Raw genomic sequence first — 144,179 nt, 5'->3', positions numbered from 1 at the left:
GAAAGACTTCATGTAAATTGCACGCTGCGTTCATGATTTGAGGCTTTTTGTTCAAAACGGGCCAATCCTACAAACTCTAAAAGCCAATGTTAGCCAATTAGGATGGAATATGAAATACTTTTAAATGACTTTAGAGATAGTGTGTAACAATTTGTGGAATTTCTGGACAGAATCTAGAGGAGAAAAATGTGTTTGCCTCCTGGTGGCGCTATAACAGGCCGTTCTGGAAAATTTGGAGCAGAGGTTCATCGTTGGTATCCAGGGAGTGTGTGTGCAAAATTTGGCATCAACCGCACACACACACACACACACACACACACACACACACACACACACACACACACACACACACACACACACACACACACACACACACACACACACACACACACACACACACACACAATGCTATGGATAAAATATCTTGCCTTACTTTGAATCTGTGCAGAGCATCCTCGTGGGTCAGACCATGTAGTGACTCTCCGTTCAGGTCCAGAATCTCATCTCCTTTATTTCAAAATAATAAAAAAGGAAAATGAGCATCAGAGGCCTGAGAAAGCCTGGAAAGAATATATAAAAAATAAATGACAAAATATAGTGATTAACAAAAGCATGGGCACCTCACATATATGATACTGCCCTATATAGGAGGGCAGTATCAGTCACCAGAAAAAATAACGGTGTTTTCAATGAATCTAACATGGTTAAAACACATTGACTACATAACCCGTTAAACCCCGCATTTCATTACATTGTTTTATTTTTACAATGCGTAATACACTAAACCCGCTATTTGTTTTGTGTTTAATTCGCCGTTTTTTAATAACTATAAAAAATAAATAGCAGCTTTGTCGCAGAACTGGTGACGAGGCCGACGCTTTATGATGACGTAACCGGAAATCAACCAAACGCCGGAGTGATCTATCATAATGAACGTAATAAACAAGAAATACCCAAACATTAAACAAATCAAGATAACACAAGATCAGTAAAAGGCAGGGAAAAACAAAAACATTTATAGGAATGCTTTTTGAAACAAATGGGTTTTTAAACGTGTGAGGGAGTCAGTGAGGCGGATTAATTCTGGAAGCTCATTCCAGAGCTTTGGTGCTCGGATGGCGAAGGCCCGATCACGCTTTGTGACGTAGTTCGCAGTACAGACGTTTAGGAGCCCCTCGCCTACAGACCTCAGGCTGCGAGGAGGGGGGTCGTGAGGGGGCAAGAAGGGGGGGCGGTGCAGCTAAAATTAATGTCAAATATCTAAATACTGAATCGAGCAACTTAAAAACTGTTTGTTTGTTTCCGTTTTTATTTAGGAGAGAATATCTCAACTGTTCAAGGCTATATGACCCCAACAAACAATCTATAACAAATGTGAGAAGTTCTCTATCCATCAGAAATACTCTGAAATGACCACGCCCCTTTTTAAGATGACCGGCGGTCCCTCGCTCACCCTCCTGCAGCCGTCCGTCAGCCGCCGCCGCTCCGCCAGGGAAGATGGTCTTCACGTAGATGCCCATTGGTCCATACATGCTGTCCCTTCCTCCTACGATGCTGAAGCCAAGGCTCTGTGGGGTGATATGGACATCAATACAACACGATGCTGAAGACAAGGCTCTGTGGGGTGATATGGACATCAATACAACACGATGCTGAAGCTACAAGGCTCTGTGGGGTGATATGGACATCAATACAACACGATGCTGAAGACAAGGCTCTGTGGGGTGATATGGACATCAATACAACACGATGCTGAAGACACAAGGCTCTGTGGGGTGATATGGACATCAATACAACACGATGCTGAAGCTACAAGGCTCTGTGGGGTGATATGGACATCAATACAACACGATGCTGAAGCTACAAGGCTCTGTGGGGTGATATGGACATCAATACAACACGATGCTGAAGACAAGGCTCTGTGGGGTGATATGGACATCAATACAACACGATGCTGAAGCTACAAGGCTCTGTGGGGTGATATGGACATCAATACAACACGATGCTGAAGACAAGGCTCTGTGGGGTGATATGGACATCAATACAACACGATGCTGAAGCCACAAGGCTCTGTGGGGTGATATGGACATCAATACAATACGATGCTGAAGCTACAAGGCTCTGTGGGGTGATATGGACATCAATACAACACGATGCTGAAGCTACAAGGCTCTGTGGGGTGATATGGACATCAATACAACACGATGCTGAAGCTACAAGGCTCTGTGGGGTGATATGGACATCAATACAACACGATGCTGAAGCTACAAGGCTCTGTGGGGTGATATGGACATCAATACAACACGATGCTGAAGCAACAAGGCTCTGTGGGGTGATATGGACATCAATACAATACGATGCTGAAGCTACAAGGCTCTGTGGGGTGATATGGACATCAATACAACACGATGCTGAAGCTACAAGGCTCTGTGGGGTGATATGGACATCAATACAACACGATGCTGAAGCCACAAGGCTCTGTGGGGTGATATGGACATCAATACAACACGATGCTGAAGCTACAAGGCTCTGTGGGGTGATATGGACATCAATACAACACGATGCTGAAGCTACAAGGCTCTGTGGGGTGATATGGACATCAATACAACACGATGCTGAAGCCAAGGCTCTGATATTTTTGACTAACGAAGTATTCAATCAATCAAGACTCTGTGGGATGATCTGAGATGTAGTGGAGTAGAAGTAAAAGTTTCGGAAATGTTAAGTACACTATACACTTAAGTAAATGTACTTATGATGGACGCGATGGACCGTTGGGTTTCCTGACCTTGCCGTGACCTTTCATCAGCACGACGTTGCAGATGATGAAGGCTTGGACGTTACTGCAGGAGTGGAGCAGGTGGGTGGAGCTTAGGGAGCGGGAGGGGCGGGGCACGGGCTGGAGAACACACACACACACACACACACACACACACACACACACACACACCAGTGTTAATTACATTGACTAAAACCATGAAGAAAAATGTTAAAAGATCCCCAGCTCTACTCTTGCAATTATAGCCTATGTGTATATATTTGTATTTATATTTTTTCCCTAATGAATACTGACTGTATTGTGTACAGTATGTGCTGCTCGCCATTTTTTTTTTTTTTTTTTTTTTTTTTTTCTGTGCTTTTTGTTTTTCTTGTCTGTTTTATTGTATTGTGCTTATAATTTATACCTTTCTTGATTCATCTTTATATGAAAACATAAAAATTCAATAAAGAGTTTTTTTTGTTTTGTTAACGTTAACTACAGTATTTCCAAATAGTACCCCTACTGTACCTCAAATATATATAATTTTGCGTATTTAACGCCATGTCCAAATAATACCTCTGAAAAAAAAGCAGGGGATATTATTATTATTTTCACTTTCATCCGCCTAATTGGAATTGTAACCAAATAATGGCTCGGTGCAAAAAATGTATAAAACCCTGCAAACTGCAAATAGACGCCTAGTTCCTTTTAAACGCCCCGGGGGCCAAATCGATTTTGCATATTGAACACTGGGGTTACTATTTGGAAAAATATGGTACATAAAAACTACCTAAAAACGGAGCTATGGGATGAGGTGAAGGGATGTATAGATGTATGCAAAATAAAATGGGTCAAAGTCAGTTAACAACAGTGACATGAAACATGTGAGAAACAAATGTGAAAAGAAAATGTATTTGTTACAAGGAATTGTACATGTGATTGACTCAATAAAGTAAAAACTAAACTAAACTAAAACTATGACTATATGATTGATGAGACAGAGACGTTCTGTTCACCTGTGTGGTGATAACAAAAAATATGACTTAATACCAATCTGTTCACCTGTGTGCCAGTGTGAAGGAACTCCAGCTGCTGTGTGTGTGTGTGTGTGTGTGTGTGTGTGTGTGTGTGTGTGTGTGTGTGTGTGTGTGTGTGTGTGTGTGTGTGTGTGTGTGCGTGCGTGCGTGCGTGCATGCTCACCTGTGTTCCAGTGTGAAGGAACTCCAGCTGTTGCGACAGAGATTTCCGGTTGCCGTAGAAACCAGCGTTGCCATGGGGATGACCAGCGTTGCCATGGGGATGACCAGCGTTGCCATGGGGATGACCAGCGTTGCCATGGGGATGGCCAGCGTTGCCATGGGGATGACCAGTGTTGCCATGGGGATGGCCAGCGTTGCCATGGGGATGGCCAGCGTTGCCATGGGGATGACCGGAGTACACCTCAGAGGTCTTCATGATGAGAGTGTCCAGGTCTCCGATCCAGTACGGATGGACACCTAGTGTACAAGTGCACACGTCACCTAGTGTACAAGTACACGAGTCGCATGGCTTCCGGTTTTTACGAATGCGACTTGAGCCACATTCAGAGGAGGTGGTTCTCCGTCTGAACGCAGTAACCTGATCTAAAACCGCATTCCATGTGACTTTTAGACGTGGAATGGGATTCCAATCTGGATGCATGGGGCACAGATCTGTGATCCAGGCTGGACTCAGTGAACACACAGATCTGTGATCCACTCCCTCGCAGTGTGAACAGTCGGGCCAAAAGATCAGATTTGAGAAATAAAGGAGATTTGACAGGATGTTTGATTGCAGTCTTAGAGACAAACCCAGACGTGGGCGTGAGAGATCAGAGCTAATGGAATAAAGTCCAGTCCCACATGATCTGCCTCCGACGACAGGAAGGAAAGTTAATTAGCGCAGCGCTTAGCTCATCCTCGTTTAGAGGTTTGTGCGTGTGTGTGCGTGTGTGCGCGCGTGTGTGAGTGTGCGTGCATACTTGTTGAGTTGGAGCGTGTTCTCTTGCAGTCTGTCTGTCCCTCTGAGCTTTCCTCTGTCTTCTCTGTCTCCCAGCATCTGTCCTCATTGACCTCTGGAATGGGCAACTGCACACAAGAACAAAAAAGCATGGGAATACATCACATAAAAACATTTATCATGAAACATGCGTAAGCTAAGAACGTAACAGTGGAATATCTATATAATGAAACTATACATATAAACTACGGTATACATATATATACTATACTATACTATGCTATACATATGTACTATGACGTGCTATGACTACATACAATGCAATTATAGTGTACATGCTATAAGTCTGTATCAAATGCTATCTAAGTCTACAGAAATGCTCTCTAAGGGGGTAGGGTAAGTGCTATGGGCCATGATGGAGTCTGAATTACCTTGAGGTGGTTGTTATTGAGCAGGTGGACCCCAGCCGGGGGTTCTGTTAGTGGACACAGGGGGGCAGAGTGATGGGGGGCTGAGGTCACATCATCTCCACATGTGGACATGTCCTGCACACAGCCTGCATTTAGCCGTTTTGAACTTTCTCGACATGCAATGTGTTAATTAGTATTGGGTGGGAAGAAGAAAAAAAGATCTGCCAGGACTGAAGTTTATCTGAATGAATGCCAGTGTGTGTGTGTGTGTGTGTGTGTGTGTGTGTGTGTGTGTGTGTGTGTGTGTGTGTGTGTGTGTGTGTGTTGACTAGAGAACAACATCAGCTGATCCCAGGATCATCACATGCTTTTAGACATTCCTTCCCGTTTCACTGTTTCTCCCATATTAGTCCAGACAACTTTTAGCCAACACTGTGCTTTGTGTAAAGAGATTCTACATTTGTTAGATTGAACAGTAATGAGAGAGATCACTTTCCAAGATAAGATAGATATGTTGTCATTTTGTTTAATGTTCCATCTGGGTGTTTGGTTTAGTTGGGAGTAGCCTGGAACTCAGCTATGCTTTTTATGGCATAGGCCGGGAGAAACTATGCGCAGCTGCGCGATATGAGACTACCGTAATTACTTAGAGCGACAGAGAGAGAGAGGAGTGTGTGTGTGTGTGTACATGTGTGCATGTGTATGTCAATTTTACAAAGGTGCAGACGATCAGAAATCAGCAATCAGCAGAGAGTGAGCAATGTTTGTGCTACTCTATGCCGAATTGAAGTGGACTCAGACCCAGACATTTTTTTCCTCTCTGGAAATAAAAACGTCTGGGTTTCCGAGGCTAAGTTGGGAGTGGACCCTGCATGATGTCACCGGTGTGGGATGGCTAAGAATGCTTACAACAATGACAGAAATGTCATGAATGCCCACTGGATCGTCATTTTCAATGAACTGTTTTTGTTATTATCAGCGGTGGAAAAAGTTATACTATTATTTTACTTTTTTACAGGAGCCAGTTTCGAATAGCAGACGCCCGTAGGTGCTCTTTGAGGTTTTATGCATTATGCATCTGGTCATTATGCACTGCGTTTATAACACCTGTTCAAACCTTATTTTGAAAAATGTACTGCAATGCAATGTGTGCTCCTTAACAAGTAAAATATTCGTTATTTTCAACCTCTTGAACCCTCTTATTCTGTCCATGTGATAATAGAGGATTATTCAGTGAGGTGACATTTGGCAAACATTTGGCAAAAATAGCGGATCTAGAAGCTCACATTGTGAGCCTTGTGCCATTTTACAGCAAAGAGATTTGGGGCTCCATCTTGCGCCACCCCTTACCCCTTACCCCTTATCCCTAAACGTATGTCTTTATTTTTTTACTATTTTAAAACATTTAAAAATAGTTCAACTAGCCGATCTACATCGACACGTTGTTAGCTTGTAGATCGGCTATTTGTACTATTTTAAAATGTTTTAAAAATAGTAATAAATGGCAAATAAGTTTAGGGATAAGGGGTAAGGGGTGGCACAAGATATAGGGCCATGTGTGGAGGGGAAAAATAAATTGGCCAAGGATAGAGCACTGGACAATCCCAGGCAATGAATGCCGTCCATGACTCCCTGGCTTGTAATTTATTTATTTTTATTTAGTATATAGAGTGCTGAAGTCATCATACTTCCGCAAAGTGTTTCTACATGGAGAATAACATGGGGTCTAGAAATCGTCTCCTATAGAGCGTCGCAGTCCCGCCCCCTTTCAGAACGACGAGTGGCCCAGGAAATGATTATCCATTCATCTTCTCCATAGGCTTTTCAAAAACTAGCCAACTCGGGTCTTGACAAATCATGACAATAATTACAATGTTTTGGGCCGATCAAATAATTAGTAAGAAGAAAAACAAAACAAATAGTGTTGTATCCTGCCTTTATTTTCTTCTTTCAAATTATTTCATCGGCACAAAATATTGTGTTTGTTGTCATGATCCGAGTTGGCTTTGTCCGCGGCGTAACCGTCTTTATATAAATACTTTTTGAAAAGCCTATGGAGAAAATGAATGGAGAATCATTTCCTGGGCCACTCATCGTTCTGAAAGGGGGCGGGCCTGCGACACTCTATAAGAATGTTGGTAAAAAACAAAGCTTGGAGTTTCCTTTCACCAATGAAGTATGAACTATAAAGGGTGTAAGTGGTTATTATACGTACCTCACTGTAGCTCTTCATGAGAAGGCTCTTATTGGCCGGCAGAGTTCCACCTCCCTCCCCCTCCGTCACCATCCTAGCGTGTCCGTTTAGACAGTGTCCGTTGAAGGGCGCCATCTTGTCCGGACTGGGGACGCGTCCATCGCTCCTGGAGAGAGTTTTACAATAATGTGTCTGAGGTGTGACAGGGATGACGAATTATGGCTTGAGCCAAGTGTGCAGTTGGGGGCCACACAGGGGCCCTGAGTCAATGGGGGCCCAGGCTAGGAAGGGGGGGGGGGGGGGGGGTGGGGCTGGTATAAAATGTCTAGCCATTTAATACTTTGGCAATATTTGAAAAGCTGATCTCACAACTCTCTCTCACGACACATCACATTGCGACAAATTGTGAGCTTGTGGATCTGATTTTCAAAATATTTGAAAAATCGTTTTTCTCCCAAAAGTTGATTGATTGAAGTATACAGTATATTAGCAGCAATGGGTACATTTCACATGAAAGCACAACTCAATACAAAGTCTATTACTGTGAACGACACACTGGGAGATCGTTATTGTTTATTGATAACGATCACCTTATCGATCAGGCTTATCAAGCCGGGTTCTTATCGAGCCCACTATCGAGCATTTTCTGTTATTTTGTGGAAAGACGGGAGGCAATAAACTCTGAACAGAACCAGTATCTTTTACAGGGGACTTCAAATTCAGTACTTTTATAACAGATGGAAGCCAATTAACCTTTTTTTTACCAATACAATAATATTAAAGAAACTGTTAACTGGTTAATATATGTCACTTTAAAAGCATAATTTAGTTTCCCCAGGGCGCTGGTTGTCAGGTATCAATACAATTTTAGACAGACATGTTTGTGCCAGCGTGGATGATTACATTTATTTCTTGATCGCCTCTTTTCTTGTCTTGATTGTTTAAGCATGATGTCATGGGCCGCTATGCTCGATAGCAGGCTTGATAAGCCCAAAATGTATTGATAACAGGTACTCAATAAGCTTGTTATCAGATTTTCTCGGGTATCGAGCTCCATCCCTACTGATAAAGCACTACACTTGTTTACAACAGGGTCCACCTTGTTCAATTCATCAAAACAGTTAGAGACGTACAATTATACACTGCTATATACAAAAACAGGAAATCATGTAAGGAGGTAAAAAGGAAAAAAAGAAAACATGTTTTCGAAGCCGTCCGTAGGTGCCCTTTGAGAGCGCTTTTGACGGTGTTGTGGGAGCACGTGCTTATACAGTATGCACAGTGTGCAGCCAGTGACATAAAACCTCACTATTAACATGAATTACTTAAAAGTTAAAACATGTATAGAGTCTATTGTGGGTTTAGTAAAAGGCATATAATGGTGTTTATGTTGTTCAGTTCATTATACCTGTGCAGTTCCTTTCCGTTCCTGCAGGGCGGCTCCACGTCACTGTTCCCTTTGTCCTCCGTCTGGGAGCCGTTATCGGCCGTCTGAGGAGCGTGCACGTCATCAGCGCCGTGCACGTTGGACACACACATTCTCCAGATACTGCTCTCCTATACCAGCACGCATGTACGCACACACGCGCACACACACACACACACACACGCACAAAGAACGAACATAAGGCGACCTCTATACCGGTAGCGTAAAAAGGGGCCACTTTATGACCAAATCAACCATCTGGATTAGTGGGCTGACAGCTGGAGGGAAAGAAAACAGCACAGTAACATTTAATAGGTTGAATGAACTGTGGGACACGCGTGTGCTAAGGGTATATACCGTCTATGCGCGGGGCAACCGTGGCACGCGTTTGGAGGAGAAGACGACCTCGCAGGAGAGAGGCAGACATCGTAAAACATTCTGGACTTTTTTATAGAGAGTTGAGGTTTCCTCTTAAAACCGCTAACGGTTGGATATGAAACTGTCAATGTACATATTATACAACCCGCACTTGTAGAGCATACATTTAACATAACATCCAATTTTGACAGCAAATTTAGATTTAGCTTATTCGTAGTCTTTTGGGGGAAACAAATCCATTTAGTTTTAGTCATATTTTTGTCGTCTTAAATTTAGTTTTAGCCTAGTTTTAGTTGAATAAATACCATAAGATTTATGTCGACGTTGAAATGCCGGCGTTGAAATGCCCGATTCATTCTCAGCGGTGTGCCGAGGCCGGAGCTGAACCAGTAACCCTGTATGGGGACACCAGATTTTCACTATACACTCTCCAACGCAAAGAATAGAAACATCAGCCAGGTACTGTTCTAGATACTTAGGGGGGAAAGAAAAACGTAATAGGAGCAGTGTGAGCTATAGGACTCGAGTCCTTGACTCGTCTCGGTCTTGCCCTTTATTTGACTTGGACTTGACTTGGTCTCGGACCATGAAGGGACTCGGGACTCCTCCCCCACCAAGTCAACTCGAGTCAAGTCACTACAATGCAATGAAATGAATTATTATACTCATATTATGAGGAGCCCGTTCACATTACGACTCTGTCCCGCCTCCCGTCGGTCTCGGTCTCGACTTGGACTCAAGCCCCTCCCACAGTCGACTTGACCCCCCCCCCCCCCCCCCCCCCCCCACCCCCCCCTGGAGGGGTTCAATCCTTTGCCAAACAAAGATCACAGATCCTGCCGTCTGTCTGTCTGTCTGTCTGTCTGTCTGTCTGTCTGTCTGTCTGTCTGTCTCTCTCTCTGTCTGTCTGCCTGCCTGCGTGCCTGCCTGCCTGCCTGCCTGCTGGGGTCTTAATCATCGTCCCAGGCCCAGGCGGTGGCGTAACCGTCTGGGCACCCGACTGGTAATCCAGTCGCAGTGTGCCGCGGGTTCGACTCCCGAGCCCGACACGGCCTTTACTGCATGTCATCCCCCCATCTCTCTCCCATTTCCTGTCAGAATACTGTCTGTCCCTTCAAAAACCAATAAAAGGCGTAAGCCGCAGAAAGATATCTTAAAAAAAATATATATATCATCGTCCCATCTCTCTGGACAAAATGTTATGCATCATGGATTGACTTCATGAAGACCATATCGTCAGATACAGAGACCATATCGTCAGATACAGAGACCATATCGTCAGATACAGGGACCATAACGTCAGATACAGAGACCATATCGTCAGATACAGGGACCATAACGTCAGATACAGAGACCATATCGTCAGATACAGGGACCATAACGTCAGATACAGAGACCATATCGTCAGATACAGGGACCATAACGTCAGATACAGAGACCATATCGTCAGATACAGAGACCATATCGTCAGATACAGAGACCATATCGTCAGATACAGAGACCATATCGTCAGATACAGAGACCATATCGTCAGATACAGAGACCATATCGTCAGATACAGAGACCATATCGTCAGATACAGGGACCATAACGTCAGATACAGAGACCATATCGTCAGATACAGAGACCATATCGTCAGATACAGGGACCATAACGTCAGATACAGAGACCATATCGTCAGATACAGAGACCATATCGTCAGATACAGAGACCATATCGTCAGATACAGAGACCATATCGTCAGATACAGAGACCATATCGTCAGATACAGAGACCATATCGTCAGATACAGGGACCATAACGTCAGATACAGAGACCATATCGTCAGATACAGGGACCATAACGTCAGATACAGAGACCATATCGTCAGATACAGAGACCATATCGTCAGATACATTACAGACCATATCATCAGATATAGAGACCATATCAGATACGGAGCTCCAGCTGACATCAGTGGAATGTTGCGTGAGCTCCTACAGTAGCTAGCGCGGCTGCAGAGCCTCCAGGACACAACAAGGCCCGTCTTTGTCTGACGGAGCGAGAACTAGAAGCCAATAACAGCCCTCATGTCTACCAACGCACTGAGGCCATGTGATTATAATTGACAACAAGACTCTCTCAACCGTGTTCAACAGCACGCGAACGCATCTGTGTCACCTTAGCTTACAACCACTTTAACCATTATTTTAAACTTTAGCTGTTGACAAATAGCAGATATACAAGCTATGGGAGTATAAGTAAAAGTATTGAACATTGGAAATACTGGAGAGTAAGAAAATACCTCAAAATTGTACTTAAGTATAGATTACCAAGAGTAAATGCACATAGTTACTTTACACCACTGATACTGTCCCTAATGACGGCCACTTTAGAGACCATAAATTACTCTGTAGTTTAAAAGGAATCAATCTAATTATCCACCACTCAACTCAGAACATGCCCTTTACGCCACTGAGTGTAACTAGTGAGTCACCTCTACATCTATTCTATACCATCCCACTGACAGAAGGCTAGATGGAACTTTCAAACACACATTTCTACAGTACATTGATAACATTTGCATTTGTTTGGCTGAGAAATTCTGGAAAATGTTACGAAACAATTAGGAACATACAGTATATATTTTTGGCGAAACGAATAATGAAATAAAATGGTCTGGAGCTTTCTGGTGGAGCTGTGCGACCCGACTACGGTTAAGCGGTTGAAGATGAATGGTTGAATGGTCGTACGACTCGTACCTTTATACTGAAGGACCGGATGGTCGTACCTTTATACTGAAGGACCGGATGGTCGTACCTTTATACTGAAGGACCGGATGGTCGTACCTTTATACTGAAGGACCGGATGGTCGTACCTTTATACTGAAGGACTGGATGGTGGTACCTTTATACTGAAGGACCGGATGGTTGTACCTTTATACTGAAGGACTGGATGGTCCTACCTTTATACTGAAGGACTGGATGGTCCTACCTTTATACTGAAGGAGCGGCGTACGCTCCTCTTCTGCTCTCTGAGCGTGTTGCCGTGGTGATGATGATGCGAGCGCTGCTCAGGCACCTCCGTGCTTCCTCTCCTGTCCGAGGCTCCTCCTCCATGCTGCTGGCTCCTCCTCCCGTACCCCCCGTACCTAGGGGGGGCGATATGGTGATGAATATCGTATCGCAGACATAAAAGGGAAAACAGCGCCCCCTAAAGTCACAGATCACTGAACTAAAGCCATTTTCTCTGCTTGGTCTTTTTTCCACTACTCCTGCAAGACATTTTTTTATAAGCCATATCTCCAAAACTGGTGGGTCAAACTGAACAACCAATATGTAAATTTGAAGCTATGATTCCATGCTTTCATATGACATGAAAAAACGAAAATTAAAAAAAATCCAATGGCAGTCTCTCGATCAAATCTAGTCACAAAATGACTCCATGATATGCCATTTCAGAGATATTGTATATAAATCGTGATACAGTGAATACAGTATGACTTGCAGTTCTATACCTTAATTTATACGTTTGTAGAACAACCGATTCGTTAGCCAAAATGAATAAGTATTTAGGTCTAAATGTTCCGGTCCGTTATTCTTTTAGTTGTTGTTACCTTGTAGGTGGTAGGTAGTAGACTGTTAAGTAACTTGGACAATAATCCTAAAAACTGTATCATAATTTCATGTATGGTGACATATACTGTACCATATCACCCACCCCTACCCGTCCCGTACCCGTGTTCTGCTTCCTCTCCGTCCCGGGTGGGCTCCGCCCTCCACACCCCGTCCCCCCCCTCCCAGCCCCCCCCAGCGGGGGCGGGGCTGTACCTCTCCTCCTCGGGGCCGGGGGGGCAGTCGTCGCTGGTCTTGGAGTGACAGAGGATCAAAGACCTGCAAAACATGTCCTCGTTATTAAGTCATATAAAACCATCAACATGTGCTCCTCCTCGTCTTAACGTATTAATGGATGACCCACAACAAGTTGAGACCCACAACAAGTTTTGTGTTTTGTGTGTGATACAGCTGCACCCTCTGGTGGCGGACGGGTGGTGTCACAGCGTGACAGACAGACAGACAGTTCTGCCTGGGTTACATAGTAATCGCTCATTGCGTTCGCAATCACTGAATTCGCAACTACACTACACTACACTACACTACACTACCCATGATGCACCACTACACTACGCTACACTACACTACACTACCCATGGTGCACCACTACACTACGCTACACTACCCAGGATGCACCACTACACCACACCACACCACAACATGCATGCTGGTTGTAAAGCCTTGAGTGTTTACTTAACTCAAATCTGGAAATGTAAAAATTGACCTTCAACTATTAATAACAACATGAATAGAACTTTATTTGTATAGCAGCTTTCATGCAGCTCAAAGTGCTTTACATACAGAGCAACATAGAGAAAAAAAGATCAACTTTAAAGTAAGAGTGTAGAAGCATAGCCAGGTCTTGAGCTGTGCTTTAATTCTAAATGTCTACAGAGGCTGCCTGTCGAAGGTATAGTGGGAGTTTATTAAACTACAGAGGCTGCCTGTCGAAGGTATAGTGGGAGTTTATTAAACTACAGAGGCTGCCTGTCGAAGGTATAGTGGGAGTTTACTTTATTAAACTACAGAGGCTGCCTGTCCAAGGTATAGTGTTATTAAACTACAGAGGTTGCCTGTCGAAGGTATAGTGTTATTAAACTACAGAGGCTGCCTGTCGAACGTATAGTGGGAGTTTACTTTATTAAACTACAGAGGCTGCCTGTCGAAGGTACAGTGGGATTTTATTAAACTACAGAGGCTGCCTGTCGAAGGTACAGTGGGAGTTTACTTTATTAAACTACAGAGGCTGCCTGTCGAAGGTACAGTGGGAGTTTACTTTATTAAACTACAGAGGCTGCCTGTCGAAGGTACAGTGGGATTTTATTAAACTACAGAGGCTGCCTGTCGAAGGTACAGTGGGAGTTTGTTCCACGCCGTCGGCCCGTATAGAAGCTTAAAACTTTTACTGTGTAGGGAAAATGAAAATGCTGCATACACATAAAGCATAAGCTGTGTGTGTGTGTGTGTGTGTGTGTGTGTGTGTGTATGTGTGTGTGTGTGTGTGTGTCTGTGTGTGCATGTGTGCGTGTGCGTGCGTGCGTGTGTACCTGGACAGCATGACCAGTGTCTTGGAGGTGTGGTTGTCTCCGCTGCCTCTCTGCCGCTGCTCCCTGCTCCGTCTCCTGTCCATCCTGCGCAGGGCGGCCTTCCTCCGCTGGTGGGAGGAGGAGGAGGGTCTCTGGGGCATGGAGGAGAGTGCACGTGGTGCGTGGTGGTGCTGGTGTGTGTGCACGGCAGCCGATGCGCACGGCTCGGGAACAAACACACCATTTGGACCCCGCCTCCCGGCGGCAGCCGGCGAGAAGGCTAATGGAGAGCAGGGACGCTCTGGAGAGCAATTAGTAAATTCAGTTAGACTAGAGGATACTAGTGTGTGTGTGTGTGTGTGTGTGTGTGTGTGTGTGTGTGTGCGTGCGTGTGTGTGTGTGTCATAAGTGTTCTGAAAAAAAAAAAGCTGCTGAGGAGATAAGAGGGCTTTTCTTTCCCAGCTTTATGAAAAAAAAGCAACGAAAAAAAAGCAATGTTTTTCTCCTGACCGGAACCTCCTGATGTTTGAGACCGCACGCACACGCACATGCACACGCACACGCACACACACACACACACACACACACACACAACACAAAAGCCCACATCCAATACAATTCAATTCCAAAGCACACCAGTGTTGATTTTGTTGACTGCAAATTTGATGAAACATGTTTGTCGTCGACCCCTTATCACCAACGCAAACTAAATAAAAACCAAGTGATGATGACTAAGGCCTGACTCACACCTGCACAACAAGATTGTTGTATAGCTGATGCATGAGACTTGTTTACTGATGCAAGCTCCCAATGCATTTACAATGGGAGTCACATGGTTTGACACAACATTTTTGTTGTATGAGGGGGAGGGGGGGCAGTCGAAACACAGCCGAAAGCCGTACAACAGAAATGTTGTGTCAAACCATGTGACTTCCATTGGAAATGCATTGGGAGCTTGCATCAGTAAACAAGTCTCATACATCTAGCATGCATCAATGTTGTATGCTAGATCGAAAGGTGTGAGTCAGGCCTTAAACTGAGAGACTAAATACATTGACAAAAGGGATTAAAAGTTGAATGCGTTTATTATAACTTATAAGAGCTTTATGCAGATGGAAAAAGGGAGGGGACCAGTCACATTGTGACGTGTCATGACTTGAGCTTGTAGATCTGCTATTTTTGGTGAATGTTCCCCCCAGAACAGGGATGCTGGGGTTCAACAGGTACAATGTCAAGTATGAACTTATTTTCAATCAGTAATGTAAACTACTATTCTCTCAAGTTGCCCTCGTGACACATTATATGTATAGGGAAAACATTTACATATTTACGATTTACGCATCGGGATTGGATCGGGAACGAGAAAAGTGTATCGTGATTCGTGGGACATCCTTAATTTACATATACCTAATTTACATATACCTAATCATAATATGACATAAATGTAAGGTTTTGTAAAGTAACAGTAATAGATAATTATGCGGGAACACCTAGTAAGTGGCAAAAAACCTACTTTCTGACCTTGACAATCAGAAAAGTCCTATCTGATTGTATTAAACAACATAAAAAAAAGAATTGTGTACAGTACAGTACAGTACAGTACAGTACAGTACAGTACAGTACAGTACAGTACAGTACAGTACAGTACAGTACAGTACAGTACACAGATCCTATGCTGAACAACAGTCTGGAGTGAGCAGCGACGCTCTGTAAAGCGTTCTTGACACTCCAGAGAAGAAGCCATTTAGCATGACCCTCCAATGCATTATATATGTTACAGTATACTGTTGATGGCCTCTCTCTTTCTCCACGCGCACGTTCTCTGTGGACAAACAAACACTAATACGCTACAAGTCACGTGAACACTACACCCTCACTGAAACACCAGTACAGCTATACGTGAACACTACACCCTCACTGAAACACCAGTACAGCTATAGGTGAACACTACACCCTCACTGAAACACCAGTACAGCTATATGTGAACACTACACCCTCACTGAAACACCAGTACAGCTATACGTGAACACTACACCCTCACTGAAACACCAGTACAGCTATAGGTGAACACTACACCCTCACTGAAACAACAGTACAGCTATATGTGAACACTACACCCTCACTGAAACACCAGTACAGCTATACGTGAACACTACACCCTCACTGAAACACCAGTACAGCTATAGGTGAACACTACACCCTCACTGAAACAACAGTACAGCTATATGTGAACACTACACCCTCACTGAAACACCAGTACAGCTATACGTGAACACTACACCCTCACTGAAACACCAGTACAGCTATACGTGAACACTACACCCTCACTGAAACACCAGTACAGCTATAGGTGAACACTACACCCTCACTGAAACACCAGTACAGCTATACGTGAACACTACACCCTCACTGAAACACCAGTACAGCTATAGGTGAACACTACACCCTCACTGAAACACCAGTACAGCTATATGTGAACACTACACCCTCACTGAAACACCAGTAAAGACTCTCCTATATGATGGAAATAGTACAGTACGTGAACACTACGCTCTCCTACTGACAGTAGGAGACCAACAGTACCCTACGTGGTGACATCATTACCTCTCTCTCAATCTCTGTCTCTCTTGTGTTATATAATGCTTGCCAATATCTCTCTCTCTAGGTGGTCCTCAGACGAGCCCTCCATCTTCGCTTCCAGTCATCCCGGTTCTCCATACATCGGCACGTTGATTGTGAGCTTATAAGTATAGATGTGCTATTTTCAAAATATGTTTTTATACATTAGAAACTTCAAATGGGACCTTCTGCATGATGAGTACTTTTACTTTTGGTACTTTAAGTACATTTCGATACTAATACAATTTTGGATTTCAGTGTGCCTCTTGGTAAGACCTGCTTTGAAGGCTTTACTAACACTCATTTTGTGACTCTGGCGCCATCTAAAGGTCAAGCTTTATCTAAAGACCAAAGTCTGGTTTTAGTCAGGGGATGCCTGCTTGCCACATTTCCAAATCCAAATGTGATGACGAGATGCGATGAGATATACTTTATTAATCCCCAAAGGCCTACAGAGTGACACATCAAGTCAAGCTGGACAAACAAGAATCAGTAAACACAAATAAACACAAGTGGACATAAACACACTAGACCAGCACCACACGCAAACTTTGGGGAGGCAAAGTCTGATGGCAGTTGGCATGAAAGAGAGTCTGTATCGCTCCGTATGCATCCTCGGGGGGGTGAAGGCTCTCACCCTATCCTGCAGCATGACATAAGGTCGGTCATGAGGTGGGAGGGATTTGCCAGCATGGAGTTTAGTTTGTCCTTGATCCTCCTCTCAGCGACCGACTGCAGGCTCTCCATTCAGAGGCCGACAACCCAGCTGGCCTTCTTGATGATTTTATTGAGCATGTTGAGCTCCACGGACTTGATATTCCCTGGCTATCTTGGTCAAGTGTGATGTTGTAAGCCAGGGGTGGGCAACTTTGGAGATTATTGGAGAGGGCCACTATAGTTCCACACTCACTCCAGAGGGCCACTATAGTTCCACACACACTCACTCCAGAGGGCCACTATAGTTCCACACACACTCACTCACTCCAGAGGGCCACTATAGTTCCACACACACTCACTCCAGAGGGCCACTATATAGTTCCACACACACTCACTCCAGAGGGCCACTATATAGTTCCACACACACTCACTCCAGAGGGCCACTATAGTTCCACAGTCCACACACACTCACTCCAGAGGGCCACTAACTATAGTTCCACACACACTCACTCCAGAGGGCCACTATAGTTCCACACACACTCACTCCAGAGGGCCACTATAGTTCCACACACACTCACTCCAGAGGGCCACTATAGTTCCACACACACTCACTCCAGGGGGCCACTATAGTTCCACACACACTCACTCCAGAGGGCCACTATAGTTCCACACACACTCACTCCAGAGGGCCACTATAGTTCCACACTAACTCCAGAGGGCCACTATAGTTCCACACACACTCACTCCAGAGGGCCACTATAGTTCCACACACACTCACTCCAGAGGGCCACTATAGTTCCACACACACTCACTCCAGAGGGCCACTATAGTTCCACACACACTCACTCCAGACGGCCACTATAGTTCCACACTAACTCCAGAGGGCCACTATAGTTCCACACACACTCACTCCAGAGGGCCACTATAGTTCCACACACACTCACTCCAGAGGGCCACTATAGTTCCACACACAGTTTCCTGGGTGCGGCCATTACTGAGGTGTACCATTAAGCGCAACAGCACTGATTAGCTACACCTGGCCTACGGAGCACTTGCTCCATGGATTACACCTCAGTAATGGCCGCGCCCAGGGCACCCCTCTGTGAATCGGTCTATAGTTCCACACACACACAGCGGACGTTTTTAACTCATATCTTTGCTTCTGGGTGTCCCCTAACACAACATATTTTCAGATGGGTGTCGGCGGCCAATTACAGATGATTAAATTGTTTGAGAAACACTGATATGGAAACATTTTGTAGAATGCACTGACTCTGTTGAAGCTAAAAGCCAGTGGATTTCAAAGACTCCACCGCCTCTAGTAATGACAGCAGTGCCACAGCAGTGACTGAGACTTTCCTCTACCGTGATGCACTCATTCTGCTGATGTCATAACGGGACACGCCGTACTACGGTACAGCACCAATAGTGTTTAGCAGAGGTGGAAAAAGTACTCACATTTCTTACTTAAAGGGCAACCTTCACCCCTTTTGCAACCAGACCTTATATTTAATGATGTTTGGGAGACAAGAAACACTTTCCTTGGGGTTTTATGAGGGTACAATCTGAGTTTTCAGATATTTCAAAGTGTCGACACTGGTCTCACTTCCTTTCTGGACTCTCCACAAGGTATAGAGTGAGTGCACCAAAGCATTGTGGGCATTGTAGTCTAACCCTAGTCAAACACACATACAGTACTACATTATGTTGTAATTGTGCTACTGTTATCTACTATAGGCTACTATTAACATTGAGTCACTGTAGTTTCTTCCAGCTGTGAAAATGTCCCTTCAAGAAGTATCAATACTACAATGTAGAAATACTCTGTTACAAGTATAAAAGTCCTCCTGAGTTCAAAATTAAGGTACAAAAGTATATATTGGTATGAAAAAGTACTTTAAAATGTTTAAAATGGGCCCAGGCCGTAGCGTAACGGTCTGGGCACCGGACTGGTGATCCAGTCGCGGTGTGCCGCGGGTTCGACTCCCGGACCCGACACGGCCTTTACCGCATGTCATCCCCCCATCTCTCTCCCGTTTCCTGTCAGCCTACTATCTGTCCCTTAAAAAATCAATAAAAGGCGTAAGCCGCAAAAAAAAAAAAAAAAAAAAAAAAAAAAATGTTTAAAATGTATGAAAACTCTTGAAAACAGCAGATCTACAAGCTCGCAATGGGGTGTGACAAATTGTGAGCTTGTAGATCTAGTAACTAGTAATCTACAAAGTAGTAAAAAAAAGAAAAAAAAAACACCTAAAAAATGTACTTCAGTAGTTTACAGTACTATACTTGAGTAGATGTACTTTACAGCACAGTTGAAAACGTCAAATGCTGATTGGATAGACTGAAAGAGGTGGGAGGAGTTATAGAGTAACAGAGGCAGAGCAGGTCAGCTCTATAAAAATGTACATCTGTATTAGAGCATGGGAATGAATGGTGTGTGTGTGTGTGTGTGTGTGTGTGTGTGTGTGTGTGTGTGTGTGCGTGCGTGCGTGCGTGCGTGCGTGCGTGTGTGTGTGTGTGTGTGTGTGTGTGCGTGCGTGCGTGCGTGTGTGCGTGTGGTGCCCATATTTAGCTAACAGACCCTGATTGAGAGAGAGAGGGCACGGGGGAGGGGTCTGCCTCAGGGACGGGATGAGGGGGCGGGGGTGAGGGTGGCGGGGGGGGGTGAGAGAGGCGGGAGCCAAACAACGCGTGTGTTGTTCTACAGAGTTTACTCACCAGGGAGTTTTCCAGTCTGACAGATCTGATCACGGAGCAGTGCTTTAATGCCAAGGCACAAACACCACCTAGTAACACCCAGTCAGGGAAAACCTCTCTGAGCAGTGTGGGTTAGCGCCCCAGCCTGTGTCCTCCATGAGGAGGAAGCCCAACAACCCTCGATGAGGCCTTTGGGAGGGCCATGCAAGCAGCAAGCGGAACCGCAGCACAATGACCATGCGGAACCATTACCCACCACTCCTGAATGAACTGTCGCACTGGTCCTCGCTCTACTCCTGGTGAGAGCAGGAGTGGACCTGGTGAGACGTAGGAGGAGCCCGGACAGGAGACAACCCACAGAGCCTAGTCCCCCCATGTGCCAGAAGTGTACCTCCCAGCCCTGGCAGAGTAGTTATGGAGTACTGTAGTTCCAACGGATTGTGTGCCCCTGGTTTTTCCCTAGTGGGACTGATTGAGGGTAGCTACTGGGACGGAAGTCGGGACTTGATCACTCCCGGCTGGGTCGCCTGAGTGAGGGGTATGATGTTGGGAGACCCGGCCGAAACCCCGATGACCTCAGGATACTCACTGAGGATACGTCCCAGGTGCATCCATGCAATGTTTTTTAGTTGTCTCTGTCCACCTAGTAACACCCAGTCATGGAAAACCTCTCTCTCACCTAGTAACACCCAGTCAGGGAAAACCTCTCTCTCACCTAGTAACACCCAGTCATGGAAAACCTCTCTCTCACCTAGTAACACCCAGTCAGGGAAAACCTCTCTCTCACCTAGTAACACGCAGTCATGGAAAACCTCTCTCTCACCTAGTAACACCCAGTCATGGAAAACCTCTCTCTCACCTAGTAACACCCAGTCATGGAAAACCTCTCTCTCACCTAGTAACACCCAGTCATGGAAAACCTCTCTCTCACATAGTAACACCCAGTCATGGAAAACCTCTCTCTCACCTAGTAACACCCAGTCATGGAAAACCTCTCTCTCACCTAGTAACACCCAGTCATGGAAAACCTCTCTCTCACCTAGTAACACCCAGTCATGGAAAACCTCTCTCTCACCTAGTAACACCCAGTCATGGAAAACCTCTCTCTCACCTAGTAACACCCAGTCATGGAAAACCTCTCTCTCACCTAGTAACACCCAGTCATGGAAAACCTCTCTCTCACCTAGTAACACCCAGTCATGGAAAACCTCTCTACAATTTACAATTTACAATTTAGGCATTTAGCAGACGCTCTTAATCCAGAGCGACTTACATTTAAGCAAGAACAAAAGCATGGGAATACATCACATAAAAGCATTTATCAATATCATGAAACATGCGTAAGCTAAGAAAGTAACAGTGGAATATCTATATAATGAAACTATACATACACTATACATATAAACAATACATATTTACTACTATGCTATACATATGTACTATGGCGTGCTATGACTATATACAATACAATTATAGTGCTGTCTACATAACATGCTATAAGTCTGTGTCAAATGCTATCTAAGCCAACAGAAATGCTATCTAAGGGGTTAGGGTAAGTGCTATGGGCCATGATGGAGTCTGAAAAGGTGGGTTTTCAGGCTACGGCGGAAGATTGGGAGTGATGCTGCAGTTCTGACTGCAATGGGAAGTGCATTCCACAGTTTTGGAGCCAGAAGGGAGAAGAGTTTGGGACGTGTGGAGCGTTGTCCCGGCGTTTTTAGTGAGGGTACTTCCAGTTTCCCTGCGTTGGCTGATCTGAGTGCGCGGGAGGGTTTGTAGGGTTCAATCATACTTGTAAGATATGGGGGAGCCATACCTTTGGTTGCTTTGAATGCCAGCATCAGAGTTTTGTATTCTGTGCGGGCAGCGACCGGGAGCCAGTGGAGGGAGCGGAGCAGGGGGGAGACATGTGAGAAGTTTGGCTGGTTGAAGACCAAGCGAGCTGCTGCATTTTGGATCAGCTGGAGAGGCTTAAGTGCACATGCTGGTAGGCCAGCATGTCCCCAACTGTTTCCCAACTGTCCCCCCCGCCAGGCCACCCGCTCTACGAAGCAGAGATTTACGGACCGGACGGGCCCCTGCCAGGCCACCCGCCCTACGAAGCAGAGAGGTACGGACCGTCCCAACTGTCCCCCCCGCCAGGCCACCCGCTCTACGAAGCAGAGAGGTACGGACCGTCCCAACTGTCCCCCCCGACAGGCCACCCGCCCTACGAAGCAGAGAGGTACGGACCGTCCCAACTGTCCCCCCCCCGCCAGGCCACCCGCCCTACGAAGCAGAGAGGTACGGACCGGACGGGCCCCCTGCCAGGCCACCCGCCCTACGAAGCAGAGGTACGGACCGTCCCAACTGTCCCCCCCGCCAGGCCACCCGCCCTACGAAGCAGAGAGGTACGGACCGTCCCAACTGTCCCCCCCGCCAGGCCACCCGCCCTACGAAGCAGAGAGGTACGGACTGGACGGGCCCCCTGCCAGGCCACCCGCCCTACGAAGCAGAGAGGTACGGACCGTCCCAACTGTCCCCCCCGCCAGGCCACCCGCCCTACGAAGCAGAGAGGTACGGACTGGACGGGCCCCCTGCCAGGCCACCCGCCCTACGAAGCAGAGAGGTACGGGCCATACCGGCCTGACATCCACCCAGGGGGGCCATGTTAAAGAGAGAGCACTGACTCTCCGTTAGGGTCGACCTTCCCCCCGGCCCCCTCTCGTCTAACCTCGGTCAGACCCAAAACATATAATTATATATATATATATATATGTTTTGTTGTCATTGGATATGATTTTGTCCCAAAGCCCATGCTGTATTGATGTGGCAGTAATTATCATATACTGTATTAGAGACTGACATGTTGTTGGGACTCCCATGGGTCACATGATTCCCGCGGAATTGATATACATACTCAAGAGTGATGTACATACTCAAGAGTGATGTACATACTCAAGAGTGATGTACATACTCAAGAGTGATGTACATACTCAAGAGTGATATACATACTCAAGAGTGTAAAATGTGGGGCCTGTGGACCGCTCAGAGGACTGACTATACACAGACAAGACTAAGTGTTCATTTAACCAAGTCCAAGTTTCTGGGCATCGGCCTTGACATTGTGATTGTGATGACTGTTCTCATTATGCAAGTCATTTTAATCCCCTATAGCTCAGAGAACCCTTCTCTCTCTGGTCTGGCTTAACCAATGTTGTGTCAGCGTGGACTGGAGTGACTATACCGCACTATGTGCTGTATCTGGGCTCTGTGGTCGTCTTTTATGAGGTAAAATGTCATGTGTGACTCTGTGGAGAGACCAGAGAGGAAGCCTTGCGATGTTCCACTGAGCGTAGGACCGGGCTATTTGTGTTTTAAAGCCTGAGCTGCCTTTAGACTGGACAAGTGGACACACGGCATGCAATGTTATGTAATGTGGTTTCCTATAAGGACCATGTGTGTGTGTGCGCCCGCACAAATGAATGAATCAATGCGCGCACGCACGCACGTCGCACGCGCACGCGCACACGCACACACACACACACACACACACACACACACACACACACAGTCAGTGAGCCCTGAATGACGTGGTACAAAGAGTACTGTGAAGTTCTATACCGTCTAATCATGGTCACATCCAGAAACCTGCAGGGAGTGATGGCTATCTCTTTCTTAATGTAACAATTAAGGCACACAACAAATAAAAGCACAAGCCGGAGAACAACACGCGATAACCGACAAAAGACGTTTAGTCTACCTCTGTAGACAACATGTCACTGAGCAGCGGCGGTAAGACACTCACCGCTCACCCCAAACACATCTCTCTGTTTTTACTAAAACTACAACATGACGTCACTGAGCCGCGGTGGTAAGACACTCACCGCTCACCCAAACACATCTCTCTGTTTATACTAAAACTACAACATGACGTCACTGAGCCGCGGTGGTAAGAGACTCACCGCTCACCCAAACACACCTCTGTTTTCAGGGCTACTAATAAACACTTTCAGTGGTCACGTTATCACCTAAACCCCTATGATTGAATAGGCCTTCATAGTGTCAGTGTTACTCACCGTAGTCGATCATGACGTCTCAAGCCGTCATCAAATGGTACCGCAAGGCATGAAGGGCCTCCAGACAGCCATGGACGGACGGACGGCTCCTAATAGTCCCAGAAAGTTCCACAAACTGATGAAGAGAGTCAAATCCACGTCAGGATTAAAAGGCATAGATTTTCCCTCTGGTCCTGACTATAGGTCTATTCCTCTATAGCTCTGCCCGCCCGCCTCTCCTCTCCTCTCCTCTCCCACTCACTTTCTCCTTTTCCAGGATCCACACAACAAGAGGGTGTGTGTCTCAGTGCTCAAGGTTCCCAAAAAACCCACTGCCCCTTTCCTGTGAGGCAATTCCAGAGAGGGAAACACTGCACTCAGTTTGGCTTGAACTCACACGACACACCTACATGTATTTCACATGTAGGAGTCTTTTTTTGGACGCTGTGTGTGTGTGTGTGTGTGTGTGTGTGTGTGTGTGTGAGACTGTGTGCATGCGTGTGTGTGTATGCGTGCCATCTGTGGGGGTGCTGGAGCCCCAGAGGATGAATGAATAGGTTCTCTATAAACCACACACTCCAGTTCAAAAAGCAGAAATGCTCCTGAATGGAAAAGTTAGGCATAGCTGACCAGAGGAAAGAAAGTTAGTGTGTGTGTGTGTGTGCGTGCAGTTCCAGCCTCATCAAGCTGATGGCTGATCAGATGGTAATGACGTATCTCTCAGATCCATAGAGTAAGACACATTTACGACAACTCTGTTCACATCATTCAGTCCAATGGCTGTTCTTCTACATGGACTTCTATTGGCGAATAGGGACAGGGGCGAAGTTTACGGAATGCATGGGAGCCAATGGGCTCGCACGAGTACATGAACCACACAACCGGGCTGTTTTCTGCAGCCTCAATGTCGCAATTAACTCTGTCTAAAGTCTTTAACTCTGTCTATAGTCTTTATGGCTCTGATCGTTCTCATGTGAAGAAAGACCTGCAGTCTCCCACTAACACTCGCCAGACTGACCCACAACCTGTCGTGACCGACCCAGCCCGATTAGCAGGGCTGTTGTGGGCCGAGGGGGGGGGGGGGGGGGGGGCACACTCACATACTGTAGGGACACACATAGCTGCGTAATGGAGCGGTGGCACCGCTCAAAAATCATCTGCAAGGAATTTCTTGACAGGGAGTCAATGGGAATTTGCACATTGCTGGCAAGATGGCAGCCGTGTGCATATTATCAATAGAGCTTATAGATCGGCTATAGTCGTATCAGTGAAATGTTTACCGATTATATTTTACCTGAATATTTTCCATGAATACGTTTCCCACGTAACTCGAGAACCGTTTGACCCACCGACTTCACATTCGACACACACGTTCCACACCCCGGATGGGAGTGCAGTGCCAGGTATCGAGTCTGTCGGAACCACGGTTCTCCAGAACCACCACAAAAAGGCTCTGGTCAGGCTCTGCCAGTGGGCCTAATGAGGCCAACTCCTTTCACCTGGGCCAGGCTCTGCCAGTGGGCCTAATGAGGCCAACTCCTTTCACCTGGGTCAGGCTCTGCCAGTCGGCCTAATGAGGCCAACTCCTTTCACCTGGGTCAGGCTCTGCCAGTCGGCCTAATGAGGCCAAATCCTTTCCAGCTTCTGCCTCAGCCAATTGAGGCTCAACCAATCAGGCTCTGCCAGTGGGCCGAATTGATTGCCAAGTACACTTTTCAGTTTTGCAGTCTTCACACACACACACACACACACACACACACACACACACACACACACACAGATCTCCATGTGGGACACCGGCTGACAGTTAAAACGGGTGCTATGACAACGTATATCATTAGGTTCCCAAGTTGCATCGTTCCCAAGTAGGCCGGTGGCCGACTGCGACAGGCACGTACAGGTCTAGTATATTAAAATACAGCAATACGTGGCATTTTGAGGTACTCTTCCCATCACTTGCTATACTGCTACCGGCATAGGAAAACAAAATGAAATGAGACCGTTTTGCCATAGCTTACTTGGAAGTCGTCACAGTCAGTAATACTTGACTCATAGATTACAGTCGAAACCCGTCACGTTCTCACTGTATTTATTTCTCATATCAATTAAAAGTATTATTTACAGTGATCTTGCAGGAACACTGAAATGAAAGTCCATTAGGGCTGGGCTTCCTTGGAAGCATGGCACTTAAATAAATAAAAATCAATCAATCACGTAAATATGGCAAGCTTTATCTATTCTACACAATAACTGTACAGCAATCATTTGTACATACAGTAGTGTTCATCTCATCGACTAAATCTATGAAAAGAAAAGTTTGTCGACTACCTTTTATCACTGAGGAAAACAAAAAATATATATAAAATTAAAATAAAGCTAAGACTAAATATATTGACAATTTCATCAACAAATAAAATGTTAGGGAGGGACTAGTGGAGAATTAAAAGAACTAAAAGAAAAGTAATTTTATGTTTGGTTGCACTCTGACCAACCAAGTCTAAAGTCATCCATTACGACGCCATCAAGGCCCGCCAAAATACATTCTTGTCGACAAAATCAGGTGACTAAAACTAAAACTAAAAGCTATTTTCATTCAAAAGACTATGACTAAAACTAAATCAAAATTTGCTGTCAAAATTAACACTGATACATGTCAGTAGCACATTGATAGGTTCTTCATGGCCAAATTCCTAAACTTTGTCAACAACAGGCACTTGTAGATATGTGAAAGCGGCAGGAAAAGGCCCCAATGATTATAGGTTAAGGATCGATTCTGCCCAGCAAAACGTGGCGTGCACAGACGTTTAGAGGGGCAGGGGTTAGGGGTCAGGGGTCACAGACGTTTGGAGGGGCAGGTGCTCAAGTGAAAAAAGGACACCTTGTGCGGTGCGTGGAACCGGCCGGTTGCCTTAATAGTGTGATATTTATAGATTTTGGGGCATAAATAATATATTAGAAGCTTTTTATCGAGAATTGATCAATGTCACCATGGTCCACATACTGTATATATATTCCACATATATATATATATATATATATATATATATATTATTATGCACGCCACTGCAGCAAAATGCTGTAAAAATGGACCCTTATTATTAGTTAATTTTTCCTGCAGGAAAAAACTTTGCCCCGCCCCCGGTTCTGGCCAGGGGGAGAAACTCTGGCGCGTGCCCAGAGATGATTAAGTAATTCATTAATTTGATTAATTAATTAAGATTTTAGGCACGGTGCTATCAGAGTAATATAGTAAGAGAGTGGTGACACTAGCGTTGTTGACTCCCATTGTAACAATGGAATAAGGAAGTGCTCATTCTATCTCAATGGGATAGTTCCAGCCATAGGAGCAATATTTGGAACTATAGCCCATAGGCACCCGCTTTGTCTCAATGGGATAGTTCCAGCCATAAGAGCAATGTTTGGAACTATAGCCCATGCGGCGAGATCAAAGCGTGTCGCTACTCTCCTACTCTAAACTCTGGATGATATAGAGCGGCGCAGTCCCTCCCCCTTTCAGAACAACGAGTGGCCCAGGAAATGAATCCCAATGCATTTTTCCCATAGGCATTTCAAAACGTATTTATTTAAAGACCTTTTAAGCGTCGTACGAAGCCAACTCTTCTAGTGACAAATCATGACAACAAACACTTTTCGGGCCAAACAAAGAATTAGAAAGTAGAAAGAAACGGCAGGTTACAACACTTTTTTTGTTGTTTTTCTTCTTTGTAATTATTTGTTTGGTCCAAAATATTGTGTGTTGTCATGATTTGTCACGACAAGAGTTGGCTTCGTACGACGCTTAAAAGGTCTTTAAATAAATACTTTCTGAAATGTCTATGGGGAAAATGCATTGGGATTCATTTCCTGGGCCACTCGTCGTTCTGAAAGGGGGAGGGACTGCGACGCTCTATACCGGGGCAAATAAGGTCTGCAGGAAACCCTGAGTGTACTCCACGTCCTCTACTCCAGGCTGAGGACCTGGAGTAGACCTGGAGTAGACCTGGTCTGCTCCACGTCTACTCCAGGTCCTCTACTCCAGGTCTACTCCAGGTCCTCGTACAGGATCTCGTCTATGAGCACGTCGTGTTGGTCCACGGGGATGTCGTCACAGAGCTGCTCCCTGAAGGCCAGGGCGATGGTGAAGGGCTTCCCTTTGGGGTGTCCCGCGCAGCGCTCCAGGTACGTGTCGTAGAAGCCCTTCCCTCGGCCCAGCCGGTTCCCGGCACGGTCGAAACCCAGGCCCGGCATCAGGATCAGGTCCAGGCCTCCTGAGAGAGAGAGAGAGAGAGAGACTAAATATGAGTATGAATCACCCTTTCAAGCTGTTGTGCACAGCTCATGCTGTAGTACAAAGTAAATAAATCCACTTTCGCCACTTCCGATGGTTTAAGAAGAGTTGAAAGCCTCTTTCCTTAGTGGGTCTAAAATACACTTTTTGGCCATTAAAGAAAATATTTCACCGGAAGGACAAATCTGGTCAATGGAGTTTTTCTATTGACAAGCTCTGCAACATATTTTTTTGCAGAGATGAGGAAGGTGATTAAACATCGGACTCTGGCCGGAATCAAAACTGGGGGCGTTGAGATTATGTGGTATAGGTGCACTGTCCCGTAAGGCCGCGACCATATTACAATTTAGGCATTTAGCAGACGCTCTTAATCCAGAGCGACTTACATTAAGCAAGAACAAAAAAGCATGGGAATACATCACATAAAAAGCATTTATCATGAAACATGCGTAAGCTAAGAAAGTAACAGTTGAATATCTATATAATGAAACTATAGATATAAACTATACACTGTCTATACTATGCAATACATATGTACTATGACGTGCTATGACTACATACAATGCAATTATAGTGCCGTCTACATAACATGCTATAAGTCTGTATCAAATGCTATCCAAGTCTACAGAAATGCTATCTAAGGGGTAGGGTAAGTGCTATGGGCCATGATGGAGTCTGAAATGGTGGGTTTTCAGACTACGGCGGAAGATTGGGAGTGATGCTGCAGTTCTGACTGTGATGGGAAGTGCATTCCACAGTTTCGGAGCCAGAATGGAGAAGAGTTTGGGACGTGTGGATATTGATTGATGTGTCAGATTTGGAACACAACCTCTGGGTGTGAGGTTGCATCATCAAGTATATACTGATCATTTGCCTCATGCTACCCAACACAACATAAAGGATACAGACAAAGGCAGCTACAGTAGTACATATAGCAGAAGCAGATCTACAAAACATGTTGTGAAAAGAGATTTGGTGTAGTTGCAACTCAGGCCTGTTTCACTAATAAGTTAACTGATGACACACACACACACACACACACACACACACACACACACACACACACACACACACACACACACACACACACACACACACACACACACACACACACACACACACACACACACACACACACACACACACACACACACACACACACACACACACACACACACACACACACACACACACACACACACACACACACACACAATGATATAAATCTATACAAACATACAGACATATTGACATTTTACCAGGCAGCCAGGCAGCTAAGACCTTTTAGAGGTGAGACAACTCCATCTACTGGTGAAACAATGTACTTGCTCTTTTTATTCAGAGAAAAAAACAACTAGTTCTCTGGAATGACACATGGGCTAATCTTTGGTTCAATTTAAACAACGACATATAGTTCAACAAGGAATAAATTAAGTACTGATATTGTTTGTGTCAAGGCAGTTTGTAACATAGGCCAGCGGTCTATTCATGATTATATCAGCAAACTACATAGAGTTTTGGAAAAGGGAATGTGTGTCGGAAATTGGACAGTGCAGACAATCGGCCATTGTAGTCACCTAGAGCAAGGGAGGGTTCTCAATGTTTTTGGCTGGGGGGGGGCGCCCGGAAATGCTTTGGCCATGTCTCGCGACCCCCGCCCCGCTCCCCCTCTCCACCACCAATACAAACTGACCGCTACAATAAACTTAATAATAGAGAAAACACATCATAAATACTGAAACCAGATATAAATCATTAAGGAAAGTATATGCATGCACTGTGTACTAATGTGTACTAAGTAAACTCAAAATTGTCCATTTTCCAGCCATTCAGTTAACTTACCAAAAAAAAGAAAGAAAAAGTAAAAAATAAAAACATTTGTTTTCTTCTTTAAAAAAAATTATAATTTGGAGACCCCCCAAAATAATTTGGGGACCCCCCGAGGGGTCACGACCCACATGTTGAGAACCCCTGACTTAGAGAGCATCCATGTTGTTTGTGTGTGTTAAGTGAGTTTACTTTTTGATGTTATTTTTAGGCTATACAAAAGTATTTGACACGGCCTGCCTGAACGGCCATTGGACTGCAAGCTGTCTGCTAATAAAACAGTACTAGGCCTATTCATTAAAGGGTTAGTTTAGATTGTTGGACTTAAAGCTGTAGGAAATACTTTGCCAAGTTTCCATTAATATAGTGGTTGCATTTGCAAAGGTATTAATTTTTCGATATATTTTTTGTGGCTTTCGCCTTTATTTATTTTTTTATAGAGGGATAGGTACAGTATACAGTAGGCTGACAGGAAATGGGGAGAGAGATGGGGGGGGAAGACACGCAGTAAAGGCCGTCGGGATCGGGAGTCGAACCCGCGGCACACTGCCAGAATGGATTACCAGCCAAGGTGCCCAGACGGCTACGCCAGCCGCCCGGGCCTGTATTATTATTATTAATTGATTGCCTGAGTCCCGTGGTGAGAGTACTGCTCTGGTTTTGGTGAACATTAAGTAGTTTCGGTCATTTGGTGGGGGGCACTGGGGGCCACGCATTACAAATAAATGAATCCACAAAACTAGCGTCATTTGTATTGTTGACATATTTCTACCATAATATAGAGAAACATTCTGTCTGGTGATCTGGAACTATGGTTTAGTGCTGCTGCTGGCGTAGTGATATTAGACACAAAAAAATGTTTTATGAACTATAATAATAATATTTATAACACACTTTACATTTGAAACAAATCTCAAAGTGCTACAACAAGAGAAGAAGAATACAAATAAAATAATGCATAAGTATATAAAAGGACTAAAATAAGGACAATTCATGCATTTCGTGGTCAAGTATAGCCTGCTAAAAGGTTAAAAGCACACCGGGCATCTAACGGTCCAACTAGCCAAATGCCTTGTTCAAAAGAAAAGTCTTCAGTCCACTTTTAAAAGCCACGGACTGTGGTGAACTAATTCAGTAGAGGTAACAATAGCGTTTTCTCTCAGTCAGTTGATTCTTCATATCCATAAAGCAGAGACAGCTTGTTTATTTTTGGACCACAACTCTTATATGAAACGATCTTAAGATGAGTCCATGTTATCTTCCATAGAGAAATTACTTCCGTGAAACAGGGAACGAGCAAGTGACGTCAGGACTTCGGCGCTCTATTGCCTAACTAGTCTAATTATAATACAAACTATTAAGCTATAAATTGTGCAAAATAATCGACGTCGTGAAAATGCAATGTTTTCTACTTCTACCATCTATTCGGCAAGCATTTCCATCCCCCATTTGCACATTTCATTTTTCTCCCGATAAAGCCCCAAAATGCCCTCAAGCACAAAACAAGATATTCTTTTCCCATTCGGGGATTTATGTGCAAAATTTGAAATTCAAAAATGCAAAGTAATGGAGACTATCCTGACCTTCAAATTCAACCTGAAAAGGTGGCTAAAAACAATTAAAATCTGTAATCATGAGTAACTATCAGCACTAATTAGTATTCATCACCGGTGTCATTTCTCACTTCACTTTGCAGTTGTTCTGTCCCCTGTACCATGTTGATGTATTCCTGTAGTGTATTGTATTGTACTGTGTTTTTGTATGGACATAGTGTTAGGTGCCTGCACATATGCACACATGGCATCAACGCATGGTGTTGTGTGCACGCACCCTACACTCTGTCTTTCTTTTATCATTTATTTTTTAAGAGCCTGCCCAGGGACTACAGATGAGTGTGTGTGTGTGTGTGTGTGTGTGTGTGTGTGTGTGTATGTCTAACCAGTGTCCAGCGCCTCCTCTCTGCTGTGGTCCTGGTCAGCAGGCTGTGTGTGTGTGTGTGTGTGTGTGTGTGTGTGTGTGTGTGTGTGTGTGTGTGTGTGTGTGTGTGTGTGTGTGTGTGTGTGTGTGTGTGTGTGTCTAACCAGTGTCCAGAGCCTCCTCTCTGCTGTGGTCCTGGTCAGGGTGTGTGCGTGTGTGTGTGTGTGTGTGTGTGTGTGTGTGTGTGTGTGTGTGTGTGTGTGTGTGTGTGTGTGTGTGTGTGTGTGTGTGTGTGTCACCAGTGTCCAGGGCCTCCTCCCTGCTGTGGTCCTGGTCAGCAGGCTGTCTGATGTTCCAGGAGGTCAGAGGCAGCGTCTCCATGTCCTCCATGCTCCTCAGCCTGACCATGTCCATGTGGTTGCTCTCCGTGCTCTGGTACTTGGGGATGAAGCACGTCTTGCCGTCCTGGTATGTACCAAAGGTTAGAACAGTTTTAGTTCATTTTTTATTAGTATTAGTTTTTCTCTTTCTGCCCTTTTCAATCATGCACCCTTTTCAATCATGCAGGATTGAAAAGGGCCAGAGTACTGTGTAATAAAAACTCAAAGACGACATTTCTGTTACAGATTGAGCTTATAAATACAGTAATAAATGGACACAAACTAAGGGCATTTTAGTTTTTAGTTTAGTAGATATAGAAGACATTTTTATAATCTGATCTCAGGTCAAAATGGGTTAATACTTAGTTCAGTTAACGAAAATGATTTCTTAATTTTTTCCGTCAGTTTTAGTTAACTATAATAACATGGAATAAAAATAACAAAAATAAAATCTCAACACTGAAAATGTAACGATGATGATGTTTTAGGTATGATCAATCGGAACCTATTGTTGTTGCTGTTCCACACAACAGCCGACAGGCTGAAGAAATCACAGATTTGAGATTATTAAACCTCTTTGCTTTAATAACATTTCCGAAAGCATTCATGTTTCTGGAAGATGCTTCTAAATGATCACCTCAAATACGCTTTGCTCTTGACCCATTTAGGTCTGACGTCGAAATAAAATAAACGTTCGCTCTGAAAGAATATATATTCAAAGATCTGTGCCGCATTTTTACGATTTGTCTAAAATAGCTAAAGTATAACATAATGCTTAGTTAAAACACCAAAAGAATACCCATTCTGGGCGGGAACCCCTTTTGGTGTTCTAACCCTTTTGGAAGGGAACCCCTCTTGGGGTTCTGTACAGTAAGTACAGTATTCAAAAATTAAAAAACGTTGATGCTGCTATATCAATATTTGAAGTTTTTCAGAAAGCTTAGGTCAGGATTTAGAGGACTTTTTAGAATCGGCCTCAGTCCAAAATGGGTTGAAATAACGAATGACCGGAAAAAAAATAGCATATTCTACAAGCTCACATACAGATAAAGCATCTGCCCGTTGCAGCGCTGCGACGTGTTGTGAGCTTGTAGATCGGCTATTTTCGGTGCGCAGTAGCATGCTTTCACAGAAGACTTCCGTGGAACCCATTTTGAGCGGGAACCCCTTTTGGTGTTACATACATTATGTTATGCTTTAGCTATTGAAAAATAGCAGATCTACAAGCTCATAGCGCGGCACCGAGTGCCGCACTACGAGCTTGTAGGTCTGCTATTTTTGAAAAATCGTGGAAATGTGGCGCAAATCTTTGGATATATATTATTTCAGAGAGAACGGGGGGTCCCTGGAACAACATATTTTAAGATGGGGGTCGGCGGACAATTACATATATATGTTTGGGGGTCCTTGACATGAAAATGTATAAGAACCACTGACATAGAAACATGGGTTTTTCTGAAAACTGTCAGGACTTTTTTTTAGAATCGTCCTCAGGTCAAAATGGGTTAATCCATGTATCATTTACCTTGAACACACGCAGGAGAATCTCCTCAGTGCGCACCTCGTCGTGCATGCTGAGGAACACGGCTATGCGCTGGGAGGCCACGTACTGGGGGTGTTGGAACAGCTGTGGAAGAGAGAGATGACACATGTTATTATGATGTCATGTCATGTTATGTCATGTTATGGATGCGCTGGGAGGCCACAATTTACAATTTAGGCATTTAGCAGACGCTCTTGATCCAGAGCGACTTACATTTAACCCATTCTGACCTGAGATCAGATTCATACGAGGTTTCCACTGGACAACACACTGGTCTGATTAACCCATTCTGACCTGAGATCAGATTCTAAAAATGTCAGTCGTTCTTCGATTTTTGCAAAAATAGCAGACCTACAAGCTCGTAGATCTGCTATTTTTCAATAGCTAAAGCATGACATGATGCAAACACCAAAATGGGTTCCCGTTCAGAATGAGTTAAGCAAAAACAAAATCATGGCATACATCATCACATATATAAAAAGTAGTTATCATGAATCATGTACGTATGAACTAAGAACGTAACAGTGGAGTATCTATGTCAACTACTGTATACATACTATACTATATTATATATTATACGATATACATGTGTACTATACAGTGCTATGACTACATAAAATGCAATTCTAGTGCTGTCTACGTAACGAGCTATAAGTCTGTCTAAAATACGCGTACTTGGGGTGTTTGAAAAGTTGGGAAAGAAACAGATGGCACAACGTTATGTAACTGTTATTGATTATTGTGTGGTGAAGTGTTGGCTTTTTGAGGGGCGCTATCCCCTCCATAGACTGGCATTCAGACATGACGTCATCTGGCATGCAACTAAGTCTATGGACTTTTAATGTTTCTCTTATTCATGTGCCCCTGAATTAAAAACAAAAATCAGCATGTGGCAGCAAAGTCTATGGACTTTTATGTTTGCTTTACGGGTCCATTTGGTTACATGTTACGCTCTCAAGTGTTACAGTACATTATTGTTAAACATCAAGCATTACTTAATTTACAAGAAGTACACAATTAGAGAATGTAGAATAATAGCTATTTTGATCAACGTTTGCCTGTTATCTCTCCAATGGTACCAACATCAACACAGCATGGAATTGTGGACTAAATCTTATCCAACGACAACATTCTTTAGCTTTGGGTCTGCAAGGCTACATCTCATCAAATGGTCCATGGAAAGGTTGAAAACCACTGTGTTAAAAGGGGGATAGCTTGTTGAAGATCTGATATTTTTGTTGCATGAAAATCCTACGACGGAGGCTGAGGACTCAGAGCATAATCTAAGCATTTTGGAGATGCTTTTCAGACAGCTGTTGTGAAGAGCATCTAGTCTAGTCTTGTTGCTTTGCCATGACTAGACAACACAAAAGCAGATTAAACTAGAATGCTATCTGGCCCTAAACAGAGAATACACAGTGGCAGAATACCTGAGCACCGTGACCGACCCAAAACAAAGAAAAATCTTAACTAGGTACAGACTCAGTGAGCACAGTCTCGCGATCGAGAAAGGCCGTCATAGGCAGACCTGTATCCCGAGAGAAGACAGACTATGCACCCACTGCACACAAAATGAAGTGGAAACCGAGCTACACTTCCTAACCATCTGTCCATTGTACCAAGACATCAGAGACACATACTTCCCACAGATTACAACCACACACGGAGATTTTGAAAACATGACCAATGACAAAAAACTCCCATATCTGCTGGGCGAAGTACAACAATGTGCAAACACAGCAGCAAGATTTGTGAGCTGCTGTGATAGGAGAAGGATATCAAATGGAACACAACCACCCTAAAGACTAATCATTGTGTATCTTCCTGCACTATACCTGCATCCAGTGATCTTGGTACATAAAAGTTGATCTATTGAAGGTCCTGACCTTCAAAGTACATAATTTTTGTTTTGATTGTATTGCTGTATTATTCTTTCTGCTTTGGCAATGTAAACGTATGTTTTCTCATGCCAATAAAGCCCTTTGAATTGAATTGAATTGACTAGAATAGCCTAGTCGTCTGTAGTAGTGTAGGGTGAAGGCCTACATGACGTACACTGTACATGTACGATCAAAATCTTTCAGAAGAGTTGGCCATCCACACAGGAACGCATTTCCCCTGAGTCCCCAGGAGATGGCGCCCATGCACAACAAGACCGTTTAGTTTGGTCCAACGCGTCTTGACAACAAGTCATGTTTAGTCTATCGACAACACACACACAAAGACAATCTCCTTACAATCTAACTGTATTGAATTTGACACATGTCCCGAACGTATTTGCATTCATTCATTCACCAATCACCACACAGTGACACACAGACCAGTGAGCCACCCACCTTCTGGGAAACCACCTGAGACTGTCTCTGTTTCTCCTTAACGGACAACTCCGACACCCGCCATTTGATCTCTTTCCTCAGAGCCTGCTTAGCGGCGCGCAGGGCTGCCATGCTGGGAGGAGAGGAGGAGAAAGACAAATACAAATAAATGTAAACTAAACTCAAACTGGTCTGACTGTCTCCTAGTGTAGCAGGTGACTGCTGCCTGCTTTGGTCTTGAAATGCAGTCGCTGTGTTATTTCAGCAGCGTTTGACCTGAACACCACCAAACATGCAGTTAATCATTGATAGTTGCATATTGACCCAGCAGTACATTGTTAATCATTTATGCGTAGTTGGCATTGCAGCATTGATATGTTTTTAGGGTTTACCGTAGCAAATCCACACACATGGCTCTGGTGTGACGCGACGCTGCTCTGTTGAGTTGTAGTTGTTCTAGGCTACGGCGAGAGGCTGGGGGTCAATCCGAGCGAAATGGCAATGCGGGCAGACGCAAAGATGCATGAAGACGAATGGGAGTATCATGGAGCAGCTATGCATTATTGCGGCTTTGCATCGTCGTCGCTGCATAGCTTCCATAAATGCCAATGACAATGAATGTGGTTATTGTTTATGTCTATGTTTTGACACCTTGAACTTGTTTCTGGTTTATGTGTGTTTCATTGTTCAGTGTTTTGTTGTTTTTGTTTTGCTTGTTTGTTTTGTCAGACAGACCTTAATATTCATCACGTGTCACAATATTGTATTTTTTTTCTTGTCTGTCCAAAAGCTATTTAAAGAGCTTTGTAAAATAAATAAATACATAAATATAGCTGCAAGCAGTGATAAGACGGGACCAAGCAATAAGCCCTTTTAGGCTGTTCAACAGTGCCACACAGTGGTATTGCAGCTGTTCGTACTCAGACAGTTGAGGCAAGTTATGCCTCTTCAAAGTGAATGTTATTGCTGCTACACAAGGGGTATTCCATATTTGAAAATGTTAACTTTATATATAATTGGAAGAAAGTCTACAGAACTCTGATCACTTTGAAACCCAATTTCGGAGCCATTACATCATAGATATGTCATAAAAACTTGATGTCATAGATAAGTGATGTTGCCGCCGCCCCGCCATTAGGATGTTACACGCTGAAACATTCACATCCGAGTAGACAACATGAGGGACTCTGAGCCTACGTGTGTCCGGACTAGTGGAGAGCTGTGGACCATCTTGAGGTCTTCTCTGAGACAACCTCCTCCCATCCAGACAGAACCTCCTCACCTCCAGACAGAACTGGAGAGACACTGGGAGAGACTCCGCCAGGGTCTGAACTTCTACCAAGCTCCCAGCAGCTCCCCTGCAGGGAAGCTCCTTCATAGCAGCAGCTCCTCTCTGAGCTCGGACCAACCTCTGGATGTCTTTGCTCTGAGGGTGAGCAAAGCACTGGGTCTGGAGCAGCAGCAGAGTGTCCACATGTTGCAGTGTTACTTACGGGAGGACTACAGAGCAACCCGAGGATCGTTACAGGCGCTTCTTCAGGACGAGAGAGAGAGCCGAGTCCTCCTGCTGAACGTGTGCGACTATTACCACTGGGAGCGTCTCAGTCTGCTCAGGTGTGTTCTGCTGCTGCTGACCCATTTCCAGGACGACCGGCACCCTCACAGGACAGCGTTCTCGGACTGCGTCACCCGGCTGGAGAAGCACTTGGCCGTTAGCTACCGCTCTCAGTTGGAGAAGCTTCTCAGAGCAGAGGCACCGACGGCGGAAACCCACGGAGACTTTATGACGGAGAGGCAGGCGTCTCGCTGGTTCCTCCAGTGTCTGAGGGAACAGTCTCTGCTCCTGGAGATCCTCTTCTTATATTACACACACTTTGAGATGAGTTCCTCCGACCTGTTGAGCTTCACAAAGATGTTCCAGGAAGTGGGCTTTGGCCTACGGCAGACCAACAGACACCTAGTGGACGGAAGCATGGATTCTGTGCTCGAGCGCATCGGCCAACTCTGCGCTCTGATCCTCGTGGAGGGAATGGACGTGGACTTTCTTCAGCAGTGTGTCCTGGAGGGCAGCACGGAGCGGCATCACTTCTCCAAGGACCATGACGTCATGGGGAAGATGGACCGACTGCTGCTGGCCTTGGGAGATGTTCCTCACCACGGCCCCGTGCTGCTGGCCTGGCTGCTGCTCAGACACACGCTGCAGCCGGACCAATCTGGCCCCGTCGTGAGGGCGATGGGCAACGCCTCGCTGCGGCTGGGGGTCTTCGGGTACCTGAGCGCCATGCTGCGAAGCCTCAGTGTCTCTGGGGAAAACTCCACAGCCAACGCGGCGAAGATGTGCGTCTACGGCCTCCTGTCGTTTGCCATTGCCTCTTTTGAAGAGGAGAGTCTGGGCGACCAGCAGGACTTGTTGGACGCCGCCTGTCAGGTCCTGTCCGCTCCCGGCCTGCCGGACCAATTCTGGGAAACGAGAACCGGCGCGGCGGGACTGGGAACCGTTCTGAACGGAGCCGTCGGGATGTTTCCTCACAACCTGGGACCCCTGTTACAGCTCCTGACCGCTCTTCTGTCAAACCAGGCAACTGCAAAAAGGGTGTACGCCTTTCTAGACAAGATGTCCTCGTACACGGAGGTCTACAAACACATGCCCTATGACGTGACGTCCAGAGACAACGAGACGCTGTGGAGGAGACGGACGCCCACGTTCCTCTACCCGCCTGGCCTGGGACAGACCGATCTGATGTCTCAGGGACAGACCAACCTGCAGATGGCTCAGGGGGTCTCTGGCCAGGTACAGGTGCGACCAGGTGACCAGGCCTTCGTGGTGCACTGGAACTTTTCCTACAGCTCCTGGACTCTCTTCACGTGCGAGTTTGAGATGCTGCTGCATGCGGAGCCGTCATCCACAGACGAGATGTTTCACAGTGAACGTGTGAAAGCCATCCTGGACCTGGTGCAGAAGATGATATTGAATGCAGACCGGACCGTGGCCGACGGTCTGTCGCCTCTCACTTTGCGCGTCTCCACCTTGCTGCAGAGGATGATGTCATTCGTCAACCCTCCACTGGATGCGATCGCCTCTTGCGTGAACTGTCTGGCGGTGTCGGCCTCCGGAATGCCCGGGATCGTTTGGTCCGGTCTGGATCGTGCGGGATTCCTTCCGTTCGCGTCCGGCCCCGTCGCAAGCGACACGGTGTGCTGCGTGAGCGCCGAATGCATGAAGGCCGGTAAGTACGGCGACCTGCTGATTTCGGAGATGTCCAGGGGAGAGTATCCCGTGACAATGTCCTTCCTGCGCCTCGTCGCCGCCTTAGTGAAGAGCGAGCCGGGAAGTGCTGCAGTGCACCGCCGCCTGATCCCCTCCGTACTGCTGGTGTTGAACAACATGCTGCCCGTCTACCATAGGTGGCGCTACAGCACCCTTGGCGACAGAGAGAGGGTCGGCTGTCTGATCTTGGAGCTGATCCATGCCGTTCTCAGCCTGACCCTGGAGCTCCCTCCGGAGGGTGAAGCGGGTGCCGCCACCCTGCGGTCTGTGTGCGTGCACACCCTGGATAACGGCCAATCCGGAGTGGCCTTGGTCAACATCATGGCGGAGGGAGGAGACACCATCCACACGGGCCAATCGGAGGGCTCGGTTCAGACGCCGATCCAAACGGTGAAGTTGGCGATCTCCGCCACGGACAACGTGATGCGCCTGAAGCCGCCGCCGCCGCCGTCCTCTGATGTGATGACGATGTCGCGTCTGCAGCGGGCGCTGACGCAGCACAGGGGTCGCCACGGCGAGAATCCGATCGCCACCCTGGCCAGGTGCGTCTTTGTGAGCACGTCTAAACACGACGATCCGGAGCTCCCACGGCTGGCCGTCCAGCTGCTGACGAGGCTGGCGGCGGCGACGCCCGTGTCGCTGCACGCCTGTCTGGACGGCCAGGCGGCCGCCATACGACACGCCTTCCTGGCTCGACTGCGGAGCGCCACGGAAGACGTGAGGTTGAAAGTCGCGATCCTGGAGTTCCTCTCCGTCGCCGTGGAAACCCAGCCGGGCCTCGCCGAGCTCTTTGTCGACCTGGAGGTGAAAGGCGGAGGAGACTGGGGGCGGGGCTCAGACCGGCCAATCAGAAAGCAGGCAGAGGAGTTAGTCATAGGAGGGAGCAGCTGTTTGCGCGTCGTGTTGGACCTGATCCGCTGCGACGCCCCTCCGTGTCCCGCTCTGCTCCGCAGGGCAGCCCTGGCTTTCCTTCTCGCCCTGTGGCGGGATCGCAGCGACAGCGCCATCTCTGCGCTACGCGCCACGGACAAGTTTTGGGACAGTTTGTCGACGCCTCTCTTTGCCGCCCTCCCGTCTCCTGACGCGCCAGAGCCCTGCGTTCTGGAGATCTGCGCCTCCGTTCTGAACATCATCGGCCTGGAGGTTCATTATGCCTCCGGCGACGGCGGTTCTTTGGATCGGTCGCTGAAGGACGTGCTGCGCAGGTTCTCCGGCGAGCGGCGCTACGGGCACTGGTCACAGTGTGTCAAGTCCCTGGTGCTGCGCAGCGCGGTGGCGCAGCAGCAGACAGAAGAGGAAGGGCCCGCCCTCCGCTCGCTCGTCTCAGCATGGGGCTTCCTGCTCGGGGTGGCCACCGCCCACCCCGACGTCATGCACCTGACGGACGACTCCGTCCGACTGACGCTCTTCAAGTACATCCTGGACGGAACCAAGGCAGCGTTGACGACAGCTCCGCTGGGCCTGAACGGAACCTCCTCCAGCATGGCTCTGGGCTCCAGTCTGGGCTCCTCCAGCATGGCTCTGGCCTCCAGCATGGCGTCTCTGCTGCTGGCCCTCCTGGAGCAGTGGAGGGGCGTCGTCGCCGTCGTTGCCCCGGACGTCCTGTGCTCGCTGTCCCTCATCGCGGAGAGTGTCCTTCAAACGGAGCATCCGTCGACGGACGGCACGAAGGCCAAGGTCTTCTCCGCACTCGTAGCGGTGCTGCAGACGCAGTGGCGGGGACTCCGCGGCGGACATATATACCGGCTGCCCCGGCGGCTGATGCTGCTGCTGCCACGCGTCTGTGAGACGGTGAAGTGCGAGGCGATCGCGCTGACGGACAGAACTCGACGTCTGCAGAGCGACGGGAGCGACATGGAGTCGGACACTCCTCCTCACAGCCTTCAGGGGGCGTGTGTTCCGGCACTGCACCTCCTCAGGGAGCTGTGTTCTGCTGACGAGGAGGACGAGGAGGAGGATGGAGAATGGCTGTCAGTGATGAGGAAGCAGAAGCTCCTTCCCTCGCTCCTCTGCGCTCTGGAGCTCAGTCTGGTTTCCACGCGGAACGTGGAGTTCTCCGAAGCGACGTTGCAGCTGCTGCTGACGCTGGCCCGCTCCTCCCAGCAGGGGGCAGCAGCCGTCGCCGGAGCGGCGATCACTCAGAGTATCTGTCTTCCTCTTCTCAACGTGTACGACGTCTGTGACGCCACCGTCGCCCCCCGCTGGACAGCGGTGTACCAGCTGTGTACGTGCCTCATGGAGAGTCTGCTGAGGACGCTGCGCTACGGCTTCGTGAAGCAAGCCTTGGACTTTGTGGGAGTTCATGGGGAGCGCATGCTGCGGTGTCTGAGCGCAGTGCGAATGCTGGCCAGCCTGGACACTCTGGACGAGGCCGATCGCACTCTGGCCTTTCTGTTGCAGCTCTGCGGCTACCACGAGGAGTGGCGGTTCCACCTCCCCGGGCTCCTGGGAGACGTGCAGCAGAGCCTGTGCTCCCTTTGTCAGACGTGCACGTACGTCCTTCAGAGCAAGACGGCACTCCGTCGGTACCGCCGGGTCAGAAATGGTCCACCGAGCCCACCTCAGACCACCTCCGAGGCACGGGGTCTCCAACCCTTTAATATCAAGGACCACGCCTTTCGTACACGTTTGGCGACGGACTCCGTGAGTTACAGCCCGCTAAGGGAGCCCCCAGAAGGCCCTCAAGGTCCCTCCTCGGGGGTCCCCGGACCCTGTTTTATGGAGAGAGGGGAGGCGGAGCAGAAGCTCCTGAAGATCCTCAGTAAAACTCTGTCCGCTCTGCAACACTTCACTTCGGACTGCGTTGGGCTCCTGTCAGACCGGTGCCGCCCGGACCCGGCCCGCTTCAGGAGCATGTTCGTCCCCACGTTCACGGCATCGCCGCTCAACCCAGACGTGCCTCCTTCCTTTGGAACCCTGGTGTCCACGGCGAGTGTGGCCCTCGCTCTTCTGGGAGACTTGGAGAAGAAACCGGCAGAGCCGAGGTCTTCTTTCCTGCTGGGAGGAGACGTGGAGAAGACAGCAGCAGAGCTGAGGTCTTTACTCGTGCTTACCACGGAGCAGAGTGTCTCGCTGCTGATCTCCCAGGCTCTCGGGTGTCTGAGGCACCCAGGTGGCTCCTCCCACAGAGACCCTTGTGGTTCCTCCTCCTCCTCCCCTATAGACAAACGGAGGTTGAAACAGGAGCTGACCTCTGAGATGACGACTCTGCTCTCTGACCTGAACCGCCACTTCTGTAGGACGGCGGCGTCGCGCCCACCATCCCCAGCGGGCGGCGCCGCTGTGCCTTCCTCTGAGATCGTCGTCCAGCTCGTCCAAAGCTTCATCGCACTTCTTGTGCAAAGTCAGACGGACGGGTAGTAGCAGCCGCTAGGCTCTAGGGGTAGTAGCACGGGTAGTAGCAGCCGCTAGCTTCTCCACAGTGTCTTGCATGTTTTATCAGCTGTGCTGATCTACATTCACACAAACCAGTACTTGCGACATCTGACATTTGAATCTTCATTGGCTATAGCCTGGCTAGCCTATAAGCCAATGGGACACTTACTCTGAACACTGTAAAACTCATATTCTAAAATGTAACTGAACTATGGAAGCATTGGAAGGGAAGCGCTTGTTTTCTTTACAATTTACAATTTAGGCATTTAGCAGGTCTACGCTCTTGATCCAGAGTGACTTACATTTAAGCAAAAACAAAAGCATGTCATACATCACATATATAAAAAGTAGTTATCATGAATCATGTATAAACTAAGAACGTAACAGTGGAGTATCTATGTCAACTATACATACTATACTATATTATATATTATACAATATACATGTACTATAAAGTGCTATGACTACATAAAATGCAATTCTATAGTGCTGTCTACGTAACGAGCTATAAGTCTGTCTAAAATACTATCTAAGTCGACATAAAATGCTATCTAAGGGGCTAGGCTAGGGCAAGTGCTTACAAACCCTGACCATGTGGGTTTCTAAGCACCGCCCGTGCACGTTCTGTAGGATGATGTAAACACAGAGAGCACCTCCTATTCCCTCATCACAACAGCTGGTCGTCCTGCCAAGTCTTTTCACGTGATGTCCACATGGGTTAGCAGCTAAATCTGGATTCAAATAAATATGATGTGTTTGTTTGGCAAAGGTTGACATAAACACACTGTGTCCACGCTGTGGACTGGCTGAGTGAACAAGGAAGTGGCTCTTCCTGGTGGCTGCAGGAGAAGTGTAACTACTTTCTCTAGTGAAATATTAACTGTTTATGTTTTGGGTGTATTACGAAAACATTGTGGGACAATAATACATAGGGGTAATTCTTCACCGGCTTAAACTATAGGGTCCTGACTGAAAAGACGAGGTCATTTCAGTCAGGTCCCTATGCTGCAGGGGCGATACAATGAATGAATTAAATATAAAACCCATCAGGTTCATAGAAGCTGAATGTAAATTAATAGCAGCAAATGTGTATCATTTCCCTTTTCAATATGAATAAGAACACTCTCTAGAGTGGACATAATCTATGGAAGCGAATGAACCCATTCGGGTCATTTCTTGCATCTAAATGGCTGAGGAGCTACATTGACAACAATATGTTGGACCACATAATCTGCTGGAGACCCCCACATAAGGCATGTGGGAGTCAAGATAGCAATTAAAGAGCATTACTGTTATTAACAAGGCCAAACACACGTCAATACCAAATGACTATATACCGTGTACTGTACCATGATTTTACCATACCTCTCCTACTGTGTAGAAGTATGGGGAGATACATACAAAACAGCAATTTGTTCACTTTCCATTCTATAAAAAAAGAGCCATACGCATGGTTACCGTGATCACACAGACATTCTCTTCAACACATGGTTACCGTGATCACACAGACATTCTCTTCAACACATGGTTACCGTGATCACACAGACATTCTCTTCTATAATTCCCACATCCTAAAGTTCCCATGATCTATGACCTGAGAAACCTGTTAGTCTGCTAGTCCTTTATACCCTCAAATCAATTTTCCAGTTTCATCTTGCAGAATGTCAAAGCAAAGCAAAGCAAAGTTACCATGTTTACCCAGGGTAACTGGACTAAGCTCAAGAACTTAGCCCTGCTCATAGAACATTTCATGGTAGGGGTTCAATGCCTTGCTCAAGGGCACTTCAACGGTGGAACCGTTCAGCCATCGCTGCCCCCTGTCACTGTATAGTGTAGTATATTATATTGCTATAGTATTATATAATGTCATATTATTGTAGTTATACTTTCAGTGAGACCTATAGCTGCCCCGCCCATTCTACGGTGACAATCGTGCGAGAGAGAGAGAGAGACAGAGAGAGAGAGAGAGAGAGGGCGGCGGTGGCTCCAAGTGGCTGGATGGTAACCGCAAGGTTGCCAGTTCGAACCCGGGGGGCTCCCCCAGAGTTAGTGTTGAAGTGTCCTTGAGCAAGACACTGAACAAGACACTGAACGCCTAATTTGTCCTGATGTGCAGGTTGGTGCCTTGCATGGTTTCCTCCACCATCGGTGTATGAATGTGTGTGTGAATGGGTGAATGTAATGCACAATCTATGTAAAGGTGTATGAATGTGTGTGTGAATGGGTGAATGTAATGCACAATCTATGTAAAGGTGTATGAATGTGTGTGTGAATGGGTGAATGTAATGCACAATCTATGTAAAGGTGTATGAATGTGTGTGTGAATGGGTGAATGTAATGCACAATCTATGTAAAGGTGTATGAATGTGTGTGTGAATGGGTGAATGTAATGCACAATCTATGTAAAGGTGTATGAATGTGTGTGTGGAATGAGGAAGAGGAAGAGGAGGAAGAGGAAGAGGAAGATGAGGAGGAAGAGGAAGAGGAAGAGGAAGAGGAAGAGGAAGAGGAAGAGGAAGAGGAAGAGGAAGAGGAAGAGGAAGAGGAAGAGGAAGAGGAGGATGGAAGAGGAAGAGGAAGAGAAGAGGAAACGAGGGAACAAGGAAAGGAGGGGAGGAAACGAGGGAACAAGGAAAAGAGGAGAGGCAACGAGGGAACAAGGAAAGGAGGAGAGGAAACGAGGGAACAAGGAAAGGAGGAGATGAAAGGAGGGAACAAGGGTAGGAGGAGAGGAAACGAGGGAACAAGGGAACAAGGAAAGGAGTGGAGGAAACGAGGGAACAAGGAAAATAGTAGAGGAAACGAGGGAACAAGGAAAGGAGGGGAGGAAAGGAGGGAACAAGGAAAGGAGGGGAGGAAACAAGGGAACAAGGAAAGGAGGAGAGGAAACGAGGGAACAAGGAAAGGAGGGGAGGAAACAAGGGAACAAGGAAAGGAGGAGAGGAGACGAGGGAACAAGGAAAGGAGGGGAGGAAACGAGGGAACAAGGGAAGGAGGAGAGGAAACGAGGGAACAAGGAAAGGAGGAGAGGAAAGGAGGGAGCAAGGGTATAGGAGAGGAAACGAGGAAACGAGGGAACAAGGAAAGGAGTGGAGGAAACGAGGGAACAAGGAAAGGAGGAGAGGAAACGAGGGAACAAGGGAAGGAGGAGAGGAAACGAGGGAACAAGGAAAGGAGGGGAGGAAAGGAGGGAACAAGGAAAGGAGGAGAGGAAACGAGGGAACAAGGGAAGGAGGAGAGGAAACGAGGGAACAAGGAAAGGAGGGGAGGAAAGGAGGGAACAAGGAAAGGAGGAGAGGAAACGAGGGAACAAGGAAAAGAGGAGAGGAAACGAGGGTACAAGGAAAAGAGGAGAGGAAACGAGGGAACAAGGAAAGGAGGAGAGGAAACGAGGGAACAAGGAAAGGAGGAGAGGAAACGAGGGAACAAGGAAAGGAGGGGAGGTAACGATGGAACAAGGAAAAGAGGAGAGGAAACGAGGGAACAAGGAAAAGAGGAGAGGAAACGAGGGAACAAGGAAAGGAGGGGAGGAAACGAGGGAACAAGGAAAGGAGGGGAGGAAACAAGGAAAGGAGGAGAGGAAACGACGGAACAAGGAAAGGAGGGGAGGTAACGATGGAACAAGGAAAAGAGGAGAGGAAACGAGGGAACAAGGAAAAGAGTAGAGGAAACGAGGGAACAAGGAAAGGAGGGGAGGAAACGAGGGAACAAGGAAAGGAGGGGAGGAAACAAGGAAAGGAGGAGAGGAAACGACGGAACAAGGAAAAGAGGAGAGGAAACGAGGGAACAAGGAAAAGAGGAGCAGAAACGAGGGAACAAGGAAAGGAGGGGAGGAAACGAGTGAACAAGGAAAGGAGGAGAGGAAAGGAGGGAACAAGGGAAGGAGGAGAGGAAACGAGGGAACAAGGAAAGGAGGGGAGGAAACGAGGGAACAAGGAAAGGAGGGGAGGAAACAAGGAAAGGAGGAGAGGAAACGACGGAACAAGGAAAGGAGGGGAGGAAAGGAGGGAACAAGGAAAGGAGGGGAGGAAAGGAGGGAACAAGGAAAGGAGGAGAGGAAATGAGGGAACAAGGAAAGGAGGAGAGGAAACGAGGGAACAAGGAAAAGAGGAGCAGAAACGAGGGAACAAGGAAAGGAGGGGAGGAAACGAAGGAACAAGGAAAAGAGGAGAGGAAACGAGGGTACAAGGAAAAGAGGAGAGGAAACGAGGGAACAAGGAAAGGAGGATAGGAAACGAGGGAACAAGGAAAGGAGGAGAGGTAACAAGGAAACAAGGAAAATAGGAGAGGAAACGAGGGAACAAGGAAAGGAGGAGAGGAAACGAGGGAACAAGGAAAGGAGGAGCAGAAACGAGGGAACAAGGAAAGGAGGGGAGGAAACGAGTGAACAAGGAAACGAGGGAACAAGGGAAGGAGGAGAGGAAACGAGGGAACAAGGAAAGGAGGGGAGGAAACGAGGGAACAAGGAAAGGAGGGGAGGAAACAAGGAAAGGAGGAGAGGAAAGGAGGGAACAAGGGTATAGGAGAGGAAACGAGGAAACGAGGGAACAAGGAAAGGAGTGGAGGAAACGAGGGAACAAGGAAAGGAGGAGAGGAAACGAGGGAACAAGGAAAGGAGGGGAGGAAAAGAGGGAACAAGGAAAGGAGGAGAGGAAACGAGGGAACAAGGGAAGGAGGAGAGGAAACGAGGGAACAAGGAAAGGAGGGGAGGACAGGAGGGAACAAGGAAAGGAGGAGAGGAAACGAGGGAACAAGGGAAGGAGGAGAGGAAACGAGGGAACAAGGAAAGGAGGGGAGGAAAGGAGGGAACAAGGAAAGGAGGAGAGGAAACGAGGGAACAAGGAAAAGAGGAGAGGAAACGAGGGTACAAGGAAAAGAGGAGAGGAAACGAGGGAACAAGGAAAGGAGGAGAGGAAACGAGGGAACAAGGAAAGGAGGAGAGGAAACGAGGGAACAAGGAAAGGAGGGGAGGTAACGATGGAACAAGGAAAAGAGGAGAGGAAACGAGGGAACAAGGAAAAGAGGAGAGGAAACGAGGGAACAAGGAAAGGAGGGGAGGAAACGAGGGAACAAGGAAAGGAGGGGAGGAAACAACGAAAGGAGGAGAGTAAACGACGGAACAAGGAAAGGAGGGGAGGTAACGATGGAACAAGGAAAAGAGGAGAGGAAACGAGGGAACAAGGAAAAGAGGAGAGGAAACGAGGGAACAAGGAAAGGAGGGGAGGAAACGAGGGAACAAGGAAAGGAGGGGAGGAAACAAGGAAAGGAGGAGAGGAAACGACGGAACAAGGAAAAGAGGAGAGGAAACGAGGGAACAAGGAAAAGAGGAGCAGAAACGAGGGAACAAGGAAAGGAGGGGAGGAAACGAGTGAACAAGGAAAGGAGGAGAGGAAAGGAGGGAACAAGGGAAGGAGGAGAGGAAACGAGGGAACAAGGAAAGGAGGGGAGGAAACGAGGGAACAAGGAAAGGAGGGGAGGAAACAAGGAAAGGAGGAGAGGAAACGACGGAACAAGGAAAGGAGGGGAGGAAAGGAGGGAACAAGGAAAGGAGGGGAGGAAAGGAGGGAACAAGGAAAGGAGGAGAGGAAATGAGGGAACAAGGAAAGGAGGAGAGGAAACGAGGGAACAAGGAAAAGAGGAGCAGAAACGAGGGAACAAGGAAAGGAGGGGAGGAAACGATGGAACAAGGAAAAGAGGAGAGGAAACGAGGGTACAAGGAAAAGAGGAGAGGAAACGAGGGAACAAGGAAAGGAGGATAGGAAACGAGGGAACAAGGAAAGGAGGAGAGGTAACAAGGAAACAAGGAAAATAGGAGAGGAAACGAGGGAACAAGGAAAGGAGGAGAGGAAACGAGGGAACAAGGAAAGGAGGAGAGGAAACGAGGGAACAGGGAAAAGAGGAGAGGAAACGAGGGAACAAGGAAAGGAGGAGAGGAAACGAGGGAACAAGGAAAAGAGGAGAGGAAACGAGGGAACAAGGAAAACAGGAGCAGAAACGAGGGAACAAGGAAAGGAGGGGAGGAAACGAGTGAACAAGGAAACGAGGGAACAAGGGAAGGAGGAGAGGAAACGAGGGAACAAGGAAAGGAGGGGAGGAAACGAGGGAACAAGGAAAGGAGGGGAGGAAACAAGGAAAGGAGGAGAGGATACGAGGGAACAAGGAAAGGAGGGGAGGAAAGGAGGGAACAAGGAAAGGAGGGGAGGCAAAGGAGGGAACAAGGAAAGGAGGAGAGGAAACGAGGGAACAAGGAAAGGAGGAGAGGAAACGAGGGAACAAGGAAAAGAGGAGCAGAAACGAGGGAACAAGGAAAGGAGGGGAGGAAACGATGGAACAAGGAAAAGAGGAGAGGAAACGAGGGTACAAGTAAAAGAGGAGAGGAAACGAGGGAACAAGGAAAGGAGGAGAGGAAACGAGGAAAGGAGGAGAGGAAACGACGGAACAAGGAAAAGAGGAGAGGAAACGAGGGAACAAGGAAAAGAGGAGCAGAAACGAGGGAACAAGGAAAGGAGGGGAGGAAACGAGTGAACAAGGAAAGGAGGAGAGGAAAGGAGGGAACAAGGGAAGGAGGGGAGGAAACGAGGGAACAAGGAAAGGAGGGGAGGAAACAAGGAAAGGAGGAGAGGAAACGACGGAACAAGGAAAGGAGGGGAGGAAAGGAGGGAACAAGGAAAGGAGGGGAGGAAAGGAGGGAACAAGGAAAGGAGGAGAGGAAATGAGGGAACAAGGAAAGGAGGAGAGGAAACGAGGGAACAAGGAAAGGAGGAGAGGAAACGAGGAAAGGAGGAGAGGAAACGACGGAACAAGGAAAAGAGGAGAGGAAACGAGGGAACAAGGAAAAGAGGAGCAGAAACGAGGGAACAAGGAAAGGAGGGGAGGAAACGAGTGAACAAGGAAAGGAGGAGAGGAAAGGAGGGAACAAGGGAAGGAGGGGAGGAAACGAGGGAACAAGGAAAGGAGGGGAGGAAACAAGGAAAGGAGGAGAGGAAACGACGGAACAAGGAAAGGAGGGGAGGAAAGGAGGGAACAAGGAAAGGAGGGGAGGAAAGGAGGGAACAAGGAAAGGAGGAGAGGAAATGAGGGAACAAGGAAAGGAGGAGAGGAAACGAGGGAACAAGGAAAAGAGGAGCAGAAACGAGGGAACAAGGAAAGGAGGGGAGGAAACGATGGAACAAGGAAAAGAGGAGAGGAAACGAGGGTACAAGGAAAAGAGGAGAGGAAACGAGGGAACAAGGAAAGGAGGATAGGAAACGAGGGAACAAGGAAAGGAGGAGAGGTAACAAGGAAACAAGGAAAATAGGAGAGGAAACGAGGGAACAAGGAAAGGAGGAGAGGAAACGAGGGAACAAGGAAAGGAGGAGAGCAAACGAGGGAACAGGGAAAAGAGGAGAGGAAACGAGGGAACAAGGAAAGGAGGAGAGGAAACGAGGGAACAAGGAAAAGAGGAGAGGAAACGAGGGAACAAGGAAAAAAGGAGCAGAAACGAGGCAACAAGGAAAGGAGGGGAGGAAACGAGTGAACAAGGAAACGAGGGAACAAGGGAAGGAGGAGAGGAAACGAGGGAACAAGGAAAGGAGGGGAGGAAACGAGGGAACAAGGAAAGGAGGGGAGGAAACAAGGAAAGGAGGAGAGGAAAGGAGGGAACAAGGGTATAGGAGAGGAAACGAGGGAACAAGGGAACAAGGAAAGGAGTGGAGGAAACGAGGGAACAAGGAAAGGAGGAGAGGAAACGAGGGAACAAGGAAAGGAGGGGAGGAAAAGAGGGAACAAGGAAAGGAGGAGAGGAAACGAGGGAACAAGGGAAGGAGGAGAGGAAACGAGGGAACAAGGAAAGGAGGGGAGGAAAGGAGGGAACAAGGAAAGGAGGAGAGGAAACGAGGGAACAAGGGAAGGAGGAGAGGAAACGAGGGAACAAGGAAAGGAGGGGAGGAAAGGAGGGAACAAGGAAAGGAGGAGAGGAAACGAGGGAACAAGGAAAAGAGGAGAGGAAACGAGGGTACAAGGAAAAGAGGAGAGGAAACGAGGGAACAAGGAAAGGAGGAGAGGAAACGAGGGAACAAGGAAAGGAGGAGAGGAAACGAGGGAACAAGGAAAGGAGGGGAGGTAACGATGGAACAAGGAAAAGAGGAGAGGAAACGAGGGAACAAGGAAAAGAGGAGAGGAAACGAGGGAACAAGGAAAGGAGGGGAGGAAACGAGGGAACAAGGAAAGGAGGGGAGGAAACAAGGAAAGGAGGAGAGGAAACGACGGAACAAGGAAAGGAGGGGAGGTAACGATGGAACAAGGAAAAGAGGAGAGGAAACGAGGGAACAAGGAAAAGAGGAGAGGAAACGAGGGAACAAGGAAAGAAGGGGAGGAAACGAGGGAACAAGGAAAGGAGGGGAGGAAACAAGGAAAGGAGGAGAGGAAACGACGGAACAAGGAAAAGAGGAGAGGAAACGAGGGAACAAGGAAAAGAGGAGCAGAAACGAGGGAACAAGGAAAGGAGGGGAGGAAACGAGTGAACAAGGAAAGGAGGAGAGGAAAGGAGGGAACAAGGGAAGGAGGAGAGGAAACGAGGGAACAAGGAAAGGAGGGGAGGAAACGAGGGAACAAGGAAAGGAGGGGAGGAAACAAGGAAAGGAGGAGAGGAAACGACGGAACAAGGAAAGGAGGGGAGGAAAGGAGGGAACAAGGAAAGGAGGGGAGGAAAGGAGGGAACAAGGAAAGGAGGAGAGGAAATGAGGGAACAAGGAAAGGAGGAGAGGAAACGAGGGAACAAGGAAAAGAGGAGCAGAAACGAGGGAACAAGGAAAGGAGGGGAGGAAACGATGGAACAAGGAAAAGGAGAGGAAACGAGGGTACAAGGAAAAGAGGAGAGGAAACGAGGGAACAAGGAAAGGAGGATAGGAAACGAGGGAACAAGGAAAGGAGGAGAGGTAACAAGGAAACAAGGAAAATAGGAGAGGAAACGAGGGAACAAGGAAAGGAGGAGAGGAAACGAGGGAACAAGGAAAGGAGGAGAGGAAACGAGGGAACAGGGAAAAGAGGAGAGGAAACGAGGGAACAAGGAAAGGAGGAGAGGAAACGAGGGAACAAGGAAAAGAGGAGAGGAAACGAGGGAACAAGGAAAACAGGAGCAGAAACGAGGGAACAAGGAAAGGAGGGGAGGAAACGAGTGAACAAGGAAACGAGGGAACAAGGGAAGGAGGAGAGGAAACGAGGGAACAAGGAAAGGAGGGGAGGAAACGAGGGAACAAGGAAAGGAGGGGAGGAAACAAGGAAAGGAGGAGAGGATACGAGGGAACAAGGAAAGGAGGGGAGGAAAGGAGGGAACAAGGAAAGGAGGGGAGGCAAAGGAGGGAACAAGGAAAGGAGGAGAGGAAACGAGGGAACAAGGAAAGGAGGAGAGGAAACGAGGGAACAAGGAAAAGAGGAGCAGAAACGAGGGAACAAGGAAAGGAGGGGAGGAAACGATGGAACAAGGAAAAGAGGAGAGGAAACGAGGGTACAAGGAAAAGAGGAGAGGAAACGAGGGAACAAGGAAAGGAGGAGAGGAAACGAGGGAACAAGAAAGGAGGAGAGGAAACGAGGGAACAAGGAAAGGAGGGGAGGTAACGATGAAACAAGGAAAAGAGGAGAGGAAACGAGGGAACAAGGAAAAGAGGAGCAGAAACGAGGGAACAAGGACAGGAGGGGAGGAAACGAGTGAACAAGGAAAGGAGGAGAGGAAACGAGGGAACAAGGGAAGGAGGAGAGGAAACGAGGGAACAAGGAAAGGAGGGGAGGAAACGAGGGAACAAGGAAAGGAGGGGAGGAAACAAGGAAAGGAGGAGAGGAAACGAGGGAACAAGAAAAGGAGGGGAGGAAAGGAGGGAACAAGGAAAGGAGGGGAGGAAAGGAGGGAACAAGGAAAAGAGGAGAGGAAACAAGGGAACAAGGAAAGGAGGGGAAGAAACAAGGAAAGGAGGAGAGGAAACGAGGGAACAAGGAAAGGAGGAGAGGAAACGAGGGAACAAGGAAAAGAGGAGCAGAAACGAGGGAACAAGGAAAGGAGGGGAAAAAACGAGTGAACAAGGAAAGGAGGAGAGGAAACGAGGGAACAAGGGAAGGAGGAGAGGAAACGAGGGAACAAGGAAAAGAGGAGAGGAAACGAGGGAATAAGGAAAACAGGAGCAGAAACGAGGGAACAAGGAAAAGAGGAGAGGAAACGAGGGAACAAGGGAAGGAGGAGAGGAAACGAGGGAACAAGGAAAAGAGGAGAGGAAACGAGGGAACAAGGAAAAGAGGAGAGGAAACGAGGGAACAAGGAAAGGAGGGGAGGAAACGAGTGAACAAGGAAAGGAGGAGAGGAAACGAGGGAACAAGGGAAGGAGGAGAGGAAACGAGGGAACAAGGAAAGGAGGGGAGGAAACGAGGGAACAAGAAAAGGAGGGGAGGAAAGGAGGGAACAAGGAAAAGAGGAGCAGAAACGAGGGAACAAGGAAAGGAGGGGAGGAAACGAGTGAACAAGGAAAGGAGGAGAGGAAAGGAGGGAACAAGGGAAGGAGGGGAGGAAACGAGGGAACAAGGAAAGGAGGGGAGGAAACAAGGAAAGGAGGAGAGGAAACGACGGAACAAGGAAAGGAGGGGAGGAAAGGAGGGAACAAGGAAAGGAGGGGAGGAAAGGAGGGAACAAGGAAAGGAGGAGAGGAAATGAGGGAACAAGGAAAGGAGGAGAGGAAACGAGGGAACAAGGAAAAGAGGAGCAGAAACGAGGGAACAAGGAAAGGAGGGGAGGAAACGATGGAACAAGGAAAAGAGGAGAGGAAACGAGGGTACAAGGAAAAGAGGAGAGGAAACGAGGGAACAAGGAAAGGAGGATAGGAAACGAGGGAACAAGGAAAGGAGGAGAGGTAACAAGGAAACAAGGAAAATAGGAGAGGAAACGAGGGAACAAGGAAAGGAGGAGAGGAAACGAGGGAACAAGGAAAGGAGGAGAGCAAACGAGGGAACAGGGAAAAGAGGAGAGGAAACGAGGGAACAAGGAAAGGAGGAGAGGAAACGAGGGAACAAGGAAAAGAGGAGAGGAAACGAGGGAACAAGGAAAAAAGGAGCAGAAACGAGGGAACAAGGAAAGGAGGGGAGGAAACGAGTGAACAAGGAAACGAGGGAACAAGGGAAGGAGGAGAGGAAACGAGGGAACAAGGAAAGGAGGGGAGGAAACGAGGGAACAAGGAAAGGAGGGGAGGAAACAAGGAAAGGAGGAGAGGAAAGGAGGGAACAAGGGTATAGGAGAGGAAACGAGGGAACAAGGGAACAAGGAAAGGAGTGGAGGAAACGAGGGAACAAGGAAAGGAGGAGAGGAAACGAGGGAACAAGGAAAGGAGGGGAGGAAAAGAGGGAACAAGGAAAGGAGGAGAGGAAACGAGGGAACAAGGGAAGGAGGAGAGGAAACGAGGGAACAAGGAAAGGAGGGGAGGAAAGGAGGGAACAAGGAAAGGAGGAGAGGAAACGAGGGAACAAGGGAAGGAGGAGAGGAAACGAGGGAACAAGGAAAGGAGGGGAGGAAAGGAGGGAACAAGGAAAGGAGGAGAGGAAACGAGGGAACAAGGAAAAGAGGAGAGGAAACGAGGGTACAAGGAAAAGAGGAGAGGAAACGAGGGAACAAGGAAAGGAGGAGAGGAAACGAGGGAACAAGGAAAGGAGGAGAGGAAACGAGGGAACAAGGAAAGGAGGGGAGGTAACGATGGAACAAGGAAAAGAGGAGAGGAAACGAGGGAACAAGGAAAAGAGGAGAGGAAACGAGGGAACAAGGAAAGGAGGGGAGGAAACGAGGGAACAAGGAAAGGAGGGGAGGAAACAAGGAAAGGAGGAGAGGAAACGACGGAACAAGGAAAGGAGGGGAGGTAACGATGGAACAAGGAAAAGAGGAGAGGAAACGAGGGAACAAGGAAAAGAGGAGAGGAAACGAGGGAACAAGGAAAGGAGGGGAGGAAACGAGGGAACAAGGAAAGGAGGGGAGGAAACAAGGAAAGGAGGAGAGGAAACGACGGAACAAGGAAAAGAGGAGAGGAACGAGGGAACAAGGAAAAGAGGAGCAGAAACGAGGGAACAAGGAAAGGAGGGGAGGAAACGAGTGAACAAGGAAAGGAGGAGAGGAAAGGAGGGAACAAGGGAAGGAGGAGAGGAAACGAGGGAACAAGGAAAGGAGGGGAGGAAACGAGGGAACAAGGAAAGGAGGGGAGGAAACAAGGAAAGGAGGAGAGGAAACGACGGAACAAGGAAAGGAGGGGAGGAAAGGAGGGAACAAGGAAAGGAGGGGAGGAAAGGAGGGAACAAGGAAAGGAGGAGAGGAAATGAGGGAACAAGGAAAGGAGGAGAGGAAACGAGGGAACAAGGAAAAGAGGAGCAGAAACGAGGGAACAAGGAAAGGAGGGGAGGAAACGATGGAACAAGGAAAAGAGGAGAGGAAACGAGGGTACAAGGAAAAGAGGAGAGGAAACGAGGGAACAAGGAAAGGAGGATAGGAAACGAGGGAACAAGGAAAGGAGGAGAGGTAACAAGGAAACAAGGAAAATAGGAGAGGAAACGAGGGAACAAGGAAAGGAGGAGAGGAAACGAGGGAACAAGGAAAGGAGGAGAGGAAACGAGGGAACAGGGAAAAGAGGAGAGGAAACGAGGGAACAAGGAAAGGAGGAGAGGAAACGAGGGAACAAGGAAAAGAGGAGAGGAAACGAGGGAACAAGGAAAACAGGAGCAGAAACGAGGGAACAAGGAAAGGAGGGGAGGAAACGAGTGAACAAGGAAACGAGGGAACAAGGGAAGGAGGAGAGGAAACGAGGGAACAAGGAAAGGAGGGGAGGAAACGAGGGAACAAGGAAAGGAGGGGAGGAAACAAGGAAAGGAGGAGAGGATACGAGGGAACAAGGAAAGGAGGGGAGGAAAGGAGGGAACAAGGAAAGGAGGGGAGGCAAAGGAGGGAACAAGGAAAGGAGGAGAGGAAACGAGGGAACAAGGAAAGGAGGAGAGGAAACGAGGGAACAAGGAAAAGAGGAGCAGAAACGAGGGAACAAGGAAAGGAGGGGAGGAAACGATGGAACAAGGAAAAGAGGAGAGGAAACGAGGGTACAAGGAAAAGAGGAGAGGAAACGAGGGAACAAGGAAAGGAGGAGAGGAAACGAGGGAACAAGAAAGGAGGAGAGGAAACGAGGGAACAAGGAAAGGAGGGGAGGTAACGATGAAACAAGGAAAAGAGGAAACGAGGGAACAAGGAAAAGAGGAGCAGAAACGAGGGGAACAAGGACAGGAGGGGAGGAAACGAGTGAACAAGGAAAGGAGGAGAGGAAACGAGGGAACAAGGGAAGGAGGAGAGGAAACGAGGGAACAAGGAAAGGAGGGGAGGAAACGAGGGAACAAGGAAAGGAGGGGAGGAAACAAGGAAAGGAGGAGAGGAAACGAGGGAACAAGAAAAGGAGGGGAGGAAAGGAGGGAACAAGGAAAGGAGGGGAGGAAAGGAGGGAACAAGGAAAAGAGGAGAGGAAACAAGGGAACAAGGAAAGGAGGGGAGGAAACAAGGAAAGGAGGAGAGGAAACGAGGGAACAAGGAAAGGAGGAGAGGAAACGAGGGAACAAGGAAAGGAGGGGAAAAAACGTAGTGAACAAGGAAAGGAGGAGAGGAAACGAGGGAACAAGGGAAGGAGGAGAGGAAACGAGGGAACAAGGAAAAGAGGAGAGGAAACGAGGGAATAAGGAAAACAGGAGCAGAAACGAGGGAACAAGGAAAAGAGGAGAGGAAACGAGGGAACAAGGGAAGGAGGAGAGGAAACGAGGGAACAAGGAAAAGAGGAGAGGAAACGAAGGGAACAAGGAAAAGAGGAGAGGAAACGAGGGAACAAGGAAAGGAGGGGAGGAAACGAGTGAACAAGGAAAGGAGGAGAGGAAACGAGGGAACAAGGGAAGGAGGAGAGGAAACGAAGGGAACAAGGAAAGGAGGGGAGGAAACGAAGGGAACAAGAAAAGGAGGGGAGGAAAGGAGGGAACAAGGAAAAGAGGAGCAGAAACGAGGGAACAAGGAAAGGAGGGGAGGAAACGAAGTGAACAAGGAAAGGAGGAGAGGAAAGGAGGGAACAAGGGAAGGAGGGGAGGAAACGAGGGAACAAGGAAAGGAGGGGAGGAAACAAGGAAAGGAGGAGAGGAAACGACGGAACAAGGAAAGGAGGGGAGGAAAGGAGGGAACAAGGAAAGGAGGGGAGGAAAGGAGGGAACAAGGAAAGGAGGAGAGGAAATGAGGGAACAAGGAAAGGAGGAGAGGAAACGAGGGAACAAGGAAAAGAGGAGCAGAAACGAGGGGAACAAGGAAAGGAGGGGAAAAAACGAGTGAACAAGAAAGGAGGAGAGGAAACGAGGGAACAAGGAAGGAGGAGAGGAAACGAGGGAACAAGGAAAAGAGGAGAGGGAAACGAGGGAATAAGGAAAACAGGAGCAGAAACGAGGGAACAAGGAAAAGAGGAGAGGAAACGAGGGAACAAGGGAAGGAGGAGAGGAAACGAGGGAACAAGGAAAAGAGGAGAGGAAACGAGGGAACAAGGAAAAGAGGAGAGGAAACGAGGGAACAAGGAAAGGAGGGGAGGAAACGAGTGAACAAGGAAAGGAGGAGAGGAAACGAGGGAACAAGGGAAGGAGGAGAGGAAACGAGGGAACAAGGAAAGGAGGGGAGGAAACGAGGGAACAAGAAAAGGAGGGGAGGAAAGGAGGGAACAAGGAAAAGAGGAGCAGAAACGAGGGAACAGGAAAGGAGGGGAGGAAACGAGTGAACAAGGAAAGGAGGAGAGGAAAGGAGGGAACAAGGGAAGGAGGGGAGGAAACGAGGGAACAAGGAAAGGAGGGGAGGAAACAAGGAAAGGAGGAGAGGAAACGACGGAACAAGGAAAGGAGGGGAGGAAAGGAGGGAACAAGGAAAGGAGGGGAGGAAGGAGGGAACAAGGAAAGGAGGAGAGGAAATGAGGGAACAAGGAAAGGAGGAGAGGAAACGAGGGAACAAGGAAAAGAGGAGCAGAAACGAGGGAACAAGGAAAGGAGGGGAGGAAACGATGGAACAAGGAAAAGAGGAGAGGAAACGAGGGTACAAGGAAAAGAGGAGAGGAAACGAGGGAACAAGGAAAGGAGGATAGGAAACGAGGGAACAAGGAAAGGAGGAGAGGTAACAAGGAAACAAGGAAAATAGGAGAGGAAACGAGGGAACAAGGAAAGGAGGAGAGGAAACGAGGGAACAAGGAAAGGAGGAGAGCAAACGAGGGAACAGGGAAAAGAGGAGAGGAAACGAGGGAACAAGGAAAGGAGGAGAGAGGAAACGAGGGAACAAGGAAAAGAGGAGAGGAAACGAGGGAACAAGGAAAAAAGGAGCAGAAACGAGGGAACAAGGAAAGGAGGGGAGGAAACGAGTGAACAAGGAAACGAGGGAACAAGGGAAGGAGGAGAGGAAACGAGGGAACAAGGAAAGGAGGGGAGGAAACGAGGGAACAAGGAAAGGAGGGGAGGGGAAACAAGGAAAGGGAGAGGAAAGGAGGGAACAAGGGTATAGGAGAGGAAACGAGGGAACAAGGGAACAAGGAAAGGAGTGGAGGAAACGAGGGAACAAGGAAAGGAGGAGAGGAAACGAGGGAACAAGGAAAGGAGGGGAGGAAAAGAGGGAACAAGGAAAGGAGGAGAGGAAACGAGGGAACAAGGGAAGGAGGAGAGGAAACGAGGGAACAAGGAAAGGAGGGGAGGAAAGGAGGGAACAAGGAAAGGAGGAGAGGAAACGAGGGAACAAGGGAAGGAGGAGAGGAAACGAGGGAACAAGGAAAGGAGGGGAGGAAAGGAGGGAACAAGGAAAGGAGGAGAGGAAACGAGGGAACAAGGAAAAGAGGAGAGGAAACGAGGGTACAAGGAAAAGAGGAGAGGAAACGAGGGAACAAGGAAAGGAGGAGAGGAAACGAGGGAACAAGGAAAGGAGGAGAGGAAACGAGGGAACAAGGAAAGGAGGGGAGGTAACGATGGAACAAGGAAAAGAGGAGAGGAAACGAGGGAACAAGGAAAAGAGGAGAGGAAACGAGGGAACAAGGAAAGGAGGGGAGGAAACGAGGGAACAAGGAAAGGAGGGGAGGAAACAAGGAAAGGAGGAGAGGAAACGACGGAACAAGGAAAGGAGGGGAGGTAACGATGGAACAAGGAAAAGAGGAGAGGAAACGAGGGAACAAGGAAAAGAGGAGAGGAAACGAGGGAACAAGGAAAGGAGGGGAGGAAACGAGGGAACAAGGAAAGGAGGGGAGGAAACAAGGAAAGGAGGAGAGGAAACGACGGAACAAGGAAAAGAGGAGAGGAAATGAGGGAACAAGGAAAAGAGGAGCAGAAACGAGGGAACAAGGAAAGGAGGGGAGGAAACGAGTGAACAAGGAAAGGAGGAGAGGAAAGGAGGGAACAAGGGAAGGAGGAGAGGAAACGAGGGAACAAGGAAAGGAGGGGAGGAAACGAGGGAACAAGGAAAGGAGGGGAGGAAACAAGGAAAGGAGGAGAGGAAACGACGGAACAAGGAAAGGAGGGGAGGAAAGGAGGGAACAAGGAAAGGAGGGGAGGAAAGGAGGGAACAAGGAAAGGAGGAGAGGAAATGAGGGAACAAGGAAAGGAGGAGAGGAAACGAGGGAACAAGGAAAAGAGGAGCAGAAACGAGGGAACAAGGAAAGGAGGGGAGGAAACGATGGAACAAGGAAAAGAGGAGAGGAAACGAGGGTACAAGGAAAAGAGGAGAGGAAACGAGGGAACAAGGAAAGGAGGATAGGAAACGAGGGAACAAGGAAAGGAGGAGAGGTAACAAGGAAACAAGGAAAATAGGAGAGGAAACGAGGGAACAAGGAAAGGAGGAGAGGAAACGAGGGAACAAGGAAAGGAGGAGAGGAAACGAGGGAACAGGGAAAAGAGGAGAGGAAACGAGGGAACAAGGAAAGGAGGAGAGGAAACGAGGGAACAAGGAAAAGAGGAGAGGAAACGAGGGAACAAGGAAAACAGGAGCAGAAACGAGGGAACAAGGAAAGGAGGGGAGGAAACGAGTGAACAAGGAAACGAGGGAACAAGGGAAGGAGGAGAGGAAACGAGGGAACAAGGAAAGGAGGGGAGGAAACGAGGGAACAAGGAAAGGAGGGGAGGAAACAAGGAAAGGAGGAGAGGATAGGAGGGAACAAGGAAAGGAGGGGAGGAAAGGAGGGAACAAGGAAAGGAGGGGAGGCAAAGGAGGGAACAAGGAAAGGAGGAGAGGAAACGAGGGAACAAGGAAAGGAGGAGAGGAAACGAGGGAACAAGGAAAAGAGGAGCAGAAACGAGGGAACAAGGAAAGGAGGGGAGGAAACGATGGAACAAGGAAAAGAGGAGAGGAAACGAGGGTACAAGGAAAAGAGGAGAGGAAACGAGGGAACAAGGAAAGGAGGAGAGGAAACGAGGGAACAAGAAAGAGGAGAGGAAACGAGGGAACAAGGAAAGGAGGGGAGGTAACGATGAAACAAGGAAAAGAGGAGAGGAAACGAGGGAACAAGGAAAAGAGGAGCAGAAACGAGGGAACAAGGACAGGAGGGGAGGAAACGAGTGAACAAGGAAAGGAGGAGAGGAAACGAGGGAACAAGGGAAGGAGGAGAGGAAACGAGGGAACAAGGAAAGGAGGGGAGGAAACGAGGGAACAAGGAAAGGAGGGGAGGAAACAAGGAAAGGAGGAGAGGAAACGAGGGAACAAGAAAAGGAGGGGAGGAAAGGAGGGAACAAGGAAAGGAGGGGAGGAAAGGAGGGAACAAGGAAAAGAGGAGAGGAAACAAGGGAACAAGGAAAGGAGGGGAGGAAACAAGGAAAGGAGGAGAGGAAACGAGGGAACAAGGAAAGGAGGAGAGGAAACGAGGGAACAAGGAAAAGAGGAGCAGAAACGAGGGAACAAGGAAAGGAGGGGAAAAAACGAGTGAACAAGGAAAGGAGGAGAGGAAACGAGGGAACAAGGGAAGGAGGAGAGGAAACGAGGGAACAAGGAAAAGAGGAGAGGAAACGAGGGAATAAGGAAAACAGGAGCAGAAACGAGGGAACAAGGAAAAGAGGAGAGGAAACGAGGGAACAAGGGAAGGAGGAGAGGAAACGAGGGAACAAGGAAAAGAGGAGAGGAAACGAGGGAACAAGGAAAAGAGGAGAGGAAACGAGGGAACAAGGAAAGGAGGGGAGGAAACGAGTGAACAAGGAAAGGAGGAGAGGAAACGAGGGAACAAGGGAAGGAGGAGAGGAAACGAGGGAACAAGGAAAGGAGGGGAGGAAACGAGGGAACAAGGAAAGGAGGGGAGGAAACGAGGGAACAAGGAAAGGAGGGGAGGAAACAAGGAAAGGAGGAGAGGAAACGACGGAACAAGGAAAGGAGGGGAGGAAAGGAGGGAACAAGGAAAGGAGGGGAGGAAAGGAGGGAACAAGGAAAGGAGGAGAGGAAATGAGGGAACAAGGAAAGGAGAGGAAACGAGGGAACAAGGAAAAGAGGAGCAGAAACGAGGGAACAAGGAAAGGAGGGGAGGAAACGATGGAACAAGGAAAAGAGGAGAGGAAACGAGGGAACAAGGAAAGGAGGAGAGGAAACGAGGGAACAAGGAAAAGAGGAGAGGAAACGAGGGAACAAGGAAAACAGGAGCAGAAACGAGGGAACAAGGAAAGGAGGTGAGGAAACGAGTGAACAAGGAAACGAGGGAACAAGGGAAGGAGGAGAGGAAACGAGGGAACAAGGAAAGGAGGGGAGGAAACGAGGGAACAAGGAAAGGAGGGGAGGAAACAAGGAAAGGAGGAGAGGATACGAGGGAACAAGGAAAGGAGGGGAGGAAAGGAGGGAACAAGGAAAGGAGGGGAGGCAAAGGAGGGAACAAGGAAAGGAGGAGAGGAAACGAGGGAACAAGGAAAGGAGGAGAGGAAACGAGGGAACAAGGAAAAGAGGAGCAGAAACGAGGGAACAAGGAAAGGAGGGAAGGAAACGATGGAACAAGGAAAAGAGGAGAGGAAACGAGGGTACAAGGAAAAGAGGAGAGGAAACGAGGGAACAAGGAAAGGAGGAGAGGAAACGAGGGAACAAGAAAGGAGGAGAGGAAACGAGGGAACAAGGAAAGGAGGGGAGGTAACGATGAAACAAGGAAAGGAGGAGAGGAAACGAGGGAACAAGGAAAAGAGGAGCAGAAACGAGGGAACAAGGACAGGAGGGGAGGAAACGAGTGAACAAGGAAAGGAGGAGAGGAAACGAGGGAACAAGGGAAGGAGGAGAGGAAACGAGGGAACAAGGAAAGGAGGGGAGGAAACGAGGGAACAAGGAAAGGAGGGGAGGAAACAAGGAAAGGAGGAGAGGAAACGAGGGAACAAGAAAAGGAGGGGAGGAAAAGAGGGAACAAGGAAAGGAGGGGAGGAAAGGAGGGAACAAGGAAAGGAGGAGAGGAAACGAGGGAACAAGGAAAGGAGGAGAGGAAACGAGGGAACAAGGAAAAGAGGAGCCGAAACGAGGGAACAAGGAAAGGAGGGGAGGAAACGATGGAACAAGGAAAAGAGGAGCAGAAACGAGGGAACAAGGAAAGGAGGAGAGGAAACGATGGAACAAGGAAAAGAGGAGAGGAAACGAGGGTACAAGGAAAAGAGGAGAGGAAACGAGGGAACAAGGAAAAGAGGAGCAGAAACGAGGGAACAAGGAAAGGAGGGGAGGAAACGAGTGAACAAGGAAAGGAGGAGAGGGAACAAGGGAACAAGGGAAGGAGGAGAGGAAACGAGGGAACAAGGAAAGGAGGGGAGGAAACGAGGGAACAAGGAAAGGAGGGGAGGAAACAAGGAAAGGAGGAGAGGAAACGAGGGAACAAGGAAAGGAGGGGAGGAAAGGAGGGAACAAGGAAAGGAGGGGAGGAAAGGAGGGAACAAGGAAAGGAGGAGAGGAAACGAGGGAACAAGGAAAAGAGGAGCAGAAACGAGGGAACAAGGAAAGGAGGGGAGGAAACGAGTGAACAAGGAAAGGAGGAGAGGGAACAAGGGAACAAGTGAAGGAGGAGAGGAAACGAGGGAACAAGGAAAGGAGGGGAGGAAACGAGGGAACAAGGAAAGGAGGGGAGGAAACAAGGAAAGGAGGAGAGGAAACGAGGGAACAAGGAAAGGAGGGGAGGAAAGGAGGGAACAAGGAAAGGAGGGGAGGAAAGGAGGGAACAAGGAAAGGAGGAGAGGAAACGAGGGAACAAGGAAAGGAGGAGAGGAAACGAGGGAACAAGGAAAACAGGAGCAGAAACGAGGGAACAAGGAAAGGAGGGGAGGAAACGAGTGAACAAGGAAAGGAGGAGAGGAAACGAGGGAACAAGGGAAGGAGGAGAGGAAACGAGGGAACAAGGAAAGGAGGGGAGGAAACGAGGGAACAAGGAAAGGAGGGGAGGAAACAAGGAAAGGAGGAGAGGAAACGAGGGAACAAGGAAAGGAGGGGAGGAAAGGAGGGAACAAGGAAAGGAGGGGAGGAAAGGAGGGAACAAGGAAAGGAGGAGAGGAAACAATGGAACAAGGAAAGGAGGAGAGGAAACGAGGGAACAAGGAAAAGAGGAGCAGAAACGAGGGAACAAGGAAAGGAGGGGAGGAAACGATGGAACAAGGAAAAGAGGAGAGGAAACGAGGGAACAAGGAAAGGAGGAGAGGAAACGAGGGAACAAGGAAAAGAGGAGAGGAAACGAGGGAACAAGGGAAGGAGGAGAGGAAACGAGGGAACAAGGAAAGGAGGAGAGGAAACGAGGGAACAAGGAAAGGAGGAGAGGAAACGAGGGAACAAGGAAAAGAGGAGAGGAAACGAGGGAACAAGGGAAGGAGGAGAGGAAACGAGGGAACAAGGAAAGGAGAAGAGGAGACGAGGGAACAAGGAAAGGAGGAGAGGAAACGAGGGTACAAGGAAAAGAGGAGAGGAAACGAGGGAACAAGGAAAGGAGGAGAGGAAACGAGGGAACAACGAAAAGAGGAGCAGAAACGAGGGAACAAGGAAAGGAGGGGAGGAAACGAGTGAACAAGGAAAGGAGGAGAGGAAACAAGGGAACAAGGGAAGGAGGAGAGGAAACGAGGGAACAAGGAAAGGAGGGGAGGAAACGAGGGAACAAGGAAAGGAGGGGAGGAAACAAGGAAAGGAGGAGAGGAAACGAGGGAACAAGGAAAGGAGGGGAGGAAAGGAGGGAACAAGGGAAGGAGGAGAGGAAACGAGGGAACAAGGAAAGGAGGGGAGGAAACGAGGGAACAAGGAAAGGAGGGGAGGAAACAAGGAAAGGAGGAGAGGAAACGAGGGAACAAGGAAAGGAGGGGAGGAAAGGAGGGAACAAGGAAAGGAGGGGAGGAAAGGAGGGAACAAGGAAAGGAGGAGAGGAAACGAGGGAACAAGGAAAGGAGGAGAGGAAACGAGGGAACAAGGAAAGGAGGAGAGGAAACGAGGGAACAAGGAAAGGAGGAGAGGAAACGAGGGAACAAGGAAAGGAGGAGAGGAAACGAGGGTACAAGGAAAAGAGGAGAGGAAACGAGGGAACAAGGAAAGGAGGAGAGGAAACGAGGGAACAAGGAAAGGAGGAGAGGTAACAAGGAAACAAGGAAAAGAGGAGAGGAAACAAGGGAACAAGGAAAGGAGCAGAGGAAACGAGGGAACAAGGAAAGGAGGAGAGGAAACGAGGGAACAAGGAAAAGAGGAGAGGAAACGAGGGAACAAGGGAAGGAGGAGAGGAAACGAGGGAACAAGGAAAGGAGGAGAGGAAACGAGGGAACAAGGGAAGGAGGAGAGGAAACGAGGGAACAAGGAAAAGAGGAGCAGAAACGAGGGAACAATGAAAGGAGGGGAGGAAACGAGTGAACAAGGAAAGGAGGAGAGGAAACAAGGGAACAAGGGAAGGAGGAGAGGAAACGAGGGAACAAGGAAAGGAGGGGAGGAAACGAGGGAACAAGGAAAGGAGAGGAGGAAACAAAGAAAGGAGGAGAGGAAACGAGGGAACAAGGAAAGGAGGGGAGGAAAGGAGGGAACAAGGAAAGGAGGGGAGGAAACGAGGGAACAAGGGAAGGAGGAGAGGAAACGAGGGAACAAGGAAAGGAGGGGAGGAAACGAGGGAACAAGGAAAGTAGGGGAGGAAACAAGGAAAGGAGGAGAGGAAACGAGGGAACAAGGAAAGGAGGGGAGGAAAGGAGGGAACAAGGAAAGGAGGGGAGGAAAGGAGGGAACAAGGAAAGGAGGAGAGGAAACGAGGGAACAAGGAAAGGAGGAGAGGAAACGAGGGAACAAGGAAAACAGGAGCAGAAACGAGGGAACAAGGAAAGGAGGGGAGGAAACGATGGAACAAGGAAAAGAGGAGAGGAAACAAGGGTACAAGGAAAAGAGGAGAGGAAACGAGGGAACAAGGAAAAGAGGAGCAGAAACGAGGGAACAAGGAAAAGAGGAGAGGAAACGAGGGAACAAGGAAAAGAGGAGAGGAAACGAGGGAACAAGGAAAAGAGGAGAGGAAACGAGGGAACAAGGAAAGGAGGGGAGGAAACGAGTGAACAAAGAAAGGAGGAGAGGAAACGAGGGAACAAGGAAAGGAGGGGAGGAAAGGAGGGAACAAGGAAAGGAGGGGAGGAAAGGAGGGAACAAGGAAAGGAGGAGAGGAAACGAGGGAACAAGGAAAGGAGGAGAGGAAACGAGGGAACAAGGAAAAGAGGAGCAGAAACGAGGGAACAAGGAAAGGAGGGGAGGAAACGATGGAACAAGGAAAAGAGGAGAGGAAACGAGGGTACAAGGAAAAGAGGAGAGGAAACGAGGGAACAAGGAAAGGAGGAGAGGAAACGAGGGAACAAGGAAAAGAGGAGCAGAAACGAGGGAACAATGAAAGGAGGGGAGGAAACGAGTGAACAAGGAAAGGAGGAGAGGAAACAAGGGAACAAGGGAAGGAGGAGAGGAAACGAGGGAACAAGGAAATGAGGGGAGGAAACGAGGGAACAAGGAAAGGAGGGGAGGAAACAAAGAAAGGAGGAGAGGAAACGAGGGAACAAGGAAAGGAGGGGAGGAAAGGAGGGAACAAGGGAAGGAGGAGAGGAAACGAGGGAACAAGGAAAGGAGGGGAGGAAACGAGGGAACAAGGAAAGTAGGGGAGGAAATAAGGAAAGGAGGAGAGGAAACGAGGGAACAAGGAAAGGAGGGGAGGAAAGGAGGGAACAAGGAAAGGAGGGGAGGAAAGGAGGGAACAAGGAAAGGAGGAGAGGAAACGAGGGAACAAGGAAAGGAGGAGAGGAAACGAGGGAACAAGGAAAACAGGAGCAGAAACGAGGGAACAAGGAAAGGAGGGGAGGAAACGATGGAACAAGGAAAAGAGGAGAGGAAACGAGGGAACAAGGAAAGGAGGAGAGGGAACGAGGGAACAAGGAAAGGAGGGGAGGAAAGGAGGGAACAAGGAAAGGAGGAGAGGAAACGAGGGAACAAGGAAAGGAGGGGAGGAAACGAGGGAAAAAGGAAAGGAGGAGAGGAAACGAGGGAACAAGGAAAAGAGGAGCAGAAACGAGGGAACAAGGAAAGGAGGGGAGGAGAGGAGGGAACAAGGGTAGGAGGAGAGGAAACGAGGGAACAAGGAAAAGAGGAGCAGAAACTAGGGAACAAGGGAAGGAGGGGAGGAAACGATGGAACAAGGAAAAGAGGAGAGGAAACGAGGGAACAAGGGAAGGAGGAGAGGAAACGAGGGAACAAGGAAATGAGGGGAGGAAACGAGGGAACAAGGAAAGGAGGGGAGGAAACAAAGAAAGGAGGAGAGGAAACGAGGGAACAAGGAAAGGAGGGGAGGAAAGGAGGGAACAAGGAAAGGAGGGGAGGAAACGAGGGAACAAGGGAAGGAGGAGAGGAAACGAGGGAACAAGGAAAGGAGGGGAGGAAACGAGGGAACAAGGAAAGTAGGGGAGGAAATAAGGAAAGGAGGAGAGGAAACGAGGGAACAAGGAAAGGAGGGGAGGAAAGGAGGGAACAAGGAAAGGAGGGGAGGAAAGGAGGGAACAAGGAAAGGAGGAGAGGAAACGAGGGAACAAGGAAAGGAGGAGAGGAAACGAGGGAACAAGGAAAACAGGAGCAGAAACGAGGGAACAAGGAAAGGAGGGGAGGAAACGATGGAACAAGGAAAAGAGGAGAGGAAACGAGGGAACAAGGAAAGGAGGAGAGGAAACGAGGGAACAAGGAAAGGAGGGGAGGAAAGGAGGGAACAAGGAAAGGAGGAGAGGAAACGAGGGAACAAGGAAAGGAGGGGAGGAAACGAGGGAAAAAGGAAAGGAGGAGAGGAAACGAGGGAACAAGGAAAAGAGGAGCAGAAACGAGGGAACAAGGAAAGGAGGGGAGGAGAGGAGGGAACAAGGGTAGGAGGAGAGGAAACGAGGGAACAAGGAAAAGAGGAGCAGAAACTAGGGAACAAGGGAAGGAGGGGAGGAAACGATGGAACAAGGAAAAGAGGAGAGGAAACGAGGGTACAAGGAAAAGAGGAGAGGAAACGAGGGAACAAGGAAAGGAGGAGAGGAAACGAGGGAACAAGGAAAGGAGGAGAGGTAACAAGGAAACAAGGAAAAGAGGAGAGGAAACAAGGGAACAAGGAAAGGAGGAGAGGAAACGAGGGAACAAGGAAAGGAGGAGAGGAAACGAGGGAACAAGGAAAAGAGGAGAGGAAACGAGGGAACAAGGAAAGGAGGAGAGGAAACGAGGGAACAAGGAAAAGAGGAGAGGAAACGAGGGAACAAGGGAAGGAGGAGAGGAAATGAGGGAACAAGGAAAGGAGAAGAGGAGACGAGGGAACAAGGAAAGGAGGAGAGGAAACGAGGGTACAAGGAAAGGAGGGGAGGAAACGAGTGAACAAGGAAAGGAGGAGAGGAAACAAGGGAACAAGGGAAGGAGGAGAGGAAACGAGGGAACAAGGAAAGGAGGGGAGGGAACAAGGGAACAAGGAAAGGAGGAGAGGTAACAAGGAAACAAGGAAAAGAGGAGAGGAAACAAGGGAACAAGGAAAGGAGGAGAGGAAACGAGGGAACAAGGAAAAGAGGAGAGGAAACGAGGGAACAAGGAAAGGAGGAGAGGAAACGAAGGAACAAGGAAAGGAGGAGAGGAAACGAGGGAACAAGGAAAAGAGGAGAGGAAACGAGGGAACAAGGGAAGGAGGAGAGGAAACGAGGGAACAAGGAAAGGAGAAGAGGAGACGAGGGAACAAGGAAAGGAGGAGAGGAAACGAGGGTACAAGGAAAAGAGGAGAGGATACGAGGGAACAAGGAAAGGAGGAGAGGAAACGAGGGAACAAGGAAAAGAGGAGCAGAAACGAGGGAACAAGGAAAGGAGGGGAGGAAACGATTGAACAAGGAAAGGAGGAGAGGAAACAAGGGAACAAGGGAAGGAGGAGAGGAAACGAGGGAACAAGGAAAGGAGGGGAGGAAACGAGGGAACAAGGAAAGGAGGGGAGGAAACAAGGAAAGGAGGAGAGGAAACGAGGGAACAAGGAAAGGAGGGGAGGAAAGGAGGGAACAAGGAAAGGAGGGGAGGAAAGGAGGGAACAAGGAAAGGAGGAGAGGAAACGAGGGAACAAGGAAAGGAGGAGAGGAAACGAGGGAACAAGGAAAGGAGGAGAGGAAACGAGGGAACAAGGAAAGGAGGGGAGGAAAGGAAAGGAGGGAACAAGGAAAGGAGGGGAGGAAAGGAGGGAACAAGGAAAGGAGGAGAGGAAACGAGGGAACAAGGAAAGGAGGAGAGGAAACGAGGGAACAAGGAAAACAGGAGCAGAAACGAGGGAACAAGGAAAGGAGGGGAGGAAACGATGGAACAAGGAAAAGAGGAGAGGAAACAAGGGTACAAGGAAAAGAGGAGAGGAAACGAGGGAACAAGGAAAGGAGGAGAGGAAACGAGGGAACAAGGAAAGGAGGGGAGGAAAGGAGGGAACAAGGAAAGGAGGAGAGGAAACGAGGGAACAAGGAAAGGAGGGGAGGAAACGAGGGAACAAGGAAAGGAGGAGAGGAAACGAGGGAACAAGGAAAAGAGGAGCAGAAACGAGGGAACAAGGAAAGGAGGGGAGGAGAGGAGGGAACAAGGGTAGGAGGAGAGGAAACGAGGGAACAAGGAAAAGAGGAGCAGAAACTAGGGAACAAGGGAAGGAGGGGAGGAAACGATGGAACAAGGAAAAGAGGAGAGGAAACGAGGGTACAAGGAAAAGAGGAGAGGAAACGAGGGAACAAGGAAAGGAGGAGAGGAAACGAGGGAACAAGAAAAGGAGGAGAGGTAACAAGGAAACAAGGAAAAGAGGAGAGGAAACAAGGGAACAAGGAAAGGAGGAGAGGAAACGAGGGAACAAGGAAAGGAGGAGAGGAAACGAGGGAACAAGGAAAAGAGGAGAGGAAACGAGGGAACAAGGGAAGGAGGAGAGGAAACGAGGGAACAAGGAAAGGAGGAGAGGAAACGAGGGAACAAGGAAAGGAGGAGAGGAAACGAGGGAACAAGGAAAAGAGGAGAGGAAACGAGGGAACAAGGGAAGGAGGAGAGGAAATGAGGGAACAAGGAAAGGAGAAGAGGAAACGAGGGAACAAGGAAAGGAGGAGAGGAAACGAGGGAACAAGGAAAAGAGGAGAGGAAACGAGGGAACAAGGAAAAGAGGAGCAGAAACGAGGGAACAAGGAAAGGAGGAGAGGAAACGAGGGAACAAGGAAAGGAGGAGAGGAAACGAAGGAACAAGGAAAAGAGGAGAGGAAACGAGGGAACAAGGAAAAGAGGAGAGGAAACGAGGGAACAAGGAAAGGAGTGGAGGAAACGAGGGAACAAGGAAAGGAGGGGAGGAAACGAGGGAACAAGGAAAGGAGGGGAGGAAAGGAGGGAACAAGGGAAGGAGGAGAGGAAACGAGGGAACAAGGAAAAGAGGAGAGGAAACGAGGGAACAAGGAAAAGAGGAGAGGAAACGAGGGAACAAGGGAAGGAGGAGAGGAAACGAGGGAACAAGGAAAAGAGGAGAGGAAACGAGGGAACAAGGGAAGGAGGAGAGGAAACGAGGGAACAAGGAAAAGAGGAGAGGAAACGAGGGAACAAGGAAAAGAGGAGAGGAAACGAGGGAACAAGGAAAAGAGGAGAGGAAACGAGGGAACAAGGGAAGGAGGAGAGGAAACGAGGGAACAAGGAAAGGAGAAGAGGAGACGAGGGAACAAGGAAAGGAGGAGAGGAAATGAGGCAACAAGGAAAAGAGGAGAGGAAACGAGGGTACAAGGAAAGGAGTGGAGGAAACGAGGGAACAAGGAAAGGAGGGGAGGAAACGAGGGAACAAGGAAAGGAGGAGAGGAAACGAGGGAACAAGGAAAGGAGGAGAGGAAACGAGGGAACAAGGAAAAGAGGAAACGAGGGAACAAGGAAAAGAGGGGAGGAAACGAGGGAACAAGGAAAGGAGGGGAGGAAAGGATGGAACAAGGAAAGGAGGAGAGGAAATGAGGGAACAAGGAAAGGGGGGAGGAAAGGAGGGAACAAGTAAAGGAGGAGAGGAAACAAGGAAAGGAGGTGGAAGAGGAGGAAGAGGAAGAGGAAGAGGAAGAGGAAGAGGAAGAGGAGGAGGAGGAGGAGGAGGAGGAGGAGGAGGAGGAGGAAGAGGAAGAGGAAGAGGAATGTAATGCACAATCTATGTAAAGGTGTACGAGTGTGTGTGTGTGTGTGTGTGTGTGTGTGTGTGTGTGTGTGTGTGTGTGTGTGTGTGTGTGTGTGTGTGTGTGTGTGTGTGTGTGTGTGTGTGAATGTAATGCACAGTCTATGTAAAGGTAGAGGAAGAAGAGGAAGAGGAGGAGGAAGAGGAAGAGGAAGAGGAAGAGGAAGAGGAAGAGGAAGAAGAGGAAGAGGAGGAAGAGGAAGAGGAAGAGGAGGAAGAGGAAGAGGAAGAGGAAGAGGAAGAGGAAGAGGAAGAGGAAGAGGAAGAGGAAGAGGAAGAGGAAGAGGAAGAGGAAGAGGAAGAAGAGGAAGAGGAGGAAGAGGAAGAGGAAGGGGAGGAAGAGGAAGAGGAAGAGGAAGAGGAGAAAGGAGGAGGGGAAAGAGGAAGAGGAAGAGGAAGAGGAAGAGGAAGAGGAAGAGGAAGAGGAAGAGGAAGAGGAAGAGGAAGAGGAAGAGGAAGAGGAAGAGGAAGAGGAGGAAGAGGAAGAGGAGATAGGAGGAGGGGAAAGAGGAAGAGGAGGAAGAGGAAGAGGAGGAAGAGGAAGAGGAAGAGGAAGAGGAAGAGGAAGAGGAAGAGGTAGAGGAAGAGGAAGAGGTAGAGGAAGAGGAAGAGGAAGAGGAAGAGGAAGAGGAAGAGGAAGAGGAAGAAGAGGAAGAGGAGGAAGAGGAAGAGGAAGAGGAAGAGGAAGAGGAGAAAGGAGGAGGGGAAAGAGGAAGAGGAAGAGGAAGAGGAAGAGGAGGAAGAGGAAGAGGAAGAGGAAGAGGAAGAGGAAGAGGAAGAGGAAGAGGAAGAGGAAGAGGAAGAGGAAGAGGAAGAGGAAGAGGAAGAGGAGGATGGAAGATGAGGATGAGGAAGAGGAGGACGAAGAGGAGGAGGACGAAGAGGAGGAGGATTTTCACCTTTTTTCAAATCCTCCAAAATCGTAAAAAACAACATACTTTTGTAAGCCCTCCGACACCATGGACCTTTCGCGTTTCCTTGATTTTCACCTTTTTTAAATCCTCAACAATGATGAAGAATCGCGCACTATAGCGCGCCGCTCAATGACCATGGACCAATGAACCATGTAAATACAACACATTGAGCAGGGCACTGCAGGGAGTTGAACCCCGTTCCGGTAAACCAGAAGTACCACACCAGTGCCTTAGTTTTTGTGTTGTCATTTACAGGTACTTTCGTTGAAATGTAAATTGTGTGTGTGTGTGTGTGTGTGTGTGTGTGTGTGTGTGTGTGTGTGTGTGTGTGTGTGTGTGTATGCTTCGATAACCAGTGTTGGACCTGTAAGGGTCCATTTGGTTACCTGTGTTACACTCTCAGACTTACAGACATGGACCAAATGGTCCATTTGGTTACACTAGACCTGTACGTGCCCGTCGGCCACCATATATACTCTCAGAGTTAGACCTGTAAGTGTCCATTTGGTTACATGTGTTACTCTCTCAGAGTTAAAAGACATGTAATGGATGTTCCATTTGGTTACATGTGTTACACTCTCAGAGTTACATTTGGTTAGCGTGTGCATGCACGTCTGTGCGTGTGTAGGTGCATGAGTGTGTGCGTGCGTGCGTGTGCACGCTTCAATGACCACTGTTGGACCCCATGGGGATCAAGGACCTCAGGGAGCCACCCATAATCAAAACGGTCACAGCAAACTCTGTTGCATCACAACTGATGGCCAACAGTCGTAACCAACACCGCCACCGACCCACAGGAAAATACCATCGCACAGTGGTGTCAGACCAACCACAATCAGCCAGCCCTCAAACCAAACCCTTCGACCTAAAATAACTCGAAACTGCAATGGGAAAGTTGAAACCCTGAAAAGCAGCAGGGATTGATCACATACTGGCAGAAATTATACAGCACCTTGGACCTAACGCAAAGACCTGGCTTGGATGCTGAACACATGCATGGCACAGAAAACCATCCCTTCAGTCTGTTAAAAGGCCAAAGTGGTTGCAATCCCCAAACCTGGCAAAGACGCATCATCCCCAAAGAGCTACCGACCCATGTCCCTCCTCTGCATTACCTATAAGCTCTATGAGAGGCTGCTACTCCAACGCCTCGTTGCCACTCATAGATACCAAGCTGACTAAAGACCAAGCTGGTTTCCGTCCCAGCCGCTCCTGTGCTGGACAGAGCTCAACCTCACCCAACACATTGAGGATGGGTTTGAGGGGAAACAAATAACTGGAGCAGCATTCAGAGATCTCTCTGCTGCCTACGACACTGTCCAACACTGCACAATGGTCAGGAAAAGCCTCCTCAACAACAGGCGCTTCTATGTCCAGTTAAATGACCAGAGGAGTAAATGGAAAGCCCAAAAGAACGGCCTCCAACAAGGTAGCGTGCTCGCCCCCCTCCTTTTCAATATCTACACAAACGACCAGCCACTACCCAATGCCTAATGCCAGCGTTTCATCTACGCCGACAAACTCTGCATTACGACCCAACAAGCAGACTTCCAGAAGATTGAGTCTGTCCTTGAAAGTGCCCTCCAAGAAATGTCAAGCTACTACAATACAACCACCTGAAACCCAACCTATAGAGAACACCTCACACACACATAATTTCCTTTCGTGGCCGTTTACATTCGAGGGTCGCTGGTCCTCTCGAACGGAACAGTTTAACGTCATGCCCAGGACGAAAAGATATAGAGAACACCAACATGACAAATAACAGCAGGAAGGCATGGGCCACAATCCACCGTCTTGGCAAAGACCACACCACCCATAATTCACAACGGTCACAGCAAACTCTATTGCATCACAACTGGTGTAGTTATTGGATGGAGCCCGCACACCACCAAAAAAAAGAAAAACAACATACTATAGTATGCCCTCCGTGACCATGGACTTTAGCCTTTCGCTTTTCTGCAATTTAACCTTTTTTCAAATCCTCAACAATGATGAAGAATCGCGCACTATAGCGTGCCACTTAATGACCTTGACCAATATCAATGACCTTGAGCAGTATAAATTACCTTCAATAAGACTAGTAAATGACCTTGACCAGTATAAATGACCTTGACAAGTACAAATGACCTTGACCAGTATAAATGACCTTCACCAGTAGAAATGACCGTGACCAGTATATGACTGTGACCAGTATAAATTACCTTCATGAGACTAGTAATTGACCTTGACCAGTATAAATGACCTTTAGAAGACTAGTAAATGATCTTCACCAGTATAAATGACCTTTAGAAGACTAGTAAATGATCTTCACCAGTATAAATGACCTTGACCAGTATGCGTTCCGTGACCATGGACTATAGCCTTTTGCTTTTCCTTGATTTTCACCTTTAAAAAATCCTCAACAATGATGAAGAATCGCACACTATAGCGCGCCGCTCAATGACCTGAGACCATGGACCAATGAATGAAATACAACACATTGAGCAGGGCACTGCAGGGAGTTGAACCCCGTTCCGGTAAACCAGAAGTCCGACACCAGTGCCTTAGTTTTTGTGTTGTTGTTCATTTAAAGGTCCAGGTGTGCATACGCATGTGCCCCTGTGTGTGTAGGTGCATGTGTGCATGTGTGTGCACGCTTCAATGACCACTGTTGGACCCAATGGCGATCAAGGACCTCAGGGAGCCACCCATAATTCACAACGGTCACAGCGAACTCTGTTGCATCACAACTGGTGGCCAACAGTCGTAACCAACACCGCCACGACCCACAGGAGAATACCATCGCACAGTGGTATCAGACAGCCCTCAAACCAAACCCTTCGACCTAGAAGAACTCAAAACTGCAATGGGAAAGTTGAAACCCGGAAAAGCCGCAGGGATTGATGACATACTGGCAGAAATTATACAGCACCTGGAACCTAACGCAAAGACCTGGCTCGTGGGGATGCTGAACACATGCATGGCACAGAAAACCATCCCTTCTGTCTGGAGAAAAGCCAAAGTGGTTGCAATCCCCAAACCTGGCAAAGACCCATCATCCTCAAAGAGCTACCGACCCATTTCCCTCCTCTGCATCACCTACAAGAGAGGCTGCTACTCCAACGCCTCATACCACTCATAGACACCAAGCTGACTAAAGACCAAGCTGGTTTCCGTCCCGTCCTGTGCTGGACAGAGCTCAACCTCACCCAACACATTGAGGATGGGTTTGAGGGAAAACAAATAACTGGAGCAGCAACTGGAGGGCGAAGCAAGCACGCAGGCAGCTTGTGCCTGCCTGCGTGCCTGCCTGCCTTCCTCATGTGGAAGCTGCATAGTTGAGTTTGTGTGTGTGTTTCTTTTTCTGTCTTTCTTTCTTAGGACGAAGATCAAGGTAGACACCGTTGGAAGGCTCAACACAAGCCGATGCCCCTAGAGATCCATCCCAAAGCTTCCCTCAGGGAGTCCAGCAAGCCAGCTAGCCAGCAAGCCCGCCCAGTCAGCCAACGCAGCCAGCCAGCTCCGCCAGTCAGCCAGTGTAGAAAGTCAGGCTGCCAAGCCAGCGCACATCAGCCCTTGCAGTCAACCATTGTAGCCATACCAGCCTTGCTCAGTCAGCTCAGCCAGGCCTCTCTCGAGGCCTGGCTCTCTGTCTGCCTGGCCCGGTCTGCCCCGCCCTGCCTTGCAGCAACAGAACCAGCCTTGCTGGCAAGCCAGCCAGCTCAGAATACGAGCTCAGCAAGCCAGCGCAGCTGGCAAGCACGCAGTTAGTCTAAACCAGTTTCAGACTGGCAGGCCAAGGCAGACAGACAGGAAGACCGAGGCGCCTAGGCAGGCAGACAGGCCAGGAAGGCAACAAAGTGCAGGCAGGGGGACTGTCCGGCCTAAGGCTGCGCTGCAAGGGTTGGAGCCTGGCCAGCTCCTGCTGGTCTAGACTGAGTGGCTGTGGCTGCACAGTAAGGCTGCGGTAACCTAGTCTGGGCTTGCTGCTGCACTGGCTTGCTCAGCTCGCATTCTGAGCTGGCTGGCTTTCCAGAAAGGCTGGTTCTGTTGCTGCAAGGCAGGGCAGGGCAGACCGGGCCAGGCAGACAGAGAGCCAGGCCTCAAGAGAGGCCTGGCTGAGCTGACTGAGCAAGGCTGGTATGGCTGCAATGGCTGACTGCAAGGGCTGATATGCTCTGGCTTGGCAGCCTGACTTTCTACACTGGCTGACTGGCGGAGCTGACTGGCTGCGTTGGCTGACTGGGCAGGCTTGCTGGCTAGCTGGCTTGCTGTGCTCCCTGAGGGAAGCTTTGGGATGGATCTCTAGGGGCATCGGCTAGTGTTGAGCCTTCCTATGGCGTCTACCTTGATCTCCGTCCTAAGAAAGAAAGACAGAAAAAGAAAGACACACAAACCCAACTATGCAGCTTCCACCTGAGGAACCGAGACGCGAGAAAAGAACTGAGCGTCACTTGGGATGGTCACAAACTCTCCAACCATACCCACCCCATGTATCTTGGAGTTACACTGGACAGGACACTCTTCTTCAAAAAAACACCTGGAGAACACAAAAGCCACGGTCAACACCCACAATAACATCCTGTGAAAACTAGTGAACTCCCAAGTGGGGCGCAGACCCACAAACAATCCGTGCAACTGCCATGGCCCTGTCTTTCTCTACAGCAGAGTATGCCTGCTCAAGCTGGAGCCGATCACGTCACACCAAATTGGTCGACACAGCCCTAAATGACACCAGTCGCATCATCACGGGATGGGTCAAGACAACACCTGTCCCGTCCGTGCCTTTATGCGCTAGCCGGCACCTCCCTCCGCACATCAGACGACTGTGTAACGCTCAAGATGAATGGAAAACACAGGAGATAGACAGTGAAGTCTGGAATGAAATGATAGAGAACACCTCACACACACAGTTTCCTTTCGTGGCCGTTTACATTCGAGGGTCGCCGGTCCTCTCGAACGGAACAGTTTAACGTCATGCCCAGGACGAAAAGATATAGAGAACACCATAATGACAAATAACAGCAGGAAGGCATGGGCCACAATCCACCGTCTTGGCAAAGACCACACCACCCATAATTCACAACGGTCACAGCAAACTCTGTTGCATCACAACTGGTGTAGGTATTGGATGGAGCAGGTATAAGAAAGAGGTTATAAGAAAGAGGTATAAGAAAGACGTGATGCAGAGGAGGGAAATGGGTCGGTAGCTCTTCGGGGATAATGGGTCTTTGCCAGGTTTAGGGATTGCAACTACTCCAGCCTTTTTCCAAACAGAAGGGATGGTTTTCTGTGCTATGCATGTGTTCAGCATCCCCACAAGCCAGGTCCTTGCGATAGGTCCCAGGTGCTGTATCATTTCTGCCAGTATGCCATCAATCCCTGCTGCTTTTCCGGGTTTCAACTTTCCCATTGCAGTTTCACGTTCTTCTAAGTCGAAGGGTTTGGTTTGAGGGCTGGCTGATTGTGGTTGGTCTGATACCACTGTGCGATGGTATTCTATGTGGGTCGGTGGCGGTGTTGGTTACAACTGTTGGCCACCAGTTGTGACCAAGACCGCCACCGACCCACAGGAGAATACCATCGCACAGTGGTATCAGACCAACCACAATCAGCCAGCCCTCAAACCAAACCCTTCGACCTAGAAGAACTTGAAACTGCAATGGGAAAGTTGAAACCCGGAAAAGCAGCAGGGATTGATGACCTACTGGCAGAAATGTTACAGCACCTGGGACCCAACGCAAAGACCTGGCTTGTGGGGATGCTGAACACATGCATAGCACAGAAAACCATCCCTTCTGTCTGGGAAAAGGCCAAAGTGGTTGCAATCCCTAAACCTGGCAAAGACCCATTATCCACAAAGAGCTACCGACCCATTTCCCTCTGCATCACCTACAAGGCTATATGAGAAGCTGCTACTCCAACGCCTTGTTGCCACTCATAGATACCAAGCTGACTAAAGACCAAGCTGGTTTCCGTCCCAGCCGCTCCTGTGCTGGACAGAGCTCAACCTCACCCAACACATTGAGGATGGGTTTGAGGGGAAACAAATAACTGGAGCAGCATTCAGAGATCTCTCTGCTGCCTACGACACTGTCCAACACTGCACAATGGTCAGGAAAAGCCTCCTCAACAACAGGCGCTTCTATGTCCAGTTAAATGACCAGAGGAGTAAATGGAAAGCCCAAAAGAACGGCCTCCAACAAGGTAGCGTGCTCGCCCCCCTCCTTTTCAATATCTACACAAACGACCAGCCACTACCCAATGCCTAATGCCAGCGTTTCATCTACGCCGACAAACTCTGCATTACGACCCAACAAGCAGACTTCCAGAAGATTGAGTCTGTCCTTGAAAGTGCCCTCCAAGAAATGTCAAGCTACTACAATACAACCACCTGAAACCCAACCTATAGAGAACACCTCACACACACATAATTTCCTTTCGTGGCCGTTTACATTCGAGGGTCGCTGGTCCTCTCGAACGGAACAGTTTAACGTCATGCCCAGGACGAAAAGATATAGAGAACACCAACATGACAAATAACAGCAGGAAGGCATGGGCCACAATCCACCGTCTTGGCAAAGACCACACCACCCATAATTCACAACGGTCACAGCAAACTCTATTGCATCACAACTGGTGTAGTTATTGGATGGAGCCCGCACACCACCAAAAAAAAGAAAAACAACATACTATAGTATGCCCTCCGTGACCATGGACTTTAGCCTTTCGCTTTTCTGCAATTTAACCTTTTTTCAAATCCTCAACAATGATGAAGAATCGCGCACTATAGCGTGCCACTTAATGACCTTGACCAATATCAATGACCTTGAGCAGTATAAATTACCTTCAATAAGACTAGTAAATGACCTTGACCAGTATAAATGACCTTGACAAGTACAAATGACCTTGACCAGTATAAATGACCTTCACCAGTAGAAATGACCGTGACCAGTATATGACTGTGACCAGTATAAATTACCTTCATGAGACTAGTAATTGACCTTGACCAGTATAAATGACCTTTAGAAGACTAGTAAATGATCTTCACCAGTATAAATGACCTTTAGAAGACTAGTAAATGATCTTCACCAGTATAAATGACCTTGACCAGTATGCGTTCCGTGACCATGGACTATAGCCTTTTGCTTTTCCTTGATTTTCACCTTTAAAAAATCCTCAACAATGATGAAGAATCGCACACTATAGCGCGCCGCTCAATGACCTGAGACCATGGACCAATGAATGAAATACAACAAATTGAGCAGGGCACTGCAGGGAGTTGAACCCCGTTCCGGTAAACCAGAAGTCCGACACCAGTGCCTTAGTTTTTGTGTTGTTGTTCATTTAAAGGTCCAGGTGTGCATACGCATGTGCCCCTGTGTGTGTAGGTGCATGTGTGCATGTGTGTGCACGCTTCAATGACCACTGTTGGACCCAATGGCGATCAAGGACCTCAGGGAGCCACCCATAATTCACAACGGTCACAGCGAACTCTGTTGCATCACAACTGGTGGCCAACAGTCGTAACCAACACCGCCACGACCCACAGGAGAATACCATCGCACAGTGGTATCAGACAGCCCTCAAACCAAACCCTTCGACCTAGAAGAACTCAAAACTGCAATGGGAAAGTTGAAACCCGGAAAAGCAGCAGGGATTGATGACATACTGGCAGAAATTATACAGCACCTGGAACCTAACGCAAAGACCTGGCTCGTGGGGATGCTGAACACATGCATGGCACAGAAAACCATCCCTTCTGTCTGGAGAAAAGCCAAAGTGGTTGCAATCCCCAAACCTGGCAAAGACCCATCATCCTCAAAGAGCTACCGACCCATTTCCCTCCTCTGCATCACCTACAAGAGAGGCTGCTACTCCAACGCCTCATACCACTCATAGACACCAAGCTGACTAAAGACCAAGCTGGTTTCCGTCCCGTCCTGTGCTGGACAGAGCTCAACCTCACCCAACACATTGAGGATGGGTTTGAGGGAAAACAAATAACTGGAGCAGCAACTGGAGGGCGAAGCAAGCACGCAGGCAGCTTGTGCCTGCCTGCGTGCCTGCCTGCCTTCCTCATGTGGAAGCTGCATAGTTGAGTTTGTGTGTGTGTTTCTTTTTCTGTCTTTCTTTCTTAGGACGAAGATCAAGGTAGACACCGTTGGAAGGCTCAACACAAGCCGATGCCCCTAGAGATCCATCCCAAAGCTTCCCTCAGGGAGTCCAGCAAGCCAGCTAGCCAGCAAGCCCGCCCAGTCAGCCAACGCAGCCAGCCAGCTCCGCCAGTCAGCCAGTGTAGAAAGTCAGGCTGCCAAGCCAGCGCACATCAGCCCTTGCAGTCAACCATTGTAGCCATACCAGCCTTGCTCAGTCAGCTCAGCCAGGCCTCTCTCGAGGCCTGGCTCTCTGTCTGCCTGGCCCGGTCTGCCCCGCCCTGCCTTGCAGCAACAGAACCAGCCTTGCTGGCAAGCCAGCCAGCTCAGAATACGAGCTCAGCAAGCCAGCGCAGCTGGCAAGCACGCAGTTAGTCTAAACCAGTTTCAGACTGGCAGGCCAAGGCAGACAGACAGGAAGACCGAGGCGCCTAGGCAGGCAGACAGGCCAGGAAGGCAACAAAGTGCAGGCAGGGGGACTGTCCGGCCTAAGGCTGCGCTGCAAGGGTTGGAGCCTGGCCAGCTCCTGCTGGTCTAGACTGAGTGGCTGTGGCTGCACAGTAAGGCTGCGGTAACCTAGTCTGGGCTTGCTGCTGCACTGGCTTGCTCAGCTCGCATTCTGAGCTGGCTGGCTTTCCAGAAAGGCTGGTTCTGTTGCTGCAAGGCAGGGCAGGGCAGACCGGGCCAGGCAGACAGAGAGCCAGGCCTCAAGAGAGGCCTGGCTGAGCTGACTGAGCAAGGCTGGTATGGCTGCAATGGCTGACTGCAAGGGCTGATATGCTCTGGCTTGGCAGCCTGACTTTCTACACTGGCTGACTGGCGGAGCTGACTGGCTGCGTTGGCTGACTGGGCAGGCTTGCTGGCTAGCTGGCTTGCTGTGCTCCCTGAGGGAAGCTTTGGGATGGATCTCTAGGGGCATCGGCTAGTGTTGAGCCTTCCTATGGCGTCTACCTTGATCTCCGTCCTAAGAAAGAAAGACAGAAAAAGAAAGACACACAAACCCAACTATGCAGCTTCCACCTGAGGAACCGAGACGCGAGAAAAGAACTGAGCGTCACTTGGGATGGTCACAAACTCTCCAACCATACCCACCCCATGTATCTTGGAGTTACACTGGACAGGACACTCTTCTTCAAAAAAACACCTGGAGAACACAAAAGCCACGGTCAACACCCACAATAACATCCTGTGAAAACTAGTGAACTCCCAAGTGGGGCGCAGACCCACAAACAATCCGTGCAACTGCCATGGCCCTGTCTTTCTCTACAGCAGAGTATGCCTGCTCAAGCTGGAGCCGATCACGTCACACCAAATTGGTCGACACAGCCCTAAATGACACCTGTCGCATCATCACGGGATGGGTCAAGACAACACCTGTCCCGTCCGTGCCTTTATGCGCTAGCCGGCACCTCCCCCCGCACATCAGACGACTGTGTAACGCTCAAGATGAATGGAAAACACAGGAGATAGACAGTGAAGTCTGGAATGAAATGATAGAGAACACCTCACACACACAGTTTCCTTTCGTGGCCGTTTACATTCGAGGGTCGCCGGTCCTCTCGAACGGAACAGTTTAACGTCATGCCCAGGACGAAAAGATATAGAGAACACCATAATGACAAATAACAGCAGGAAGGCATGGGCCACAATCCACCGTCTTGGCAAAGACCACACCACCCATAATTCACAACGGTCACAGCAAACTCTGTTGCATCACAACTGGTGTAGGTATTGGATGGAGCCCGCACACCACAGGTATAAGAAAGACGTGATGCAGAGGAGGGAAATGGGTCGGTAGCTCTTCGGGGATAATGGGTCTTTGCCAGGTTTAGGGATTGCAACTACTCCAGCCTTTTTCCAAACAGAAGGGATGGTTTTCTGTGCTATGCATGTGTTCAGCATCCCCACAAGCCAGGTCCTTGCGATAGGTCCCAGGTGCTGTATCATTTCTGCCAGTATGCCATCAATCCCTGCTGCTTTTCCGGGTTTCAACTTTCCCATTGCAGTTTCACGTTCTTCTAAGTCGAAGGGTTTGGTTTGAGGGCTGGCTGATTGTGGTTGGTCTGATACCACTGTGCGATGGTATTCTATGTGGGTCGGTGGCGGTGTTGGTTACAACTGTTGGCCACCAGTTGTGACCAAGACCGCCACCGACCCACAGGAGAATACCATCGCACAGTGGTATCAGACCAACCACAATCAGCCAGCCCTCAAACCAAACCCTTCGACCTAGAAGAACTTGAAACTGCAATGGGAAAGTTGAAACCCGGAAAAGCAGCAGGGATTGATGACCTACTGGCAGAAATGTTACAGCACCTGGGACCCAACGCAAAGACCTGGCTTGTGGGGATGCTGAACACATGCATAGCACAGAAAACCATCCCTTCTGTCTGGGAAAAGGCCAAAGTGGTTGCAATCCCTAAACCTGGCAAAGACCCATTATCCACAAAGAGCTACCGACCCATTTCCCTCTGCATCACCTACAAGGCTATATGAGAAGCTGCTACTCCAACGCCTTGTTGCCACTCATAGATACCAAGCTGACTAAAGACCAAGCTGGTTTCCGTCCCAGCCGCTCCTGTGCTGGACAGAGCTCAACCTCACCCAACACATTGAGGATGGGTTTGAGGGGAAACAAATAACTGGAGCAGCATTCAGAGATCTCTCTGCTGCCTACGACACTGTCCAACACTGCACAATGGTCAGGAAAAGCCTCCTCAACAACAGGCGCTTCTATGTCCAGTTAAATGACCAGAGGAGTAAATGGAAAGCCCAAAAGAACGGCCTCCAACAAGGTAGCGTGCTCGCCCCCCTCCTTTTCAATATCTACACAAACGACCAGCCACTACCCAATGCCTAATGCCAGCGTTTCATCTACGCCGACAAACTCTGCATTACGACCCAACAAGCAGACTTCCAGAAGATTGAGTCTGTCCTTGAAAGTGCCCTCCAAGAAATGTCAAGCTACTACAATACAACCACCTGAAACCCAACCTATAGAGAACACCTCACACACACATAATTTCCTTTCGTGGCCGTTTACATTCGAGGGTCGCTGGTCCTCTCGAACGGAACAGTTTAACGTCATGCCCAGGACGAAAAGATATAGAGAACACCAACATGACAAATAACAGCAGGAAGGCATGGGCCACAATCCACCGTCTTGGCAAAGACCACACCACCCATAATTCACAACGGTCACAGCAAACTCTATTGCATCACAACTGGTGTAGTTATTGGATGGAGCCCGCACACCACCAAAAAAAAGAAAAACAACATACTATAGTATGCCCTCCGTGACCATGGACTTTAGCCTTTCGCTTTTCTGCAATTTAACCTTTTTTCAAATCCTCAACAATTATGAAGAATCGCGCACTATAGCGTGCCACTTAATGACCTTGACCAATATCAATGACCTTGAGCAGTATAAATTACCTTCAATAAGACTAGTAAATGACCTTGACCAGTATAAATGACCTTGACAAGTACAAATGACCTTGACCAGTATAAATGACCTTCACCAGTAGAAATGACCGTGACCAGTATATGACTGTGACCAGTATAAATTACCTTCATGAGACTAGTAATTGACCTTGACCAGTATAAATGACCTTTAGAAGACTAGTAAATGATCTTCACCAGTATAAATGACCTTTAGAAGACTAGTAAATGATCTTCACCAGTATAAATGACCTTGACCAGTATGCGTTCCGTGACCATGGACTATAGCCTTTTGCTTTTCCTTGATTTTCACCTTTAAAAAATCCTCAACAATGATGAAGAATCGCACACTATAGCGCGCCGCTCAATGACCTGAGACCATGGACCAATGAATGAAATACAACACATTGAGCAGGGCACTGCAGGGAGTTGAACCCCGTTCCGGTAAACCAGAAGTCCGACACCAGTGCCTTAGTTTTTGTGTTGTTGTTCATTTAAAGGTCCAGGTGTGCATACGCATGTGCCCCTGTGTGTGTAGGTGCATGTGTGCATGTGTGTGCACGCTTCAATGACCACTGTTGGACCCAATGGCGATCAAGGACCTCAGGGAGCCACCCATAATTCACAACGGTCACAGCGAACTCTGTTGCATCACAACTGGTGGCCAACAGTCGTAACCAACACCGCCACGACCCACAGGAGAATACCATCGCACAGTGGTATCAGACAGCCCTCAAACCAAACCCTTCGACCTAGAAGAACTCAAAACTGCAATGGGAAAGTTGAAACCCGGAAAAGCAGCAGGGATTGATGACATACTGGCAGAAATTATACAGCACCTGGAACCTAACGCAAAGACCTGGCTCGTGGGGATGCTGAACACATGCATGGCACAGAAAACCATCCCTTCTGTCTGGAGAAAAGCCAAAGTGGTTGCAATCCCCAAACCTGGCAAAGACCCATCATCCTCAAAGAGCTACCGACCCATTTCCCTCCTCTGCATCACCTACAAGAGAGGCTGCTACTCCAACGCCTCATACCACTCATAGACACCAAGCTGACTAAAGACCAAGCTGGTTTCCGTCCCGTCCTGTGCTGGACAGAGCTCAACCTCACCCAACACATTGAGGATGGGTTTGAGGGAAAACAAATAACTGGAGCAGCAACTGGAGGGCGAAGCAAGCACGCAGGCAGCTTGTGCCTGCCTGCGTGCCTTCCTCATGTGGAAGCTGCATAGTTGAGTTTGTGTGTGTGTTTCTTTTTCTGTCTTTCTTTCTTAGGACGAAGATCAAGGTAGACACCGTTGGAAGGCTCAACACAAGCCGATGCCCCTAGAGATCCATCCCAAAGCTTCCCTCAGGGAGTCCAGCAAGCCAGCTAGCCAGCAAGCCCGCCCAGTCAGCCAACGCAGCCAGCCAGCTCCGCCAGTCAGCCAGTGTAGAAAGTCAGGCTGCCAAGCCAGCGCACATCAGCCCTTGCAGTCAACCATTGTAGCCATACCAGCCTTGCTCAGTCAGCTCAGCCAGGCCTCTCTCGAGGCCTGGCTCTCTGTCTGCCTGGCCCGGTCTGCCCCGCCCTGCCTTGCAGCAACAGAACCAGCCTTGCTGGCAAGCCAGCCAGCTCAGAATACGAGCTCAGCAAGCCAGCGCAGCTGGCAAGCACGCAGTTAGTCTAAACCAGTTTCAGACTGGCAGGCCAAGGCAGACAGACAGGAAGACCGAGGCGCCTAGGCAGGCAGACAGGCCAGGAAGGCAACAAAGTGCAGGCAGGGGGACTGTCCGGCCTAAGGCTGCGCTGCAAGGGTTGGAGCCTGGCCAGCTCCTGCTGGTCTAGACTGAGTGGCTGTGGCTGCACAGTAAGGCTGCGGTAACCTAGTCTGGGCTTGCTGCTGCACTGGCTTGCTCAGCTCGCATTCTGAGCTGGCTGGCTTTCCAGAAAGGCTGGTTCTGTTGCTGCAAGGCAGGGCAGGGCAGACCGGGCCAGGCAGACAGAGAGCCAGGCCTCAAGAGAGGCCTGGCTGAGCTGACTGAGCAAGGCTGGTATGGCTGCAATGGCTGACTGCAAGGGCTGATATGCTCTGGCTTGGCAGCCTGACTTTCTACACTGGCTGACTGGCGGAGCTGACTGGCTGCGTTGGCTGACTGGGCAGGCTTGCTGGCTAGCTGGCTTGCTGTGCTCCCTGAGGGAAGCTTTGGGATGGATCTCTAGGGGCATCGGCTAGTGTTGAGCCTTCCTATGGCGTCTACCTTGATCTCCGTCCTAAGAAAGAAAGACAGAAAAAGAAAGACACACAAACCCAACTATGCAGCTTCCACCTGAGGAACCGAGACGCGAGAAAAGAACTGAGCGTCACTTGGGATGGTCACAAACTCTCCAACCATACCCACCCCATGTATCTTGGAGTTACACTGGACAGGACACTCTTCTTCAAAAAAACACCTGGAGAACACAAAAGCCACGGTCAACACCCACAGTAACATCCTGTGAAAACTAGTGAACTCCCAAGTGGGGCGCAGACCCACAAACAATCCGTGCAACTGCCATGGCCCTGTCTTTCTCTACAGCAGAGTATGCCTGCTCAAGCTGGAGCCGATCACGTCACACCAAATTGGTCGACACAGCCCTAAATGACACCTGTCGCATCATCACGGGATGGGTCAAGACAACACCTGTCCCGTCCGTGCCTTTATGCGCTAGCCGGCACCTCCCCCCGCACATCAGACGACTGTGTAACGCTCAAGATGAATGGAAAACACAGGAGATAGACAGTGAAGTCTGGAATGAAATGATAGAGAACACCTCACACACACAGTTTCCTTTCGTGGCCGTTTACATTCGAGGGTCGCCGGTCCTCTCGAACGGAACAGTTTAACGTCATGCCCAGGACGAAAAGATATAGAGAACACCATAATGACAAATAACAGCAGGAAGGCATGGGCCACAATCCACCGTCTTGGCAAAGACCACACCACCCATAATTCACAACGGTCACAGCAAACTCTGTTGCATCACAACTGGTGTAGGTATTGGATGGAGCCCGCACACCACAGGTATAAGAAAGACGTGATGCAGAGGAGGGAAATGGGTCGGTAGCTCTTCGGGGATAATGGGTCTTTGCCAGGTTTAGGGATTGCAACTACTCCAGCCTTTTTCCAAACAGAAGGGATGGTTTTCTGTGCTATGCATGTGTTCAGCATCCCCACAAGCCAGGTCCTTGCGATAGGTCCCAGGTGCTGTATCATTTCTGCCAGTATGCCATCAATCCCTGCTGCTTTTCCGGGTTTCAACTTTCCCATTGCAGTTTCACGTTCTTCTAAGTCGAAGGGTTTGGTTTGAGGGCTGGCTGATTGTGGTTGGTCTGATACCACTGTGCGATGGTATTCTATGTGGGTCGGTGGCGGTGTTGGTTACAACTGTTGGCCACCAGTTGTGACCAAGACCGCCACCGACCCACAGGAGAATACCATCGCACAGTGGTATCAGACCAACCACAATCAGCCAGCCCTCAAACCAAACCCTTCGACCTAGAAGAACTTGAAACTGCAATGGGAAAGTTGAAACCCGGAAAAGCAGCAGGGATTGATGACCTACTGGCAGAAATGTTACAGCACCTGGGACCCAACGCAAAGACCTGGCTTGTGGGGATGCTGAACACATGCATAGCACAGAAAACCATCCCTTCTGTCTGGGAAAAGGCCAAAGTGGTTGCAATCCCTAAACCTGGCAAAGACCCATTATCCACAAAGAGCTACCGACCCATTTCCCTCTGCATCACCTACAAGGCTATATGAGAAGCTGCTACTCCAACGCCTTGTTGCCACTCATAGATACCAAGCTGACTAAAGACCAAGCTGGTTTCCGTCCCAGCCGCTCCTGTGCTGGACAGAGCTCAACCTCACCCAACACATTGAGGATGGGTTTGAGGGGAAACAAATAACTGGAGCAGCATTCAGAGATCTCTCTGCTGCCTACGACACTGTCCAACACTGCACAATGGTCAGGAAAAGCCTCCTCAACAACAGGCGCTTCTATGTCCAGTTAAATGACCAGAGGAGTAAATGGAAAGCCCAAAAGAACGGCCTCCAACAAGGTAGCGTGCTCGCCCCCCTCCTTTTCAATATCTACACAAACGACCAGCCACTACCCAATGCCTAATGCCAGCGTTTCATCTACGCCGACAAACTCTGCATTATGACCCAACAAGCAGACTTCCAGAAGATTGAGTCTGTCCTTGAAAGTGCCCTCCAAGAAATGTCAAGCTACTACAATACAACCACCTGAAACCCAACCTATAGAGAACACCTCACACACACATAATTTCCTTTCGTGGCCGTTTACATTCGAGGGTCGCTGGTCCTCTCGAACGGAACAGTTTAACGTCATGCCCAGGACGAAAAGATATAGAGAACACCAACATGTCAAATAACAGCAGGAAGGCATGGGCCACAATCCACCGTCTTGGCAAAAACCACACCACCCATAATTCACAACGGTCACAGCAAACTCTGTTGCATCACAACTGGTGTAGGTATTGGATGGAGCCCGCACACCACAGGTATAAGAAAGACGTTCTTTGTTGAAATACTGACAGCGTTTCGATCCATTTGATCTTCATCAGGTCATGTGTACACAAAACATACACTTTTATACTAAGGGAGTGCCCCCATTAAACAATCAAAATACCACATTTTGGTGCCCCTCCCATCACTGCAGGTGTGACACGTCAACCCTGAGTGAGTAGGTGGGGACCCAGACATATTGATGTAAATATAGTCTGTTCAGAAATTGTAGTGCCTCTCATAGAGCTTGTAGGTGATGCAGAGGAGGGAAATGGGTCGGTAGCTCTTTGGGGATAATGGGTCTTTGCCAGGTTTAGGGATTGCAACTACTCCAGCCTTTTTCCAAACAGAAGGGATGGTTTTCTGTGCTATGCATGTGTTCAGCATCCCCACAAGCCAGGTCTTTGCGTTGGGTCCCAGGTGCTGTAACATTTCTGCCAGTAGGTCATCAATCCCTGCTGCTTTTCCGGGTTTCAACTTTCCCATTGCAGTTTCACGTTCTTCTAAGTCGAAGGGTTTGGTTTGAGGGCTGGCTGATTGTGGTTGGTCTGATACCACTGTACGATGGTATTCTATGTGGGTCGGTGGCGGTGTTGGTTACAACTGTTGGCCACCAGTTGTGACCAAGACCGCCACCGACCCACAGGAGAATACCATCGCACAGTGGTATCAGACCAACCACAATCAGCCAGCCCTCAAACCAAACCCTTCGACCTAGAAGAACTTGAAACTGCAATGGGAAAGTTGAAACCCGGAAAAGCAGCAGGGATTGATGACCTACTGGCAGAAATGTTACAGCACCTGGGACCCAACGCAAAGACCTGGCTTGTGGGGATGCTGAACACATGCATAGCACAGAAAACCATCCCTTCTGTCTGGGAAAAGGCCAAAGTGGTTGCAATCCCTAAACCTGGCAAAGACCCATTATCCACAAAGAGCTACCGACCCATTTCCCTCTGCATCACCTACAAGGCTATATGAGAAGCTGCTACTCCAACGCCTTGTTGCCACTCATAGATACCAAGCTGACTAAAGACCAAGCTGGTTTCCGTCCCAGCCGCTCCTGTGCTGGACAGAGCTCAACCTCACCCAACACATTGAGGATGGGTTTGAGGGGAAACAAATAACTGGAGCAGCATTCAGAGATCTCTCTGCTGCCTACGACACTGTCCAACACTGCACAATGGTCAGGAAAAGCCTCCTCAACAACAGGCGCTTCTATGTCCAGTTAAATGACCAGAGGAGTAAATGGAAAGCCCAAAAGAACGGCCTCCAACAAGGTAGCGTGCTCGCCCCCCTCCTTTTCAATATCTACACATACGACCAGCCACTACCCAATGCCTAATGCCAGCGTTTCATCTACGCCGACAACCTCTGCATTACGACCCAACAAGCAGACTTCCAGAAGATTGAGTCTGTCCTTGAAAGTGCCCTCCAAGAAATGTCAAGCTACTACAATACAACCACCTGAAACCCAACCTATAGAGAACACCTCACACACACATAATTTCCTTTCGTGGCCGTTTACATTCGAGGGTCGCTGGTCCTCTCGAACGGAACAGTTTAACGTCATGCCCAGGACGAAAAGATATAGAGAACACCAACATGTCAAATAACAGCAGGAAGGCATGGGCCACAATCCACCGTCTTGGCAAAAACCACACCACCCATAATTCACAACGGTCACAGCAAACTCTGTTGCATCACAACTGGTGTAGGTATTGGATGGAGCCCGCACACCACAGGTATAAGAAAGACGTTCTTTGTTGAAATACTGACAGCGTTTCGATCCATTTGATCTTCATCAGGTCATGTGTACACAAAACATACACTTTTATACTAAGGGAGTGCCCCCATTAAACAATCAAAATACCACATTTTGGTGCCCCTCCCATCACTGCAGGTGTGACACGTCAACCCTGAGTGAGTAGGTGGGGACCCAGACATATTGATGTAAATATAGTCTGTTCAGAAATTGTAGTGCCTCTCATAGAGCTTGTAGGTGATGCAGAGGAGGGAAATGGGTCGGTAGCTCTTCGGGGATAATGGGTCTTTGCCAGGTTTAGGGATTGCAACTACTCCAGCCTTTTTCCAAACAGAAGGGATGGTTTTCTGTGCTATGCATGTGTTCAGCATCCCCACAAGCCAGGTCCTTGCGATAGGTCCCAGGTGCTGTATCATTTCTGCCAGTATGCCATCAATCCCTGCTGCTTTTCCGGGTTTCAACTTTCCCATTGCAGTTTCACGTTCTTCTAAGTCGAAGGGTTTGGTTTGAGGGCTGGCTGATTGTGGTTGGTCTGATACCACTGTGCGATGGTATTCTATGTGGGTCGGTGGCGGTGTTGGTTACAACTGTTGGCCACCAGTTGTGACCAAGACCGCCACCGACCCACAGGAGAATACCATCGCACAGTGGTATCAGACCAACCACAATCAGCCAGCCCTCAAACCAAACCCTTCGACCTAGAAGAACTTGAAACTGCAATGGGAAAGTTGAAACCCGGAAAAGCAGCAGGGATTGATGACCTACTGGCAGAAATGTTACAGCACCTGGGACCCAACGCAAAGACCTGGCTTGTGGGGATGCTGAACACATGCATAGCACAGAAAACCATCCCTTCTGTCTGGGAAAAGGCCAACGTTGTTGCAATCCCTAAACCTAGCATAGACCCATTATCCACAAAGAGCTACCGACCCATTTCCCTCTGCATCACCTACAAGGCTATATGAGAAGCTGCTACTCCAACGCCTTGTTGCCACTCATAGATACCAAGCTGACTAAAGACCAAGCTGGTTTCCGTCCCAGCCGCTCCTGTGCTGGACAGAGCTCAACCTCACCCAACACATTGAGGATGGGTTTGAGGGGAAACAAATAACTGGAGCAGCATTCAGAGATCTCTCTGCTGCCTACGACACTGTCCAACACCGCACAATGGTCAGGAAAAGCCTCCTCAACAACAGGCGCTTCTATGTTCAGTTAAATGACCAGAGGAGTAAATGGAAAGCCGAAAAGAACGGCCTCCCACAAGGTAGCGCGCTCGCCCCCCTCCTTTTCAATATCTAAACAAACGACCAGCCACTTGAAACCCAACCCATCAAAAACCCAACTATGCAGCTTCCACCTGAGGAACCGAGACGCAAAAAAAGAACTGAGCATCACAAACTCTCAAACCATACCCACCCCATGTAACTTGGAGTTACACTGGACAGTTTAACGTCATGCCCAGGACGAAAAGTTATAGAGAACACCAACATGACAAACCCTACACTTAAACCCTCTATATTTAATAAAAAACAATTCTGGACAGGAATCCTGTATTGCAGGGGTGCCCAAAAGGTACATCGTGATCTACCAGTAATCACAAAGGCTGTGCAGGTAGACCATATGGCATGCCCCTGTATATAATCTATCACTTGAATTAAGTTGACTTGACACCAGCTCAAATGTTGCACACAAACATCAGTAGCAAAAGTACAAAGTTATTGTGACAGTAATAATTGCTATAGTGTGTGTTCAGTAACAGGAATATTCCTGTCTCTCCAGCTCTTTAATAAATAGAAAAGGGTTTAATCAGGAGTTGTAGTAGCCACAGGATAATCAAAGCGGTGGATATTGCTCTTGTCTTCATGTCTTTATGTATGTAAATTGTCTTGTTGTTTGTGTTATGTCAAATGCGTGTATACGTGTTCTGCATATACTTGGCTGCTGTGTTGCAAGATAATGGGAGTTACTGATACTATGGGACTGAATGGGAGTGAAAGGGAGGTACTGTTACTATGGGACTGATACTATGGGAGTGCATGGGAGTGAATGGGAGGTATTGTTACTATGGGACTGATACTATGGGAGTGAATGGGACTGAATGGGATGTACTGTTACTATGTGACTGAATGGGAGTGAATAAAAGTGAATGGGAGTGAATGGGACTGAGTGGGAGTGAATGGGAGGTACTGTGACTATGGGACTGTGTTTAACAAAAAGCTGGAGAGACCGGGAGACCTCTGTTACTGAACAAACACTATAGCAATGATTACTGTCACAATATAGAGCTATTTAACACTGTTACTGAACACACACTATAGCAATGATTACTGTCACAATATCTATTTAACACTGTTACTGAACACACACTATAGCAATGATTTCTGTCACACTATAGAGCTATTTAACACTGTTACTGAACACACACTCTATAGCAATGATTACTGTCACAATACAGAGCAATTTAATTTAGGTAACCAAATTGACCCTAGCCTCGATACCCAGGCTTTCATTTCGTCTGCGCGAAAGATGAAAGCCTGGAAAAAGCCGTGGGCTGAACCAGTCTAAAAGTGGGAGTCAACCCTTCCACGTAGGCGTCGCTCTAAATGATGTGACGTAGCGCTGCACTAGGGGGGAGAGGAGGGGCCGGGGGTGACGGACAGATCGATGAGATCCAATCAGGGTGCGCGCTTTTCTGAGACGCGACCCTCCCATCTAAGCCAGAAATGTCTCTGCTTAGGTCAGGCTAAATTGACCCCAATAGTAGATCTTTACACTCTCAATAGTTCAATTGTTGTTAAGCATCTGCTTAATTTCCAAAAAACTACACAATTAGATAATGTAGAAGATTGCTACTTTTGATCCTTTAATTATATAATGCTGATTGTAGCATAGTGGTTAGTGACTGAGCTTTGTTAACATGAGTGCCCGGGATCGTTTCCCACCAATTTCAAAGAATGTTTGTTGCTTCGCGCCAATTTTCACAGAATGTGTGTCCTTTACCTACCAAACAATACTCTTCTCACCTCTAGTCGATTATTTATTCAGCGTTTGAACCACGGACCAACATTTGACGCCATCTAGTCTCTCAGACCCATTTGAGCCACTGACCACCATTGTGAGAGTCTATTAATGTGAAATGGTGGTCCGTGGCTCAAACATGTTATCACTTTTTAAGTTACTTGTTGTGTTTAGAATCTGTGACCAGTGCCAGCAGAATATGCCTCAACTCGATTTTTACAGATTACAGTAAATTATTAAAGTACAGAATGTAAGCTTTCATATGATGTATCATTCAATGAAATTGGACAATAATTGAAGGAGATATGACCATCTAAAACTTGTTGAAACAGAAACCCCAAAGCAGAGAATAAGCCATGCAAAGAATCCTGAAATTTTAGCACCACTTGAATGGGTGTGACAATAGATACTTGTCCACAACCCTAATTTCTTGCATAATCACTCCCCCACCCACTAACCACTCCCCCACTAGGTTAAAGTAAAAGTAAGTTAAAGTAAAGAAATATAGGACTGAAGTTGTTTAGTGTATATTTTGTAATAATACAATCTAAAAAGTAACTAGTAGGCTAACAGAGTTTTCAATGGATATAGGCTATGTAGTTTTAGACCAATGCTTTAACATGTGTGCAATGAAACAAAGGGCAGAAGAATGAGATCTAACACCTTAGGTGCCCCAATAAACCCTTTTGAAAGTACAACAATTCAATCTAACTTATACACTACCTGGTTGTAAATAGCTGCAGTACAGAATTTTATGCAGGTCTACTTTAAGCAATCAAAGTCAGACAATTGACCCAGTATTTTGCTATTTAAAAAAAACAGATACAGCAAACAGCAAGTCATAATGATCATTAGTCAATTGATACCGTTTCGTAGAGACGGCCTACACGACGCGTGATCTTGGCGCTGGGTGCGCGAGGGAAAAAATAAAGCGATTTCCCGACATTTCCTTTTCAATTGATACCGTGTCATAGAGACGGCCTACACAAACGTTCTATATACCAAATGAAAGCCTGCATTTCATAGTTTACATAGTATATAACCTTTTTTTAAATGAGCAAGAAATGAGCGACACAGACGGCTAGCTAACTAGGCTAGCTAGCTTCTAGCCTGTTGTTTGTTGGTGAAAGACTCCAAGTTGGGAAGTGTATTTCAGCGAGTAGCTATACGTGGTTTTGTTTATTTACTCCAAGCTGGGAAGTGTATTTCAGCGAGTAGCAGCGAGGGTTATACTTTACAGAAAATAAACAAAACCACGTATAGCTACTCGCTGAAATACACTTCCCAGCTTGGAGTCTTTCACCAACAAACAGGCTAGAAGCTAGCTAGCCTAGTTAGCTAGCCGTCTGTGTCGTGTGTTAAAGAGCAAAGAGCCAAGATCATACGTCTTATACGTTCTTTTAATCATAACTCTCTCATTTCTAATGTGAGTCTATAAATGTAACATGGTGGTCCGTGGCTCAAATACTTAATGAATAATGGACCTCGACTAGATGGAAAAACAATTGTGTTTGTTTTGGTAAGAAGGAAAAACACTCGGTCATCGACGGGCCCGTTGTTTATAAACCTTCAACAGTAACCATTCGGTCGTACAAACATCATATATAAACATCATAACAAGTAACTTCAAGTGATAGACGTTTGAACACAAAAACAACAACAGCGTTAAGTATTAAATAACATTTAATCACTTACTTGCTCCGAAGACGGACCCGGAAGATGGTGACGTGGCACTTCCAAACAAACACTGAGTCACTGACCAAGCCGACCTCCACGCGTCTCTTCCGTATTTGAGGACGGCGGCACTTCCTTCCGGTGTGAGGCCACGCCCGCGAGTTCTTCCCGTGAGAGTGAGTTTTTCACGCGAGATTGTTGTAGTCATTTGTAGTCCTACTACGTTACGTCCGGGTCCTACAGTCCTTGGTCCTAGTCCGCTTCTCATTGTAAATACTAGCAACGCGTGAATCTTTTTACAATGACGTTATTTTTCAGAAAGGAAGCCACTGAGGGTTAAAATGGGTCTCAATGCTTCCAAGTTCCAACCCTTTGTCATGGACACTTGTACAGTTACTGTACAAGTGTCCATGACAAAAAATATATATATGATGACGTGGAAGCTTCCTTGAGTAAGACCCGGAAGTAAGTTACGTCACTGCTTAAATAGCCAATAGAGAAACTATAGTCCCCTCCCTAGCATCGTCCTCAGTGGTCTAGCGGTCTAGAAAAATGACTTTGAATACCAACTTTATATAACTTGATGGGGTTCAAACCCCTCTGATGTTTTTCTCAATCATTGATTCACAATACCGGAAGAGAATGCACGTTTAATCATAATACATAAAGCAGACAGCCCTGTGATTAAACTTACACCGCAACCACACTGTGGCTACCTTTTTATTCACAATGCAAAGTTATTGTACTCCTAATAATATATCATGGTGTAGTCTAGCTCTGCATGGTCCATAGCTCTAATGGGCATTAGAACTATATATGGACCTGCTGTAGTCAGCACAGTAGATTCATATTTCAATCGATCTGGGATGTTAAAATTGTGCCAAACTGTGTTCAATTAATTGCCTCTTCTTCTGCTACATTAAACAGCAGTTATTTATTATTGATATAATGCAAGTATTAATGCAAGTATTAAAAGGCATGGTAGCCTATTGCAGAGGCAAAAAAGCACTGGTAGGTACTTACTGCATGTTGTACCATATTATACTTTTGAGTAACGTTTGCACTTACATTGCACGTCTTACCATTTTGTACTTTTGAGTAATGTATGCACTTATAGTACCATTTTGTACTTTTGAGTGATGTTTGCACGTTTGTAGTTTTTGCATGTTTTGCATGTTTGAATAATATGTTTGCTGTATTAACACGTACAGATGCACACACATACAGTAAAGTAATTGATCAAATCTGTGACTACTAAACTATTAAAGTAGCTTCTCAGTCCACCTTAAGACAAATTATGATGTTTAAAAACAAATATTGTAGGGATTTGGAAACTTTTAAATGAGCGTTTTATTTCTGATTGTGATGATCATTTGCAGAGTGTTTTTCTTCTTCTTCTGTGTAACAGTGAATGAGAAACATCGTAAAGCAAACTGTATGCCTTTTTCTTTCCATTGAAAGTGTACACTGTTATATTAGCAAAGCCTTGTCTGTATTATTTTATTATTTCATAACTTTGATGCTATGGAGAGGGCCACTATATTTCCACAATCACTCCAGAGGGGCCACATTGCATATATATACTGTTGTCTGTTGTGGCTCAACATATTTTGACCCCTGAGTCGCATTGCGATGCAATGCACTGATTGCAGGCTTGTAGATCAGCTATTTAAAAAAATATCTGTATATTATACATTTCAAAACTTTAAATGAGACACATAGGCTACAGCATTTAAATACATATAAGTATTGATACCTTTTCCACCACTGGCCATGATACTGACTTCAGCAGTAGGCTACCTACTAAGCCTAGGCATGTGGTCTGCTGCCCCCTAGTGTTGGTCTACAGAACTCACACTAAACTTGTGTTTGTGTAAACGTGTCTTGTGTGGACCCCATATATAGCATTATAATGCTATTGTGAGTAAATAACATTATGTATTTTTGGAAGTGTATTTCTATTCTTTGCTATATGAGCCAGGGGGGGGGGGGGGGGGGGCTTCTCCCTGTCCCGTTTTCCAGCATCTTCAATAAATGCCAGATAAACATAACAACTCGTACCTTTCCTTTTTCCTTTTGTGATTATTATGACTTGCCCAAAACGCACTTTTTTTGTTTGTTGTCCAAAAGAGCTGGAAATAAATGAACTGAACTTATAGATTCAGAGAGAGAGAGAGAGAGAGAGAGAGAGAGAGAGACACACACAGTGGACAGAAGAGACAGGTATATCTGTCTGAACAGGGTCATTAATTTGCTGTTATGTTAGTGTTTGTTAATTTATTTTCATTGTTACTGTATATTGATTGTTGTTCATTATTGTTGGGATGTTTGTTGTTGTCTCTGTGTGCGCAATGTTGACTTGTTTTGTTGTATGTATGCTTTGGCAATGTAGAACCTATTTATCATGCCAATAAACCCTTTTGAAATTGAGAGAGAGACAGAGAGACCAGCCACACAGTTATTTTCTTGTAAAAACAAAAATAGTATTTAATGTATCTACAATAATCATACAATCATCTCTCCATGAAATATAAATAATACTAAATATACAGAACATAAATAATAGTAAACATACAGAACATAAAGCTGTAGATAAATGCATGTCATTAAAAAGAAAGAAGCAATAGAGCATAATTATAATTCTTTGTTATAATTATAATAGAGCATATAATTATCTAAAGACACATCTGTAAAATAACCATGGATGCAAAGTCATACTGTGTAAGTTATTTTGATAGAATATTGAACAAATGGAGACGACCTGGACACCCCATCATGCAGAACTGAGAGATCACCAATCCCTGCATATATGTGGGGACTTTTAAGTGATAGTGGATATTAGATTTGAGTTTTACACCATTTGGATTTTTAGATCGGCTATTGCATTTTTAGATTTGAAGTTTTATATTTGTGATCGGCAAAACAATTCAGTGTTTTTAATGGCACCTGTCTTTTGAAACCTGTGATCATGCTGAAAGTTGAATAAACATAAACATACAGGTATAACAGCTATATTTAATAATGTGTTTTTTTTCTTCTCGACCGGTTTCCGGATTATAATTACGCTGCCTAGAAATACACAAAACAAAAGCGACAGAGCCATTGACGGTCACATTATTATTATTATTATCAATAACTGTGAAAATAATCTGGATTATTTTGAGACCGATCAGATACCGAAATCGATGCCGATTTCGATATGCCACGCAATTTCATTGTGCATCACTAGTATTTAGTGGTGTATTTTTTAATGATAATTAAGGTAACACAGAGCTGTGGAGGACTTCAAATAACTTCGGCGTCTGGACTGCTTCAACAGAACCGGAGAGCACAGCTTGCCTGGAATGCCTTGCATGGGATGAGGAGAGTGTGGAAATCAGACATGGGAGAAGACCATATACTGTAGCTACTGTGGAGTCAGTACTGCTGTATGGGGCCGAGACATGGACCCTCACAGTGGAGTCAGTACTGCTGTCTGGGGCCGAGACATGGACCCTCACAGTGGAGTCAGTACTGCTGTATGGGGCCGAGACATGGACCCTCACAGTGGAGTCAGTACTGCTGTCTGGGGCCGAGACATGGACCCTCACAGTGGAGTCAGTACTGCTGTCTGGGGCCGAGACATGGACCCTCACAGTGGAGTCAGTACTGCTGTATGGGGCCGAGACATGGACCCTCACAGTGGAGTCAGTACTGCTGTATGGGGCCGAGACATATGGACCCTCCCAGTGGAGTCAGTACTGCTGTATGGGGCCGAGACATGGACCCTCACAGTGGAGTCAGTACTGCTGTATGGGGCCGAGACATATGGACCCTCCCAGTGGAGTCAGTACTGCTGTATGGGGCCGAGACATGGACCCTCCCAGTGGAGTCAGTACTGCTGTCTGGGGCCGAGACATATGGACCCTCCCAGTGGAGTCAGTACTGCTGTATGGGGCCGAGACATATGGACCCTCCCAGTGGAGTCAGTACTGCTGTCTGGGGCCGAGACATATGGACCCTCACAGTGGAGTCAGTACTGCTGTATGGGGCCGAGACATGGACCCTCCCAGTGGAGTCAGTACTGCTGTATGGGGCCGAGACATATGGACCCTCCCAGTGGAGTCAGTACTGCTGTATGGGGCCGAGACATGGACCCTCCCAGTGGAGTCAGTACTGCTGTCTGGGGCCGAGACATATGGACCCTCCCAGTGGAGTCAGTACTGCTGTATGGGGCCGAGACATATGGACCCTCCCAGTGGAGTCAGTACTGCTGTATGGGGCCGAGACATATGGACCCTCCCAGTGGAGTCAGTACTGCTGTATGAGGCAGAGACACATGGACCCTCCCAGTGGAGTCAGTACTGCTGTAAGGGGCCGAGACATGGACCCTCCCAGTGGAGTCAGTACTGCTGTAAGGGGCAGAGACATGGACCCTCACAGTGGAGTCAGTACTGCTGTATGGGGCCGAGACATGGACCCTCACAGTGGAGTCAGTACTGCTGTATGGGGCCGAGACATGGACCCTCACAGTGGAGTCAGTACTGCTGTATGGGGCCGAGACATATGGACCCTCCCAGTGGAGTCAGTACTGCTGTCTGGGGCCGAGACATATGGACCCTCCCAGTGGAGTCAGTACTGCTGTAAGGGGCCGAGACATGGACCCTCACAGTGGAGTCAGTACTGCTGTATGGGGCCGAGACATATGGACCCTCCCAGTGGAGTCAGTACTGCTGTATGGGGCCGAGAAATGGACCCTCACAGTGGAGTCAGTACTGCTGTCTGGGGCCGAGACATATGGACCCTCCCAGTGGAGTCAGTACTGCTGTATGGGGCCGAGACATGGACCCTCACAGTGGAGTCAGTACTGCTGTATGGGGCCGAGACATATGGACCCTCCCAGTGGAGTCAGTACTGCTGTAAGGGGCCGAGACATGGACCCTCACAGTGGAGTCAGTACTGCTGTATGGGGCCGAGACATATGGACCCTCCCAGTGGAGTCAGTACTGCTGTAAGGGGCCGAGACATGGACCCTCCCAGTGGAGTCAGTACTGCTGTAAGGGGCCGAGACATGGACCCTCACAGTGGAGTCAGTACTGCTGTATGGGGCCGAGACATGGACCCTCACAGTGGAGTCAGTACTGCTGTATGGGGCCGAGACATGGACCCTCACAGTGGAGTCAGTACTGCTGTATGGGGCCGAGACATGGACCCTCACAGTGGAGTCAGTACTGCTGTATGGGGCCGAGACATATGGACCCTCCCAGTGGAGTCAGTACTGCTGTAGGGGGCCGAGACATGGACCCTCACAGTGGAGTCAGTACTGCTGTATGGGGCCGAGACATGGACCCTCACAGTGGAGTCAGTATTGCTGTATGGGGCCGAGACATGGACCCTCCCAGTGGAGTCAGTACTGCTGTCTGGGGCCGAGACATGGACCCTCACAGTGGAGTCAGTACTGCTGTATGGGGCCGAGACATATGGACCCTCCCAGTGGAGTCAGTACTGCTGTATGGGGCCGAGACATATGGACCCTCCCAGTGGAGTCAGTACTGCTGTATGGGGCCGAGACATGGACCCTCACAGTGGAGTCAGTACTGCTGTATGGGGCCGAGACATGGACCCTCACAGTGGAGTCAGTACTGCTGTATGGGGCCGAGACATGGACCCTCACAGCGGAGTCAGTACTGCTGTATGGGGCCGAGACATGGACCCTCACAGTGGAGTCAGTACTGCTGTATGGGGCCGAGACATATGGACCCTCCCAGTGGAGTCAGTACTGCTGTAAGGGGCCGAGACATGGACCCTCACAGTGGAGTCAGTACTGCTGTATGGGGCCGAGACATGGACCCTCACAGTGGAGTCAGTACTGCTGTATGGGGCCGAGACATGGACCCTCACAGTGGAGTCAGTACTGCTGTATGGGGCCGAGACATGGACCCTCACAGTGGAGTCAGTACTGCTGTCTGGGGCCGAGACATGGACCCTCACAGTGGAGTCAGTACTGCTGTATGGGGCCGAGACATGGACCCTCACAGTGGAGTCAGTACTGCTGTCTGGGGCCGAGACATGGACCCTCACAGTGGAGTCAGTACTGCTGTATGGGGCCGAGACATGGACCCTCACAGTGGAGTCAGTACTGCTGTCTGGGGCCGAGACATGGACCCTCACAGTGGAGTCAGTACTGCTGTCTGGGGCCGAGACATGGACCCTCACAGTGGAGTCAGTACTGCTGTATGGGGCCGAGACATGGACCCTCACAGTGGAGTCAGTACTGCTGTATGGGGCCGAGACATATGGACCCTCCCAGTGGAGTCAGTACTGCTGTATGGGGCCGAGACATGGACCCTCACAGTGGAGTCAGTACTGCTGTATGGGGCCGAGACATATGGACCCTCCCAGTGGAGTCAGTACTGCTGTATGGGGCCGAGACATGGACCCTCCCAGTGGAGTCAGTACTGCTGTCTGGGGCCGAGACATATGGACCCTCCCAGTGGAGTCAGTACTGCTGTATGGGGCCGAGACATATGGACCCTCCCAGTGGAGTCAGTACTGCTGTCTGGGGCCGAGACATATGGACCCTCAAAGTGGAGTCAGTACTGCTGTATGGGGCCGAGACATGGACCCTCCCAGAGGAGTCAGTACTGCTGTATGGGGCCGAGACATATGGACCCTCCCAGTGGAGTCAGTACTGCTGTATGGGGCCGAGACATGGACCCTCCCAGTGGAGTCAGTACTGCTGTCTGGGGCCGAGACATATGGACCCTCCCAGTGGAGTCAGTACTGCTGTATGGGGCCGAGACATATGGACCCTCCCAGTGGAGTCAGTACTGCTGTATGGGGCCGAGACATATGGACCCTCCCAGTGGAGTCAGTACTGCTGTATGAGGGAGAGACACATGGACCCTCCCAGTGGAGTCAGTACTGCTGTAAGGGGCCGAGACATGGACCCTCCCAGTGGAGTCAGTACTGCTGTAAGGGGCAGAGACATGGACCCTCACAGTGGAGTCAGTACTGCTGTATGGGGCCGAGACATGGACCCTCACAGTGGAGTCAGTACTGCTGTATGGGGCCGAGACATGGACCCTCACAGTGGAGTCAGTACTGCTGTATGGGGCCGAGACATATGGACCCTCCCAGTGGAGTCAGTACTGCTGTCTGGGGCCGAGACATATGGACCCTCCCAGTGGAGTCAGTACTGCTGTATGGGGCCGAGACATGGACCCTCACAGTGGAGTCAGTACTGCTGTAAGGGGCCGAGACATGGACCCTCACAGTGGAGTCAGTACTGCTGTATGGGGCCGAGACATATGGACCCTCCCAGTGGAGTCAGTACTGCTGTATGGGGCCGAGACATGGACCCTCACAGTGGAGTCAGTACTGCTGTATGGGGCCGAGACATATGGACCCTCCCAGTGGAGTCAGTACTGCTGTAAGGGGCCGAGACATGGACCCTCACAGTGGAGTCAGTACTGCTGTATGGGGCCGAGACATATGGACCCTCCCAGTGGAGTCAGTACTGCTGTAAGGGGCCGAGACATGGACCCTCCCAGTGGAGTCAGTACTGCTGTAAGGGGCCGAGACATGGACCCTCACAGTGGAGTCAGTACTGCTGTATGGGGCCGAGACATGGACCCTCACAGTGGAGTCAGTACTGCTGTATGGGGCCGAGACATGGACCCTCACAGTGGAGTCAGTACTGCTGTATGGGGCCGAGACATGGACCCTCACAGTGGAGTCAGTACTGCTGTATGGGGCCGAGACATATGGACCCTCCCAGTGGAGTCAGTACTGCTGTAGGGGGCCGAGACATGGACCCTCACAGTGGAGTCAGTACTGCTGTATGGGGCCGAGACATGGACCCTCACAGTGGAGTCAGTATTGCTGTATGGGGCCGAGACATGGACCCTCCCAGTGGAGTCAGTACTGCTGTCTGGGGCCGAGACATGGACCCTCACAGTGGAGTCAGTACTGCTGTATGGGGCCGAGACATATGGACCCTCCCAGTGGAGTCAGTACTGCTGTATGGGGCCGAGACATATGGACCCTCCCAGTGGAGTCAGTACTGCTGTATGGGGCCGAGACATGGACCCTCACAGTGGAGTCAGTACTGCTGTATGGGGCCGAGACATGGACCCTCACAGTGGAGTCAGTACTGCTGTATGGGGCCGAGACATGGACCCTCACAGTGGAGTCAGTACTGCTGTATGGGGCCGAGACATGGACCCTCACAGTGGAGTCAGTACTGCTGTATGGGGCCGAGACATATGGACCCTCCCAGTGGAGTCAGTACTGCTGTAAGGGGCCGAGACATGGACCCTCACAGTGGAGTCAGTACTGCTGTATGGGGCCGAGACATGGACCCTCACAGTGGAGTCAGTACTGCTGTATGGGGCCGAGACATGGACCCTCACAGTGGAGTCAGTACTGCTGTATGGGGCCGAGACATGGACCCTCACAGTGGAGTCAGTACTGCTGTCTGGGGCCGAGACATGGACCCTCACAGTGGAGTCAGTACTGCTGTTTGGGGCCGAGACATGGACCCTCACAGTGGAGTCAGTACTGCTGTTTGGGGCCGAGACATGGACCCTCCCAGTGGAGTCAGTACTGCTGTCTGGGGCCGAGACATATGGACCCTCACAGTGGAGTCAGTACTGCTGTATGAGGCAGAGACATGGACCCTCCCAGTGGAGTCAGTACTGCTGTCTGGGGCCGAGACATGGACCCTCACAGTGGAGTCAGTACTGCTGTCTGGGGCCGAGACATGGACCCTCACAGTGGAGTCAGTACTGCTGTCTGGGGCCGAGACATGGACCCTCACAGTGGAGTCAGTACTGCTGTATGGGGGGCCGAGACATGGACCCTCCCAATGGAGTCAGTACTGCTGTATGGGCCGAGACATGGACCCTCACAGTGGAGTCAGTACTGCTGTCTGGGGCCGAGACATGGACCCTCACAGTGGAGTCAGTACTGCTGTATGGGGCCGAGACATGGACCCTCACAGGGGAGTCAGTACTGCTGTATGGGGCCGAGACATGGACTCTCCCAGTGGAGTCAGTAGGCCTACTGCTGTATGGATGGAGTCTACACAAGAATGCTACGGATGGCACTATACTGTAGTAGGTGTGACATGGACGGACCTCATCAGAAATGTGGACCTCTATGGGGACCTATACCACGGGTCACAGACAAAGGATGAGTGAGGCTGGCAGGGCACTGCGTCAGGCACCGAGAACTGCGGGTGCATGTGTTTGGCTAGACCCCAGAACTATAGAGGCAAGTACATTTACTCTATGGGAGCCAACCCAGGGCAAAGCCAGGATGGGGAAGAAGACCAACTCCAGCATGACGGCTTAACTAACAACACTGTAGAGCTCAACTCAAGAACCTGATGTTAGATAGGATAGGGGGGGGGGGGGGGCACCGATCCGGGAGTCCCGAGGTGTTGGCTATAGTAGACCACACTCTCACATCGCATCATAAAAAGGTATTTTATTGATGAATCGTTAATGATATTAACCCTTTTTGGGCGGGAACCCATTTTGGTGTTAGCATCATGTCATGCTTTAGCTATTGAAAAATAGCAGATCTACAAGCTCATAGCGCGCCACCGAGTGGCGCACTATGAGCTTGTAGGTCTGCTATTTTTGAAAAATCGAAGAATGACTGACATAGAAACATAGCTTTTTCAGAAAACTGTCATTTTCAAACAGACATTTTTAGAATCTGATCTCAGGTCAGAATGTGTGTTTCAAAATATCCACGAGGACCCTGTAGTGTTCCTTTTTGAGCTGTACTTCCATATAGACAAATGGAGCTATAGCTAGTAGTAGGTGTCGCCAAAAATTAACGTTACACAGTATGCCTTTAATAAGGTTTTGTAGTGTTGAATAAGGTTCAGCGGACAGCAGCAGCAGCAAAGGCACATGAAGAAAAACTAAGTACAAAAAGTAAAACATTAAACTAATGTTTAGCTTCTGTGATTCCACATCATTATCATATACTATTGTGTGTTTATTATAATCAATAATATGCATTAATATTATTGTATATCTTTTGGCTGAATGAGTGGCTAGAATGGTTGCCGATGAATCAATATTCATCATTAAGTCTCTCTCTCTCTATATATATATATATATATATATATATATATTAGGGGTGCACGATTATGAAATTATAACTGATAATCTCCGATTATTTGCAGGGTCATATATTCTGCCGATACCGATTCTGAGCGATTCCGATATTATACAGAGGATCACAATGGAAACAAGCCTATAGGCCCTATAGGGGCTTATTGGCCCAAAGCCTGTTAATAAAGTATTCAATCAATCAATCAATAGCCTACAGTATACTATAATTTGTGTACTAAATACCTAGTACATAAATTAAATGTAGAAAGAGAAAAGGCTTTTGTTCTAGACAAGAGGTACTATAGACACTTTTGATATATTGAACTCATTGATGATTTTTTACATTTTTCATTAAAAAATTACTGAAAAACGATTAAATAATCTGTATTATTTTGAGACCGTTCCGATACCGTTGTGGCATTTTTATGGCCGATATGGCTGATTATGCTACAGAATAATCGTGCATCCCTATATATATATATATATATATATATATATATATACATATACATACATACACACATTTATTTTTATGAATTTATATCAAAACACGAACAAATCATCATAAGGCAAAAGAAGATCTCCAAGCACTCCAGGCGTTTAACAAAGTAATCTTGCCACAGGTCCGTTATGTCCCCTATTATGTCCCGCAGGTCCCTTATGCAGTCCCTTATGTCCCCTATTCTGTCCCTCAGGTCCCTTATGCAGTCCCTTATGTCCCCTATTCTGTCCCTCAGGGCCCTTATAAGGTCCCTTATGTCCCCTATTCTGTCCCTCAGGTTCCTTATGTCCCCTATTCTGTCCCCTATGCTGTCCCTCAGGGCCCTTATGCAGTCCCTTATGTCCCCTATTCTGTCTGTCCCTCAGGGCCCTTATGCAGTCCCTTAAATGGTTAGGGTCTGTTTAACAATCTCTGTCTGTTTAACAATCTGTCTGTCTGTCTGTCTGTCTGTCTGTAACTTAAAAACAATCAAAGCTTTAAATGACACAACATGTAGTGACAATATAGCATAATGAAGAGGTTTTGAACATTACGTCAATGTAAAGAGGTTTACAACACGAAACGTTATTTTGTGCGGCTCAGTGTTGCATGATGATGATAATAATAATAATAATAATAAAGGGGGTCGCATGGTCAAAAATGTGATCATTTATACATTCAAATAAAAAATATAAATGTTTTTGTCATCACCACAATGCATTATGCATTATAAAGCCCTTTTTAACGGTCAAAATAGAATTTTGAAATGGCTACAACAGCTAAATTTGATATTTAACCGTTGCCATGTCCGTGCAGAGTGACATAATTAATTAATTCAGTAATTAATCAATGGTCATGTTCGGTGGCATGCATAGCTGACATGCGTTTAATCAAAGTACTGCTGGGTGTTTTACTCCACTACAGTTTAGTTACTACACTGTATGATTATTACAAAACATTCTTTAAACCAATTAAGCCCTATATTATTTCATTATTTTATACTCTGGCTATTCAAAAATAGCAGATCTACAAGCTCACAACAAGCGGTGAACTTGTATTTTCCCAAAGTTTGACGCAAAGTTTGAAACATCCAACTATTTTCACTTTGTCGTTTATATTAATATTCTAGATATTTGTTTAAATAAATATTTTGTAACATCCGCATAGTTTTACTCTAGTACTGTTTTATATTTGCTTAAAGCAATATTTCGATGCCAATAGATCGAAACTTTCACATGTTTAATATTGGCCATGTACTTGTAAGAGAGTATTTCTACCTTTACATTATTATTTATTTATTTACTCCGGCAGTGAATGAGTTTTAAGACCAGAGGCGTGGCCAGACCAGAGGCGTGGCCAGACTAGAGGCGTGGCCAGACGGGAGGCGTGGCCAGACTGGAGGTGTGGCCAGACCAGAGGCGTGGCCAGACCAGAGGCGTGGCCAGACCGGAGGCGTGGCCAGACAGGAGGTGTGGCCAGACCAGAGACGTGGCCAGACCGGAGGTGTGGCCAGAACAGAGGCGTGGCCAGACGGGAGGTGTGGCCAGACCAGAGGCGTAGCCAGACTGGAGGCGTGGCCAGCCTGGAGGTGTGGCCAGACCAGAGGCGTAGCCAGACTGGAGGCGTGGCCAGCCTGGAGGCGTGGCCAGCCTGGAGGCGTGGCCAGACCGGAGGCGTGGCCAGCCCGGAGGTGTGGCCAGACCGGAGGCGTGGCCAGACCTTAGGCGTGGCCAGACTAGAGGCGTGGCCAGACCGGAGGCGTGGCCAGACCGGAGGCGTGGCCAGACAGGAGGTGTGGCCAGACAGGAGGTGTGGCCAGACCAGAGGTGTGGCCAGTGTTGTTTCGTTATTTTGAGGATAGTAAAATGTGCCTTAATGCTAAAAAAAAATAAAAAAAGTTTTCATGAATAATATCTGGATAGGAACAATGCTCCATGTTATTATAATTTTTTTGTTTTGTATAAAATAATTAACGTGTATTCTCCGTAAGCAAATAATGATACAATTAAGCAATAGTCAATGCTGCTATAAAGGTTTAGATTTACTACTGTATGCCAATAACCCTTTTGACCATGAACTGATTATTATGTTTCATTTTATACTCTGTATTATTATTCTTATTATTATTGTCACATTATTTACTTCAACAGTCTTTGTACGGATGATCTTCTTCTGAAATCAGAGGCGGAGCAGAAATATGACCGCGCCCCCAGTGTAGGGAGGAGGCGGAGTTAACCAGAATGTTGACATTCGCGAGGGCGGAATCACCTTCGCGTTTGAGTAAATGGTCACTCCCCTTCCTACTAGTAGTAGGGGGATAAAGAACAGCTTCAGACAGCGACGGAGGGCCGCCGTCAAAAGCCAACTTGAGGCACGAGAGTCGCCGTGTCGAACCGTTGCGAAGTTCGCTTAGCCCGACTCAGCCCAGTTCGAGTTGCGACCCGATAGGCACAGAAGAGCAATTAATGTTCTGGCGAGAGCGTTTGCCCCCGAGTGCCACTCAAAGTGGCCACTAGTGGCCAGGCAATCACAGACAGCACATCCTTGCACAAGTGCACTGGACAATCACAGTACGTCCTGAAACAAACGTGAAGGCGATTCCGCACTCGCGATTCCGCACTCGCGACTGGATCAGACTGGATCAAACTGGTCTGAATTCGCCTGAATTCGACTATCAAAGTTATTTCTCCGTCTTCTGATTCAGTCCAGAGCAGATGTGGATATACACTGCAAAATTATTATTTTCCAAACGTGTAATTTTATGAATCCGACAAGTTTCTTCAAGTTATGGAAATACTTTCAGTGGTATAGCGACATAGAGGAAGCAGATGTTTCCTTTTCCATACAAACTAGAGTTAGGCTTTTAGTTCAGGTCTGGAATCCATTTTGTTATCATTTCCTATACGATAACACTATGGATTCCAAACCCAGAAATACAACACGACTAAAACCCTAACATAACTCAATCGTTAACCCCTTAAGACCTCAATGCCTTCTAAACTAAATCTAAACACTTTCCAGATTTTTTGAGGGGTGCTAGCCCCTCCTATGCCTAGCTTTGAGTGTTTGTGTAAACACAAACATTGAGGACAAAAGTGAGGACGCAAATTGTGATTGGCCGGAATTAGATGATGTCATGATGATAAGAGCGGCCCTCACTTCACACGGGTGTGATTTTCTTTTTTTAAATATTACGTCGCTCAGAGCCTCTGCCCCCCCATAGGCTAGCGGATTGGAGGTTTGGTTCTAGTGTCCCTTCACTTCCCGCACAGGAGACGTGGGTTCGAATCCCTACGACCCCCACCGTTCTGGGCCCCGCACGTTGACCTGGCCAATCACTGCCACAGGCTTTAAGCTCCGCCCAACTGGCTTAAATAGACTCCTCCTCCCATGTTGTGATGTCATCAGTGATGTCATCTAAAATAAACGCCTCCTCCTCTGTAAGACTGACTCCACGTTGTGATGTCATCAGCGATGTCATCTCTATAAGGCTGACTCTGCGTTGTGGGCCGTGATGTCATCAGGCTCCGCCCACTGCCTTAAAGGGCCGTCCTCCTCCACGTTGTAGACAAACTTCATTCTGCCGTCGATACCCGACACGTTTGTTAGCAGATCTGAGAGAGAGAGAGAGAGAGAGCGAGAGCGAGAGCGAGAGAGAGAGAGAGAGAGAGAGAGAAACATTTTTAGTCATTGTTTTAGTCGATGAAATCAACACTGAGCACAACCAGCCAAAGCACGGAAAGTACTCTTACCTGCCCAACAGAAAGTACTCTTACCTGCCCAACAGAAAGTACTCTTACCTGCCCAACAGAAAGTACTCTTACCTGCCCATGTAGAAGGTTTTAAATATATAAGGGATTAAAAGTAGCCTACACTTATGTCTGACCATGTCATAACAGAAGGGGAAAAGAGGAAAAACATGTCCGTCGGCGTCAAATCAAACTAATCATCAAACTATAATTCACTCAATGACTGAATGAATGAATCTCTGAATGAATGTCTGAAACACTGTCGTAGCTCCTCACTGGTTGCACCAATCGCTCCGACTTTTCACACAGGCATTGACCATAATATTACGGAGGCCGTAACAAAGCCCATTTTTCAATTCTCAACAAATTAGTAATGAGGATTTCCTGTATTAGCAGGGAGCTGTCAGTGGGCTGTGTAAGAGGCTCCTTTGAGGAGGTCTTATAGTTTAGAGGATCTGTGTCTTGCCTTATAGCGTTGGGGGGGGAGGGAGTTATGGTTGATTAGTAACTTGAGCCCAGTATCTTAGCTAGGTACCTCCTTTTTATTACACTTACTCGCTTATAGGATACTTACTGCATGTAGTATAACTGTACTATAACTAGTAGTACTGTAGTATAACTTATATGTGCCCAAGCTAGAACAGAATTACCCAAATCCAGTAAGATACGAAGCTTAGTTAGCTACACTACACACAAAAAAGAGTTAAAGGACCACTTCACCACTTTTCAACCTATCTTCATATACAGTAATAATGTCCTCACTAATAATCATGAAAAAATGGCACAATATTTTTCTACTCTGTCTGTGTCTCATAGAAGGGCTGTGGGAAGTCTTCCAGTGACATCATTGATGGGGAATACAAGCTAATAAAAACTGCAGGCTTTCTAGTCCTAAAAAGTTGCAATGCGAAAATGGAAGCCATCGTTCTCACGATGATGAAAATCTAAACATTTTTGTAAAAGAATATTGTTTAAAAAATAATCTGCCTAATGACGATGTCACTGGAAGACGGTTTCTAAACTGCCCACAGCCCTCCTATATGAGACACAGACTGAGTATTAGTGAGGACCTATTATATGAAGATACGTTGAAAAGTGGTGAAGTGGTCCTTTAATATTATAAAATACGAACCCTGTTCCGTGGTGGCCTGTGCCATGCCGGGATGATGGCGCGCTCCCAGTCCCAGCGACGTGACGTTGGGACTCCCGAACACGTCGGTGGGCGTCAGGTAGCCCTCGCTGCTCAGGACGTACTTGTGGTAGTTCCGTCGCAGGCAGTGCCACGTGGTGGCGTACAGCACGAAGGCCGACGCCTTCAGGACGATGGCGATGCTCACGTACAGGTGGCGGTACGCCACGTTGTCGTACAGCACGCACGCCCCCTTTCCCCCCTTCCCCCCACACGGCGAGCTCCAGAAGAGGCAGGTGGAGTCGATGCCCATCCCGAAGATCAGAGGCGGGGGGATGAACCCTAGGAGGGAGAAGGTCACAGTGTGTCGCTGCGTGTGTGTGTGTGTGTGTGTGTGTGTGTGTGTGTGTGTGTGTGTGTGTGTGTGTGTGCGTGCGTGTGTGTGTGTGTGTGCGTGCGTGTGCGTGCGTGCTTACCTATCAGTCTTAGCAGAAGGAACAACAGACCCAAGGCGTATGACTTCAGTTCTGGACTCACTGTTCTGGAAGAACAAACAACATTATCATTACTAGCCCATTCTGACCTGAGATCAGATTCTAAAAATGTCTTCTACATCCTGACAGTTTTCCATTCTGACCTGAGATCAGATTCTAAAAATATCTTCTACATCCTGACAGTTTTCCATTCTGACCTGAGATCAGATTCTAAAAATATCTTCTACATCCTGACAGTTTTCCATTCTGACCTGAGATCAGATTTAAAAAATGTCTTCTATGTCAGTCGCTCTTCGATTTTTCAAAAATAGCAGACCTACAAGTTCGTAGGAGCGCCACTCGGTGGCACGCTATGAGCTTGTAGATCTGCTATTTTTCAATAGCTAAAGCATAACATGGTGCTAACACCAAAACGGGTTCCCGATCAAAATGGGCTAGGGATGGCTGGGTGGTATGACCTTATATGGGTGGTATTACCTTATAAGGATAATAAGGGACGGAGTCTGGGCCATGGTATGACCTTATATGGGTGGTATTACCTTATAAGGATAATAACAGACGGAGTCTGGGCCATGGTATGACCTTATATGGGTGGTATTACCTTATAAGGATAATAACAGACGTAGTCTGGGCCATGGTATGACCTTATATGGGTGGTATTACCTTATAAGGATAATAACAGACGTAGTCTGGGCCATGGTATGACCTTATATGGGTGGTATTACCTTATAAGGATAATAACAGACGGAGTCTGGGCCATGGTATGACCTTATATGGGTGGTATTACCTTATAAGGATAATAACAGACGGAGTCTGGGCCATGGTATGACCTTATATGGGTGGTATTACCTTATAAGGATAATAACAGACAGGGTCTGGGCCATGGTATGACCTTATATGGGTGGTATTACCTTATAAGGATAATAACAGACGGAGTCTGGGCCATGGTATGACCTTATATGGGTGGTATTACCTTATAAGGATAATAACAGACGGAGTCTGGGCCATGGCTCCTATCATGCTACACACACAGATCACACACAGGAAGATGATGAAGTTGCGTCGACATCCTGGCGTGGGGCACTTCCCTGGGAGAGCCACGCCCATTGCCCCGCCCACTGACGCACCCCCTTCCCCCCCACTGCTGCTGCCGGCGGGGATACACGCACAGCCAGTCATGTTCTACACGGAGAGACAGACAGGAGAGAGACAGACAGGAGAGAGAGACAGACAGGACAGAGAGACAGACAGGAGAGAGACAGACAGGAGAGAGAGACAGACAGGAGAGAGACAGACAGGACAGAGAGACAGACAGGACAGAGAGACAGACAGAACAGAGAGACAGACAGGAGAGAGACGTACAGGAGAGAGACAGACAGGACAGGACAGATAGACAGACAGGAGAGAGAGACAGACAGGACAGAGAGACAGCCAGGAGAGAGACGACAGGAGAGAGACAGACAGGAGAGACAGACAGGACAGAGAGACAGACAGGAGAGAGAGACAGACAGGACAGATAGACAGACAGGAGAGAGAGACAGACAGGACAGAGACAGCCAGGAGAGAGACGACAGGAGAGAGACAGACAGGAGAGACAGACAGGACAGAGAGACAGACAGGAGAGAGACAGACAGGACAGAGAGAAAGACAGGACAGAGACAGACAGGAGAGAGACAGACAGGAGAGAGACGGACAGGAGAGAGACGACAGGAGAGAGACAGACAGGAGAGAGACATACAGGAGAGAGACAGACAGGACAGGACAGAGAGAAAGACAGGACAGAGACAGACAGGAGAGAGACGACAGGAGAGAGACGACAGGAGAGAGACAGACAGGACAGGACAGAGACAGACAGGACAGAGACAGACAGGAGAGAGACGACAGGAGAGAGACGGACAGGAGAGAGACAGACAGGACAGGACAGAGAGAAAGACAGGACAGAGACAGACAGGAGAGAGACGACAGGAGAGAGACGACAGGAGAGAGACAGACAGGACAGGACAGAGAGAAAGACAGGACAGAGACAGACAGGAGAGAGACGACAGGAGAGAGACGGACAGGAGAGAGACGACAGGAGAGAGACAGACAGGAGAGAGACATACAGGAGAGAGACAGACAGGACAGAGAGACAGACAGGAGAGAGAGACAGGACAGAGAGACAGACAGGAGAGAGAAAGACAGGAGAGAGAGACAGGACAGAGACAGACAGGAGAGAGACAGACAGGAGAGAGAGACAGGACAGAGACAGACAGGAGAGAGACAGACAGGAGAGAGAGACAGGACAGAGACAGACAGGACAGAGAGACAGACCATGTTACAAACTTATAGAAAAACAGTAACTCATAGAACCATGGTTATAACAGTAACCTAGCGCGTGCGTGTGTGCGTTCGTGCACTCACAGGTTGCATACACCCAGCGAAGCAGGCAGACAGGTAAGTGACTCCATTGGATCCACACACGGGGCTGAAATAATTGGTGTAACAGTTGCAGTTACTGATGCAGGCCACCTCGGGGCGCTGCCACGAATACAACGTTCTGTAGAAGAAGAAGAAGAGAACACCCTTTACGTCTGTGTATGGCAGTCACAAATAATATTCAACCAATGAAAAGTATTAATTAAAAAAGCTACTCTGATTCGGAACATGACGTATACTTCTACTGTGAAGAGAGGAGAGTCCACACACAGGTTTGCTCCAAGGTGTTTGCTTTTTATTCAATACACCATAAATAAGACACAACGTTTCGGCCGTGAACGGCCTTCATCAGGTAACTGGATGTGCGCTAGCCACCTACCTTTGTATACTTCTACTGCCTCTGAGACCTTAGTGTCAAGCCCTGCATTACATGAGATTATATCTTCTCTGGAGTCCTGCCTCAAAGCAGACCAGAGGTAGAAAACTGTCGTTCCCTGATGTCATCGTCGCTATAGGGACACATGCATCAGTAAAGCAGGAACTGGGGATGGCAATGAAGGACCGGGAAGTCTGGCGTGGCGTTGTGAAATCCATGATCTTGACCCTCGGTCGCAAAATGATGATGATGATGATGTATCATAGGCGGACCATGAGATACCGGCCCCTGGGCCACCGACATGCAAAGGACCACGTCACCGTTATTAACTTTGCACTTTTTTTAGCCCTGAGCTAGAGCCTCCGCGTGAAGCTCAAGATCAGGCCCCCCCCCTAGCTCAGGGGCCCCAGGGCCTGGGCCCAACAGGCCCGTTGGGTAATCCTCCCCTGTGTGGGGCTATCTGCGTGCCTGTCACTGTGTTTGCTTCAGGGGGGTCCCATGCGGAACAACATATTTTCAGATGGGGGTCCGCGGCCAAATACAGATAATTCTGTGGGTCCTTGACATGAAAAGGTTTGAGCACCACTATAGATTTCTCTGCCAGGATTCGGAAGACGTTTGTAGAGCCTGGTCTCAGGTCTTAATTGGTTAAACAGCGATGCTTACTCGTTGCCGTAGGCGACGGTAACCCCGGCGACCGGACCGTTGTCACATCCCAGGAACAGGAAGCTGACGTAGCAGGTGGTGCTGACGAGGTTGACCAGCATCGCCATGCCGACGGCGCCGAGCGCCGACAAGTTCAGCTTCTTCACCAGCAGACCTCCCAGGAAGATGCCCAGACACGCACAGGGGATGGCCGTAAGACCTGGTTATGAAATATTAATATTATTATTACTTATACGCAAGCAGAGCGCACAAGTTGTAATCGGCTGCGTATCAGGGATTGGCTGATGACATATCTAAGGTACGTTTGGTGATCGGCTGGGTATGTATGTATGTATGTATGTATTGGATTAAAATGGGTGTGGTTTAAAAAAGGCAAAAGCATGCTCTATTGCACTGGCCTAGAAATGGGTCCTTAAAAACGGCTTAAACATTCTGAGATTATTGTTCGGTTTATTGGCCACCAGATGGCATACATTGTAAAATCCAAGTTTGGGCGAGAAGCAAAACCACGTCTTTTTTATTTAGGAGACCATTTGTAGGCTTTGTGTACCATTTCACCTCACGTGGCTCCAATGAAGTTCGCCCATCTTTATAAATACATAATCTTTGGTATAGCACTGAATGCAACTGAAGTTGGTTATAAAGACACAGAGGATTTGACGGTGAGATGTTGGACCCACGCCTATACCTAGCAGCTTATTGGCAGAGGAAGGAAGCTTATACGTTGAGTTGTTGGACCCGCCTACCTAGCAACTGATTGGCCGAGGAGGTTGTCAGGTTGAACTGCTGCTCCAGGTACTTCCCCAGGAAGGCAGCGAAGCCGGCGACCACGGCGATCTCCATGCAGGCCGCGAGCGTCACGCACGTGAACACTGGGTTGGAGAGCAGGTGTCTGGTCACCTTGGGAATGACTGCACGCACGCACACACACACACGCACGCACACACACACACATTTTACATTTGTAACCAAGATGTATAATAAATATGAACACAAGCATCCATAAGATGTTGGTACTTAAGCACCCTACAGTAGCTGGTAAGGAATGTCTCTTCCAGACTGTGGTCAAATGTACATACTTCCAAAATGGTCACTTCTCTAGTGTCCTCATCAACAGTGGTGGTGAAATCCTATGTATTGAATAGAGAATCATTTTGAATAGAGAATCATTTTGAATAGAGAATAATTTTGAATAGAGAATCGTTTTGAATAGAGAATAATTTTGAATAGAGAATCGTTTTGAATAGAGAATCATTTTGAATAGAGAATCGTTTTGAATAGAGAATCATTTTGAATAGAGAATCATTTTGAATCTGGACAAAAAAAATGCATTTGAATAAAAAAAAAAAAAAAAGTTTTTGGATTGAATCCAGGGGCAGACAGATATTTTGAGAAGCCACATGGAAATCGGGATTTCCTGAAAGTTCATATAATGGCCTGTTGTGGCGCTGTCATTGGACCCAGAAAAACCCATAGCCCCATAGAAGTCCATGTATTTGGGCCCAACTTCACCTAGACTGTATTACCTTAATAAACATGGTCATAAATACTTTCTGCTTCCAGTCACTAGTTTAAAGTCTCATTTCTAATTATGGTCCCAGTTATTAAAAAAATGACCATAAAGTCACGCATGTTCTGAAGGGCGTGGCTACCGTTACAGTCTATGAACGGGATCCCCCTCCCACTCGAGTCAAAATAAAAACCAACGAAGAAGAAGGGGGGAAGTCCCGCCTCGTTGTCTGGGCCAGCCAATGGGCCAGCTGGGCCCAAACGGATCTAGAAAGATGGCGACTTACAATTCAAGGACTGACAGGCTTCATTTTACGTTCATGTTAGACCCGGGGAACGCTTTGTCCATATCTTTTACAGTCTATGGTTGAATCGAAACGTGACCCCAAGAATCTGAATTGAATCGAATCGTGGAACACGATTCAAAGCCCTAGTCCGCGGCCATAAAGTAAATGTCGATTTTGAGGGTCCTTGACATGACAACGTTTGGGAACCACTGATATAGAGACCTCTCAGATGCTGACAGACGGATATAGAGACCTCTCAGATGCTGACAGACGGATATAGAGAGCTCTCAGATGCTGACAGACGGATATAGAGACCTCTCAGATGCTGACAGACGGATATAGAGACCTCTCAGATGCTGACAGACGGATATAGAGACCTCTCAGATGCTGACAGACGGATATAGAGACCTCTCAGATGCTGACAGACGGATATAGAGAGCTCTCAGATGCTGACAGACGGATATAGAGACCTCTCAGATGCTGACAGACGGATATAGAGACCTCTCAGATGCTGACAGACGGATATAGAGACCTCTCAGATGCTGACAGACGGTCAGACCAGCGTCGGTGGTGTTGAACACGTCCGTGGGCTTCATGGACGGAGGCAGCATGGCCTGTTCGCTCTCTGCGGCGCTGTCCGAGTCCTGGTCCTCCAGCGCCTGCGGGAAGCCGAACATGAAGAGAGCAGAGAAGAAGAGCAGCACGCCGCACAGCAGGAAGCCCCCCCACCACGCCCCGATCCACCGCGGGTCGTCTGGGGTGATGTCCAACTTACCTGGAACAATATATAAATACATTATTATTATTATTAATGAATGAATTAATAATTCATAAGAAAGAAACATTTCATCATATTTTAATTACATCACTACTGAATGACGCCATCACAGCCATGTCAATTTCTTTAAAAGTGAAATAAAAGTCAAATAATCAGAACGTTATTTATTTATTGACAGACAGACAGAAAGACAGACAGACAGACAGACAGACAGACAGGCAGACAGACAGACAGACAGACAGACAGACAGACAGACAGACAGGCAGACATGTGGTCCAACACCCGACTAAAGGACGTCAACGAGGTCAGGGACGCGTCGCCCTCGTCGTCTCGTTTCTCGGCTCTGGGGGGCGGGTCCGTCGCCCGGAACAGGAACCAGCCTCTGGACTGCAAGGTGTGTAAGGTCGTGTCCGACGTCCCCTGGAGGCTGGGCAGGGCGTGGCACGCCCTGCTCGCCCTGCTCAGCGGCCCAGCGGGCGGCAGCGGCCATAGAGTCTCAGGCGGCGAGGCCGAGACGCGGAGAAGCCTGGCCCGGCGGCGGTTAGCGCCCCTGGTGGCGGCGGTGCTCGCCTGCGCCCTGCTCCTGGCCGGTGGCGTGTGGTGGCGGGGCGAGGGCGCGGGGCTGGGGGTCCCGGGGGGGTTAGGCGTGGACATGTCCCGCGGCTGGAGGAGCATGCTGGGAGACTCGGAGCGCCTCCTGTGGCTGGAGAAGAGCATGTCTCAGCTGAAGGAGCTCCTGATGGCCGGGCGCCACCGCGAGCACAGCCACGACGTCTCCCACGGCGCGCTGGCGGCCGACGTGCTCCGGCTGAAGGAGGCCATGGAGGGCGTCCAGCGCGACGTCCGCGGGCTGCTGGGATTGGACGACGACGACGCCCGCGGAGGAGGCGGCGGCGGAGAGAGCGCCACGGAGCGGATCCGCAAGGAGCTCCAGTCCTTGTTGCTCCGCCCCCACGGGGACCAGCTGGCCACGACGACGGGCTCCTCCTCCTCGCCAGGACTCCTCCCCTTCCCCGACGGCGACTCTTCGCCGCTCTCCCATTGGCTGCAGCAGCGCTACGTGAGCCGCGACGAGCTCAAGGCGGAGCTGGGCGCTCTGAAGCTCGGCGGTGGCGAGCGGAGGGAGGAGGGGGGGCGGTCCGGCGGCTCGGCGGGCTCCTCCTCCTCGTCGTCTCCGCCGGTGACCGAGGAGCAGGTGGAGCTGATGGTGAAGCGCGCCCTGCGGCTGTTCTCCGAGGACCGCGTGGGCATGGCCGACTACGCTCTGGAGTCGGCTGGCGGCACCGTGCTGCGCACGCACAGCTCCGTGTGGAGCCTGTTCTGCGTGCCACCCAGCGCGGACTGCTCCTCCTCCTCGTCATCGTCCTCCAATCAGAACGGGCGCTTCGTCACCAAGCCGCCCCGCGTGGTCTTGCAGCCCGACAACCAGCCGGGCAACTGCTGGGGCTTCGCGGGCTCCCAGGGCAAGCTGGTGATCCGGCTGTCCATGCGCGTCCGGCCCACCTTCTTCACGCTGGAGCACGTGGCCCGGTCCCTGGCGCCGGCCGGCAGCATCCGCAGCGCGCCGCGGGACTTCAGCGTCTACGGGCTGGACGACGACGACGACGCGGTGGCGACGGCGGCCGAGGAGAGCGGCGGCGGGACGGGAGGAACGCTGCTGGGCTCGTACACCTACGACCAGGATGGGGACGCTCTGCAGACCTTCAGCGAGGACCAGGACAACCACAGGTTCTTCAGCCTCATCGAGGTCAACGTGCTGTCCAACTGGGGACACCCGGACTACACCTGCATGTACCGCTTCAGGGTGCACGGCATACCCGTCCTCTAGGACCACACCTGTCCTCTCTAGGACTACACCTGTCCTCTCTAGGACTACACCTGTCCTCTAACGGACCCAACACTGACAGATTATACAAGCTTGTATGTAATACATGTACATTAAATTAACTTTGGGTACATGTGTGTTCTGGTTTTGGTCAAACAAGTCATGCTTAAATCACAACACGACAACTAAACTATAACAAATCTCCTGGGAGTTGATTTTAATGTAATTATGATTTAATTTGTTGCGCCACATATTCCAGGTCCATCATAGGGCATTAGCTATACTGTGGTCAGTTTCGCCGGCTGTTGAAGACCATAGTCTCTATAGTATGCTGTAGAGCAGTGCTTTTTACGATTTTGTCCACGGTTCCATGCTAATTGTGTAGACTTCTTGTAAATTAAGTAATGCAGATTTTTAACAATAATTAAACTCTTGCGAGTGTAGAGTTGAACCAAACCAAATGGACCCATAAGGGTCCAGATGGTTTTATGTTACACTCTCAAAGAGTTAAAGATCAATATGGGTCCATTTGGATACCAACTCTCCATCATTTAGCTGGGTACCACCTGGAAGACCCCTCAAGGACCACAGGTGGTTGAAAACCACTGCTGTAGAGAATTTGATATATTGTAGATCTTTGTTTTTTCATGTCAGCCTTCTCTGTTTTGTTCTAGGCTCAACAAAACCACCACCTTCAAAAACCCACCTGTTTAGATTAGCCTTCCCAAGCCGAACTGTTTTTAACTTGTTACATGTACTATTTTTGAGGGCTCCTATGAACAGCTTTTGTCCCCACACATGAACAGAGAAATTAGGTCAAACATCTGCTATATATGACGTAAATTAAACATCAAAACATTAAACGCCTTTGACATTGAAGGGAAAATGTGTGTCATATGTAAACGAGCAAATCAGCTAACACTGACAAAAGGCATTCTGATTGGCCAGTATGAGATGATCCATGATAGATGTACGATGATAACAGCGCCCCTCACTTTTATTGTTTTAATTCTTATTTTACTTGTTTCTCCTAATAACGTTGTTGTGTTCCATCCCCTGGTCCTCACACATGTAGAGCTTATTCCAGTACTATGAAAAGCGCTATAAGCCACAGATAGCCTATATAATTATTACCAGTACTCCTTCCAGCCGCTCCCTGGATTTCCCAAACCTCTCACCTTCCTTGCGACCACGTTTCATGCTCCCGACTGTCTTCCCCCAGACGTAAACTTTATTTGAATACATTTCGGTTTCACTCCTATTCCTGTGTCTTTCTTTTCCTTTGGGCTCCGCCTCCCAGCAAGCACATTTGGCTACGCAGCAGCGGTCTAGCCTAACATTATTGATGTATAACATTGTTTGATTTGTTTTAGATTTTAGAATATTCCAAATGACGTCTGTTACCCCTGGAGAGGCTTAGATATGAAATGCAGGATACAGGGCAGAGGTTTTCTCGGAGGTATGGTGGTCGCTCTTTTTGGGACTATAGGGAGTAACAGACTTTATGTTTCATTTAGTATGATGAATTAAGTGACATGACATCCCAGCTCATGCAGTAGAGGCTAGGGGTCCCCCTTTTTGAAGCCTTTACCACTTGAATATCGTTTGTATTTTTTTATTTTGTCTAATATCATTTGTGTACTGTATGTACATTGTTTTGAATTTCACCACATATTTACTACCTGCAAAGGTACAGGTCTAGTAGGATAACTCACTGGTGTCGATGAAGACGGCGTCAACGTAGACTTTGGTACAAAGAGAACCCAGGATGAATCCACAGGCTGGGCCGAACACCAGCGTAGAGAATAATATACCTGAGAGAGAGAGAGAGAGAGACATTCAGTTTACATTAGAGAGAGATAGAGAGAGAGACATTCACTTTACATTAGAGAGAGAGAGAGAGAGAGACATTCACTTTACATCAGAGAGAGAGAGAGAGAGAGAGAGAGAGAGAGACATTCTGGGTGTTTTAGGGAAGGGAGAAGAGTCTAGGATGTGTGGAGCGTTGTCCAGGGTGTTTTAGGGAAGGGAGAAGAGTCTGGGACGTGTGGAGCGTTGTCCAGGGTGTTTTAGAGAAGGGAGAAGAGTCTGGGACGTGTGGAGCGTTGTCCAGGGTGTTTTAGGGAAGGGAGAAGAGTCTGGGACGTGTGGAGCGTTGTCCAGGGTGTTTTAGAGAAGGGAGAAGAGTCTGGGACTTGTGGAGCGTTGTCCAGGATGTTTTAGAGAAGGGAGAAGAGTCTAGGACGTGTGGAGCGTTGTCCAGGATGTTTTAGAGAAGGGAGAAGAGTCTAGGATGTGTGGAGCATGGTCCAGGGTGTTTTAGAGAAGGGAGAAGAGTCTAGGATGTGTGGAGCGTTGTCCAGGGTGTTTTAGAGAAGGGAGAAGAGCCTGGGACGTGTGGAGCGTTGTCCAGGGTGTTTTAGAGAAGGGAGAAGAGTCTAGGACGTGTGGAGCGTTGTCCAGTGTGTTTTAGAGAAGGGAGAAGAGTCTAGGACGTGTGGAGTGTTGTCCAGGGTGTTTTAGAGAAGGGAGAAGAGTCTAGCTGGGTACCCCCTGGAACTCCCTCAAGGACCCCTGGGGGTCCCCGGACCCCACTTTGGGAACCACTGGCGCTAAACGTCAATGTTTCTTTTGTTTTGGCTCCGCCTCCGGGCAGCAAGTGGGAGCCAATGGCAGCGGAGCAGGTCTGTAAATGTATACCATATAAGGATACATACCAATGTATAAGGAAGAGTCTTTTCGCCGTACATGGTCATCGATATAAGACACGCCCAGCGGTTGAACGGGCGTGGCTCCGATCCCCAGCAGCACCTGAGCACCAATCAGCAGCAAGTACATCATGTCTGTGTTGGCCTTGTCTCCACACTTCCTGTGGTTACAAATTACATTATAAATATAATAGTACATCATGTAGTACATCAATAGTACATGAATAGTGGACCCCTTATAGTATAAGGGGTCCTTGTTTAAGCAGCGGTCCTTTTATAAGGGGTAATACGTCACATTTGCCATGTGTTGTGAGCTTGTAGATCTGATATTCAATACTGGAACATTAATGCTATTCATAATAGTGACATTGATTAGCAGTAATATGATCCAGTCCAGGTTGAATTAATTACAGCGATGGAATGGTTTTTATACCTGCTGCCCTGCTGTTTGCGCTCCGGCCTGTAGGTGGTGTTGTAGCACAGGTCGCGCCCGGCTCCCGGACCGGCATTCGGGTCTTGGCTCCAGCCGTCCAGGCTCTCGTACTCGTACTGGTGCGACAGGAACTCTGGCAGCGCCGAGAGCAATGCGCCCAGCGCCATGACGATGCCGCCGCAGCCAATCAGACGCGGCCGGTGGGCGCGCGCTCCGAAGTAGCTGACGAATAGGATGAGGGCGAGGTTCCCCACCTAAATAATACAATAACACGTATAACTATATGTAAGGGATAATATCTGGCTATAGGTGGTCGTTGTCGGGAGATAATTCACCGACAGGGAGTGGTTAACATAAATGAATACATTGACCAAAAACACAACAAAAAAAAGTATTCCATAAGTGTCGCGCTGGCTGCGTCTGCCCAGCTGCAGGGCTGCAGCACTATCGGAAAACAAGGAAGTGAGTTGATCAAATAGAATCCATTGTTGGGTCCTGCTTCGTCTATTTCTCGCTCAAATGTTTTAAAAAAACATTTTTGAGAGCAATGTTTAGCTGTAAATGACATTGTGTGTCACTAGTGTGTGTGTGTTTACATGGCTGTCATGTTGGAAACAGCAGTAAATAAAGCGGGCGCAGCCACGCAGCTGGTGCTCAGAGGGTTTGATTAGGCAGAGGTCTGTTATAGAGCGGGGCGGTCATTATGATGAGATAACTCACCGCTGAATTAAGCGATTGACCAATCAGAATCAAGGATTCAACCAAGCCATGTAATACAAATAAACAATACCCTGAGGGCGTGCAGTGCACGCACTCAACCTGGGTGACAGCAGACTGCTGGGTGAGCACTGGCGCTTTGGCATGGGGGGGTCAGATCAACATATGGAATGTCAGAACAGGTCAGCTCCATATATGGAGATCTAAGGGTGGCACCGGGAGCAGTGTCTTGATTGTACGGGCTTTGATGAGGCTGTCTCACCGGCACAAAAACATACAGTAATACTGGTCTCTAAAAACTACCTCCCCCTGGCCACAGGGCAATTACTCCTGTCAAAATATGACCCCCCAGTCAAAAAACACTTTAAAAATGCTTTCTAAGGTGTGATAAATGGACCCTTATGCGTCTGTAACTCAGAGAGTGTACAAATGGAACCAAATGGACCTGGTTCCATTTGTATGCTCTCAGAGTTAAATTAGCATTGATTTTACAATATTAATTGGGGTCCCATAGATATAAATGCAGGTCCTTGAAATTAAACGGGTCTGCGACGCTCTATAGCACTGATCTATGCAAAATATATCAAAAACCTAAAAAATTGAGTTAGGTTGGTTTCTCCCGACAACAACAAAACCATAAAAAATCACACCTGTGTGAAGTGAGGGTTGCTCTTATCAACTTACAACATCAATTACAACATAATGTTTGTTTAAGCAACGGGTGCTAATGTTTGTTTAAGTCCTCAAAACAAAGATTTAGATTTCTCTTTATTGTCTTTGGCGTTATCTTAAACAAACATCGTTGAAAAACAAACATTAAAGCCATATATATAGGAGGGCTATAGTGCCACCTCAAAAAATAAATGAAATGAAATGTACGTAAATCAATTTGAGGGCGAGAGGTTGGTCACCTCGAAGCTGCTGGCGATGAGGCCGGCGTCGGCGCTCTGGAGAGAGAAACGTCTTTCTAACGTCGTCAACACGCTCACCTGGAACACACCATAAATATATAACTATAAAATAATACAATAACATAATATAACTATAAAGAAATACATTCATACTTATACTTATATACATAGTTATTTTCTTTAGGGCTCTTCCCTTCAGCCAATCATCTGCCTCCATCTCAGCCTGTCCTCTGTCTCCTCAGCGAATCATCTGCTTCCATCTCACCCTGTCCTCTGCCTCCTCAGTGAATCACCTGCCTCCATCTCACCCTGTCCTCTGTCTCCTCAGCCAATCATCTGTCTCCATCTCACCCTGTCCTCTGCCTCCTCAGCCAATCATCTACCTCCATCTCACCCTGTCCTCTGCCTCCTCAGCCAATCATCTGCTTCCATCTCACCCTGTCCTCTGTCTCCTCAGCCAATCATCTGCCTCCATATCACCCTGTCCTCTGTCTCCTCAGCCAACCATCTGCCTCCATTCTCACCCTGTCCTCTGTCTCTAAACCATACAACATAGCTGTCTGTCTGTCTGCCTGCCTGCGTGCCTGCCTGCCTGTCTGTCAATAGTGACAAAGGCCTGAACCGGAAGTTTACGGAATGCATTGGAGTCTATGGACTTTACAGTGACAAACGAGTTACATGAACCACGTGACCGACCGGACTGTTTTCTGCCCCCTCAATGTCCTAACTCTATGGCTCTGCCTCTGATAGATCTATAGTCACCAGATAGGCTCCCACAGTGCCCTGGGCCAGCATCAAATCATAGATCTATAGTTACCAGATAGGCTCCCACAGTGCCCTGGGCCAGCATCATATCATAGATCTATAGTTACCAGATAGGCTCCCACAGTGCCCTGGGCCAGCATCATATCATAGATCTATAGTCACCGATAGGCTCCCACAGTGCCCTGGGCCAGCATCATATCATAGATATATAGTTACCAGATAGGCTCCCACGGTGCCCTGGGCCAGCATCAAGGCACATTCGCTCAGCAGGAATATTTTGATGTTTTTGAAGCAGGAGACGCTCTTCATCTTCTGACCTTCCTCCTCATCATCGTTACGCTCCGACACGTCGTCCACCACGTGCACACTGCCGTGCACACTGCCGTGCACGCTGCCGCCATCCACCTGACGCACGCACGCGCACACACACACACACACACACGCACACGTGTTTGACATCAACACTTAAAAGGACGATTTTGTGAATGCAACTCTATATGATCCACGTGTCACAATTGTGATCTTATAGATCTGCAGTTTGTCAGTGCATGACACCAGCACGCACACGCACGCACACGTCACACACACACACACACACACATGCACACACACACACACACACACACGCACACACTTCAGCATTTTAGTCAACTATACTTTAAATACAAATATCAGATTGCCATCTGCTACTTGAAGATAGCAGATCTACAAGCTCAAAGTGGCAATTTTGAGAGCTTAAGGCCTATATCTGCTAAATTCAGCCATACTGTAGGGCTTGTAGATCTGCTTTGTTCAGACTGTAGGGCTTGTAGATCTGCTGAAAGACGTAACTATGTACTTCTAGGCTACATCAAATCTCTTTGACCGAATAACAGATAGCGTAGCGGTGATTTGTGAGCTTGTAGATCTGCAATGTTTTGGCTATATGGTTCTTAATTCTCTCCCCCTACCTAGAACATGTATGCTAGGTTTAATGTTTCACATTAGATCAATATAGAACATGGACGCTAGCTTCGATGTTTCTCACCTGCATAGCAGCAGCTTGTAGATCTGTCCTTTAGAAGAGTCTGTTGACCCGCATGGCGGCTGTTAATTATGATATACACATATAATAATATTATTATCGTCTAGCCTGCAGGTCCCAGCATTATAAACTGTTAATTATCATATAAACATAATAATGATAATAATAATAATAATAATAATGATGATAATAATAATAATAATAATAATAATAATAATAATAATAGTATTAACGTCTATCCCGTAGGTCCAGCATTATAAACCGCATCCAGCATTATCAGCAGCTAGCAGCAACAACAGGAACAGCAGCGGCGGCCTCTGGCGGTGATGCAGGGCATGGCAGGCCGCAGAGACGCAGTGCAGAGAGACGCAGAGAACCAGAGCGTTCAGATCAACGGCTCAGAGCAGGGAGATCAGGCCGAGAATAAAGCGCTGTGTGGCGGATAGAGGAGCTGCGGTGGCTCGGTGTTTCCAGAGGAGAACCAGAGGAGCGTTCAGATCAGAATCAGATCAGCGGCTCAGAGCGGCTCTGCAGCCCGGGATCAGAGCGCTGTATGGCGGCTAGAGGAGCTGCGGCGGCTCGGTGTCTCCACCCCAGACAGTATTAAACGTTATTTTAGGTCAATCATTAAAAAAAAAAAAAAATCTTCTAGTTCTGCTGATTCTTTCCTTTTTTTCCGCTCCCCGTTATTCCGTTGAAGGGCCTCGTGCACGCGCCGCGCGTCTCCGTCTTCTGGCACGCACGCACGCTCGCACGCACATCCACGCACAGACGTTTGGTCTGTAATGATGAGGCGGCGGCGCACGCGCGTCGCCTGCCGTCATCAATGCATGCTGCACGCCGTAATACCCCCCCATACCCTGTCTGTCTGTCTGTCTGTCTTAGTATAGGTCTACTCTACAGTCTATAAGGCACGCACGACGCCGACACACACACACACACACACACACACACACACACACACACACACACACACACACACACACACACACACACACACACACACACACACACACACACACACACACACACACACACACACACACACAGGAGGGCATATAGGGACACACATTAAAGTTACATTCACAAAATAATGGAATCATTATGGAATCATGGACCAAACAATAATTACAAAGAAGAAAAACAACAAAAAAGTGTTTTAACCGGCCGTTTTTTTCTTATTTCCAATTATTTGTTCGGCCAGAAATATTGTGTTTGTTGTCATGATTTGTCACAAGAGTTGGCTTTGTACGAGGCTTAAAAGGTCTTTGAATAAATACTTTTTGAAAGGTCTATGAGGAAAATGAACGGAGAATCATTTCCTGTGCCCTGGTAGGGGGCGGGACTGCGACGCTCTATAGTATATAAGTAGCAGTAACATTACATAATAGAGTATAGTAAAGTATAGAGTACTAGCAGGGAAGCTGGAAGTACCTTCACTAAAAATACCTGGACAACACTCCACACGTCCCAGACTCTTCTCCCTTCTCTAAAACATCCTGGACAACGCTCCACACGTCCTAGACTCTTCTACCTTCTCTAAAACACCCTGGACAACGCTCCACACGTCCCAGACTCTTCTCCCTTCTCTAAAACACCCTGGACAACGCTCCACACGTCCTAGACTCTTCTCCCTTCTCTAAAACATCATGGACAACGCTCCACACGTCCCAGACTCTTCTCCCTTCTCTAAAACATCCTGGACGACGCTCCACACGTCCCAGACTCTTCTCCCTTCTCTAAAACACCCTGGACGACGCTCCACACGTCCCAGACTCTTCTCCCTTCTCTAAAACACCCTGGACGACGCTCCACACGTCCCAGACTCTTCTCCCTTCTCTAAAACACCCTGGACAACGCTCCACACGTCCCAGACTCTTCTCCCTTCTCTAAAACACCCTGGACAACGCTCCACACGTCCCAGACTCTTCTCCCTTCTGGCTCCAAAACTATGGAATGCACTTCCCATTACAATCAGAAATGCAGACTCACTCCCAATCTTCCGTGGTATAGTCTGAAAACCCACCTGTTCAGACTCCATCATGGCCCAAAGCACTTGCCCTATTAGCCCCTTAGATAGCACTTTATGTAGACTTAATTTTATACAGACTTATAGCATGTTAGGTAGACGGCACTAGAATTGCATTTTATGTCATAGCACTTTATATATATGTGTATGTATAGTTTCATAATCAGTGTTGGCAAGTAACTTAAGTAATATACTACTTTCAGTAATATTATTACTTTTTTCCAGTAATATGTAACTTAACTAGTTACTTTCACATTTTGAGTAATATTACATTTACTTTTTTCCAAAAGTAATATTATTACTATTTTCACGAGCCTTGGTGGAACTGTGGGTTTGAGTGTTTATTTATAACGGTAGACTGGATAGGGGAGGAGTTGCTTTGCAGACTGCTGATACGCTCTAGATCTAGACTCTAGAGCGGATACGGAAACGATGCACACTCGTCGGTACGTATGTGTGAAGTATCGGATGCAGAAGGGCGGGCCTTAAACCGTCCGGAACACGGAACAAAAACCTAAACTAGTGTGTGTAACTCATTAGACTGCACTGTTAGAGAGAAGAGACGTAAACAAACTAAGCATGGAGGAGGTGGAAGAGACAGAGACCCCGGCACACCAAAGCGTTATAACATTCAATACTTACGCATTATTTTGAGTATGTCCGCGATCGAGACGAGATGAACATTATTGTCCGCTGCAAGTTGTGCATAGGGAAGAAGCTATATTCCACGTCAAAATAATCTACTTCAAATATCAAGAAACACTTGGAAAATAAACAGAATAGGGGAGGGGGGACTGCTAATGTGGAAAATGCAATTACTGGAGGCGAGAGAAAAAAGTAATAAGTAAAGTAATAAGTAACTAGTTACTTTTCTCAGGTAGTAATAAGAAGTGTAACTTTATTCCTTTTTTTTAAAGTAATAAGTAGTATATTAGTGTTAAACGAATATTTTGCCAACACTGTTCATAATAGATATTCCACTGTTATACGTTCTTAGCTTATACGCATGTTTCATGATGCTTTTTTTTTTTTTTTTAAGATATTTTTTTTGCGGCTTACGCCTTTTATTGATTTTTGAAGGGACAGACAGTAGGCTGACAGGAAACGGGAGAGAGATGGGGGGATGACATGCAGTAAAGGCCGTGTCGGGTCCGGGAGTCGAACCCGCGGCACACTGCGACTGGATTACCAGTCCGGTGCCCAGACCGTTACGCTACGGCCTGGGCCTGTTTCATGATGCTTAATGTAAATCGTTCTGGATTAAGAGTGTCTGCTAAATGCCTACATTGTAAATAAGTAGGCCTATAACACTCAGTCAGTAGCCTACTCTATGACAGGGGTTCTCAACATGGGGGTCGCGACCCCAGGGGGTCCCTAAATTATTCTGGGGGGGTCCCCAGATATAATATATTATATTGCAACTGAATGGCTGGAAAATGGAGGAAATTGAGTCAACACATACACATAGTACATGCATAAACTTTCCTTAATGATTATTATCTGTTTTCAGTATTCATTTATGATGTATTTTCACATTAAGGTTATTCTAGCAGTCCCAAACACGTTGAGAACCCCCTGCTCTATGGCAGCGGTTCCCAAACAAGGACCCCCAAATTGACACTCATTAGCCTGCAGACCCCCGTTATTATAATTAGAAAATATACGCCGGAAACCCATAAGAGAAGATTTTTGCGGCTTAAAAAAAAAAAGACATGTCAACTCAATTTCATTGTAACTAAGATATTCGATACAAATGCACTACTGCTGCTATGGGCCCTGGTTGGTTATACCCGGGTTCATACTGGGCCCTGGTTGGTTATACCCGGGTTCATACTGGGCCCTGGTTGGTTATACCCGGGTTCATACTGGGCCCTGGTTGGTAATACCCGGGTTCATACTGGGCCCTGGTTGGTTATACCCGGGTTCATACTGGGCCCTGGTTGGTTATACCCGGGTTCATACTGGGCCCTGGTTGGTTATACCCGGGTTCATACTGGGCCCTGGTTGGTTATACCCGGGTGCCAGATGGATCTGGTTGGTTATACCCGGGTTCCAGATGGATTTGGTTGGTTATACCTGGGTTCCAGATGGATTTGGTTGGTTATACCTGGGTTCCAGATGGATCTGGTTGGTTATACCCGGGTTCCAGATGGATTTGGTTGGTTATACCTGGGTTCCAGATGGATCTGGTTGGTTATACCTGGGTTCCAGATGGATCTGGTTGGTTATACCTGGGTTCCAGATGGATCTGGTTGGTTATACCCGGGTTCCAGATGGATCTGGTTGGTTATACCTGGGTTCCAGATGGATTTGGTTGGTTATACCTGGGTTCCAGATGGATCTGGTTGGTTATACCTGGGTTCCAGATGGATCTGGTTGGTTATACCTGGGTTCCAGATGGATTTGGTTGGTTATACCTGGGTTCCAGATGGATCTGGTTGGTTATACCTGGGTTCCAGATGGATCTGGTTGGTTATACCTGGGTTCCAGATGGATCTGGTTGGTTATACCCGGGTTAATAAACAGAAAATACATTTCCAGGTATAGTAGATCTTCAACTGGCGAGGTTGTTTTGTTGTGAGTAAATTAATGTGCTACTACATTACATCATTCAATGTATAAGTAAGAACAGTTGAACCACATTTGGAAATTATGACACAAGACAGTAATGATTGACGTTCACATTTATGACGAAGAATAGAGTCAACAATACCTGCAGGTGCAGGCTATTATTAAAATAATTATCATAATCATTAGTCCAACTCTATAGAGCGTCGCAGTCCCGCCCCCTTTCAGAACGGCGAGTGGCCCAGGAAATGATTCTCCATAGGCTTTTCAAAAAGTATTCATTTAAAGACGGTTACGCCGCGGACAAAGCCAACTTGGATCGTGACAAATCATGACAATGAACACAATATTTTGGGCCGATCAAATCATTTGAAAGAAGAAAATAAAGGCAGGAGACAACACTATTTGTTTTGTTTTTCTTCTTATAAATTATTTGATCGGCCCAAAACATTGTGTTCATTGTCATGATTTGTCACGATCCGAGTTGGCTTTGTCCACGGCATAACCGTCTTTATATGAATACTTTTTGAAAAGCCTATGGAGAAAATGAATGTAGAATCATTTCGTTCTGAAAGGGGGCGGGACTGCGACGCTCTATAGGTTGATCTGCATTAGATCACACGCTTGGAAGTGATTGAAAACGTGGTTGGTTGGGTGGTTGCTAGGGGGCGTGTCTATGAAGTGATTGACACCATGTTGCTAGGGGGCGGGTCTATGAAGTTATTGACAGTGACACCATGTTGCTAGGGGGCGGGTCTATGAAGTGATTGACACCATGTTGTTTGGACTCAGGATCTCGATCCAGTAGCCATCTGGATCCTGAATGAACGCCAGACCCTTCATCTTTCCTGCGCACACGCACACACGCAAACACAGAATGAAAACTAAATTAATAATTAGGGATGTCACAATCATGTAACTTTTTTACTTCCGATCCGATTCTGATCATTTGATTTTGAGTATATGCCAATACCAATTTTTCCCTATCCGATATTTATATATTTATAGAACACTCACAACAGTACAATATCCAGTCTAATACCATGATATTATAGATCACGTTTTTGTTGCTCCCAATGCGATTCCGATCATTTGAAAATGATGTGATTGGCCCGGGACAATCCTGTTAATAATCAAATAAAATATAATTAACCAAATAGAAAAAAACTCTAAAAATAATTGTGTGTTTTATGATTTTGACACATGGGTGCGTCATCCCAAAGTCCCAAACCCTACACGGCTTGTTCGAGGACGTGCTGTGAGTGGCCACTTTGAGTGGCAGTCGGGGCACACGCTCTGTGCCTATATATAGGGGTCTCAACTCGAACGGCGCAGAGTCGGATCAATCAAACTTCGCTCGCTCGGCGGTGTCTCGCGTGGGTGGCTCAAGTTCGCTTAAGACGGCGCGCCTCCTCCGTCTTATCGACCAGAAAAAAACAGTCCACAGAAGCGCGGCTATGCCAGGCTAAGTGCACAGAGCGTGCACGGTGCAGTGTTTATCTCACCGTCATCTGGTTTCTTGACAAACGTCACTCCTTGTTCTTCAAACAGTTTGCAGGCAGCGTACACATCTGGAACTGCTATACCAATATGACCTGAAATATATAGAGAATTATATACACACATCTGGAACCGCTGTACCAATATGACCTGAAATATATAGAGAATTATATACACATCTGGAACCGCTGTACTAATATGACCATATATAACATAAGAATTGAGTACAATGGAAATGTTCTGTTACCATTTTAGTATAACCTTTTGACTGTACTTCCTGTGTTGTTAATAAAGTTTATATATATATATTAAGGCTGTCAAAAATAACGCGTTAATGGCATTAATCAATTGCGTTAATTAATTGCGTTAAAATATTTAACGCAATTAACGCATGTTAGTGTTCCCCCTAACATGCGCCCGTGCGCGCGGCTCAGGAACGTCCAGAGCATAACAAATCTGTCACTGTGTAGCACACAGTCATGATTGAACAACACCAGAGATAGCTTGTGTATCGTAGTTGGGTTGCAAAGTGGTTTGATTCTGTAACTCTGTTGCGTTACTTTGTCTGCCTAGCAAAGCCCCATTAGGCTACACTGCACACACACACACACACACACACACACACACACACACACACACACACACACACACACACACACACACACACACACACACACACACACACACACACACACACACACACACACACACACACACACACACACACACACACACACACACACACACACACACACACACACACACTACTAGTGTTAGCCATCAGCGCACTGCAAGAATCACTCGCAGGTCCGCAGGTCGCAACTTGTGGACATTTTGAAAATGCCATTAATGTTTGTCCGGCTGGTTTCGTTTTGTCCTACGCGATTACGTGAATCAGCATGGCTGCGCCTGCAGTAGGCTATTACCAAAACAAACACATGGTACTTTTGTGTTGCACATGGAAAGCAACTGAAAACGACCATGGATATATTAAAGACAGTTCCCCTGTGCTGCTGTGCACAGCGGAGATAATGCACAACTCCAGGTACGACTAACTATCTCCAGACTAGTCCTGCAGTCCCGCAATGAAGGAGAGACAATCTCGCCTCTCACTACAGTCCACTACAAATAATGCCATTCTAGCCTTAAAACCTACATTTATATGTTATTCAATAATTACTTTAGCGCAAAATATAGGCTTTTCTAAACCAAGCCCTGTTTCCAAAAATGCTTATGTGCCATTATTGTATTTTGTGAAATTCAATTAACTATAGTCTACAGTTTAACCCATTGCTTCTCAGCTATTTTAATTTCAAGGACCCCCAAATTAAATTGATATAGAAAGTAGCCTAGGCCATTTTATTATGATTTTCATCTCTGGACTGGGACCCCAGTCTCCATTCATCCATCCATCCATCTTCAACCGCTTATCCCTAGTCGGGTCGCGGGGGCAACAGCTCCACCAGAGTGTTCCAGACTTCCCTCTCCAGAGCAACATTAGTGACTTCCTCCTGGGGGACCGCAGTCTACATGGCCAAAAGCCAGTGTTGATTTAACTCAAAGTGTAGGCTAGGCCTACAAATGCTCACATCACATCATGTCTATACTAAATGCATTAGAAAACAAAAAACATTCAAAAACGAATGTATATCCGCTTTCTGTCATTTATATTTCCATTTCCACAACAATAAACAGGAAAACATGGCATATTTTGGACATAGTTCGAATGGTGATTAATCATGATTAAATTAATTTTGAAGCTGTGATTAATCTGATTAAAAATTGTAATCATTTGACAGCCCTAATATATATATAACTCACCAAATCCGCGAGGATCTGAGTTCCCGTTGTGATAAGACTGATTCTCATCTGTCTCTGAACCCCAGTTACTGAGAGAGAGAGAGAGAGAGAGAGAGAGAGAGAGAGAGAGAGAGAGAGAGAGAGAGAGAGAGAGAGAGAGAGAGTTTAATGTTAGTGTCAGCCGTGGTCCCATGAGACTGATGAACACCCTGGTTCCTCACCCTTTGGTGATAAATATCGTATTGTGATACTAGCAAAAACATAGGGATACAGGGTTTAGCTTAAATAGGGCCCTAAGGGCTCCATTTTTGTCACCGCTAAACCCCTTATCCCTAAACGTCTTTGCCTTTTTTACTATTTTGAAAATCATTTTTGAATAGTTCAACTAGCCAATCTACATTGACACATTGTGAGCTTGTAAAAAAAGGCAAAGAAGTTTACGTGCACGTGCAGGGACGGAACGGAACGGTGCGCTAGAACGCGTCCCCCTAGATTCAAGAGAAGACGCACCTAATCAACATTGCGTCAGCAGACTTTCCAAGATGCATTAAGTACACAGTGGTCTAGGTTTACTCGCTAGTGTGCAGTAAATATGTTTGTCTGACTATGTTAAGTCTACTTTTGTGTTTGTGTGTCTAAAACTCTCATACACTATTTAACAATAGGCTTAGGCTATGCAGCCGTTCTGTGCGTGTGACGTTCCGTGGTAAGTAGCCTTGCCGAGCCAAGTACACCCCCGGACATGACGCTAGTATGTCGCAGGGAGGCACTGGGTCCCATTTTTAGAGTCTGGTATGACCCGGCCGGGGATCGAACCCCGAACTCCCAGTCTCAGGGCGGACACTCTAACCACAAGACCACTGCTGGATGTTCCGTGGTACCAGTAAAAAAAAATCACCATGACACCACTGGCCATAACACCGCCATGCTGGAGTGATCGAGTGTGAGTGAGCGACTGACCAAGAGTTTGGGTATTGGACTTCGGCTATACTATTATAGACTGTCTGAGAATCCTCCTTCACTTACTGGGTCAGTTCTATCGTAGCTCGTCTGGAGAAGGTCCAAGCGGTCTTCTCCTTCACGTCAGCAGGAATCTCCTTCTTGTCTTCAAAACCAAGGAAGAACAACGAGAACCGCATGGCCGGGAAGTCAAACTTCTGCAGGAGACTGGAGGGATGAGCCGCAGGCAGGCAGACAGACAGGCAGACAGGCAGGCAGGCAGTCAGGCAGACAGACAGACAGACAGACAGACAGACAGGCAGGCAGGCAGGCAGGCAGGCAGGCAGGCAGGACAGACAAAATTCCAAACATTACTAGTGTAATAAAGTGTATACAGTATAATATAATAAACAATTTACAATGTTGTAATTTACGAGACGCTCGTATGCAGTGTATGTCATTAACAAAAAAAGGTCAACCTTTCAACAAAATGTCATTAACTCTTCCAATGTCAAGCCATTCCCACAAATCTTTCAAGACCCATAGAACGTCTATCTATAAATGTGCCAAAACCGCATGAGTTTTCCTGATAAAAAACGGTCAGAATCAGCTTTTGTTGTGTTCGTTTATGTGCTAAAGATTGACTTTGAAAGCTGTTTCCCCGTTACAATGGAAGTCATTGAGAGCCTATATTTTTATTTCTAATAGTTACTATTAAACTGCAAAATGGAGCGAAATAATTCATGGAATGGACTAGTTTGCTCATAACAAGGTAAGAAAACAAACCCTCTTTCTGAGGTCCACACATGCTACAGCAAATATATTTATTGACACTGCTTAACCATTTTGACCTGCATTGAAAGCGTGACCAGGATCCTAACCTAGTAACCGTGGCTAACGTGGTATTGGCCAAACATTTCTAGCACCCTTTAAAATAAGAATAATGTAGTAATAATAATAATCTCACGTCATGCCCAGGATCCTGGTGTAGAAGTCCAGGGATTTGACCGGATCTTTAACTCTCAACATGGTCTGTTGCATCATGAAGTCCTACACACACACACACACACACACACACACACACACACACACACACACACACACACACACACACACACACACACACACACACACACACACACACAATCAATGTGTGTGGTGAATATAGGCCTACACATTACCACATTTAGTTAACCTTTTCAGCAGCGGGTAGGGCATAAAATGCCCAGTTAGGGCCGGGCCTTAATTGTCGGGCCTGTTGAGAAATCTAGTTTTCACTGGGCGCGGCTGCGCTAATAACTGTGGGTCGGGCCCGTCTAGAGTTTGAATGGACAGGTATCAGTCAAAAGAGAGACATCAAAGAGGAAGGACGGGTGGGGTGGTATCAATTCAACATGTGACCAAATTTGACTGAGGGACTGCCATTGGATTTTCTTTAGTTTTTTCATGACATAATTATGAAAGCAGGGAATCATAGCTTCAAATTGACATATTGGTTGTTCAGTTTGACCCACCAGTTTTGGAGATATGGCTTATAGAGTAATGTCTTGCAGAAAACAGCGAGTTGAGAAAACTTGAAAGGTTCACTTCTGTGGTCTCTAACATTACACCTAGCTACATGTTTAAGCATTTATTTCATATTTACATGCTAAATTTCAGCTCTGACACTTATTTCAGACATGCTCTAGTATGTGAAGAGTCTGCCTGTGCTATTAACTCATTTTGGATTTTAATTCCTCTGGAATTCCGCTGGAATTTGCGCGATGGCATGCTCTCAGTCAAATCTGGTTACATTATGGAATGTCAGAAGAGGTCAGCTCCACATTTGGAGAGGTCAGATGTAGAGTTGCTGGCTGGCTCTATGCAGATCTAGGTGATCTGCATATATGGTGATTCTTTACCATATATGGAGCGTGTCACGAGGCGTGGCGGTCTGATGGCCATATAGGGAGCGTGTCCCGAGACGTACGGACGGACTGACAGGTTTTGCAGGTCATAGGTCATACCTTGGCCATAGGACTGACAGGTTTTGCAGGTCATAGGTCATACCTTGGTCATAGGACTGCCGTACGACGGACTGACAGGTTTTTCAGGTCATAGGTCATACCTTGGTCATAGGACTGACAGGTTTTGCAGGTCATAGGTCATACCTTGGTCATAGGATTGCCATCCTTGCAGGCTGCCGCCACAGCTTCATCGGTGAGTCCCGTCATGTCACTCATAGTGATCAATAAACAATCAAGTTTTTATAACAGTAGCAGCTGCAGCTGAAACACCCTCTGCTGCTTCACCTGCAGTGAAACAGAGATAAATGTTTATAAAGTTAATCTGAGAAGGGAATCACCTGCAGTGAAACAGAGGAGATAAATAAAGTTAATAAACAGAGAAGGGATAGGGTTAGCAGCTGAAATAGCTCAGTTAGTAAACCTACATTTAGCTCCGAGAAGGTTCCAAACGCTTAAAGATACTGTGTATAAAGTAAATCAGTGTAACAGAACACAAGCAGAGAAACCAAATGTACCAAACATTAGCTCAGTGTTCCATACATAGACATATAAAATGGTTCCACCAGCAGATCCAACACGTTTCAACAACACAGACCAGGGTTAGGCTTAAAGAATATGTTTATAAAGTTAATCAGTTTAACAGGATAGAAGCAGGGAAACTTTGACACATATATATAGGGGCGAGATTCAGATCCAACCGCTTCAACAACAACACAGTTAAATGTTTATAAAGTAAATCAGTTTAGGCAGAAAGAACAGACTCACAGAGAAGAGAAGCAATAATAATAATAATAGGTGACATTGTGTCATGTTTCAGGGCTACAGATAGATCATATGACTGTGTGAGTGCAGCCTGATCACTAATCAGACCGTCTCAGCAACAATTAACACAGTTACACGTTTATAAAGTTAATAGATAACCTCACTGTTCTAATCTGTTCTGAATGATCCAATTCCAAACGGTTCAGATCAACACCACCACCCACAGTGTATAAGGATTGATTGAATGAAATATGTATTAACAGTTTGCAGAATTACAGTACATTTGAAGCACAAACTCAATACAAAGACTGTTAACTGTGAGTGGACGACCCAATAAAGCATTACACTTGTTTACAAGAGGGTCCACCTTTTTCAATTCATCATAGAAACGTACAAATAAAAAGGGAAAAGAAACATATACAGTGAGGGGGGAAAAGGGAAGGGAATACGTTTAACAGAACAGACTCAGACAGGGGAGAGAAGCAGCATAATTCTATGACCAGCAGATCCAAACGGTTACTTCAATCAACAACAACACACAGTTATATTCATGTTGTTTATAAAGTTATAATAACTATAACTTTAACAGAGAAACCACTGGGGTTCTAATGTTCACATCCAAACAGTCCAACAACAACTATACATGTTTATAAAGTTAATAAACAGATAAACCCACCGTGGATAGCAGAGGTTCTCTTCAGATGATCCAACCGTTTCAGCGACAACAAAACAGTGTGGCAGCTTAGATGACTTCCGTCTTCCGCCGGAATTTCAAAATAAAACGTTATTTGCAAAAAATAAATAAAAGCTTAATTTATGCTGTGTCATCGCCGAAACATATCAGATCTACAAGCTGAGAAAACGCGTCGCGTAAAAGATGCGTTTTCAGCATGTAGATCTGATGGCATCAACGGCGTCGTTGTGGAATTTCAAAATAAAACGTTTCGTTTCACAACCATGATCACAAATGTCAAAATCCGTTCAACCTTACACGTTTATGTTTAATAAATGACTCTTAATTATTTTATAATGACTCTATGATTTCTAATTATGTATTAGGTTGTGTTGTGAACTTGTGATCAATACAAAATATTATTTTGAATTGTGTTTTTTATTTAATTTCTTGACGTTGTTCTCACTTCTGCCAGCAGATAGCGCCAGATAGTATGTTTTCCATTGATAATACTTGTATAATATAAGTTATATATAAGTATTAGTAAGAAGATAATATTATTATCTTCTCTGGCAGATGGAAACCTCATTATGTCTAAAGCTGTTACTTTTTGGGAACTGTTTTCCATATTGATCAATTTATTTAGTCACAAGGTGTGAGGAAGGGTAAGTGTGTATGTGTGTCAACACACACATATGCCTACATATTTGTTTAATAAAAGGTGAAAGCACTATATCTTGTGATAGTAATCATCCGTATAGTGTTTGTTCATGTTCAGTAACAATGTTAATACACTATAGCTCTATATTATATATTATATATTGTGACAGTAGACAGTAGGCTAATCATCGCTATAGAGTGTTTGTTCAGTAGCCTAACAGTGTTAAATATAGCTCTATATTGTGACAGTAATCATTGCTATAGACTAGAGTGTGTGATACTATCAGAATATAGATCTATTTAAAACGTATTTTCACCAAAAGAAAATCACTGTCTGAAGGCCTGTTCATACTCCAGCTGTAGGTGATATAAAGTATAAAGGTGACCACCATAACGGTGGTTAGTAAAAACAGGCCTTTACCTTATATACCCTTTTCAGTGCAAACACACACACACACGCACGCACGCACGCACGCACGCACGCACGCACGCACGCACGCACGCACGCACACACACACACACACACACACACACACACACACACACACACACACACACACACACACACTCTCTTACTTAAACCCTATATGATGAAGTATAGGCAAAACGGGTGAAATATCTCGATGGGTTCTCTGCTAGCTGGGCCACGTGCACACTCCTTCACAGTTAGGGGTTAATAGGTTCTCTGCAGGATCTGCTGGGCACAAAGCCACGTGCACACTCCACGTGCACACTAGCTCGTCCACAGTGGCCACGGAGATATGGAGACAGTAAAACAGACTCCAGTAACGACTCTCTCTCTGCTGCTCAGTCAAGCATCAAGACTGCAGCAGCTGCCCTGCATGCAGGCTGTAACCTATAGCAACCACTGGAACATAGCTACCAATCAACCACCTAGCAACCATAGCAACCACTGGAACATAGCAACCACTGGAACATACTGTAGTCATATCAAAGCTTGCCTACTGTAACTCTCTACTATACTGGCCTATACCGACATGTGCACTTAAGTCTCTCCAATTGATTGGCACCTGTCATTGGGGAGTGTTCGGCAGGAGTAGGATGAAGGCCCTGCATCCTCACGGTGGGGGCTCCTCGCTGGCAGTAGGATGCAACAGCAGTGACACAGAACAATTTGATTGCAACTACATGGTGTAAAGTATAGCTACATCAGGACAGTGTCCTGATGTAGCTGAGTGAGCTTCGGAGTGAGCATGAACACTTCACAGATAAGAACGGACCGGTTTATGAAACATCTGCACAGAAACATTGTTTATTTCAGGTGTAGAACAACAGAAACATCATTTAATTCAGGTGTAGAACAGCAGACACATTGTTTATTTTAAAGCTGTCCTACATAATCAGCATGTAATTAAAGCAGGAGCCATTATACCAGCTTAAAGGTACATGAAATATCTGGCTTGTGAAAAGGTTACAGCTCAATATTGTGATAGTAATCATGGCTGTATAGCAGGGACTTTCAACCAGTGGTCTGGGGACCACAAGTGGTCCATTAGGCCGGTTCCAGGTGGTCCCCAGCTAAATTATGGAATGGACCCTTATCAGAACGCTTAACTATTGAGAGTGTAAAATGAAATCAAATGGACCCGAGTAAAATTATTGTTAAACATCTGCATTTTGTTAATTTACAAGAAGTCTACACAATTGAGCAGTTGAGACTAATAACATTCTAAGTCCATAATTTATTCTGACCCCTCCCCGATAAGGCCTAGCTGTCCTGACCTCTTATTCATAATGTATACAATACATTATGGATATTGAGTATCGAATAGAATTTATAGCAAGTGTAGAATCATTGTTATTTTAGTAACATTAGTTCCAAATGTTGTCGTCACTTCCAATTCCACTTGTTTATCCATTATATATCCTTTCTGAGTGTATAGCCTTGGCCAGGAGGCGAGCCAGGGACCTATAAATCCCATAGACACGTATACATATGGTCCGATATGCAAGCAGCAACGCAGCACCCTATAGTGTCCCCTTTAATAAAAGAGCAGGAGAGACTGGGAGGGAGACTCCTGCTATGGAACATGCACTCAAATAGCAACAATTACTATCACAGGATAAAGCTATTTAACACTATTTATAGTGTGACATTAATGAAATGAGTGGACATGACAGACTGACAGACAGACAGACAGACAGACAGACAGACAGACAGACAGACAGACAGACAGACAGACAGACAGACAGAGCCCTTCTATCAACTGAAGAACAGTCAACTATGATTGTCATTATGCTCATCATGAACAATTAATTAAATGTCTAGAAGCGTGTATGTACACATCATGCAGTTCATCAAGAAAGATTTGCATAGCTCTCGCCTGTGTTGGCCTTTAACCCTAAGCCTGTACTAAACTGTGCTTTTGATCCTTCGACACTTTGTAACCATCATGTCTTTAAATACGAACCATTGACGTCTTTATTTTAACCATCAATGTATCTTTATATTTTATGCAAAAGCTCATTGGACAGAAAAGCCCTGTTTTACCTGTTTTATTTATTTATTTATTTTTCTTTTCTTTAACTCCTCCCTCCCTCCCGGTGTCCATCTTGTTTTGAAAGGTCAATCCTTTTACAGTTCAGACATTGCGCATCCTTGAGCCTCCTGAGCCCCTTCTTGTCGTTAAATGGTTAAATATCTGGGCGAGCACAACGCTGCCTGCCCAATGGTCGGAATCCAACCTCCTCGTTGTTACTCTCAAGTTGTACAGTTGTACATGTGACCATACGTTGGGGGTGGTAGTTAGGTTAAGGTTAGGGTCTACCATAGGGGAGTTAAGGTTAGGCATTGGGAGTTTAAGGATAGGGTTATGGGTAGTCATATGCCTACCATAGGGGATGGGTCGTTAGGGTTATGGGTAGGTATGGTTATGTAGGAATGATTAAGGGTAGGGCTGGTACGGGTACAGACGGTGAAGTTAAGGGTAGGGCTGGTAGGGGTACAGATGGTTAAGTTAAGGGTAGGGCTGGTAGGGTACAGATGGTTAAGGGTAGGTTAGGGTATTGGGTTGGGGTTAGTCAAGGTGTCCTTGTCAGCATGAATGCTCGCGGGGCTGCCGGGGAATCCCGTAACGTCAAGCGTCCGACGGATGTTCAGATCCATCCCAACTGGTGTGAGACTGTTCTGATTCCACCACTGAAGTCTTCTCATCTCTCCTGAGGTCTCTATCGATACACAAACGTAACGGATGGGAAGGAGACCTTGTTTGTTTGAAATAGACGAGATAAACTGTACATTCCATAGATCCAGAGATCTATTAGCACTATCGGTATCAAAATTAGCCCCTAGTGGTTCGTTTTTCTTTTCTTTTTTCTTTTTTTCTCACTTTCCCACTGTAAAAGGAAGAGGTGTCGCTTAATACGTGATTAAATGACAGGGAAAAACCATCATGCAGGTTTATGTCTTTTGGAAAAGTATCAGCAGAACATCAAAAGGCAGACAGACGAACGGCTGTTTCTTACGGAAAACAAGAAGAAGAAGAAGAAGATACTACAAGAAGGTTCTGTATAGAAAGGACTAAGAACTGTGAAGATATTCTACTCTGAAGGATTAACTGTCAAGTACTTCTACTCATCTGAAGAGCTCAACTACTCTTGTCAAGTACTTCCACTCATCCGAAGGTTAGGACAGGCACTCTGTTGAGGTTGAGGTGATCCAGCGGTTCATTTGAAGCTTGCAGGTCGTCATGACCTCACTTCCGCCCAGAGGGGAGGTGGAACATAGACCAAACATCAGGGAGCTGAAGACCCATCATCACTGAAGACCACCCGAAGACCATAACTGAAGACCTCCACTGAAGACCATCACTGAAGACTACTTGAAGACCATCACTGAAGACCACCTGAAGACCACCTGAAGACCATCACTGAAGACCACCTGAAGACCTCCACTGAAGACCATCACTGAAGACTACTTGAAGACCATCACTGAAGACCATCACTGAAGACCATCACTGAAGACCACCTGAAGACCTCCACTGAAGACCATCACTGAAGACCACTTGAAGACCATCACTGAAGACCACCTGAAGACCTCCACTGAAGACCATCACTGAAGACCACTTGAAGACCATCACTGAAGACCTCCACTGAAGACCATCACTGAAGACCTCCACTGAAGACCATCACTGAAGACCACCTGAAGACCATCACTGAAGACCTCCACTGAAGACCACCTGAAGACCATCACTGAAGACCACCTGAAGACCTCCACTGAAGACCATCACTGAAGACCACCTGAAAACCATCACTGAAGACCTCCACTGAAGACCATCACTGAAGACCTCCACTGAAGACCATCGCTGGTTGAACACATCATCATCCACGGCTCAAAGGAATCTCCTCAGATTCGTATATGGAAAGTGCTGCAGTAGAAACAAAAAAGGCACCTTTTTAAAACGTGTGGAAAAACATTTATAAACAAAGATGTTTGATGTGTTTTGTATCAAAAGACCCTAAAAGTCCAATCTGAATGATTTCCTGTCAAACAAAAACAACGTAAGCAGCGATAAGATGGCGGCCAAGCATACATTTGCAGACTGGAGATGACGTACATTTTTTTGTTACGCTGATTGGCTTAATGGGGTTGTCCATCAACGCTGTACTCCCGCGACCAACTAAGCAGGGTCCAGACTCACACAAATGAATGGAAATTTCAAGGGGGAGTGATTATCTCCGAATGTCATTCGTTAGGAGTGAATAGAGTTGATCAATTCATACAATCATATCATTGGGAAATCCAAACGTCAGAGGTCCTTTGACGAATCATTGGTTGGGATCTTTAGTTCTTAACCGTTACCCATGACCCTCTACGTCATATTGCCGAATGTTGTGGAAAACACAAGGTGAGGAATAGACAATGCATTAATGCACTGCCTTGCCCTTGTTGCATTAATTAAGAAATGTAATGCGGCACTGCCTTGTTGCATGTTTGTGTAACAGAGTTTAGTGGGTTCCACTTGCTCCATCAGTATTGACATTTCTTATTGGTTAGTGGGCGGCACCTCATTGAATAAATGTCAGTCTAACAGAGACATGTCCATGGTAAGATGTGTTCCTCTGCACTCTGTATTTTCAACAAGAGTCTGTATGTTTACTGTGATACTGTGATGAATATTAGTTGTTCTAAACATGCTAAATGTACCAACATGAAGTGGTGATGTTTTGTACATGTTTTCTATTCATTATTTTGACATACTAAACTGTAAACTCTTTATAAAACATGCTCTTGGTCACACTGTTAATTCTGTTATAGACGTGCTGAGGATTGGGTGTGTTTCAGACAGAAACTGACCAGATACGTCTGTGTATTTACCAGGTACATTGTGTTGTTATTTCTTTGAAATCTGTGTTTTATGTTTATTGATTGGGTCAGTCTAACATGAGACATGCCCATGACGTGCTGACAGAAACTGACCAGATACGTCTGTGTATTTACCAGATTAAACTGTCAACAAAGAGAGAAGTCGTCCGGAACTTCATTATTCCACAACACAACGCAGATCACACGTTACATTTGGTAGGTTAGGGTTAAACCATGCAGCCACCTGGTGGCGGGAGAAGATAGTTAAACCCTACCAGGGGTTAGGGTCTTAGAGTATATATGAATAGAGGCGGCACCCGGCGAAGTGGACGTAGTGGCCGAATTTGGTATTGCAGTTTGGACCCAAACACATGAACGCGCTGGTCCGTTGACTATCATTGCGCACGTTCATGATGACACGTGAACGCTGTTTCATACGTGAACACACGTGAACGCGTGCAATGATAGTCAATGGCCAGCACGTTCATGTGTTTGGGTCCAATCCATCCCAGAATGTTCCCCAGAATGTTCCTACCCGGAAGGAGGAGTGAAATCGTCTCATGCGCTTTAGAGCAACTTAATGCAAGTGGATGGGAGGAGAACTCGGGTGCCGTCTCTATTCATATATACTCTAAGGTTAGGGTATACCTTAAGAAGTCGGGTGCTTTAGAGATCATGTTCTCAAAGTCCTGGAAGGACAGCTTCTTGTCTCCGTCCAGGTCGGCCTCCTCCATGGCCTTGTCACACACCAGGGTGACCTCTTCAGGGGTCAACTCTCCTTTGGCCAGCTTGTTCAGAGTCTTCTCCAGGTCCTCTTTGCAGAGGAAGTTATCCATGTTGAAATCTATAACACAAAATAATCTAATTAATTAGAGGCTTTGTAAAAAAATATATATCTCAATTAATCGCATATTATTTTACCTGAGAACAGTGAGAAGCATTTTTATTTTTTCTAATTGGATTTTGGTATACGAGTGAATCAACGATATAGTTACTAAATGAATACAATGTATTTATTTTATCAAGGTGGTAAGCTACTTAACCAAGACCAACAAATAGCAATTGTAGGAATATTCAGGTAGTCTGTGTGTTCTTTGACTATCTAGAAGTGTCCATTTGTACGTCTGTTTTGATGAATTGAATAAGGTGGACCCTCTTGTAAACAAGTGTAATGCTTAATTGGGTCGTCCACTCACAGTTAACAGTCT

The 144,179-nt window shown here is 47.4% G+C and overlaps 6 protein-coding genes across 8 annotated transcripts in view; 1 reads left to right on the top strand and 5 right to left on the bottom strand.

The window, feature by feature from the left end:
• il16 (interleukin 16) overlaps nucleotides 1-24,458 on the bottom strand; it is a 46,603-nt gene extending 22,145 nt beyond the window's left edge. The window contains exons 1-12 of the mRNA XM_083759211.1: nucleotides 24,297-24,458; nucleotides 14,287-14,566; nucleotides 12,863-13,018; nucleotides 12,120-12,276; nucleotides 8,751-8,899; nucleotides 7,364-7,508; nucleotides 5,170-5,283; nucleotides 4,761-4,866; nucleotides 3,962-4,257; nucleotides 2,789-2,899; nucleotides 1,454-1,568; nucleotides 434-507 (exon numbers count right to left, since the gene is read on the bottom strand). Coding sequence (XP_083615337.1) covers nucleotides 434-507; nucleotides 1,454-1,568; nucleotides 2,789-2,899; nucleotides 3,962-4,257; nucleotides 4,761-4,866; nucleotides 5,170-5,283; nucleotides 7,364-7,508; nucleotides 8,751-8,899; nucleotides 12,120-12,276; nucleotides 12,863-13,018; nucleotides 14,287-14,566; nucleotides 24,297-24,309 — 1,716 coding nt within the window. The 5' untranslated portion in view covers nucleotides 24,310-24,458. The remainder of the gene's footprint in view (nucleotides 1-433; nucleotides 508-1,453; nucleotides 1,569-2,788; nucleotides 2,900-3,961; nucleotides 4,258-4,760; nucleotides 4,867-5,169; nucleotides 5,284-7,363; nucleotides 7,509-8,750; nucleotides 8,900-12,119; nucleotides 12,277-12,862; nucleotides 13,019-14,286; nucleotides 14,567-24,296) is intronic.
• A 3,858-nt stretch (nucleotides 24,459-28,316) lies between these two features.
• On the bottom strand, nucleotides 28,317-37,000 carry mthfs (5,10-methenyltetrahydrofolate synthetase (5-formyltetrahydrofolate cyclo-ligase); the record flags this gene model as incomplete). The annotated part of the gene is made up of 5 exons (XM_083794009.1): nucleotides 36,938-37,000; nucleotides 36,567-36,678; nucleotides 34,213-34,314; nucleotides 32,607-32,772; nucleotides 28,317-28,543 (listed from the first exon to the last, which is right to left on the bottom strand). Exons 1-5 carry the CDS (start codon nucleotides 36,955-36,957, stop codon nucleotides 28,317-28,319), a joined length of 627 nt encoding a protein of 208 aa, XP_083650135.1. The 5' UTR covers nucleotides 36,958-37,000.
• A 722-nt stretch (nucleotides 37,001-37,722) lies between these two features.
• Nucleotides 37,723-107,335, top strand: LOC310854530 (nucleoporin NUP188-like; the record flags this gene model as incomplete). The annotated part of the gene is made up of 3 exons (XM_083759210.1): nucleotides 37,723-43,156; nucleotides 106,266-106,731; nucleotides 107,230-107,335. 3 exons carry the CDS (start codon nucleotides 37,723-37,725, stop codon nucleotides 107,333-107,335), a joined length of 6,006 nt encoding a protein of 2,001 aa, XP_083615336.1.
• A 1,070-nt stretch (nucleotides 107,336-108,405) lies between these two features.
• On the bottom strand, nucleotides 108,406-124,717 carry LOC310854529 (solute carrier organic anion transporter family member 3A1-like; the record flags this gene model as incomplete). The annotated part of the gene is made up of 14 exons (XM_083759209.1): nucleotides 108,406-108,536; nucleotides 109,804-110,142; nucleotides 110,277-110,341; nucleotides 111,268-111,476; nucleotides 112,695-112,830; nucleotides 113,752-113,950; nucleotides 114,498-114,662; nucleotides 116,080-116,322; nucleotides 119,866-119,964; nucleotides 120,868-121,019; nucleotides 121,292-121,545; nucleotides 122,920-122,997; nucleotides 123,901-124,089; nucleotides 124,712-124,717. The coding sequence occupies 14 exons, from the start codon at nucleotides 124,715-124,717 to the stop codon at nucleotides 108,406-108,408; spliced, it is 2,265 nt and encodes a 754-aa protein (XP_083615335.1).
• A 4,689-nt stretch (nucleotides 124,718-129,406) lies between these two features.
• On the bottom strand, nucleotides 129,407-137,044 carry LOC310854978 (lactoylglutathione lyase-like). Of its 3 annotated transcripts, XM_083759766.1 has the most exons (8): nucleotides 136,989-137,044; nucleotides 135,695-135,835; nucleotides 134,512-134,594; nucleotides 133,632-133,772; nucleotides 132,627-132,694; nucleotides 130,811-130,900; nucleotides 130,071-130,153; nucleotides 129,407-130,026 (listed from the first exon to the last, which is right to left on the bottom strand). In XM_083759766.1, the coding sequence occupies exons 2-8, from the start codon at nucleotides 135,764-135,766 to the stop codon at nucleotides 130,018-130,020; spliced, it is 546 nt and encodes a 181-aa protein (XP_083615892.1). In that variant the 5' UTR covers nucleotides 135,767-135,835; nucleotides 136,989-137,044; the 3' UTR covers nucleotides 129,407-130,017. The 3 variants fall into 3 exon arrangements, with proteins under 3 accessions (XP_083615892.1, XP_083615891.1, XP_083615893.1); XM_083759765.1 differs by having other exon boundaries at nucleotides 129,407-130,153; XM_083759767.1 differs by lacking the exons at nucleotides 135,695-135,835; nucleotides 136,989-137,044 and adding an exon at nucleotides 135,594-135,605 and having other exon boundaries at nucleotides 129,407-130,153.
• A 3,166-nt stretch (nucleotides 137,045-140,210) lies between these two features.
• LOC310854977 (calcium and integrin-binding family member 2-like) overlaps nucleotides 140,211-144,179 on the bottom strand; it is a 6,968-nt gene continuing 2,999 nt past the window's right edge. Inside the window, exons 5-7 of the mRNA XM_083759764.1 lie at nucleotides 143,620-143,815; nucleotides 141,642-142,033; nucleotides 140,211-141,458 (exon numbers count right to left, since the gene is read on the bottom strand). Coding sequence (XP_083615890.1) covers nucleotides 142,012-142,033; nucleotides 143,620-143,815 — 218 coding nt within the window. The 3' untranslated portion in view covers nucleotides 140,211-141,458; nucleotides 141,642-142,011. The remainder of the gene's footprint in view (nucleotides 141,459-141,641; nucleotides 142,034-143,619; nucleotides 143,816-144,179) is intronic.

Source organism: Protomyctophum parallelum, assembly GCF_964188405.1.
Source record: "Protomyctophum parallelum genome assembly, chromosome: 2".
Lineage (NCBI taxonomy): Eukaryota > Metazoa > Chordata > Actinopteri > Myctophiformes > Myctophidae > Protomyctophum > Protomyctophum parallelum.
The sequence above is the reverse complement of the archived record's forward strand: the minus strand, read 5'-3'. Positions and strand labels throughout refer to the sequence as shown.

Coding starts and splice junctions, on each gene's coding strand:
- LOC310854978 (XM_083759765.1), bottom strand. CDS start 135,766: ATGAGTGACATGACGGGACTCACCGATGAAGCTGTGGCGGCAGCCTGC. Junction 133,773..134,511: donor ACCAGGATCCTGGGCATGAC/GTGAGATTATTA, acceptor TCATCCCTCCAG/TCTCCTGCAGAAGTTTGACT. Junction 130,154..130,810: donor TGTCAAGAAACCAGATGACG/GTGAGATAAACA, acceptor GCGTGTGCGCAG/GAAAGATGAAGGGTCTGGCG.